The 129426-nt window shown below is 44.2% G+C and overlaps 1 protein-coding gene across 1 annotated transcript; it reads left to right on the forward strand.

The window, feature by feature from the left end:
* Window positions 1–38212: 38212 nt before the first annotated feature.
* LOC147436940 (uncharacterized) lies at window positions 38213–121191 on the forward strand. The gene is made up of 7 exons (XM_086486336.1): window positions 38213–38370; window positions 38454–38494; window positions 76120–76198; window positions 77046–77089; window positions 77175–77225; window positions 97912–98024; window positions 120879–121191. Exons 1-7 carry the CDS (start codon window positions 38274–38276, stop codon window positions 120958–120960), a joined length of 507 nt encoding a protein of 168 aa, XP_086342462.1. The 5' UTR covers window positions 38213–38273; the 3' UTR covers window positions 120961–121191.
* Window positions 121192–129426: the final 8235 nt, after the last annotated feature.

Genomic DNA, 129426 nt, shown 5'->3' on the forward strand with positions numbered 1-129426 from the left:
TGATCTTTTTGGGATAAGTGTCAAAAAGGAAGCATCAATGCATGATGTGAAGGTCAAGGAGGAGAAGAATAATACAAAAGCAATTGTAGAGCCTGCCAAAGTGAATGCAAAAAATCATGCTAGGAGTGGACTTGACAGAGAAATAAAAGAAGGAATATGAAGACATATTAATGGAGTTTCCAAAGCTATTCGCCACTGAATATACTGAGTTGGAAGGAGCTAAACGGGTCGAGCATAGAATCAATCTAAAAGAAGGTACCAAGCCAAAGGTTCAAAAGATTAGGAGGTTGGGGGTCCTCATGAGAGGGCACTTTGTGAAGAGATGACAAAGCTTTTGGAAGCGGATTTCATCTTTCGAGCGGAGGAGTCTGAATGGGTCTCTCCAGTTGTTAGTGTGCCCAAGATTCAACAAAAGATTTAGGATATGTGTTGAATTTAAACCTTTGAATGCTGCCACAAAAACGAATCATTATCCACTACTCTTTCTGGATGAAATCCCCAATCATGTTGCAGGTCATGAAGGCTACTCAATCATGGATGGATTTTTTGGCTACTTTTAGATTTTGATAGCGATTGAAGATCAGTTGAAGACAACCTTCATTACTCCTTGGGGTTGTTTTGCCTACAAAAGAATGACTTTTGGGCTGATTAATGCATATGCTACCTTCCAAGTGTGGATGAATACAGTGTTTGGTCCCTATTTGGGTAATTTCATTCAAGTTTTCATGGATGACATTGGATGTTATAGCTCCAGGGTCACACATTTGGAGAAGCTGAGGTTGGGTTTTGAAAAGCTTCAATAAGAGAGTGGGCAACTCAACCCAAAGAAGTGTAAGTTTGCTCATGCCAAAGTCCATTTGCTAGGACATGTGGTTTTCCAAAATGGAATAGAAGCCGACCCAGAGAAAGTTAAGGCTTTATCGCTTATGGATCCTCCCAGCAACACACACGTCATTTGTGCATAAGCTCAGGTACCTATCATGTTTTTTCTGGATGCTATGTCAATATGTGTATCCTCTCCAAAAATTGAGTCTAAAAGTTCAAGGGTACAAGTGGAATGAGGACATGTAGTAGGCTTTTGATGGTATCAAGGAGGAATTCTGTGTTCTACCAACATTGAGTCCTCTTGACTTGGAATCAATTTTCTATGTATCTATTAGTGTGGGGTCAGTAGCTTTTGGGTCGGTTCTCTTACAAAAGCAGGGAAGGAACTTCAAGACAGTCTATTTTGAGAGCAAATGAAGAATGTAAGTGAGTTCTCCTACACAAAAATGGAACACTGGGTCTTTGCCTTGGTTCTTGCTTGTCACAAGTTCAAAAACCTATCTGTTGCCCCAAAAATTCTATGTGCTCACCACATCAAACCTTTTGTCGGACGTAGTACAACATTTGAAGCCTAGCAAGTGCATCTTAAAGTGGACTTTGGAGCTTCAAGAGTATGAGTTTGAGTTTAAAGTGGATCATTCTATTAAAGCTCACTGGCGGACATAGTGGTACACAAGGGAGAGGAGCTTCCATCTTACCCAAGGGTTGACAAGGATGATCATGAAGAGGAAGTAGATATTATAGATGCGTATACAATGATGTTTCATGGTGCATACAGGAAATTTCTTCGAAAGGCAAGTGGTGGAGTAGTCATTAAGAACCCAAAAGGCGATGTAATCTTTTCTAGAGCTTACGATCTTGATGAAGCTGAAAGTAACAATGAGGCCAAGTATCTCATGCTTTTCCTTGGGTTGAAGCAGTGTGTTGAGTTTGGATTGAAGAGGGTCGTTACAAAAGGGGATGTGTTGCTAGTCATGAATCAATGCTTGGTTTGTGGAATGTTAAGAAAGATAATTTGAAGAAGTGATTCTATGGCATCAAGAAGCTTTTGCATGAGTTTGAGAAGATACAGTTTAAGCATGTTCCTCGTGAGAAAAATAAAGAAGCTGATGAGTTGGCTAGGGACAAGTTAGATGCCTTGGTAGCTCCTTTAAAGGTCAAGGAAGCCTTGTATGCAGGAAGGGAATCATTGCAAGATGTAGAAGTATTTCTTGGTAATGGGCAATGTCCAGAGGGCATGTCAAAGGTTCGACATAAGAGAATAGTTGCAAAAGCAAGAAACTACACATTGGTAGGTGAGGATTTCATGCTTTATGGCAAGGATAGCATTTTGAGAAAAGTGTTGCACAAAGAAGAAATAGGCTTGATTTTGGAGCATTGCCATGAAGAAATAGGTCATCAAGGCAAGGATTAGGTTGTCTTTTGTATTCTGAGAGCAGGTTATTGTTGGCCCTCTATGATGAGAGATGGTTATTTTTGGTGCAAGTCATGCCATGAATGCCAAGTGTTTACAAACCGAAAGCTTTTGGTTGAGCCTCAAAAATCTATAATGTCTTTTGATGCATTTACAAAATGGGAGTGGATGTTGTAGGTCCAATGCCAAGGACCAACAATGGCAAAAGGTATATCCTTGTGGTTGTGGATTATTTGACAAAATGGGTGGATGCAAGTGCGGTAAAAGATGTAACACTAAGAAGAGTGTCCTCTTTTTTATGAACATGTGTTTGCAGATTTAGAGCTCCTATGGTTATCACTTTTTATCATGGACTAAGGTTTAGGGGAAAACTTGTTGCTGCTCTTATGGAGAAATTGAAAATTCAGCATAGGCATTCTTCTCCTTACTACCCACAATACAATGGGCTGGTTGAAAACTGCAATGGTCAAATTGTGAAGATGCTATCAAAATATGCTAGAGAGCATCCTAAAGAGTGGGACTTGGACTTGGAAAAGTGTTTGTGGGCTTAGAGAACTGCATATAGAGTGTCGACACAGTTTATGCCATATGAGCTTGTTTATGGAAAGGAAACTCTTATGCCCATACATGTGCTGTTGGATGCCTTGAAGTTGTTGTGCAGAATGGAAGGTGCACATAATGACAAGTTGCAAAAAGAATTCTTTCTCTAGAGTTGTTGCAAATGAAGTGACTATTATCTTCACCAAGCATAGACAAGGATGGAGAAAATGAATAAGAGGCTGCCAGAGAAAGAGATTAAAGAGGGAAATCTGGTGATGAAGTATGACTCTCGCTTGGATTTCACTTTTCAAAAGAAGTTGAGGGACAAATGGTTGGGTCCATACAGAGTGAAGCATGTATTCTCTAATGGCGCATATGAGTTGAAATTTTTTTCTGGTGAACGTTTGTGTTATAGAATAAATTGTTATAGATTGAAGAAATATTTTACAAGGGATGTGGTTCTAGTTGCAAATAGTCTCTTGGTTGAGCATAAATGCTCTACCTAGAATGTTTTTGAGCTTTTTAGAATGTAAATAATGCAAGTGGGAGGTGTGGGCACCCTCGACCCGCTCGAGAAGTTTGACACATATAATAATTATCTATTTGTGGTGCCTGATCTGCGATGATGCATGCACTACCCTAAAAGTGGTCAAAAATGCAATGTGGGGATGTGACAAAGGTATTTGGGTATCAAGGATCAAGCATACAAAATTTGGTGAATTTTGGAGTCCGTTTGGGGTTTTCCCCGGGAAAGATGTCCGTCGGGGGTCAAAATTGGCCAAAACTGGGCCAAAGGTGGTCAAAAATGGTCAAAAAAGGTGCAAAAATCTTCAAATTGCCACATCAGTCACAATGCCGTGAGTGTTCAAGCTGAAGAAAAAGTTTTGAAGCCAATACTCAGTACTTTCACCTCTTTGTGTGTGGGAGAAAGCAGGGTTCCTACAGGTGGTCTAGTGCAGTCCCGTCGCATTCACGTCCTGTTTTCGAGTGTGTGGAGGAGTGAATAAGAGCTGTCTCTCTTCAATTTTGCACTTGGGAGAGTCTATGGAAGTTCTGAGGTTTCCATGGATGTGTGTGTGCGAGGAATTGAGGGAAGAAGGTGCAGCTTTGTGCAAGACTATGTGACCCTGTATCAATGCCATTAGGGTTGACGCTAGCTACTCCAAAGAGTCCAACAAAGTGAAGTTTGGTGAAGGCTTTGCAATGGTTTGAGAGAGGCCTTTTGTGGCTAGATTTTTTGAGTTTTTGATAGTTTTTCTTGTATATTTTGGTCACCATCAACTGTGATTTCAAGTGTTGATCAACTCAACTCACCTTGTAATGTCTGCGGGCAGGCAAGGGCTTGTAGGTCGAGGTGTTTGGAGTTTGAATTGAGCTTGTGGGTAGTATTTTTATTGATCTCTTCAGTGGTGTGTGTGGTTTGTTATTTAAGTAAATTTCTTGTGTGGTGTTGAGTTGTCTGGGTGTGTGAGTATGTGCACAGCGTCTTTGCCTCCATCAACGTTTTTTTCTTAACACCCCAGGGGCCTTTGAGTTCAATCAAGTTTTTGTCAATTGCACTATAATTAACACTCTCAAACAATATTATACACCCCTTTTTGGTCAATTTTGTTTGTTCTTTTTGTCTATTAAGCTTTTGTCTGACTTTTCAATAGCTCAAATCTCTGTGTGTGTGAGTGTCCACAAACAAGCATGCAATTTCCAAGCACAAATTAGGTTTCAAACATCAAACGAACATATGTATCCAAGAAAAAATCAATATATTAAACTTTTGGAGATGTCTTGGGGAAATAATGCGTTTTTTTCTTGTAACTACCTAGAAAAGCTCTTTTTTCCTCATTTCTTGATCTGATGTCTCTTTCACATTCTATTAAGTATAATGAATGGTATGTATTCCCTTTTGGCCTTACCAATTAGAGTCAACTTGCATATGACCCTATTAACACTAAGTTATGCATAAGCTATCCTTCCTCTTGCACTTAACTCTCACAAAGATGTTCAAACACACAAGCCAAACACCCTTGTTGTCAGGTCAAACTATGCAATATTTCCTCAGATCAACATGATGGAAAAAAAACACGTTTTGTTCCTCACAAAGACTGATGATCAATTTTTTGAAATTTTTGTTTGATGTTGTGCATTGACACACTCCTAGGAGTACGTGAATCTATGCTCTTGCATCTCAACTTTCTTTAAGGTGTTTCACTTTTTAGACACTCACCACACTTTAGCTTCAAAATTGCAATGATGGTCTTTCGAATCAATCCAAATCCAAGATGATTAGAGTATTCGTCACACTCTTCTACTTACTCTACTCCTATGACAAAGGAATATAACATAAAAACAACATAAAAAACAACTCAACCAACAACTCTTCTACTTACTCTACTCCTACTATGACGAAGGAAAACAACAATAAAAACAACTCAAACCAAGAACTCCCTACACAAACTTTGAAATTTTACCTTTTTTTTGCGATTTTTAGTCTAATGCGAGTTAGTTGTTCTTATGACCAACAAAACTATGCACCAAGCTTTCATACTTACAACACTCCAGTCTATCTCTTTATCATTTTTGTGGAGGAATACTCACTTCATAAAACACAAAGATAAAGGATACCTTGATCTCTACTCATAATCTACCTTATCTATCCAAGTAGCCTAACTCATGCAACTCTATCGACTTTCATACTTACAACACTCCAGTCTATCTCTTTATCATTTTTGTGGATGAATACTCACTTCATAAAACACAAAGATAAAGGATACCTCGATCTCTACTCATAATCTACCTTATCTATCCAAGTAGCCTAACTCATGCAACTCTATCGATTTTGTACATGTCCACACTAGTTTAGGTACTTGTTCTCCAGCAACGGTGCCAATGTCTTGTAGTTACATAGTCATCACCTATCACATCTCATGACGAGTTGGATCCAAGACTTTAATGTCAATCCTGGGAAGAAAGTGACTTAAGTAGTCATGGAGGCATGCCAAGAGGTTGTCAGTCTTATTTCTCAACATATTACACTCCAATAGAATTGTCTATGTGCATTCTAACTACAAAAAACTTGGTTTTTATCTCTATGTTCCATTCACACATCCACAAGCAAAACCAATAGAAAATCAAGTCCAAACAACACCAAACTTAATAAGCATCATCCATGCATGTTCAAAAACACATCTAGGTCATCAAACCTAAAATATGCTCACGAGAAAAAAACATGTTTCTTTCTAGCATCACAATTGTAAGTCATTAAACCTGATAATGGACGAACCTACTAGGTGCTCCAAAGTACTGAGAATCTAATGCATTGAATAGAGTTTCAAAAAAACACTCAAATAGTGAGATATGTCACTTGGTAGATAGTGAGAGTCGATGCTCAAATCTTGAAAAATGCTTAGCATAGAGCTCCTTGAGACTAACACAATAGTGCTCGCAAAATTTTGATACGATGATCGTGCGGTGCAGTACAAAGAGATAAATAATTAGTAGAAAGAGATGACACATGATGTATAGAGAAAGTCTTATCTGCTCATTTTCATTAATAATGATCCTCAAAACTTTACAAAAGTTGCCTTTCATACTATGGCTTTGGGTCTCATGTAGAAGGGCTTCATTTTCTTCAAAAACATCATAGAATACAACTTGAGAGCTCATCTTCCCGAATTTTTAATAATTACAGAGTGTACAAAGAGCTAATGGTTTTTGGGCAAGATAATTACAATCATTCTTTGTTACAAAGGCTAAAGAAAATCTTCTAGAGCTGACATTTGTTGCTGCTATTGGAATCTTCCAACAAGTACATATACTAGCTTATAACTTTCCCTTTTTTTTTCACCTTTTCTTTTGAAATAATTTTCCATTCAAAGTTTAAGATAGGGTGTTGGGGTAATGGATAAGAGTCAAATCAATTTTGCATATTATGCTCACAGCAAGTTCAAGAATCTGAGTACCACACACTACTAGAGTGCTCTGCTTTTGGTCACAATCGAACTTGCTTCTCTCACATTTTTAGCCATGACTTAGACCTACACACTTTCCTCTCCCAACCATAGTGTGGGCTCTCCATTATGACTCTCATTACCACAATTTTGGAGCATTGAGAATCACTCATCGTCTACACACATACTACATCATAGGTAACTTTGGTCCCATAAGTTAGATTTGACCTCTGAGGACTATAATAAAATCTCTCTCTCTCTCTCTCTCTCTCTCTCTCTCTCTCTCTCTCTCTCTCTCTCTCTCTCTCTCTCTCTCACACACACACACACACACACACACACACACACACACACATGTAGAGCTAGGTGCTAAGCATCGAGGAATAAGAAATACAAGGATATCTCTCATGAAGAAAATGTGCCCAAGGAGGGGGCAAGTCCTTCGAACAAATAGAAATGCTGCACCAATGAGGCTGAGTTACAATTAAAAGTATGCTTTTGGGATTGCAATGGATACCCATGGAATGTGAGGGTTGGCATAAAAGAAGTAACAAGCAAAGCCGATGTTGTAAGTTTTGTTGAGACTTTGAAGCAAGATACACAAAGAATTAATGGGTTGGAGGATCACAATGTACATTCATTGACGTGGTCAAAGAATCTCAAGCATCAACGAGGGCAAGGAGGGATAGCATGAATCATTAAGAAATGATTGGAAGATTTTGTATCAAATGTGAAAGGTGACAATCACAAACATTATGTATGGCTAAAAATTATGACACCAAAAAGAGAACACATTTTTGCAGTTGGTTGCTACATTCCTCATCATGATTCCCCCTTTTATGCTTGCATGGATAGATACCTGCCTTTTTTTAATTTAGAGGAGGACATTCCTTATTTTAAAGGCAAAGGAGATATTAATGTCTTTGGGGATATGAATGCTCGCACAAAAACATTGCAACATGATACTCTACAATTTGATATGCCATACATTTTCAAGGGATTTGGAGAAAGTTCACTTGCATGATCGTACTTCATTGGATGAGAAAGAGCCGAATCACTATGGAACATTACTTTTACACATGTGCAATAACACAGTTATGCTCATTGTCATCATGTATTGCATAAAGAGTTTTATGCTTGGCCACGGGACCGTGGAATCAAAGCATTGAACCTCATGTATTGACCTTACGTGTGGAGAATCAACTAAGCATGATAATATCAAGCAAAGGGAAGAGAAGTTATCTCTTTCTATATATTTCAAAGAAAGCTTTTAAGAAAGCTATTTGTTCTTGTGCCGAATAATTCTTTGCCATAATGCATATCCATGGTATCAACAAAGATAAATTGTGAAAAATGTGGTTTGATAAAGAATGTCAAGATGCTTGTGTAAACGGAATTGGACTAATAACATTGAAAATAGTGAAATTAGGATGACTATAGTGACATTTCTTTAAGAGAATTCATCATGAGCATAAGAAGAGTACTTGATTGATGATAGCAAAATAACCATATTACTTAATTAGCTTGGCATGACCAATACTTGTAAAAGAGAGAGAGAATTAGAGAAATTGACAACATTTGAGGACTGGAGGTACTTGGAGCCGGTCCCCCCTTCAAAAGGCTTTTGTATTATAGATTCTCCCATGAATAGAGACTTGGTACAGTACATGCTTTGTGTTCCTTGAGACCTTGTTGGTGCAATGAATATGGTAAGCTTCATGGACCAAGATTATGCCAGTAACTACCTTGCAAAAACATTAACTTGTCCCCAGCCTCAATCCCAAGACCTCAAACACCCTTAAAGGTTGAGATAGCTAGCAAGGAGTGAGGGAAGGGAAGAGGAAGAAGAAGTAGCATACTAGAAAGAAATAGTCTTCTCACTTTATCATTACTCTTAGAGCATAGCATAGTAATGGAGATGAAGAATATGGCAAGCATTTCTTTGAAGCATAGCTCTTGGTTGGATTTGCATTCCATAGCCAAGAGGTGTTGGTGTAGGCTCTCAAATTCTCAAGCTTGGAGAAGGATATGAAGCTCTTGCTCAACACAATGGAAGAGTGTGTGGGAGTGTGTGTGGGCAAGAATGAACAAAAGAGAGCCTCCCTCCTCCTCTTGGTCGACCCCTCTCACTCTCTACTCATGCTTGCACCTCATTGGCTCTTGCCAAGCTTAGCCAATCAAGTGCCTTGGTCATAACTAGCAATAGAGGTAGCATTTGTACAAATGTCCTTCTTTACCCTTTGAAAGAGAGGTCTTGAATAATGCTTGGAATATTAGTTAATTAAACTAAATTCTCATTGGACCTCCTTAAAGACCAACCAATAGAATTTAGGCACACTATGAGAGAAAACTTTCTAGAGGCTTGGCATGTGTCCTATGTGCCTCTTGTGGAAGGGGTGACCCTTGAGAGGGTGCATGTGTGTTCTCTCTCCTCCCCTGTTTCTTAGTCTTGCCCCCCTCCTTTGTAGGCACCTTTTTAACTTCAAGCACCTCAAGCGCCTTGGCATCAAGCATGACAAGCACCTTAGTTATCAAGCATGAATAGCACCTCAAGCACCTTAGCCAACTCAAGCACGACAAGCACCTCAAGCACATGCCTAGCTTACCCTAAGGTCTAAGGAATTCTAACACTAACCTTTGGAGGTATTTAATGAAGCTAACTCTAAGGTATTTTAAGCTCCATTATTTGCACATTGTCCTTTAGTAGACCATCTCCTTTTGAGCCCTAGTCGAGATGTAACCATCTCTTCTTTTGGCTCCGTGCTGAGCTAGGTCTAACAACACATTTATATGTTCTAGATCTTGTTCCCCTTTTACCTTCCCATAGTAAATGATCAGTTTAACATGAAAAAATCATTTGGGTAAAGCTAGATAATAGATTTTATGACATTACCTCTCCCTTGAAATCATAGTCGTCTCAACTATTGAGGTAGAGAAGATAAAAGTCTTAGTCATCAGTCTATGTTTCTTAGCGGGTAAAGGATCGTTTTTTACCCTAGGACATCATTCTAGAATGGATGACTTGTCCATTTGGGGCTTGGGAGACTCGCTTGCCGCAAGCATGTCTGCTCTTTAGTCCATGTCATAGTTTTAAAGTAGAGTGACAAATTATACTTGGTGTTTGAGAGTCGTCGTCATCACAAACATGAGTCTAAGCATGCATACTACTTAAATTTGTGCACAATAAAAATAAAAGTAGCCTTGTAAGACAAAAACAATGTTCATTCAAAAAGCATTTACATTTGCTTACTCTAGTGTAGCATTGTAAGCATTGGCAAGGTTCACATTATCCTTAAGTTGTGCTCCTTGCATCCACCTAGCATCTTCAAAAGGATAATTTTTGAATTTAATAAGATATCGTCGGATAATCTTACCATGTCGTAGTACCTTGTCTTAATGTCAAAGGATAGCTTCAGGTTGTAGCACCTCTTCTTGATCTTCGATCTCTGGGGGGGTCTTCAATTACTGGTTCTCTTGGAGGCTCTCCTTGGTAAGGCTTAAGTAGGCTCACATGAAAAGCATTGTGTATGAGCCAATGATTGGGCAACTTTAGTTGATAGACCATCTCATTGATGGGTTTTAGGATTTGAAAAGGACCATAGTATCTTTTTGCTAGTTTAGCATAATACATATGGTGGCCCGTAGGATTTTTGTGTACTTTGCCTCAATCGAGCCTTGGGAAACTTGAACAAGATCCAATCATTTTCCTTAAAACGTTAATGCTTCTGTGCTTGTTAGCAACAACTTTTTGCCTTTGTTGAGAGATGGATATAGCCTCCTTAATCTTTTAGAAATATTCTTGTAGGTCTCAGCTATACTCATCGACAACGAAGATCTTCCCATGTACTTTAAGTAGCAAGGGAATTTTAGGTCTTCCCTCAATGATCTCGAAATGTGCCTTTCCTATGGTAGTATGAACAGTGTTATTGTACGCATACTCTACAAGGGGTTGGTACGTCTCCCATTGTGAGCATTGATATACTTCTATAACATAACTCTTTGGTAGATCAAGAATTGTAAGGTTAGCTATTTCACTTTGTCCATCCATTTGTGGGTGATAGGCCAAAGAGAAATTCAACCTTGTACCTAGATTTTCAAAGAGACCTTTCCAAAAATTACTGGTCATTCTAGGATCTCTATCTGACACTATGGATATGGGAAATCCATGGTGTTTGAAAATCTGAGATATGAAGAGGGTTGCCATTTGGTGTGCCTTATTAATCTTTTTGACAGTATAAAGTGTGCTTGCTTGCTAAACCTATTGACTATTGTCCATATTCCTGTATTCCCATGGATAGACTTAAGTAATCCAAAGATAAAATCATGGATATACTCTCCCATGGAAAACTAGGGATTGGCAATGGTTGGAGTAACCCAGATTGCTTCCCTCTATCATACTTCGTCTTTTGACATACCACACATTTTGAAACATACTCTTGTATGTCCACTTTCATGATAGGCCAACATTAGGAGAAATATGAACCTTGCATGGGCCTTGTAAGGAATCCTAATTTTTAGGGATTAAGGCTAATGTTGTGTGGGGTTTAGGGGGCAAGGGCATTGAAGAAGGTAGTTTTGAGTAGGCTTTTCTAGCCTTTTTTTTAGACAAATGTAGGATGTGGACCTAAAGGGTTGCTTTCTCTCTCTAGCTTTTTTTAAAGTGAAGGAAGCATAGGGGTGTGTCCACATCAGCAATTCCGTGGGTCAAAAAGAGTCAAAATTTGACTTTTTTAAAAAAATTTCATTTTTATTTGTTTTTTACTTAAAACTCCCTCCCAACATATATACATATCCAAAAATCATTTTTTGACCCATTTTTTAACCCACAAGCTTAGAAAGTCCATTTTTTCAAAAATCTTTTCCCCCAAAAAGTAATAAACATTTTGTTCTCTCATCCTCCTCCCTCCTCCCTCCTCTCTCCCTCTCCCTCTCCTCTCCCTCTCTGCCCCTACCTTCCTCCTCCTCCCCAATCTCTCCCTCCCCTCCCTCCCTCCTTCTCTCCTCCCATCCTGCTCGGCCTCTCTACCCTTCCCCCTCTATCTTTTCATCATTTTCTTCCTCACGCAACAGCTTCCATGGTGCTCACGGACATCACAAATGGTTTGCTTCCACCACCACGTACTCCGCACACCAAAAGCATACATATTCGCTTACCCACGGCATTTGCACCGAAGACCACTAGTGACGGTGATCAAAGGTCATCACAGGAACGTCGCACCGCTTGTGAGACCAATGTTGACATTTGGGTGGATGGCCATTTGTACCCTTACGATCCTATAAGCCGCTTCCATCCACCGTTTAATAGCCTTTCCACATTTCTTCAATTTCTTGGGAGAGGAGAAGCAGGCTTGTTAGGCTATTGCAAGCGGCTGTGTATGGGTGCAGGTGCTTCTTTGCATATGTGGATGCACAAATGTCAAGCTCTTCACCTCAAGACGACGGCATTACAAGAGAGTGTTGCCTCTTCGGAGAGGGTAGTTAAAAGTCTTGAACAACAAATGCAAGAAAAGGAGTCCCACATCCAGAAGCTTACCAACACCATCACATACTTGAAAGAAACACCCCTTGGTGCAAGGGAACGCAAACGCCCGTATTCATCCATTGAAACTCTTGCACATTCCGGAGGAGCATGCAAACGACGAGTTACAGCTACAAGGTGATTTGGTCTTTACTTGCATGCTGCATTCTTACTTCACACTATTTTCTAACATTTATGTTTATTTGTTGCTAGAAACTTCATCCAGGAGGCATGCGGTGGAACAAGCCAAGATAATCGAGTCAACCTTCTCACTAGTTGTCTCAATACCGTGGACGTTATTTCTATCTTACAATCACCTGGAGGTAAGCACATTAAGGATGCAGTCACCAAGGACCTTATGCGTAAATTAAGAAATGTGGTTAATGATGATGACGTTCAACAAGCTTGTGATGAGGCTGGAATCAGCACCAAAGCCTATCATGCTATTTTTCAACTCCTAAAGGATGCCCTCAAAGAACATGGCATTGTGGAAAACCTATTTCCCGTTCCTCACAAGGTCAAGCTCGCAAAGAAGGCCACAAACGAAGATGTGTTCTCCCGCATTGGGACATACCTACACATTGAGGACACAATGCCAACTTCCCTTTATGCTTCATGCGCAACAAAGACAAGGGGAAAAGGTAAGAAACAATCCATAAGACCTTCGAATAAGGGCTTTCCTTACACAATGTGGAACAATATTTTCGTGGATCTTAGAAGGCTTCAAGAAGCCATGCTTAGATTTTACGAGTTACCTGAAGAACGTGACACACTTTACTTTTTTCTTTGGTATTATTCTTTTCATAGAAGCTGAAGTTTAAGGTCTTAGCACTATTTATTTTGTAGTGCTTGGCACAAAAGTCGCTTTTGTGCTGAAACTCGATGAGTGTCAAATAGTGAAAGGCCGAAGGTTAGAGAGGCTAAGTGTCACTCTAATGAACGAGGCCCTTCTGCAAACCAAGCGAAGGGATTCAGTCGAGCCATATCCCACCCTATCTTTTAGCGTGCAATCAGAGAAAGACATTTGGTGGTTGGGTGCTATTGAGGTGCCCAAAGAGACCAATGGAGTACTTTCATGGATTTTTGAGAGAACTCCATGGATCACAGAAGTAATACACTCCCAAATTGCAGGTCAAAAGTTGGAGATTGAGGGCTTTGGTAGTTATGATGTGGAGTGGCACTTAGGTGGGGATTTGAAGACCATAAAGTGTTTGCTTGGCTGCAAAAAAGGGGCTTCTTCTCTCATGCCTTGTCCATTTTGCACTCAAGGGTACAAACCTAATGGACAAAAATCACATAAGAGCACTGCAAAGGCCAGTTACATGCTTCCATGGCAAGGGCATGGAGAACAAGGGTTAGATTGTCATGATGTCGGAGATGAAGGTAGAGAATGGGAAGCGTCTATTCTGAGATGTCCCATGCTCAATGCCCCAGACCGTGATCAAAAGGACCACACTTGGAATCCAATCTTTCGATTTCCTCTATCGAATATACATTTTTGTACATTACACGCATTCATGCGTATTTTTGATAGGCTATTGAAGCTCCACATTGACTATGCTTTCACAATGAAACCGTTGGAAAAGTCCCAGGAAGCGATCGAAAGAGTGGAGGTACTCTTGAATTCCATTGGCTGTCACGGTGGAAATGTGTCTATAGTTGCTGCAAAGAACACAGGGGAGGCCCATGAAATTGCTCAACAAGTGTCAATGAGTGGACAAAAAGCTAGACACTTTTTGAAGAAAGTTTCCCAAGGAAAGCCAAGTCGATATGATGCTCAAAGCAGCTCCAACCAGCAGGCAGGTAACCTTTGGGAGCTTTGGAAGGAGTTATGCAAAGCTACTACTAACAATGATTCAAATGGCGAGCTTGCAAACAAGCGCAAGCAAGTTTGGGCCCATTTTGATAAAATGGTCAAGCTTATGAGCCTTAACAACACAACAGAAGAACAACGGCAATCATTTCAAGAAGCTTTGGCGGATTTTACCAAGGTCTTCACCCTTTCTTGGGGTGAAAATAACATCACACATTACATGGTAAGTCATTCATGGTGTATTCATTACAAGGGATTGTTTTTATTTACTAATGTGGATCGTTTGCTCATGTGAACATCATATCTTGTTTGCGCATGGTGCATTTTTTATGCACAAGTATGGATCGCTTGAAATTTTTAGCACTCAAGGCATGGAGAAGTCCCATTATCGAGCAAGGGGAGTGTACTTCAAAAATACTCGACATGGTGGTGGAATGGTGCAATCCAATTATTTGGAGGAGATGTTCAACTGGTTTTTTCACACAACATTTGCTCGTAAGCTCACAATGGAGCGTGCGCGACAATCCAAGATTGCTATTGAAGTGCGCAAATGGAGTCGTCAAGAGCATAGCAACAAGTGGCAAATGTCGCAAGGTCCCACCAAGCATGCTGCATGGCAGCGATGCAGAGTGCGACAAGGATCAAAGTGGATACTGCGCGAGTCACTAAACGTGAACGCAGGGTCCAACTCTTAGCGACATGTTTATTTAAAAAATAATACTTCTTTTAAAAAACTTAGTGTGAACAGGGCCCTTTTTAAATGGGCCCTTATAAATATTGCATGCTCTCATAAATCACTCATTTCTTAAGAACAGGTGAGCTCTTACCAACGAAATGGCGCGCACCAAACAAACCGCGAAAGAGCATCCGCCTGCCAACAAAAACACCCTCCAAGGATGTGAGAAGCCGTCATGGCTTAAAGGCACAAGAAAACGGCCACGAACACCTGGCCATTCCAGGAACTCTTCTGGTAGTGGGCATTGTGGTAGGGCACGAGAGTCATCAAGGACTGTTGAATCTCCACCTCCTCAAGATATAACACCTAGAAAGAGAATGAAGCAACGTGCCCAGCGCTGGAGAGAAGCAGAGGGCCAGCAAACATCATAGTCCAATAGGAAGCAGCCGTCGCGCCCCCAATCACAAGCAGGACCATCTAGGACTCGGGTGGTCAATACAGACACCGAATCAGAGAGTGAGCCACCATGGCTGCGAGAAAAAATACTGCGCACACACCGGGTGGCCGTTGGGGGGAAGACATTGCCTCAAGGCAAGGGAGCTCTCCCCACACGACAAGATCGACAACCAAGGGAAGAGGAAGAATCAGAACAGGCTGCAGAACCAGCCCCTAAGCATGTAAACAGACGCAAGTCTAAGTTTTTCAAGAAGCCTTCACGCCGCCCGCCAGCAAATGTGCAAGTGCCCCCCCAAGACAACCGCAGCGGTGTCGAAAAATAGCAAGGGCATTTGCAGAAATCCGCCACTACCAGAAGACGACGGAGCTCTTGATTCGACGCGCCCCCTTTGCTCGCACTGTGAAGGAAGTGCTTCAAAGCTATGGAAATCAGTATAGAATGCAAGCAATAGCGCTAGAGGCTATTCAAGAAGCTGCAGAGGCCCACATCATTTCAGTGTTGGAAGATACCAATCTATGTGCCATTCATGCAAAGCGAGTGACAATACAGCCAAAAGATATGCAGCTTGCACGACGATTGCGACGAGACTTCGAGCATTAGCCGAAGTTACCCCTCTTTTTGTATTGCACACCCTTATCTTTGTAATGATTTGACTTTCCAATGACAATATGATCAACAGTTGTGTCTACTTTGTCTATTATCTTTGTAATTTCAAGTTATGTGTGTAATTGTAGTCAATTTCAGTAAATTTGTGCATTTTAAGTACCCTTAGGGGTAGATAAGCCTACAAGGGGCAGAAAAAGGCCTGGCCACAAGGGCACGCAAATGACCCATCCAAAACTGATGGATGGGCCATTTGCGCGCCCTTGTGGCCAGGCCTTTTTCTGCCCCTTGTAGGCTTATCTACCCCCAAGGGTACTTAAAATAACCAAATTTACTAAAACCTATTGGTTTTGCATCAATATTTTATATGGATCCTTATGGACACCTTTTTTTGGTCATTTCAAGCTTTGAATTCCTTATAGGATATCAAAACAAATAACATATTGTGAAACCAAGTGTCCAATGTAATTTGACTTTTTGGTGCAAGGGTGTAGTAGGTAGAGCTAAAGCAAGTGATAGTTTGCTGGAAACTTCATTTCATAATTGATTTGAGCTTTTCTAGTGTCCTTGAGTGTGAACATATACTGGAATTGCCATAAAAAGGTTGCATTTAAATGAATGATGCAAAACCAATCCATTGCAATAAATTTGTGCTTTTTAAGTACCCTAGGGGGTAGATTGGCCTATAAGGGGCAAAAAAATGCCTGGCCACAAGGGCGCGCAAATGGCCCATCCAAAACTGATGGATGGGCCATTTGCGCGCCCTTGTGGCCAGGCATTTTTTGCCCCTTATAGGCTAATCTAACCCCCTAGGGTACTTAAAATAACCAAATTTACTAAAACCTATTGGTTTTGCATCAATATTTTATATGGATCCTTATGGACACCTTTTTTTGGTCATTTCAAGCTTTGAATTCCTTATAGGATATCAAAACAAATAACATATTGTGAAACCAAGTGTCCAATGTAATTTGACTTTTTGGTGCAAGGGTGTAGTAGGTAGAGCTAAAGCAAGTGATAGTTTGCTGGAAACTTCATTTCATAATTGATTTGAGCTTTTCTAGTGTCCTTGAGTGTGAACATATACTAGAATTGCCATAAAAAGGTTGCATTTAAATGAATGATGCAAAACCAATCCATTGTAATAAATTTGTGCTTTTTAAGTACCCTAGGGGGTAGATTGGCCTATAAGGGGCAAAAAAATGCATGGCCACAAGGGCGCGCAAATGGCCCATCCAAAACTGATGGATGGGCCATTTGCGCGCCCTTGTGGCCAAGCATTTTTTGCCCCTTATAGGCTAATCTAACCCCCTAGGGTACTTAAAATAACCAAATTTACTAAAACCTATTGGTTTTGCATCAATATTTTATATGGATCCTTATGGACACCTTTTTTTGGTCATTTCAAGCTTTGAATTCCTTATAGGATATCAAAACAAATAACATATTGTGAAACCAAGTGTCCAATGTAATTTGACTTTTTGGTGCAAGGGTGTAGTAGGTAGAGCTAAAGCAAGTGATAGTTTGCTGGAAACTTCATTTCATAATTGATTTGAGCTTTTCTAGTGTCCTTGAGTGTGAACATATACTGGAATTGCCATAAAAAGGTTGCATTTAAATGAATGATGCAAAACCAATCCATTGCAATAAATTTGTGCTTTTTAAGTACCCTAGGGGGTAGATTGGCTTATAAGGGGCAAAAAAATGCCTGGCCACAAGGGCGCGCAAATGGCCCATCCAAAACTGATGGATGGGCCATTTGCGCGCCCTTGTGGCCAACCATTTTTTGCCCCTTATAGGCTAACCTAACCACCTAGGGTACTTAAAAATCACAATTATACTCAAATTGACTGCAATTACATACCTTGAAATAACAAAGTCAAAAAACAATTCATATCACCAATTGAAACAATTTTCAAGATTGACAAATCAGATTGAAAAGAATTTGCAATATAGAGAGACAATTTCAAATATTTTTTATTCCTTCTAGCACGGTGATTTTACATCATGTATCTGAGGAGTTCAGAATTTTTTTGACCATTTCCTGGCGCCTATTTTGCGCGTAAGGCAACTCCCCAGTCAAGAGGGACTGCGCTATGGCATTTGGGTCAGTTGAGCCAATGGAAGCATGTATCCCTATCTGGGCAAGCACTTTACCACGAAAGCCAGTGCCAAACGCTATGCATACAAGGGATCTACGCACTAGGAACACTTGATGCGCAGTTTGAGCAATGGTACTCAAACACAAAAACTTGCTCAAAGCTTTTAACGACCAAGTCATAAAATGGGCTTGGGGAGTAAATTCATTATGGATAATGGCCACATCGCCAGGGGGGAGTTGTCCGAGGTAATGCGCAAAGGAAGCTTGAGGTCCAAAGCCCGTCTGCTTGCCACCCGTCCTTGCAGCAAAATCATCAACCTCCACAACATCCTGTCATAAACCGATGAAGGTTGAGAAAAAAGACAACGAAGGATAAAATAGTAACATGAAAATTAGGATACAGTTTACCTCCTGCTCCTTGTCATCCTCCTCCCTGTGGCCCTTTGCATCCAAGTCAATGGTCCCATGCACCACAGATACAAGCTTTGGATCATCAGATGGGAGGTTGCATAATGGCATAGGCATCCTAGCAGCCTCAACCTTGGCTTGCGTGGCTTGGAAATCTTCATCAGCCACGTGCAACTGCTCTGCTGCCAGGACCTCCGCACATACAACTGCAATAGTGTCAGCAGCAGAGTCCCCATCTGGCAAGAGCTTGCTTTCTAGGGCATCTGGCGTATTGTCTAAGGGACATTTGCTGCTGTTGCATAGCACACTCAAGCATTCATCCATGCGCAGGCCAAATGCTTTTTCCAAATCATGCAGGAACACAAACTCCTCCCCATCCACTAACACTGAGGAGAAGCGGCTAATTTCTACCTCTGGGATAGCCACATCCATCAGTGGTAGTGGCACTGGAGTGTCACTAGGGCCAGCCGCAACTATGGATTTCTCAACCACTTCCTCAAGACCCCTAGGGTACTCGAGTTGGTGTGCTTTTCCTTCCGCTGCAGGGTTCATGGGGATAACCTGCTGCTCCTTGGTGTCCTTGATAAAGGACCCAACTTGAAGGTGTGGTAAGCGGAGCTCCTCCAAATCAAGTTCCTCGCTCACCAAGAAGATAAATGTTGCGAGCCGAAAAAGGTACTCCACCCCCAACTTGCGCTTCTTGAGCGCTGACACCCCAGGGGCTTGCTCGTCCAAGTAATGGCCTGCATTGGTTGCAATTTCTTGGAATCGTTGCAACCGCTTGGTGAATGGGCGATCACCTTTGTGTATATAGCGCAAAAGATCGCAAGGCACCCAGATCCCTGCATGTGGGGGGATAGATACAGAATATTTTATGATGTGCTCCTTCATGAACGCAGAAATCTCCTCAAATGCATCCATGTGAAGGGCAACTGTGGCGTCAAGGTCATGGAGACGAGTAAAAAAGGTGTGGAGGTCTAACTTCCCTTTGTATTTGGTGTCCTCGAGGAAGAGGATGAAGCGTGACAAAGGGGTGGATGTGGGTACAGATGCAGAGGCTGTGGCAGCATCCATGTTTAGCCTGGGGTGTGGATAGAGAGTGGAGGAGCTCAGGAGTTGCAAAAGTGAAAATAGTGAATGAGTTAGGTGGCCCCCCTTTTATAATGTACCCTTTTTTTAAGACATTAAAAAAAAAAGGCACTTTCACCAAAAAATGATTTCTCATCCCAATGCAAAAAATTATATTCAAAGGCATGATTTGCCGAAGCAAATCATGTTGATTACAGCGGGGATCAATATGAAAATTGCAAGAGTTACAAAGTTATAAGATCGATAGCATAGTTCCATCTATCCCCCAGTCCTCCTCGACCTTCAATTTGTCTTCCATTCTCTTCCCAATCTGCGGACATTCATTACAATAAGCATCTAATGATCGACAAACCATGATGTATTGAAAATGTGGTGGAAGGATTCTCACCTTGTGACCTTGTAAACGAAATTGTGCTTGTTGAAGGGCCTCAAAACCCATAATAACCAAATGTTCTCGAACATTACTGAGAGTCCAATGCTTGTTCACTTGGACTGCCTCCAAAGCATCGTTGGGCATCTTCACTGCAATGTCAAAGCTTGCAATAGCGCCGTCTACACTCTGTAAGGGAGTCCACACTCCAATCTTGCACATCCAACGATCATAATGAAATCGTATGTACAAGGAGGTGCGGGATTTCAAATAGCGCATTCCAATACCTGAAGCTCCAACCTTACAACGGTACCGGTCCCCGTTGTGCATGCCCTCCACAAAACCCCAATCCTCTTCTAAAAGCCTTCCTAATTCCTCGTAATGCGCATCTTTACATACAAGCATTGTGGTAGTCTCCACAAATCCAAACTCTTTAAAAATGTGCACAAAACAATGAATAGGCAAACACCAGCTCAAGCCCACAGACCTAGAAGCTTTAGAGTATTTCAAAGAGTTTTGGACATCCATTATCATCTTTTGCTTGAAAGATGCTACCGACCACAAATCTGGGACCGGCCACTCCATACTTAATAAGGAAGTTACTTTGATGGGTTCAAGCGTTCCAAATGCTTGTGTAGAAGTAGGGACAATATAGGAGTGAGAATAGAAGAAAATCCTTCTTTGAACCAGTTTGGTTGGGCAAAGATGAGGGAACATTATTGCTCCAATATCCGCATGTATAGCATTGAATGTGCCGGAGAGACTATGTAGTGGCTGCTCCTCCACCAACGTGGATGGAAATATGACTATAAATGCATGACAAATGTTAAGTATGAATCCATAATAACATTACACTGTGATTTCACACCTAGCTTTGTATTCTCAAAACATGTACTTACAATGTGTTGGAAATCGAGGTGGTTGTTGCAAGTGCATGGTTGACATTGAGAAAACATGTTGCACAATGGCTATGGTCCCCTTGTCTTTGCGGTTCTTGAAGCCAAGGAGCTTTCCTTTCCAATGAAGATCCAAGTTTGCATGATTCCGCACACGATGAGGGCCAACAGCAGATGGTTGCATGTATACCCAAGCACCTTTGGTGAACTCTTGTGGCACCCACTCATCATCTACACCTCTAGTGTTGTGGCATGCAAGTGCTGTGACCTCATCCTTTGGTCGCCTTTGCGAAGTAGAGTTGGCCATGGTTGAGCAAAGCAAACTAGGAGGAGGAGAAGAACCTTGCTTGTTGCTACAATGTAGGTGTGATAAAGTGATATGAGAAAATGGTCAACCCTTGTGGCAATGGGAGGAGAAGGTGGACAACCCTTGCTTGGTGTGGCACTGGGAGGAGAAGGTGGATAAGCTTTGCTTGGTGTGGCAATGGAAGGTGGTAGGGGAGGAGAGAGGAGCTTCCTTGCTGCAGCAATGGAGATAGTGTAAAGAGAGAGAGTGTTGGAGTAGAGGATGAGTGTGATGGTTGCAACCAAGGAGGGGTTGGAAAAGGGGTTCTAGAGAGAGAAAATCCCTTTTTGCCTAATAACTAATTTTGGGGGAGCTCTGGATAGCAAAAAAAGATTTTTTATAGGTTTTTAAATTTTTTTGAATTTTAGGGTTTTTGGATGCACGTTTTGACTTTTTGAGATCAAAAAATGCTTTTTTGACCATAAAATAGTTTTAGGGGGGTTTTCAGAAGATGAAATTTGAGTTTTGAAAATTTTGAAAATTTTCAAATTTTTGGGATTTTTTCAAAACCGGATCAAAAAGGAGGGAAGTTGGAGGTTCCATATGGCCCCCCCACCCCCCCCCCCCCCCCCCCCACCCCACCTTCTCACTAGGTAAGAGCCCATTTAAAAAGTGTAAGACTACTTTGTCCCCCTACATTTTTGAGGGCATAGAGTGTGTCCACCACCCTCTTCTCATTGGCTGGCCTCTAATTAACCTTAATCCCAAAGGGCCCCTAGAGGGTTCATATTTTTCCTAATGATAGAAATACGTCTCTACTCCTAGAAGAGTAGGTTGAATCCATCTATGCCCCGCATAGGGAGGAGCATGAGATTCATACATTACTTTCTCATGAAGGGAGTTAGTAGCACATAGCCTATTGCCATGGAGAAGATAACTATTCTGCAAGGTGAATGGTTCTTCTTTCTTCCCTAAGGCAAGGACTAACATTATATCCTTGAAATCAAGGTCATCAGCATACTCATCTATCATAGAAGATAGATCACAGTGACTGCTATAGACACTGCATTTACTTTTGGTCGTCGTGATAGTGTATCAGCCACTTGATTGTGCTTTCCAGCAATATGAGCAATATGAAAATTAAATTGTGAAGGAAACTTTGCCCACCTCATTTGTTTGTCGAAAATCTTGGTTTGGGTCATGAATTACTTTAAACTTGGTGATCTGTTCATAGAATGAATGGAGTCCCCAAAAGACAATGCTTCCATGTGTCAAGGCCATGTAGAAAAACTAGTAGCTCCTTTTCGTATGCCCAATACTCGCTCATTGAAATTGAGTCTCCGACTCTTGTATGCTATGGCATGCACTCCTTGAAGCAAAACTGCTCCAAGGCAATCTCCACAAGCATCACATTGGACCTCAAATGGATTTGAGAAATTCGATATTGTAATTATAGGTTGAGATTTAAGCTTCTCCTTGAGATTTTCAAAAGCAGTTTGTTCTTTTGTAGTCCATGAATACTTAACATTCTTCTTTGTTAAGTCATGTAATGGTCCTCCTATTTGTGAAAACTTTTCTATGAAGTGTCTATAGTATGCACACATACCAATAAAGCTTTGTATCTCATGTAGATTCCTTGAATTAGGCCATCCTTTTATTACCTCTAACTTTGTTGAATCTAGACCAATACCATCTTGAGAGATGATGTGACCTAAGTATTGAATCTCTTGAAGGGAAAATTCACTCTTCTTTTGATTAATAAAAAGCTTATTCTCTCTCAAAGCTTGAAAGATTACCTAGAGATGTTGCTTATGTTCTTCAAGAGAATTGGAGTAGATGATGATATCATCAAAGAACACTCCAATAAACTTGCGATGGGGTCTAAACTCTTTCTCCACTAGGCGGTTGAATGTGGTCAGAGCATTGGTCAAACCAAAAGGCATGACAAGATATTCATAAAGACCAAATGTTGTGCGAAAAGCGCTCTTTCCAATATCTTCATTCACTATCCTTATTTGATGATAGCCACTTTTAAGGTCAATCCTACTGAAGTAGGTAGAGCCTTGTAGCTTATCAAACAAATCTTCTACCTGTGGACGGGAAATTTGTTCTTGATAGTAATCCTATTTAGTGCTCTATAGTCAACACACATACGGTATGTGCCGTCTTTCTTTTTCACTAAAAGGACTCGTGAAAAAAAGGGAGAGGAACTAGGTCTCACCATCCCCTTATCTACCAGTTCATGCACTTGCCTCATAATCTCCTCTTGTTGAGCTTGAGAAACTCTATAAGGAGGCTTATTAGGCGGTGATCTCCTGGGTAGAAGATCTATTGTCCCGGGAGATTCACCATGGAAAACTTACCGCACCACGTAAGTACAAGGGAGGGGGTTTTTTTAACAAGTTACATAAGCATATAAGTTAGGGGTAGGCCCCCAATAATTTATCTTCCAAGCTTAAAAATAAGGGAGGGGGTATCATATTTATTGATTTGGGGGGGGGGGGGAGAAAAGGGAAAAATGAGAGGAAGTTTTTGTGTTTCAAAATTATGGCTTCCAAAAAGAGTCTTCCCTTGAAATTGTGAGTCAATAGCTACAAAGATACATGCAATAACTAACACTTGAACTTGTGAGTCAATAGCTACAAAGATACATGCAATAACTAACACTTGAACTTGTGAGTCAATAGCTACAAAGATACATGCAATAACTAACACTTCCTTTGTGTCAATTGCTTGTTTTGTGATTATAGTTCATTTGTTGAGGAATGAAAACTATAAAGAGTTTGTATAGATGCAAATTTACACGAAAAACCTAGAACAACTTTATAACAATGTTTTTTGAGTAATTTAGATGGGGCAGAATAGAGTGCAATCTGAACGAGTACATAGTTTGAAAGTCAAACTAAGACACATTGAGGGTACATCTAGTTATCAACAGAAGTGGTTCCTTAGTATGTTGCGAGTCACTATGCTACACACTCTTTGACTAGTTTTACTCAGTTAGATCATGTGAGACCTAAATTTTATATGTAAGATAGGGGTATGATAACTTTTTGCATTGATTATTGTATAAGCGTAGAAAGGGGTTTTTATCAAAGCTGTTCGCTCCCAGGTGGCATCCCGTTTTATACATAGAGTGAATCTCCCGGGTATATTGTATGGTCATCATCCCCGCGTTTTGGAGGTAACTCCATGGGGATGTCATCGATAAAAACATCTTGGAATCTATTTAGAAAATTAGACAACTATAATTCCTCTTGATTCCTACCACCTTGATTTGGTAAAACATTAGGATCATCTATGGACTCTTTAACAAATCATGTACGTTGAAATTGAGATTTGCATTGACCTATCAAAAGCACGTGAATTTACAAGAGGTATAGTATGACCCGACTCATTGGCATCTATATATATGTTCTTTTCTCTATAGGTGAAATAAATTCTCCTTTCAAGGAACTTCATATTGGCAGCCGTCTGGTTGAACCTTGGTGCCCCTAGGATAACATCCTCATGTTGGAGAGGGAAGATGAAAAAGTCCTCTTTGTTGTTATAGCTTTGGACATGAAGCCTCAATTTCCCAATCAAGGGAGTAACAAAGGCTTGTTGTCCCTTGAAAGCTCCATCGGCTGTCACAATATGTCCCATCTTGAAATCTTGTATGCCCAGCTTAGTGGCCAACTCCATTGATATGAAGTTGTGAGTAGAGCCAAGGTCAAAAAGGATAAAGGCATCATGCTCCCTCACCTTTCTCCAATCATAGGAAAGGGATGATCCTTTGCAATGAGTATCCTCTTTTAGAGCTTCAACCATGGAAGCTCTAGGAGTCTCATTGCGTGCATTTCTTTTGGGGCAAGAACGATAGCCATGTCCTTTCTCCCCACACTTGAAACATTTATGGTCTTTGCAAAAATCTTCTAACTCTTCAGGAGAGAGTTTGTTTTTACCTTTGTAAACTTATTTCTCCTTGGTCTTGTTATTTTTGTTGTTGTTGTTTCTACTAGAACTACCTTGGGAAGAATTTTGAGCATTGTTCTTCCCTCTAGGTTCATTTTGGTCTTTGGAAACTGATTTGTGAAGCGACCATAGTATGGTGTATCACTTCAATGATGGTCCTAGGCCTTTGAGAGTTAACATACTCATCATATCTTCATATAGTCCATGACAAAATTGTTGCTTTTGTTCGGTGAAGTCTATCTTTTGGTAGACGATAGCTTTGAGATGTAAATCCCAAAACTTGTCCACATACTTGTGGATGGACTCACTGGGAGTTAAACTTTAAACTTCGCCATTTCGTAAGCGCTTTATCTTTGGTTTCGCTTGCAAGAAATTGCTTCATTATGGAAACTCACAGAGCTTTCCATCTCTTGGGAGCTTCGCCATTACCTCGTAGAGTATCCCACCATTGTCGGCCAGACTTTTGAAAATTCATAGCTACATGACGTATCTTGGAGGACTCCGTGAAGCCCTCATCTCCAAAGGTTGCATCATCAAATTGCTCGATAAAGGCCAAGATTTTGTCCGTAGCACAAAAGGTGCCATCATAGGTGAGAAAAGAGATGCCTCCTTGAAATTCTTAATCTTGTCGGACCTTTCCAAGCAGCATAGGATTTGCGATGTCCTCCCCTCTTGTATTCTCTAAGAGAAAAACCGCCGCTTTCATCGGAAGAGGAGGAAGATGTTGAAGATGGAGAAGAGGGTGGCCTCTTTCTCGCCTTTTTCTGCTTTTGATTCCTCTCTTCCCTCTCAGAATGATGAGGAGAAGGACTATGTGACAATCGTTGAGGCCACCGTCTTCGTGGATCCACATCCTCCAAAGAATTTGGAGATTCACTTCTTTCTCTTTCATATGGTTCTTCTTCTTCTTCTCTCATCGGAGAGAGTCTTCTTTTGGGAGTCTCATTACGAGGCTTCCTAAGCTCTCTCTCATCTGGGGGAGTTTGAAGAATCCCATGGGTACAAATATAAACATCGGCTTGTAAAGCAAGTTTGCCCATAGCTTGTTGCAACCTAGTGACTAGATAGTTCACAAACATGGGGGCGTCATTAGTTGCACCTTCATGTGCAAAATCAAAGTCATGAATATTCATTCTACTCTCTTTATTATTGTCATCCATGCTAGCTAAACTCATGTATATGCTACTTTGTGCTTTAGCAACTCAAAACTTTAGTTGCTACTCTTCTTTACTTTTGAAAATTAGCTCTCAAGCAGCCACACCCATGGTTTAGAGATCATTGATTGTAAAGAGTAGTGGAGAGGGTCTAACATTTCTCGGTTGATTATGGTTCCTGTTGAGCTTGCTAGTAGCTCAATAATGGTTAAGCCAAAGGCAACCCCCAAAAGATTCCATTAGTAAGTCTATAGTTCCCAAAGGTTTACCTTGAACTAAGTTCTTTTCAGTCAGGATAATAAATCCCTGTTCCACTTACCCTTTTGTAATGAACAAGTCCAACCTTTCATGGAAAACTTAAGGATCTCTCTTCTTAAGCAAGAAAAGAGAAACCAATAGCTCTATGTCCCACTTACCCTCTGGCAATGAACAAGTCCAACCTTTCATGGAAAACTTAAGGACCTCTCTTCTTAAGCAAGAAAAGAGAAACCAATAAATCCCTGTCACACTTAGCCTCTTGCAATGAACAAGTCCAACCTTTCATGGAAAACTTAAGGATCACTCTTCTTAAGCAAGAAAAGAGAAACCAATAGCTCTGATACCAATGTAATGGAATTGGACTAATAACATTGAAAATAGCGGAATTAGGATGACAATAGTGAGCATTTATTTAAGAGAATTTGTCATGAGCATAAGAAGAGTACTTGATTTGATGATAGTAAAATAACCATATTACCTAGCTAGCTTGGCATGACCAATACTTGTAAAAGAGAGAGAGAATTAGAGAAATTGACAACATTTGAGGACCGGATTTACTTGGAGCTGGCCCCCCTCCAAAAGGCTTTTGTATTATAGATTCTCCCATGAAGAGAGACTTGGTACAATACATGCTTTCTGTTCCTTGAGACCTTGTCGATGCAATGATGATAAGCTTCATGCACCAAGATTATGCCTGTAACTATGTTGCACAAACATTAACTTGTCCTGGGCCTCAATCCCAAGACCTCAAACACCTTCAAAGGTGGAGAGAGCTAGCAGAGAGTGAGGGAAGGGAAGAGGAAGAAGAAGTAGCATACGAGAACAAAATAGTCTTCTCACTTATCATTACTCTTAGAGCATAGCATAGCATAACATAGTAATGGAGATGAAGAAGATGGCAAGCATTGCTTTTGAAGCATAGCTCTTGGTTGGGTTTGCATTCCATAGCCAAGAGGTGTTGGTGTAGGCTCTCAACTTCTCAAGCTTGGAGAAGGAGATGAAGCTCTTGCTCAACACAATGGAAGAGTGGGTGAGAGTGTGTGTGGGCAAGAATGAACAAAATAGAGCCTCCCTCCTCCTCTTGGTCGACCCCTGTCACTCTCTACTCATGATTGCACCTCGTTGGCTCTTGCTAAGCTTAGCCAATCAAGTGCCTTCGTCATAACTAGCAATAGAGGTAGCATTTGGACAAGTGTCCTTCTTTCCCCTTTGACAGAGAGGGATTGAATAATGCTTGGATAATTAGTTAATTAAGATAAATTCTCATTGGACCTCCTTAAAGGCCAACCAATAGACTTTAGACACACTTTGAGGGAAACCTTTCTAGGGGCTTGACATGTGTCCTATATTACTCTTGTGGAAGGGGCGACCCTTGAGAGGGTGCATGTGTGTTCTCTCTCCTCCCCTACTTCTTGGGCTCGCCCCCTCTTTGTAGGCACCCTTTTGACTTCAAGCACCTCAAGCTCCTTGGTCATCAAGCATGAAAATCACCTTAAGCACCTTGGTCATCAAGCATGACAAGCACCTCAACCACCTCAGTCATCAAGCACGACAAGCACCTCAAGCACCTTAATCAGCTCAAGCACCTCAAGCACATGCCTAGCTTACCCTAAGGTCTAAGGATTTTTAACACTAACTTTTGGAGGTATTTAATGAAGCTAACCCTAAGGTCTTTTAAGCTCCATTATTTGCACATTGTCCTCCTGTAGACATCTCCTTTTGAGCCCCGGTGTAGATGCAACCATCTCTCCTTTTGGCACCATGCTGAGCTAGGTCTAACAACACATTTCTATGTTCTATCTCTTGTTCCCCTTTTAACTTTCCATATTAATTGGTCAGTTTAACATGAGAATATCATTTGGGTAAAGCTAGATATAGATTTTATGACACTTGAAAGTCCTTGATAAAAAGCTAGACGCTCACCTCTACATGTGCAAGAGAGAGAGAGAGAGAGAGAGAGAGAGAGAGAGAGAGAGAGAGAGAGAGAGAGAGAGAGAGAGAGAGAGAGATATTTTATTATAGTCCTTGGAGTTCAGATATAACCTATGGGACCAAAGTTACATGTGATGTAGTATGTGTGCAACTAATGAGTAATTCTCGATGCTCCAAAATTGTTGTGATGAGATTCATAAAGGAGATCCCACACTGTGGCTGGGAGAGGAAAATGTGTAGGTCTAAGTATTGGCTAAAGACGTGAGGGCAGCAAGTATGGATGTGACCAAGAGCTGAGCACTCTAGTAGTGTGTGGTACTCAGACTCTTGAACTTGCAGTGAGCATAATGTGCCGAATTGATTTGACTCTTCTCCATTGTCCCAACGCCCTGTCTCACATCGAGGAGAGTTGGAGCTAAGCCAAATGACTGCGATAGTGCATATCATTGACAAGGGGATAGACTCAAGCATATAAGGGTCAGTACAATTTCCCCTTTCAGCAAAAGAACATGGTTTTGTAGTTGGGGGCAATATGGGTGGTGTAATGTATGAAGCATGATCCACCTGATTCCTCCCAAGCCGTAATACATTGGTGTTTTAGAGAAGCTTCATTCACTTGGGTGTCTATTGAGACATCATGTAGCAAGTGTAATGCATCACATCTCCCAAACCATTTCTTTATGCCTTGCATCCGTCCCATGCTCAAGATCTTTCTTTTATGCATCTTTTGAACGTTTTTGCTTGCTTTCCATGCAATTGTAGGAATTCAATGTGAGGGGTTTTGACGCGTATTTATCATGTACCCCACAACCCTTTCCATGCCCATAACCTCAATTCGAAGAGATCTTAATTCAAGAAGTAGGAGCATATATGATGTTTGTGTCCTAACTTGGAGAAAGTTTGTAAGAAAACACTTTTGGACATTCTCAAACTCTTTCCAACTAGACTTTGAGATGGTTCCACCCCACAATTCAACTTCATAAAGTAGAACCGATGTCATCAATGTGTCAAAAAGGTACTTCTTGAGAACCCAGCGCTTGATGTTTCTTGCATTACACATGTTCTCAAATGCATAGTACGCTCTCTTTTCGGCTTCTAAATGATGCATAGCACATTCATTCCACTTGTGATTGGCCGGAACCAGGACAAGGTACTTAAAGCTCTCGACAACTTTAAGTGTCTCATTGTTGTACACAATGTATGGCTTCTCCTTATGGTTGGTTTTCACAAGTATAACCTTTGTTTTCGATTCATTCACAATCAGCCCACTATGAAAACCAAATTTTTCAAGGACAACCATAAGCATTTGTGCATCCTCTAAAGCGTGTGCTAGAAGCACTATATCATCCACATACAACAAAAGCATGATCATTGCATTGCAAATACTGACTTCTTCAATACCTTCTTCTTGCATAAAGTCAAGTACCATTTGTTCCAATTGATCGATACATAGATCAAAGAGGGTTGGTGATCCTTGTTTAACCCCAATAGTGCTTGCAAAAACTTCAAAAATTCCTCTTTTCATGCGCAATTGAGGGATCACCTTCTCATAGATGCGAGAAACTGCAAGCATAGACTCACTTGGAACTTGGAGTTCTTCCATCCTTTTTCCACAATTTTTACGTGGAATCATATCAATGGCTTTCTTAATGTCCACAAACCAAAAATACAATCGATTGTCTTTCAATTGACTTTTCTCCATGAGAATACAAAGAGTGACAAGATGATCTATGTTGCTATGGCATTGATGATAACCTCCTTGTCCATTTGCACGTTTGCCATTCTCTTGAGCTCAATCACTTATTTTTATCTCCATTATGCACCCAGACACCTTTGCCATAAGAGACCCAATCGTTAGAATTCGGTAGTTATTTACATTCTTTACATCCCCTCCTTTATGCAAAGACTTGAACCATTAGTGCTCCAATCACGAGGCATACCATGTTGAAGTGCAAGGTTGAACATCCACTCATGTATAAAATCTCTTATCAATTTGATCATTTCTAGTTTTTGAGCCCACCGCACACATCCTCAATAGTAAAAGAAAAAGAGGGCATACATGGGAGTGAACCATAAAATGGCATCTTTCGAGCATTTGCTAGCTTACATAGTTTCCTACAATGTGTGTACATGTCCACAAGACTCAAGTTACCAAAACTGTTAACCGCTTGCCCCTCAAGTTTCTCCAAAATCTTCCACATGCGTGTGCCTTTTTTTGTACTTGAAAAAGTTGATGCTTGACTTCCCATCTTCTTCTCTTCTTTAGAATCAATGCCTTGTATGTATGCAAATGATTTTGATAGTTGTCTTTGTCCATACTTACATCCAATTTTATAGGAATTTTGAGCATCTTGACAATTCTTTATCAAACAACCTTTTGCGTGATCTATCTATGTTAATACCATGGGCATGCTTCATGGCAAAGCATTTTTCGGCACAAAAACAAATAACTTTCTTGAAAGCTTCTCATTTAGCTTCCAATGGTGCATCATCTTGAAGCTTTTTCAGCTATAATGTTTGCTCAACCATTTCAATATACATTGGTGTATGTTTGAAATCCATACAAAGTGATAACTTCTCTTCCCTTTAGCTGAGATTATCATGCTTAGTTGTTTCTCCACATGCAAGGTCAATACATAAGGTCTGATGGTCTGATTTCGGGGTCCATTGGTCAAGTGTAAAACTCTTTATGCGATACATGATGGCTTCAGAGAGTAGTATATAGTCAATCACCTTATCCCTATTGTGTTTTCTACATGTAAATCCATCGGTTCCACTCCACAAAGATACACAATTATTGGCATACCTATGCTATTGCACATGTGTAAAAGTAACTTTCCATAATGATCTGGGTCTTTCTCATCCATTGAGATACGATCATACAAGTGAACTTCCTCCGACTCTCTTGAAATGTATTGCATATTGTTGAGTTCATGTTGCAAATTTTTGTGCAAGCATTCATATCTCCAAAGACAATAAGATTAAAAAAATAAGCAATGTCCTCCTGTAAATCAAAGAATGATAGATTTGTATCCATGCAAGCGTAAAAGGGGGAATCGTGATGAGGAATGTAGCAACCGGCTACAAAAATGGGTGCTCTTTTTGGTGTCATAATTTTCAACCATACATAATGTTTGTGCTTGCCATCTTTCACTATTGATACAAAATCTTCCAATCCTTTCTAAACCATACATGCTACCCCTCCTTGCCTTCTTTGTTGCTTGAGATTATTTAACCACATCAATGAATGTAGATTGTAATCCTCCAACTCATTAATCCTTTGTGTATCACTCTCTCAAGTTTCTACAGAAGTACAATATTGGCTTTGCTTGTTAGTTCATCTATGCCAACCCCCTCATTCCATGGGTATCCATTGCAATCCCAAAATCATACTTTCAATTGTAACTCGGCCTCATAGGTTGCACATTCCTATTTGCTCGAGGGACTGGCCTCCTCATTGGGCACATTTTTTTCATGAGAGATCTCCTTTTTTTTTAAAAATCCTCTCCTTATATGCCTTGCGATGCATATTTTGTTGCTTAATAGTGCAATCTTCACATACAAAACATTTTGTATCCCTCAAATAAATCCAACTATTATCAAAGATAATCTTTCATTTGGTCTCATCTGGCATGGTGCATACAATTGGCCGTTCACTCAAGCGAGGTGCTCCTTGCTTACCCAATCTATGTGGAGTCTTACCATACACCGAGCGAATGGAAAAACCGAGTGAGACCCACCATATAGACTGAACACTCAAAGCCACTGAACACCAATTTTAGACAAGATATCCTCCCCTTTGTCCATGCTGAGGTTGTGGACCCATGGTTGTAACACATTACATGCCTTATAGGTGTCTGATACGTGCATTCTTTTAATTGGATACTTTTTATTTGGCACAACGTTATCCATATGTTGTCAGCAAGAGAAAATGGTGACATGTAGTGTGGTGAGAGAGAGAGAGAGAGAGAGAGAGAGAGAGAGAGAGAGAGAGAGAGAGAGAGAGAGATTATCGTCCATGGAGGTCAGATATGACCTATAACACCGAAAAACAAAATGTTACAAAGGTTTTTGTCTACGGACAGGAGTTGTTAAATACATCTCAGTTAAGGACTGAGGCTCCAAAGAAGGGCAAAAAGGATGAAACCTAAGGAGGAGGGAGAGGTGAGGGAGTAGCCGGTTTTGGAGTTCGAAACTCCTCGACAATGGCTTTACCTCCTCGATAAACTGCCCATTTTCTTGCAGTGCGCGCTTCACACACTTTTTGCAGTTCTACCTTCTTCTGCTTGAGTTAGGAGGGTGTAAGATCTTCTGCAAACCAAAGAGTGGTGACTTTGAGAAGCCTTGATTGCTCGAGGAATTTAATTCGATCCGCTTTGGTCTTGAAAGTGAGGACCGCATGGTTGGTGCGATGTTCATGCACAAGGGTTGTGATTGTTGCTTGATTCCATTCTACTCCTACAAGGATTATTTTTTGAATTCGGGCAAGAGACTCAGTGAATTTGAGGTCCCCCTTGCCTCTCCAATCGCTTGGGGGGGGGGGGGGGGGGGGGGGGGGGGGGGGGGGAGAGAGAGAGAGAGAGAGAGAGAGAGAGAGAGAGAGAGAGAGAGAGAGAGAGAGGGAGAGAGAGAGAGAGAGAGAGAGAGAGAGAGAGGCCTTGCTAAATATTGCTGATATTTAGAACGGTAGATGTGGTATGCACCCTCAAGCCGGAAAGACATTACACAAAGCCACCGGCTCTTTGATGCTTTTACATGCAAAATCAAATTTAGTTAATTGGCGTGTCTTATAAACTGTGCAAGCCTAAATGAGATTCGTTCCTCTCTCTCTCTCTCTCTCTCTCTCTCTCTCTCATAAGAGATTTTGAGTTCAACTCTCCTCATCAGATAGATCTTTAAGGTCTCTTGGGATAGTTTCCTACGACGTTAAAACTCTCTTCTTCTTCTTCTTTCTTTGTCTCTCTCTCTCTCTAGAATTTTCCCATATATGCATCTAGGTAGGGAACAGAACAAATATCCCGTTGATAGTAACCAAAGAGTAGATAATATTAAAATTCAGTAGAATACGAGGCAAAAAAAAAGCCACCTTTTGAGCAAGGTCTTTATAAGAGGATTAGAATGTAAATTAGGTTGAGCAAGCAAAATCCACCGCAAGGGCACCTTATTATCCACATATAATATATAGTTCTGATTAATTAACCATGAAGATGAGATTTGATCAGCAGTTGGTGATGTAGTCGCCTTAAGCTGACATCCGTTCGTTGTAGAATTTGATGTCGCACTTTTGACGGCTGCAGGTATGTATCTTATTGAAGGTGTTGATCATCTCGGTGCCTGTGAGGCCGCATAGGTTTCCGGACACAAAGAGACTGCAATCAGCATAGCACACGCCTGTGGAGCTCTTGGCACCACCTGTGAAGAACCCTTAGCATGCCATTCTCCAGAGAAAGTACCTGTAAGTCTTCAGCTTGCTTGTTTATGGTCTCTTGCAATGATACCAAGTATGCCATGATCATGGTTTTTGATGTCATTGGTTGAGTGGTTGTCCACACTTAAGATATTTTGAATCATTTTTCTACAATTGTTGAAGAAGAACCCTTGCGAGGGCTGGGAGACATTGTATGTAAAAGAAGAGATGAGAGTCAACTTCCCTGTACTTGTTCACTTCAAAAATGCTGCTGCAAAAAAGCCTCCCATAACTGATTTTTTTTTTGGTTTTTACATCAGTGTGTAGAGGGTGACATGCTATTCAATTGAAGCTATAGATCACTCAAATCGAAGTTTGGATGAAGAGGTTGTGATCAAAAGAGTGAATTGTTGTCTACCCAGTAAAAAACAGTTGCATTAGGGATAGAGAGATAGAGAGAGAATGGGTAGAGAGAGAGAGAAGAGAGAGAAAGAAGGGAGAAGAGATAGAGAGAGAGAGAGAGGAGAAGAGAGAGTGAGAAGGGGGAAGAGAGAGAGAGAGAGAAGAAGAAGAAGCTGAGTATTTTAACGTAGTAGGAAACTATCCCAAGAGACCTTAAAGATCTATCCGACGAGGAGAGTTGAACTCAAAACTTGTTATTCAGGAGGGAAATGGCATAACCAATCTACCACACTTTGGTGATAGAAAGGTTATACATTTTCCTCTTTTTAGTGCGCACGCGCGCGCGCACACACACACACACACACACACACACGAGAAGAAGAGTATTTTACCGTTGTAGGAAACTATCCCAAGAGACCTTAAAGATCTATCCAACGAGGAGAGTTGAACTCAAGAAGATGAGAGAGAGACAGAGAGAGTGTTCTTTTGATGGGCACCTACCTGTTATGCTGATGTCGAAATGTGGCTATTGGTTGCAGACTCGTGTTATTTCCAGATTTGCTTCTGTTGTAGCATAGTGAATGTGGACTGCATGTACAAATAGAAAGGTCATCTCGGCACTACTCTCCATGGAAGATCCTCAGTAGCCAAACTTCCAATACCATCATCTTGGTTTTTTGTGTGTGTGTGTTCAGCAAGGTGAAAAGCATGTGCCAGTGTATAAGAGAAAACAGGTTCGTGAGCAGAGCCATAGCTTGCCTATCATGAGCAACAAACTCCATCAGACCAATAAGAGAAGAGGGAGATTCACCTAGGTAAGAGTATGTGTGTGCATGCGAGTAATTACGCAGGATTTGTCCATCGCGTTCACTCGTGGGAAAGAACCGAACCAGAAAGGGAATGTGGGTATGCAGAGAACGACCACCACTCTTATAATAAGAGAATGACCATTCCAAAAATAGAGGGGCCATTTTTTAAGCACCCATGCCTACCGTTGTTGACTTCATTATGATCACCCATATTATGTGAATTAGCTCATAGATCATTAATTCAAGTCCACCGCCTCTTCAAGGTTCCAGCTAAGCCAAAAGACACCCCATCAAATAGCAAGAGTTACATAGGGGAATATGTAAAGCATTCAGAAAACCAAGCTATATTAAGTTGAAAACCTCCACACACTGGGAAAACCAAGCATAAGGAGTATGTTAAGCATTCAGTAAACCAAGCTATATTAAGTTGAAGACCTCCACAAAGGCAATCCTGCTAAATATCCAAAGTCCTCTCAAGTAATTTACACTACAAGTAGGGAACAACAATTTAGGGCTGTAAAAAACCAACCCTTGGAACATCATTTAGCAGGCCCTTGGGACATCATTTAAAGCATGTGAAGGTAGGGTGGGTAGGTCAGGTACACGGCATCTAAGTATCCAGTTAGATCCAATTTAACGATACATCACATTTTGTAAGTCAACAAACTATAAGTATGTCTTTATGTGTGTGTCGATTTTTAGGTAGATATGATCAAGCAATTGGGGATGTAGCTAAACTCTTAAAGAAAGCACTATCATTGAGCAATTATGAGAAACTAAAACAAACATCATTGAGCTTATGATACTGTTATGAGCAGATGCTTGAGACTGATTGCCAGTGTTTGTGACCTATAGTCAATTGAGGGTAAAAATAAACTATTTTTTCTAGATAAGAATGTGTGTGTGATCCCTCCTGTCAGACAATGTGGTAAAGGAAGGGTCTACATGGTGGGGAGCCAATCCTTGTCAAGGATACTTATAATGAAAATACAGGATATGGATTTTGAACCAGAATATGGAATGAGACAGAAAGCTCTCATCTATTAAGGGTAAAAACACACTGTTATGTTTAAATGTGTGTGTGTGTGTCTGCGTGTGTGTGGTGTTTTTGTACTTGGGTTTTGGGAGAGATGCTTAAAGGTTGATGGTTACGTGTGTGAGGAAAGATTGAAGGGTTCTAACTTTCGTTCTCCCAGAATCCAAGCAGTTTCATTTTAGGTGCCAAGTATTTTAGGCCCCTCTTTACACTTTAGTCCATGAGTGGTGGCTATCACTTCTTGCATAGCCTTTTATAAGGTGTGTTCTTACTAGATATATACAATGAAACCTTATTGGAAAAATAAGTAAAACACTGTGCAAATAAAATTAACCGAGAGAGATTATTTGGCGCCTTCTTCTCTATTCTCAAAATTCGAATCTACACAGGATCAATCTCACTATTAGTAAAAATAAAAAGACAACAGTGTGATTAACCATTACATGCCAGCTATCCCAATTGTAATGCTAGCCACATACAATAGGAGGGTGCTCAAACGCGAGAGAGAGAGAGAGAGAGAGAGAGAGAGAGAGAGAGAGAGAGAGAGAGAGAGAGAGAGAGAGAGAGAGAGAGATTGCTTGAAGAAGTGTGAGAAAGAAAGAAATACACATAGGAAGAGGTGGCGGGCGGCAAAAGTGGAGTGAGATAGAGGAGATAGAGGGAGGGGGGGGGGGGGAGAGATGGACAGAAAAAAAGCTCGCTCCGTAAACTCTTTTTGGAACAAGCTTTTTTTCTAGATTTGGTCAGTTGAGCAATTTTTGAAAAAAGCTCACTCCAAATTGCTCGAAAAGCTTGCTCCATTCCAATCCCCAAGATTACCATGGACATCTTCAAATAGTATAGTTGGAAAGGAGCAGTGGAAGAGTCACTTAAGCTCAAACTGAACTAGAAATGGAAGATGAACTGGAGTTCTAAACAGTGGACCTTCAGGTTGAAATGCTTATACCTAGTTTCTAATAAGCACAGTACTTTGCTATGGCTCATTCTACATCAAGGCCTTTGGATAGGTGAAATAGCCCAAACGACTGGCATCGGTGATGGTCTATGTCAAAGATGTGGAAACTCTGCCACACCTCTTTCTGAACTGCAAAGACTCAATGGGTACTATGAATCTTGTCTCAAGGACATGCAGCCAGGTCAAAAAGGAAAAGCTTCATGCAACTGACATTTTGTTAGGCAATGCAAAAGGCCTAAACATACCCTTATGGAATATCTAGAGAGCTATTTTTTTCCGACACATTAGAGGGCCCACAGAGGCGGAGGTGCTTATCCCTTCCAAATATTAGCCATGTTACATGGTCGGGCAAGGGCCGCGTACCATCTGGAAAGAGCCACACGTGGGCATCACCATGGTCACATCAGCCTTCTGCGTTCTACCCTCTACTCGCTCTCACCCACAAATCCATCGCCTGCTCCCTTTGCCCCCATCGTGCTCCCTCACACTCCCATTCCCTTTGCCTGCACCATAGCCGCGTGAGAGAGACCTTCGTCTCCTGCACACGCACACACGCACACGCACACGCGCGCGCGCACACACACACACAGAGGGTGAGCTCCTACACGCCTGTGGCCCTCCTGACCTTGCGCCTTGTTGCCCAATGCATTGGGCCGATGCACCGACTCTCCACACACACACAAAAAAAGAGAGAGAGAGAGAGAGAGAGAGAGAGAGAGAGAGAGAGAGAGAGAGAGAGAGAGAGAGAGAGAGAGAGAGAGAGACGCCAGAGACAATAAAAAGTCAATCGACAGAGGGAATCTCTTGAAGCATCTTCGATTTTTTATTTTTTTGCCATAGTTAAGACATAAATTATAATTTTTGTTTATGATGGTATTGCTAATGGCTTCAAAAAAATCAAAGGTATTTCTAATTTAAAGATTCCTTCAAGAACAAAAAAAACGATGAGCTAGTCTATAGCACGTAACAGGCAATGGAAAAGCACGTAGATTTGTAACAGTGTTAGCTAAAAAGGACAGATACAACATTGAGAGAGAGTAACTGAGAAAGAGAGAGAGAGCAAGGACACTTTAAGGAGAAGAAAACACTAAAGGAAAAATAAAGGAGAAGAGAAACACCTCTTTATCTAAACACAAAAGGTCTTTTGACTTTCCATTTTCATATATCTTTTGACTTTTTACCTTCAACTGCTTTTCATTTCTTAAACTCACGTTTCATTTATGCATTTAATATGTTTTGAAAGAATTTTTATTTTTGTGAGATTTGGGGAGACCTAATTACTCTTCTCAAAAAAAAAAAAAAACCTTCAAATGGCAGGCCACTTGATTTTATCACCTTGTTGTGATAAAGTTCTCTTTAATTAAAAGTGTTCGTTCTTAAATTTTCAAACACACTCACTATAGGAAGATTCTGCGTGTGCGTGCAAATGGAGCTTGGAGCGATCGTGGGCCTCATTGTGGCCGTTGCTTTTCCCCTGGGCGTGAGCTTCATCAGCGCCCTTTTCAGCAACGGCGGTGAATCTGGTGCATATTCCTCCTCCTTCCTCCTACTTTTGCAGTTCTGGGAGACATAACATAGCGGAAATGGGTTCGTGCTTCTTTTGTAGACTGGTACAAACAGCTCAAGAAGCCCTCATGGACTCCTCCGGTAAGTTCTTCTCGTTGCCTCTAGAAATTTTTAATCTGGTCATTTTGCGTATGTGTGTGCTTTAAAGTTCCGGTCCTCGTCAAGAAAGTTCTATACTTATTTATTTCCTTGCGTAGTGACATGTTGTTATGCATAGCTTGGTCCAAGATTTCAATCTTGGATGTGGCACGAGCACGTAGATTGCTAGGGATACAACTTTTCTAGATGCAAATGCTCCTTGAGAGGGAAAACACATCAAGATATGTCCTGAACTCATTTAAACACACAATCACAATCGAGCAATCACACAATCACAATCGTTTTTTGTTAACCCGTGAATGAGACTTTGCGTTATCAATGGCTTAGAATGAATTGAGGACTTGATGGAGAGATAGATCTCTCAATTTAAATAGGCAGATAAATGTGGAGAGATGCAGAAGTTTCCTAGAGAGAAAGGGAGGAGATGCATATATGATAGAGAAAATGAGGGAGATGGTGGTGGAAGTGGAGAGAGAGAAAGGGAGGTGACACCAATAGAAACTGCAAATAAATGAACTGAACTTGAATATATATATATATAGAGAAGAGTGACATGAAGCGTTGGAGTTCCGCGTCTAGATGCTTTGGCCCCAAAGAGTGATGCTCCTTTGGGTATTTCCTTGAGGGTCCAACTGTGCGACTTTACATCCAGATGCTCTTGGAGAGTGGCCCCCAAGGATCCTTATAAAATAGTACAAAGGATGCCCAAAAGGAGAGCCCCAGAAGCATCAGGTTTCAAAAGCTCCCTTTCCAAGGCGCCAAAAGTTGCCCCAAACCTTGCACTACCATATCGGCAGGTTTCCACGTTTTGCAGGCTGAGCTGCCACGTTATCAAGCTCCGCGTTTTTTGGGCTGTTGTCCATCAGCAAGTTCATAGCTAGGGTTTAGGCCCCTCGGCCATACTTTATAAGTTGGTAGGGGTTAGGGTTTTAAAACTAGGCCCCTCGTCTTCAGGTACTGCCACATCACAACTTGTGATAGATTGACTTGACTCCCGTGCATTCAAAGCTGCTAGAGAGATTGGAATGAGAGGGGAGAGCCTCTTCATATAGGGGTAGGCTCTCCATGGCTGAAAATAGAAGGGTGTGTATGTTAAAGGGGGAAAAGATGGCCTCCATGCAATTTTTCTCCCATCCCCATGCAGTTTTCCTCTTTGGAAAATAGTAAGAAGATTGAGTTTAAGTAAGAATCTGAAGTTTTTCTATCTTGTGTGGTGCTTATGCTTTGTCAACTATCTATTAGTGCTTCTTTTAGTGCTAGGCTTCATTTTGGCTAAGTCTGCTCTGCACCTCTAGAGTTATGTTAAAAACTTAGTACGTAGATCTTTTCATTGATGTATTGCTCTGCACCTCTAGAGTTATGTTAAAAACTTAGTACGTAGATCTTTTCATTGATGTATGCTTGTGTGTGGTGTGGTTGTGTGGGAGCATATATTGGTACCTAGTTCTACACCCACCATTGGCCACTGACGACATTAGTGGGGAGGTTGTATTTTAGTTGCATGAACGAGCTGATGGTTATATTATCTTGTGGGTGACTACCATGAGTCTACACCTTGCACTTTCCAAGGGTGAATCTAAAATCATCTTGGATTATAGTTACCCGGAACTCCGAACGGGAATGGCGACGGGCCTCCCCGCGGAACGGGGGAACGGCAAGGGGTCCGTAACGGGAACGGCGCGGAATGGGAGGCATAAGAAACACCCAAATAATGCAATTTTTAGCGTTATATGTTTGAATACAAGTAGTATTAGAGTCCTTAACACTCACAATAAACATGATTTGAAGACCATTCCACCTTATTATGGCTTGATTGCATTGTGTGGTGATGCGCGGTCATAGTACATTCACAACAGACAGTGTGCATGCTTGAGATAGAGAGCTTGAGAGAGGCTTCACTTCTTGAGACCAAGGGAAAGAGAGCTTGAAGCCTTGAAAGTTGAGGGCAAGCCCAAGAGAGAGAGCTTGAGAGCTTGACGATAGAGCTTGAGAGCTTGAGGCCCGACCGCGAGGGTAGAGCTTGAGAGCAAGGAAGAGAGAGGGGGGGGCAATTTATAAGTAAACACACATACCCAAAATCTGTCCCTTTATGCTTTCTTAACGTTGCTGCCGTTCCAGGCCGTTCCGGCCCCGTTCCCCCCTGCCGTTCCGGTGATGCCTGGTTTGTCGGAACGCCCTACCGTTTTGGGCACCTACAATCGGCCGTTCAGGCGCTCCGGCGTTCCAGGCCCTGGTAGGGGCGTTCCCCGGTAACTCTGTCTTCGATTCACCTAGGTATATTTTTTAGTCGTATAGCCGACATGCAAATTGCACATTGTGAAGTTTTGGTCCCAGTTACGACCAGTTATTATTGTGCTAATTCTTTCTATCTTCTGTGGTGCGTACCTTGTCCACTACCTTTTAGTGCTTCTTCTTCATTTGGCCGAGTCTACTCGGCATCTGTAGAGTTATGACGAAAACTCAGTACACAGATTTTTGTATTGACGTATGCTCGTATGTGTGTGTGTGTGTGTTTTTTTTTTAGGTTATAGCTATGGTGGGTGATAGCACAACTTAGCCATGGAAAGGGAGTGTGAGCAGAGAATGAGAAACAATGAATGAGAGAGAGAGAGAGAGAGAGAGAGAGAGAGAGAGAGAGAGAGAGAGAGAGAGAGAGAGAGAGAGAGTCGATCAACCAAAACTTTTGCACGCTATGTTCTATTATATTAATTGAAGCTTCTTACATGATATCTATAAAGATGCTAAACTAACATTAGCCATTGCTTTTAATGATGCAAACTCCACACCTAAGGATGGTATGCATAAGTTAGTTGCCAGGGTATGATCCCACAAACTAGACCACGATAACAAGGGCTTGAAACGCAACAATCCTCCCCTCAACCCCAAACCACTGACAATGGGCTGAGTACAGACCATGGAAGAGTCCAACTAACCACCTGAAACAATGAGTAGAATCATCCCCCCCCCTCCCTCCCTTAACAACAACATTGGGGGGTGTGTACTTCCCTTGGATAACAATCAGAGTGTTGACAACAAGAACTCAACCAACATTGACAACTTGGGAAGTCTTATCACTTTTCATCATGGCAGTGTCTATGCCCGTACAATACTAACATGACCACCACGGACATTTGACAAATCCATATCATAACAAACCTATGACATGGAACAGGTAAAACAAGTTTTGGAAAATTGTGTTGATCTACTGAGTTCTTGAGAAAACCTTTAAACTCGTGATCTGATTCTGTACCCTAAGTGTGTGTAAATTCCAGAGTAGCCTTGCACTTGAAATTCCACACAGCTTGCTCAACCGGGTCATTTGGAGTAGCAGCTAATTCTCATACCCAAGAGAGTACAAATTGAACAACATTTCTGGAAAATCGAATCTTGTTAACAACTACATTCTCGAAACACGAGAATAAAAGTCTAGGTTTACTTTTGGATCTTTGATGTGATACATTTTTGTTGTGAGAAGTAGCCTTTTGTTGCCAATTAGCAAGAGTTAAAACAAAACTCTATTGATATAATTAGCTTGATGAACCTTGTGCGAATTTCTGCATGACAACAGCGTTGTGAAACGCTTTGTAAACGGCAAAAAACTATAGCAACTTGTAGCCCGTCCTCTAGCGCCACTTCGCCGGCTAGCTAGGCCTTGTACCCTTGCCAACAGACAACATTTTGGTACGCTATAAGCAAGAGACGAAAAAGTCGCCAATACCTTGCTTTGCTGCATTGCCAAGAGACTCGATAGCGTGCGTTTTGAGATGCTTGCTGAAATTGCCAATCTTTGTACAGGGACTGTAGCAGCGTTTTGAAACTCTATTCGTTGTGCTAGCTCTTGCTATCGCTGTCGAGGCCACCACCGCTCCAAGGGAAGCGTTCTAAAATGTGCTACGTAGAGAGAGCTCTTTGCCTTCAACCACGTTTCGATATGCTCACCCACCATGCCTACGGCGTGTGCTCCGATACCATTGTTAGGCTATAGCTATGGTGGTTGATAGTGCAACTTAGCCATGGGCAGAGAGAGAGAGAGAGAGAGAGAGAGAGAGAGAGAGAGAGAGAGAGAGAGAGAGAGAGAGAGCAAAGACTTGATCGACCAAAAATTTTGCACGCTATGTTCGATTATATTAATTGAAGCTGAGGAACTTGATGAGGTCTTGATACTCGAGTAGATTTTGGCACATAAGGAGAGAAAAGTTAAAGCAAAAGTTGAACGACGTTATTTGGTGAAGTTCAAGAACTATCCACCTATGGATGCAGAGTGGATGGAAGAGAGCCAACCGCTAGAGTCATTGAATGCATTGCAGCTTTACCTTGAAGCCTTTGGGTTACAACCTACGTATGCCCCAACTCAATGTGCTCAAAAGAGGGGTGATGATGGAGCTACCACATTATATGTACATACGGATTTAGTGCAATAGAAGTGTACATTGCTCAAAAAGTGGTATAATGCTCACTTCTATCGAAGACATAAATGACAAAAGTATGAGGTTTCATTAAGTCATATGTATCTATGTTTCATGATCTTTCTTGCGGATACATGTAATGATAAAAGGGTGCTAGTCACACTAGATCATCTATTGCATGTATACCAAGCATGCAATCGAGGACATTTGCGATTTCAAGAGGGGGGATGTCACGAGGCTGTGACAATCATTAACTTTAGTTGTTGGTTTCTTTCCCTTGATTTTTATTTAATTTTTGGGACCCTCTTGTTGAAGTCACAAATGGCCGGACATTGTATGGCCAGTGTGAAATGGCCGATCGCTGAGAGTTTCACTAGCACCAGTGAAGGCCAGGTTGCCACGAGATGGTTGGGCCGACCGGCATTGCAATCCGAGTAGTAAAAGGGTGGCTAGGCTCAAGTCATTTAGGCCCGACACGACACTTTTTAAGTTGGTGGGTACTAGGAAATTAACTCAAAAGGGCAAAGCTCATTTTGGTCATTAAGTGACTACGATGTGTGTGAGTAGTTGGTGCAGGTGATTGCAGCTTTAATGGAAAGCTTGTCTTTTCCTCTATTCTATGTAGCACGAGGATTCCGCTCTTGTGCACCTCTCCCCCCTTATGAATACAGAATCGTGATGCCCGGCTCAAGGGCTACTCATCTGTATGTACAGTTCTGTGGCTTTATGCCGAGGCAAGAGCCTCTTGTACAGGTACCAGATTAGCTAACTGCTAATCGCCCCGTAGGTACAGGTTGTTTCGGAGAGATTTCTCGCGAGAAATCTCGTCCAAATCAAAGGGCAAGCAGCCCTACAGGTGCGGGAACTTGAGGTCTTGCTACGCATGCAACCAACACACGAAACGGAGCCCGAAACAGAGAATTACAGCCTGCTGTGTGTTTTTGCAGGTTTAGGGTTTTGGCCGTTTTTGTTGCCAAACAGTTTCAAGAGCTTCAGGGAAGCTAGGGAATCGTCATAGAAGTGTTCTGGTGCATTTTAGAGGCCGAAAACAGAGAATCCAGTGTGCTGCATGTTCTTACCAGGTTTAGGAAACTGCTCTAATGCGCTGGGAAAGTCACCTATTTCATGGGAATTTTGTCTGTGAAGCCTTTTATTGTCTTTATGTTGCCGAAATTGGGTTAGAGCAGGCCATTTTCAGCCAATAAAAGTGGGACAGTGTGAGAGTGCACGTGTGCGCGAGAGAAGAGAGAGAGAGACAGAGAACACAAACGCTAGAGATGGTGAAGAGGGGGCAAGCAGTCCCCCCATGACTACCAGAGCAGAAGACCCGTACACAATAACTAGATGATGGAAGTGGGTACCCCGTTGGCCCCATAAATAGGTGCCCAAGGTGAGGTAGGGCAAGGCTTGATAAAAATCCCCACAATCCAACAAAAAAATGATATATGGAAATATATGAGGGCGCCCGGACAAAGTGGGCGGTCGGCCTGGAGGTGGGTGGTCGGACAATGTTTAAATGCATATGCAAAGGGTAGCCAGCCCGAAGGCACACTAGCCGTACATGTATGCCTTAGATTTGTGAAGCAGTAGAGTGGTGTAAATCTAACATCCCCTCTCAGCACCTAATGTTGAACAAAATGCATGAAGCCGAAGATGTGAGGCAAATGATGAAGATGTCTGCTGTGATGTCTAGTGAAGGACAATACTCGGCGAACTCCGGGAGTGTAGCAGTAGTTTGGGGTGTCCCGACCGCCAAGAAATCTCCATGGTGAGATGCCGTCACGAACAGTGTAGCAAACTGCTCTACTCCACCGATACAAGTGCAAACATTACGTGAAGGTCCTGAATTGTTGGAATTACGGTTGCAGAGAGACACACACAACTTGGAGAAGACGAAGGAAGCTCAAGGCACACAATAGAGAGTGTGTTACTTAGTATGCAATGGAAAGATTGATAGCCCTAGAGTGTTGGGCGTATATACAATGCTCGGGGGGAAAAACCTCCTAAAGAGGGAAAAAATGCCTCGGCGGTCCTAGTGTGTTCACACACATCACTACCACATGTATATGGTAACAAATCCCCCCTGGAGTGATGCAGTGAATGAGAGCTGGCACATGAGTAAAGGGAAGTGCCATGCCCTGAGGACATGATCAGTCCACAAAGGGGAGTAAGCCCAAAGCTTTGCGGAAAGCTTCAAGCTTCTCACGAGACAATGCCTTTGTGAAAAGATCTGCAAGGTTGTCATGTGTTGGCACATAAGCCAAGCTGATCTCTCCTGCTGAGAGCCTCTCCCTGACATAGTGGTAATGCACCTCAATGTGCTTTGTGCGAGCATGAAAAACTGGGTTCCTCGCAACTGCCAATGCGCTCTGATTGTCAGTGTAGATAGTGTTGGCAGTGTCCTGTCCAACACCCAAATCAGCCATAAGGCGTCTGAGCCATACACACTCAACCGTAGCTGTGAAGACTGCCCTGTACTCAGCCTCACAACTCGAAGTGGCCACAGTAGGTTGCTTCTTGCTCAACCATGATATACATGAACTGCAAAGCATGAAACAAAAACCACTTGTGGACACTTGCGTGTCAAAACAACCAGCCCACAATCTGAGTCCGAAAAAGCATGCAAGTCTGGCGGCAATGATCCCCCCTTGGGATAAAACAAGCCAAGATGTAAAGTGCCACTAAGGTAGCGGAAAATCCTCTTGACAGCCTGGCAATGCTTAGACCCTGGGCTATGCATAAATCTGCTGACCTATGAGACTGCAAACTGAATATCCGGCCTCATGTTGCATACATAAATAAGGCAGCCAACAACAGTTTGATAAAGAGTGACATGAGAAGGATCGCCAACATCATGTAAACTCAACTTCAAACCTGTTTCCATGGGAGTGGCAATAGGTTTGCAATCCTCAAGTCCAAACTTACATAGCAATGTCTCTATGTAACTTTTCTGACACAAGGCAATACCACCATCACACTGCTTAAACTGTATACCCAAGTAATGATGCAACAACCCTAAATCTTTCATCTTGAAAGTAGCATTCAAATCAGCCTTAAATTCAGCAATATGTCTCTCATTTGGTCCAGTGATCAGCAAATCATCGACATAAAGAACCACAATGAGAAGTACATCACCCTCACGCTTTACATACAATGTGCTTTCTGTTGGACTGTTACGAAAGCCTCGTTTAACCAAATGAGTGTCAGCTTTCTCATACCAAGCACGAGGAGATTGCTTCAACCCATACAAAGCCTTCTTACATCTCCACACTTTGTCCTCTTGTCCTTTTATGACAAAACCGCGAGGCTGCGTTACATAAATTTCCTCAAATATGTTACCATTCGAGAAAGCAGTAACAATGTCTGATTGATGTACATCCCAACCAAAATGAGTTGCCAATGCACATTGAAACACACTGTAGTCATACGACAGGTGGGAGCAAAAGTCTCTTCATAATCTATGCCTTTTTGCTGTGTATAACCCTTTGCAACAAGTCGAGCCTTATGGCGATCGATCTCACCATCCGGCTTGCGTTTCAACTTGTAAACCCACTTCGTACCAATGGCCTTTTTGCTAGGAGGCAAATCACATAAATTCCATGTGTCATTTTCTATAAGTGCATCATATTCCGATTGCATGGCAGCCATCCAATTTTCTGAATTTTGTGCTTCATCAAAAGATAGAGGCTCCTCAATATCATGTAAGCTAGACACTGCCAAAGCATAACAATCTGATGCATAAGATGCATGGCAAGAGCCTGAACGAGTACGACTAGACAAAGGTGCATCCAATTTACTGTCACGCAAAGTGTGCACCAGCCATTTTGGCATATCTCTAGCCTGCTCATTTTCAGCCCTTTCCTCATCAAGTACATCATGTACATCTGTATCAGTAATAGGTTGATCTATAACATTTTCAGAAACCCCCATAGGCTGTACATTTGCCTCATTGGAACTTACATTTGTATTTCCACCACTGAAAAGAGGCAACAAAGTGTCATAAATGTCCTGTGAGCTTACATTACTGTCTCTAGTACATGACAGCAAGGGCTGAACAGAATCTTCCACAAACACTACATCCCGTGAAACCAGAATACGCAATGTTTGCCGATGATATAACCTGTAACCTTTGCTTTCAGCACTATAACCAACAAAAATACATTTGACAGCCTTATCATCCAATTTTCTACGCTGTGTTTGTGGCACCAAAGCATATGCCAAACAGCCAAAAACACCCATGTGCTCAATAGAAGGCTTTCTATCATGCCATGCTTCATATGGAGTAATAGACTGCAAAGCTTTCGTAGGCCACCTGTTAAGTACATAAGTGGCACACGTGATGGCCTCAAGCCAAAAAGAATGCGGCAAAGCTTGACTTTTGACCATACATCGTGGCATTTCCGTAAGTGACCTGTTTTTCCTCTCAGCAACACCATTTTGCTGAGGTGTATAAGGCACTGTACATTGGTGTTTTATCCCACAACTAGCCAGAAATGCATTAAATTCATGAGACATATACTCCTCCCCTCGATCGGAACGGAGGGTGCCCATAGTACATTTTGAGACATTTTCAGCCATAGCCAGAAATTGTTTGAAGCACATAAAAACTTCAGACTTCGCTTTAAGCGGAAATACCCATACATGCCTGGAGTAATCATCAATGAAAGTCACGAAGTATAGGTGATTGCCCAAGGACGGAGTTTGCATGGGCCCACAAACATCACTATGCACAAGCTGCAACCTGCATGTGGCCCTAACTGAACAATCCTTTGGAAACTTAGAACGCTGCATTTTACCCAGAATACAACCTTCACAAACATGTTTGACAGGTGCTTCAAGAGGCGGCAAAGAAGCAACCGTATCAGATTTCTGCAAACGCAGCAAACTGACAAAATTCAGATGACCAAAACGTGCATGCCAAAGTTTTGCATATGAAATAGCCCTTGAATTTGCAATAGCATTTGCAAAATTTTGTCCACACTTATCATACAAAGTGAGCTTTTACAGCCCACGGCACAAAAGGCCAGATGCAACAATTTCATCACCAAAACTGAGATCATGAACTGTACATCTGTCATCCACAAATTTGACTACAAGTCCAAGTCTAGCAAGTGCGGATACAGACAAGAGATTTTTCTTGATCCGAGGTACATAAAGTGCATCAACAAGTGTGAAGGAACTGCCATTTGCAGCAGTAAGTGTAATCTTTCCAACTCCCTGAATTGGATAAGAGGCATTGTTGGCACAAGTGACTGAATTCCCATGAGGGACAGACTCGAGAGAGGTAAACAATTCACGATGTGAGGTAATGTGCTTTGTAGCACCACTGTCAAAATACCACATGTGAATTTGCAGCAACTGACAAGCATGCATTGTGGACAACAGGATTGTAAGTGCACTCTGCGCTAAAAGCCCATTCTGCATCAACATCAGCATCACAGTCTCCTTTCATAGAAGACTCAACAATGGCTGCATTTGTAGTGGAACCAGCATTTGCAGTGGAACCACCCTCTTTATTCTTAGCCTCTTTGGCCTTCAACTTAGGACACGACTTGATCAAGTGATCATTAGCTTTACAATAATGGCAACGCATCTTCTTTTTGCCCTTATCACCAGAATTGCCCGACGAAGTGCTACCAGCAGAAGTGTTAGGTGCAGCGGAATGATTGATTGCGCTTTGCTCAAGATGAGTGCTCCGAACTGTGCTCAAGGTTCCTTTTAGTTCTTATGGAAGGGAGAGCCTTCCGTTCTTGATGGAAAATGCTATGATCTCAAAGAAAGTGAATGGACACTGTGCGTGCAAGTGTATGAGACTGAGAGAAAGAGAGAGAAGAGAGATATGATGAAACCGGCCTGTTCAATCCAAAAAGGGCGGTAGACTTTACTTCAAACCTTGATTTAGCTTTCACCCATTATTAGTCGTCTATTTTACCTGTACTTTCAAGACACAACAAAGGGGAGAGGGATACAGGCTGCTAGATTGCACCTGTATGAGTAGACCGACACCAGATTGGCCCCTAACTTAGGCGCCCCTTTCGGTATTTCTTTATTGTTTAAAAGAGGGAATAAACGCTGTGGTTCTTTCCAAGCTGCCCCGCACAACCTTGGCTGAATTTTGACTGTTCTGGCCTGATTTCGGCAGCATAACTGTACTAGAACCCTTCACGGTCAGTATTCCCACGCATTAAATGACTTTCCCGACGCATACGGGCACTTTGCAAAACCTGGCGAGAATCTGCAGCACGCTGAATTCTCTGTTTTCAGCCCTGAAAATGCGCCAGATCGCTTGTACAACGGTCCCCTTGCGTCCCTGAACCTCCTGGGGGTATTAGGGTCTGTTTAGGGCCAAAACCCTAAACCTGCAAAAATACACAGCAGGCTGTAATTTACTGTTTCGGGCTCCGTTTTGCGTGCCGGTTGCATCCTTAACAAGTCCTCGAGCTCCCGCACCTGTAGGGCTACTTGCCCTTTGAATCGGACGAGATTTCTGGCGTGAAACCTCTCCGAATTCACTTGTACCTGCGAGGGATTAGCCGCTAGCTACTCTAGTACCTGTGCAAGAGGCTCTTGCCTCGGCAATCGCGCATGAACCCACACAACTGTACATTGCTCAAATGAAGAGCTCACTAGTGGGGCATAACATACTGCCAAAGGGGAGAGAGAGGGCAGTGCGTAGCGTGCAGCATCACTCCTGGCACCGCACTGTGCATAAGAGGGAAAGCAAGCACTCCATAGCTCTTAACCTATGACAAATTCTGAAAATGAGCCTCTCCCAGCTTAAAATTCAGCGCCACTTCCTTCTTGCATTGGAAACTGCACCAGAATGTGCCACTTGGCACATTTACAAGCATTTTCCCGTTTCGGGGTTGCCGCCTAAAAATCTCCCAACCCGTTGCCTAGTTGACTTCACGGCAAAGTAAGAAAATGTTCCCCTTGTCATTCCGGAGGTAATGATGCAAACACATTTTCAGGTCCCAAAATAGCAGTTCCCTAAATTTTAGGAGATGCTGCCATTGTATCTTTCTAGGTCATCCGACCCTCTTTGTACACTCTAACCATAGTCCTTGTCCAACTTTAGTGCTCTCTTGCCCTCAGGCCTGGACTCCCTTTGGACAGTTCCACACTAGCTATGCAATGCAGGGCAGTTAGATTTCCCGAGGGGTGTTTCCAAAAAGTGAAAGTAAATAGATAATAAGAAAGAAATCAACAAAAAGGATAGATAGTAGTCACACGTTGGTGACATACCCCCCTCTTGAAATCTCAAACGTCCTCGTTTGCATCTATGTCGTACATGATCACAGTCAACATTGATGTATTCAACACCTGTCGACACATGTACGACACATACATGCTCATTGTCAACCCTGGTGTATTCAACACCTCGTCGACTCATGTATTGCCTGCGTGTGAACCCTGTCCCAGTGACATAGTGGTAGCTTCGCACTCTGCCATTGCTTTGAGTCACTAACTTTCCAATGACAAAATGGTAGCTGCACATTTTGCCACTGTCTTATAGTACACGTTGGATCCCGTAACACTTTCGAGCATACCCAAACCGACAGTTTAAGAATGCAGTTACACATGTACTCCTTAATAGAAGCAATTACTGTATCCTTGACAAATTGACAAGAAATACTCACTTCTATAGCACTAACCAAACTTTTGGACATTCCATAAGAGCAATTGCCAAACTGACAATCTGTACAGCTCTAACATTCATGTAACAGGTATTTCATTTGAGCTCACTTTAAATACCATGTACATCATTTGTTTCAGAAGCCATTGTCACACTGACAATCCATGTAGCTTTGAAACTCAAGGGGTCAAGGTAGGTTGCAAATCGAAGGCTTCCAGGTAAAGTGATAACACAGTTGGTGACTCTACAAGTTCACCTTCTTCCATCCACTTAGCATCCATTGGTGGATAGTTTCTGAACTTTACTAAGTAACGCCTAGCAACCTTGCCTTTCACTTTCCTTTCTTTGTGTGCCAAAATCTGTTCAGGGACCAAGATCTCGTCAAGTTCCTCGACTTCCGACTGATCTTCAGCTGGCATATCTTCTGGCACATCACCCACATAGGGTCTGAGAAGACTCACATGAAACGCATTGTGAATCTTCCAACTGTCAGGCAATTTCAGCCTATATGCAACATCACTGATTATGTCGCACACTTGAAAAGGCCCATAGTAACGCATGCTGAGCTTTGGAAACAGTCTTTCCTTGCCCTTCATTTTCTTTAACCTTGCCTTTTCAAAGCGTAAAAGCACCCAATCACCAAGTGAATATACCACTTCATGACGGTGACGATCAGCTGCTTTCTTTTGCTTTGCCTGAGTCTTCTCTAAGGCCACTTTGACCTTCTTGTACACTTCATCCATGTCCTGAACATACTTATGTGCTTCAAATATCTTGTCCTTTGTGTGCAGTATGGGAGGAATTTTCTTGCCACCTTCAACTATCTCAAAGGGTGCCTTGCCAGTTGATGAATGCACTGTATTATTGTATGCATACTCCACCAATGGCAAATACTGCTCCCACTTTCCTTTATGCTCTGACACATAACACTTCAGCAGATCTAGGACAATAGAATTTGCCTCTTCTGACTGCCCATCTGTATGAGGATGAAATGACGAAGAGAATTTGAGCGTTGTGCCCATATTCTCAAACAAGCCTCTCCAGAACAAACTTGTCATGCGTGGATCACGATCGCTAACAATCGACTGTGGCATGCCATGATACTTGAAAATATTGCTCATAAACAAGCGTGCCATCTGATCTTGTTTTATCTTCTTCCTGACAGGAATAAAATGAGCCTGTTTGCTAAATTTGCAAATAATGTTCCAAATACCATCTTTTCCTGTCTGCGTTCTCGGAAGATCAAAGATAAAATCCATAGCAATACTTTCCCATGGTTTATCTGGAATAGGTAGTGGTTGCAATAACCCTGGTGCCTTTTACCTGTCAAACTTGACCTTCTGGCAAATTAGGCATTCTCGCACAAAGGCATCCACATCTCTTCTCAATGTAGGCCAGTAGAAGAATGTCTCAACCGCTTTAACTGTAGCATCGATACCACGATGCCCTGCATACGGTGGGACATGACTCTCTTCCATAACTTTGCGTCGCAATGGCTTTGTGACACACAATCTGCCATGCATCATCATGAACCCGTCTTTAAGAAGATAGTGTTCATGACGTTGTCCATCCATTAGCTGCTCGAAGACCCTTGCAAAATCTTCATCATTTGCATACTGTCTCTCATATCATCAAGTTCATGATGGTAAGGAATTGACACAGCTGAAATTTGTGGCTTCCTTGACAAGGCATCAGCCACAACATTCTTCTTGCCTTCCATATGCACAATCTGAAAATGAAACATGGACAAGATATTTGCCCATCGCATATGCTTCTCAGATAACTTTGTCTGTGTCAAGAAGTATCGCAAGGTCTGATGGTCCGTTTGGACAACGAAATCTGCTCCTAGTAGGTAGTGTTTCCAACTTAAGAGCGCATGAATCAAAGCCAGTAACTCTTTCTCATAGACCTGCACGGTCATCTCTGGCCCTTGCAAAATTCTGCTCTCATAGGCTACTACCCTGCCATCTTGCATTAGCACTGCACCAATGCTACTACCACAGGCATCGCACTGGACCACAAATGACTTCCTAAGATCTGGCAACACAATGACTGGATCTGAAGTCATCTTTTCCTTTAAGAGATTAAAAGCTGAAATCTCTTTCTGTGTCCATCTAAAGGTGACTGCCTTCTTTTGAAGAGCATGTAAAGGTGAAGCAATCTCAGCGAAATTTCGGATAAACCTTCTGTAATAGGAGCATAGTCCCAAAAAGCTTCGGACATCGTGCACCGTCTTCAAATCTGGCCATGACTTGATCTCTTCAACTTTTGCAGGATCCATTCTGACACCATCCTTTGAGACAATGTGTCCCAGAAAGTGGATCTCTTCCAGAAAAAACTCACTTTTCTTTGCATTGATGAGCAACCTATGACTGCGTAGCTCTTCGAACACAATGGCCAAGTGATGCCTATGCTCCTCTTCATTCTTTGAGTAGACTATCATGTCATCAAAGAATGTACCAACAAACTGCTGGTGTGGACGGAAAATTCTGTCCATCATCCTATTGAACGTAGCAGGAGCATTTGTGAGACCAAAGGGCATCACTAAAAATTCGTAAAGGCCAAACGTCGTTCTAAAAGTAGTCTTGTGCACATCCTCTGATCTAATGCGGATCTGATGGTACCCACTCTTTAGATCTATCCTGCTAAACATAGCTGCTGCTCCTAATTTGTCCATAATATCATCAATTCTAGGTATAGGGAACCTATTCTTGATGGTATTCTTGTTCAGTGCACGGTAGTCTATGCACATACGCCATGAGCCATCCTTTTTCTGCACCAACAACACTGGAGAACAGAATGGAGATGAACTGGGCTAAATCAGCCCCTTTTCTAACAGCTCCTGTACTTGGCCCATTATCTCTTTCTGCTGAGCTGCACTAACCCTGTACGGAGGCTTATTTGGTGGGCTACTGCCTGGCACCAAATCTATCGCATGGTCCTCGGGTCTCTCTGGCGGTAATTGAGACGGTAATGAATCGGAAAAACAGTCACTATACTGTTGTAAAAACATTGACCTTTCTTTATCTAGCACAGATAAATTTGATTCATCACAATCTGACACTTCACGTGCAAAAACCAAGTACGCAGAAAGATGCTTTTTCATTACAGAAGTAATAGCAGAAGCTGATACAGTGGGAATAGACTCCCCTTTAAGCTTTACATCCAGAATGTGAGTCTTTCCCCTGCTCTGTACAGTGTTCTTTTTGTTGTAGGCATCCATGATTCCCTGTACACGAAACAACCAAGGAATACCTAGCAACACATCACATCCGTCCAGTGGCATGATGTAAAATTCTTCAGCATCTACATAGGACTGGAAATGTAGACGCAACTTTCCAATGATGGGTGTCACAGCCTCTGTATGGCCAGGACATGCCAAACCTGCCTCTGCTGTATACCCCATCTCTTCAGGTCTGATTCCCAACTTCGAAGCCAATTCTGGGGAAATGAAGTTGGCTTTGGCACCTGGATCAAAGAAGATAAGCACTGTTTGATCCCTGACCTTTCCCCATGCTCTGCAAAGCTCACTTGCATCTGAATTTGGCTTGTCGCCCACCATATCTGGCACTAGACCAGCCATGGGCTTCTTTCCTTTCCTGTCCTCCTTGTCTTCAGAATCAGCTGGCCTTTTCTTTGTAGGACAATTGTAAGCAATGTGGCCAGGCTGCTCACAAATAAAGCATTTGTTCTCTATCCTCAGGACCTTCTTTTGCTCTTCAGACTTGCGAGGAAAACGTCTTTTCCATTTCTTCGCTGGTCCCTTTTCTGATTCAGCCGAAGTTTTGCCTTTCCCTGCGTTGGCCGGCTCCTGAGTCACTTTAGGAACCTCCTTGGAAACATACTTCTTCGCTGAATTTTTCTTGGCTGATCCTTCCTTGACGCCAGTATTGAATTCACAATCTTCTCCCTTGAGCAAACCATTGCCAGTGTTTGCTACCTCGATGAGCTACGTCAAAGTAGTGACTTTGGTCTTCGTACAATACTTTCTCAATCCTTTAGGTAGGCCACAACAGTATTTTTCAATCTGTTCTGTCAATGGCACAAACCTATAGGAAGTTACTGGAAGTAGAGCTTTCCAAAACTTCCGATTGTAATCATCGAGATTCTTGCAAGTAGCAGCATTAAGCTGGTGCCATTCTGTCATGACATCTGCTTCGAAATCATCAGATAACCATGCTGTTGCAAAAATCTGCTTGAAGTAAATCCATGTGGACGGAGCTTGCCCTTGAAGCAATAAAGTTGTCCACCATTGTCCCGCATTCCCTGTCAAGAAAGTGGCTGCCTTGCGGACCTTTGAAGCCTCTGTAAAGTTCCCCCTTGCATAGGCCTTGTCAAACTGCTGGAGGAATGAGAGAGCCTTCTTCCTATCATCAAACCTTGTAAAGGTCGTGAAAGACACACCTTTGCCACCTTCTTTGTACGGAGTTGGCCTCTCCAGCGGCGTTAAATTGTCATATGGAAGTGACTGAAACATGGGAACACTATTAGGGTTCATCTGTGTTCCTTGGCCGCTATTAACTTGACCTGGAAATGCCATATTTGGCTGCTGATTTGTAATTCCAGCCATACCAAAATTTGCCTGTGGCATCCCAAATTGGCCCTGAGTGCTCTGAAACCCTGGTAGCATGCCCATGACACCATACATGGGGTTAGGCATCATCGTTTGAGCACTCCCAAACACTGTTCCTGGCGTGTAAAACTGATTTCCAGGTGCATGACCAGCCATGCTGTGGAATACCGATCCACCTCCAAAATAGGCAGGGTGTACTGAAGGTGGTGGGAAGACCTGTTGCATAGCCGGTAGGTTACTTCCCTGCCCATTAGAACCAGCTATAGGCTGCTGAAAGGTGGCGGACTGAACTGGTACAGCTTGAAAGACTGGCATATCAGCCACCTGTTCTTGCACCTTAGGCATAGGTTGTGGAGACTGCATGTTCTCCGTCAAGTGTACAGGTGTTTCCATTGACTGTGCAGTATGAATCACCTGTGCTCGAGCCTTAACAGGCTTTTGAATATGATCCAATGACCCAACTTGCTGAGACGGAATAGGAGGTTGCAGAAAGGCTAAAAACCTCGGGTTCTTCATTACTTGTGTGAACATAGCCACAGCAGTAGCCAACTGGTCCTGAATATATCATCATCCGTCTGTGGTGGTCTTGAGGACTCACCCACTTCATGTGTTTGTTGACCCTGTGAAGAGGAAACCTCTTCAGTCACATCATCTGGTCTGTCAGCCATAATTGCAATTCCCTGTGTCTGGTCTATGATCCCCTGTGTCTTCAAGCTCAAACTGACCAAGGCTCACTTCCATGGGAAAAAGTGATTTAATCCCGGCAATGGAACCATGAAACCGGCTTGTTCAATCCAAAAAGGGCGGTAGACTTTACTTCAAACCTTGATTTAGCTTTCACCCATTATTAGTCGTCTATTTTACCTGTACTTTCAAGACACAACAAAGGGGAGAGGGATACAGGCTGCTAGATTGCACCTGTATGAGTAGACCGACACCAGATTGGCCCCTAACTTAGGCGCCCCTTTCGTTATTTCTTTATTGTTTAAAAGAGGGAATAAACGCTGTGGTTCTTTCCAAGCTGCCCCGCACAACCTTGGCTGAATTTTGACTGTTCTGGCCTGATTTTGGCAGCATAACTGTACTAGAACCCTTCACGGTCAGTATTCCCACGCATTAAATGACTTTCCCGACGCATACGGGCACTTTGCAAAACCTGGCGAGAATCTGCAGCACGCTGAATTCTCTGTTTTCAGCCTTGAAAATGCGCCAGATCGCCTGTACAGCGGTCCCCTTGCGTCCCCGAACCTCCTGGGGGTATTAGGGTCCGTTTAGGGCCAAAACCCTAAACCTGCAAAAATACACAGCAGGTTGTAATTTACTGTTTCGGGCTCCATTTCGCGTCCCGGTTGCATCCTTAACAAGTCCTCGAGCTCCCGCACCTGTAGGGCTACTTGCCCTTTGAATCGGACGAGATTTCTGGCATGAAACCTCTCCGAATTCACCTGTACCTGCGGGGGGATTAGCGGCTAGCTAATCCAGTACCTGTGCAAGAGGCTCTTGCCTCGGCAATCGCGCATGAACCCACACAACTGTACATTGGTCAAATGAAGAGCCCACTAGTGGGGCATAACATACTGCCAAAGGGGAGAGAGAGGGCAGTGTGTAGCGTGCAGGGCATCACTCCTGGCACCGCATTGTGCATAAGAGGGAAAGCAAGCACTCCATAGCTCTTAACCTGTGACAAATTCTGAAAATGAGCCTTTCCCAGCTTAAAATTCAGTGCCACTTCCTTCTTGCGTTGGAAACTGCATCAGAATGTGCCACTTGGCACATTTACAAGCATTTTCCCGGTTCGGGGTTGCCGCCTAAAAATCTCCCAAACGGTTGCCCAGTTGACTTCACGACCAGTTAAATGTGTCAAGATGTATGGCTACCTTGAATAAATTCTATGTTGCTTCTGGTTTGAAAATCAAAATATGCAACACAGCAGAACTACTCTACTTATGAACGCAAACTCTATGCAATAGTGTCTGCCTTAAAAACATTTAGATTTTTTCTTAATTAATTATTTATTTTTTAGGGCACATGACCAAATAAACAATTTATCACCTGTGAAGGACATCGACTGGGATGATCGTGGTCCCCTTGGAGGCCCTGAGCGCAATGGCTGGGGCTGAAGGAAAAACTCCCTTGTCCTTGTGCCAAGTGCAAAAGGGCATTCCCTCGCTTGAGACGCATTGCATTGCAGCACGTGGAGAACGAAGGGCTCTGGCAACCTTTGAAAAAGCTCTCAAAGAGATGAGAGCGCCACTCACCCAGCGCTTGGGGAGGTGCCCCATTGGTCGGTGTTCGGTGGTGGTCCACCGACGCGCGAGGCAAAACGGTAGAGGCAAGACCTACTGGACGATTTGGGTGCACCGCATGGTGATCCTCCCATTGGCTCTACTTTGGCAGCTCCTATGGCATCTCCATCGCACTTTGAGGCAGAGGATGATAACATGTTCGACATGTGTGATGAGTTACTCGCTCATGAATGCAACATTTGCGAGGAGTATTTTCAGCCCTGCACTCAGTGAGCAGCAAAAATGAAGGATAGATTGATGGCGAGTGTCCGAACACCTTTTTACGACAATGCACAGTACTCAGTGCTTCGAGAATCGTTGGAAGTCCTCAACTTGCAAGCAAAATTTGGTTGGATTAATGCAAATGTCGATGCACTCCTTGGGTATGTATGGAATGTGGCTTTTTATATACTCTTCACTGGCTTTATGGTGCCGTCTTCTAGCAATTGTACTAATACGCTTGTTTTTTGTAGTTTGATGGAAAAAATGTTGCCAAAAGATCAACACATGCCTCCAGATCGTCGACGAGCTAGATCGTATGGCACTGCATTTGAAATGGAGTATAAGTGCACCCATGTGTGCGTCAACAATTGCATGCTATACCGCAAAGAGTACGCACATGCTACCTCATGTCCTGTGTGTGGGGAGATATGGTACAAGACTGGAGTGAGCTGGGTGCACCTACCTCGCGGGGCGCACCTACCTTGCAAGGCATTGGCGGTGATGACGGTGGACTTGCAGCCCTATCAATGGATCATGTCCAGGCAGGTGAAAAACAACCCATAGTACACCGACTCCATCTTTGGAGGGCTTCAAGAGATGTCGACGGTGGTGCAAAGGCCAGGACGTTCCATTTGATAAATGGAGCGAATTATGAGAAGAAAAGAATTGCAGACCATCAATCCGGTGAGGGTGCTTCGAGGAAGCGACCCCGATTCCAGCATAAGTCCAAATCATCGTCGAGATCTTCTCAGGAGAAGAAGAAAGCCAGAAATGCTTCAGTTGCTGATGTAGTGAAGAAAGGGGCTTTCTTCGGATGTGGCCAGACGGGTCACCAAATCAAGGATTGTCCCAAGAAGAAAAAGACGCAGAAACCACAAGGCCGTCCTTCGGTTCAAATCCACGAGATCTCAGGTAACTCTGATGTTGTTCAAGTTGAAATCCATCACTTAGCGCACAGTTCATGCACTAAATGTACTTTTAGCACCAAAGTGTTTGATAAGCACGATCTTCTGCGTTTCCCCGTGAAAGAGAAAAGACGCAGAAACCACAAGGCCGTCCTTCGGTTCAAATCCACGAGATCTCAGGTAACTCTGATGTTGTTCAAGTTGAAATCCATCACTTAGCGCACAGTTCATGCACTAAATGTACTTTTAGCACCAAAGTGTTTGATAAGCACGATCTTCTGCGTTTCCCCGTGAAGATCAATGGTCACGACGTGACCGTACTCCTTGATAATGGAAGCTCACACAATTTTGTGGATGCAAAACTGGTGCAAAAACTGAACCTGCGGATGCGGAACAGTGACCATGAGTATCGCGTGAAGATGGCTCGTGGCATTGATACGGATGTATGGAATTGGATGGTTCCAAACTTGTCGCTCGAGCTGGCTGATTACAAAGAGAACCTGAATTTCCACATCATGCGCCTGGATAGAGCAGATGTTATTTTAGGAATTCCATGGTTTTATGATAAACAAGACTCATTGTATATAGACTATGTACATCACTCTCTCGTTTTTGTTAAGCAGAACATGCCTCATGTATCTGTGCCGCTTTGTAATCAGAAGTCTGTAAATAATGGTTTTGCAATACCAGTTGTTACTGCTTTGGAAATGTATAAAGAAATAAAGTCTTCTGATGTTGACTTTTATCAATGTGTACCATCTGCTTGGTTTGATTCATTAGTGCTTGGTACTTCTGTCACTGAATTTCGTAAAAATGTTTCATGTTCTTCTGTTGAACTTGGGGATTCCAACGAATCCAACCTTATCCAAGAAGTCATGACTGATTTCAAGGATGTTTTTCCTGATGATCTACCTCCTGGCTTGCCGCCTTCGAGAGGAGTAGATCATGGCATTGAGTTGGTGGCTGGTAGTCAGCCCTTCTCAAAGCAATCCTATCGGTTCAGTAAAACCTAGGAGGACGAGATTCAGTGACAGCTGAAGGATTATCTCGACAGGGGTTTTGTTCGGCCTAGCAAATCCCGGTGGGGAGTGCCAGTGCTACTCTCTCGAAAGAAGGATAACACTATGCGCTTCTGCGTGGATTACAAGGGGTTGAATAAACTCACTGTCAAGAATAAGTATCCGCTTCCGCTCATGGACGATCTGATAGATCGGCTCCATGGAGCGCTGTATTTTACAAAGATAGACCTGCGATCAGGCTATCATCAGATACGGATCAATCTGGAAGATATTTCTAAGACAGGCTTCCATACGCGTTATGGTCACTACGAGTTTTTGGTCTTGCTTTTTGGTTTGACCAATGCTCCAGCTACGTTCCAGCAGATGATGAACGATCTGCTAAGACCATTTTTAGGCAACTTCATTGTTGTATTTCTTGATGATATCTTGATCTACAGCCGAAGTTTGTCTGAGCACCTAGTGCATATACGCACTGTTCTCGAAGTACCGAGAATTGAGAAGCTTTACGCTAAGGCTTCTAAGTGTGAATTCTTTAAGAAAGAGCTTCTGTACTTGGGTCACATCATTACTCACGATGGAATTTGCGTCGACCCTAAAAAGTTGGATAAAGTGCGAAATTGGCCCATTCTGAAGAATGTGCGCCAAGTAAAGTCCTTTTTAGGCTTTATTGGATTCTTTCTCAAGTTCATCAAGGATTACTCTAAAGTTGCTGCTCCGCTTACGCAACTTTTAAAAGGAGGGGTGAAAGGGCCGAAGACTTCGGGTCCTCGTCGTAAAGGCAATCCCCCTGTTGTCTGGAATGAGCGTCTCGATGAGAGCTTTCGGACACTAAAGCACTTGGTGACTATTGCGCTAATATTGCACATTGTGGATCCTAGCAAACCATTTGTGGTTGAGACGGATGCTAGTGATTATGCTATTGGTGCGGCATTATATCAGGATGGACGTCTTGTTGCGTTTGAAAGTAAGAAGCTTTTCAACGTTGAGATGCGTTACCCAACGTGTGAAAAGGAGCTTTACGCCGTAGTCCACGCCCTGAGAAAATGGCGGCACTACTTATATGGCTCTACGTTTGTTGCATGGACAGATCATCATTCCTTGCGCTATATCTGTGATCAGGGTGATCTCAGAGGCCGGAAGGCTAGATGGGTTGAGCTTATGCAAGAGTTTGACTTTGAGATCCGTTATAGAAAAGGATCTAGCAATCGAGTTGCCCATGCGCTCACCAAGATTCCTGTTAATGCCTTATCCATGGCTGAAATCTCGTCGGATTTCTATCTCTCTCTCCGAGGGCTATGTCGTTCTGATGGCCATTTTGGCAAGATATGGAACGAGGTCGAAGCGGGGCATGACTGGCATACAGGCTTGGGTGGTCCGGAGACCCAAGTGAGTCGTGCTGGAGAGATGAGACAGCGACAATATTCCATTAGAGGTGGACTACTGTTCAAAAATGGTAAAGTCTGCGTGCCAGAAATCGATGAGATTCCACAAAGGATTTTGTGCGAATACCACGATGTTCCTAGCGCTGGGCACCCAGGCATCCAAAGAACTTTGGCTTTGGTCAAGTGATATTTCTATCGGCCAAGAATGCGCTCTTACATAGAGAGCTATGTGAAGAGATGCGCTCAGTGTCAGGTCAATAAAGCAGAGCGCCTTAGGAAAGCTGGCCTGCTACATCCATTGGAAATCCCAGATGCCAAGTGGCAGAGTATTTCCATGGACTTCATTGTTGGTTTACCTAATACTAGTCGGGGCAATGACGCTATTTGGGTTGTGGTCGATAGACTCACAAAAATGGTGAAGTTTATACCAACTAAGTCGACAGTAAAAAGCCATGAGTTGGCGGTTTTATTTGTCGATCAGCTTTATAAGCTGTATGGTCTCCCAGAAGATATCGTCAGTGATCGTAATACTAAGTTCACTGGCCGATTTTGGCGAGATGTCGTTGCTCACCTTCAGACGAAGTTGAGTATGTCGTCTTCTGACCATCCTGAGTCCGACGGACAAACCGAGAGGATGAATCAGACGTTAGAGGACATGTTGAGAGCCTTTGTCTCTCATAGGCAGTCTGACTGGGAAAGGTATCTTCCATAGTTAGAGTTTGCCTATACTAGTAGCAAGCATTGTGCTACTGGATTTAGCCCATTCATGCTGATGTATGGATTTGAGCCTAAATCCCCAATTGCTATTGGCTTAGAGAAAGTCGAGGAACGCCAAGCTCGTGATTTCCTGTATGACATGCAGGAAGTGCTCGAATTGGCTAAGGATGGTATAAGAACGGCTCGTGACCGAGTCACTACTTATGCTAATCAAAAGAGATCTCCAAGGACTCTAGATGTGGGACAATGGGTCTATCTGAAGATACCCAAGGATTCGAAGACTATGCGAACAGGGAAGCATTATAAGCTTTCAGCTAGATATTGTGGTCCGTTCTTGATCACAAAGAAAATTGGCCAAGTTGCCTACAAACTGGCTCTTCCTTCGGATGTTAGTGTACATCCAGTGTTTCATGTCAGCCGCCTTAAAGTGAAATTGGGCGAAGCCGACGTTGTTGTGCCTATCGAGGAAAATGTATGGCAAGATATGCAAACTGAGTATATTCCTCGAGCACCAGAAGCAGTTTTGGATCATCGTACCCGTCATTCTCGCCAAAAGGCTTATGACGAGTACTTAATTAAATGGAAGGGTCAATTTGAAAGGTTTGCTACTTGGGAACCTGTTAGAGCTTTGAAGGCTCAGTATCCCCACTTCATTGATGAGGACATCAATGGTTCTTAAGGGGGGAAGTATGTTATGTCCCGCTCACAGGAGAGGGAATCTAGCCCAGATACCGTCGGGATGGGCGTCCAGTGTCCGGGCGGACGTAGTGTGAACCGGGCCAGTGTGGCCGGCCATTATTATAAAATGGAGGCCAAGGGCTCATTTGCAGTTATCGACCCCATTGGCAGAGTACCAGTGGTTAGCCCGTGAGGCTAGGAGTGCGCGAGGTCACCTCGAGGAGGTGAGGCCAGGTGGTATGGGACGCTCGGTCTTACAGGTGCACATCTACGTCCTCGGACGCTGGCCCCAGCACGGGGGAGCTGTCGGATGGTGGCTATGGTCGGGTGGTTCGTCCGACGCGTATCTGTAGGCGGTCCGTGTGGCCGGGAGATCCTTTCTCCGCGTTCGTTTCACACTGTCTACTTGGAAGCACTCAAGTTGCCAAGTTGTGGTTTGTTTGAAGTGTTAAATTTTAGTCTAAGTTTATTCGTAAAGTTCTTCTGTGTTGTAAAGTATAAGTAAAGTTAAACTGCGTAAAGATCGGGTGAAAGCCAAAATCTATCGCCCTACAGTGAGTCTACGGGTCACAAACTCAAAAAGTTGTACCACTCATTGGTGCTCTTCTGGTCACCATCATAGCAGCTATGGTACGGGATGGGATGTTTTATACGAGGTGTTTAATACGCGTACTAGACGTAATTTTCGAGGATTAAAATAAAATACGTAGGTTTTTTTCAAATTTATATTTTTAACAAGTATTATATTTTATGGGTCCACACAAAGGTATATAATTTATTGAAGTCAAATGTTAAAATGAATTGACATCTATAGACCCTAAATTCATTGCTCAATCAATGATAATTTCAATTCTTTACAGTGTACACAAATGTCAAAAACCCTCTTTGCCATTTATAATAAATAATGGAGTCATACAAAAAGTGTTAGATCTTAGAGGTCACAAAATGTCATACACGATGGCTGAAGCCAGCTTTTATTAAAGTCTATAAACTGCCCACATTTTTTAACACAGCAACGTACTGAACGTTTTAAAATGTCCCATTCTGTGCTCTATTTAAAAAACACGTTTTTGAGTTGCTATGGTCACCATCCAAGGGTAACATGACAACATAATTTCACATCATGAAGTTAGGCAATTGTGACGCTCTTTTGGGCATGCCCTGGCACGACAAGAACGATGCGACCATTCAGATCTGGAACGGAACCATCACTCTGGTGAAAAAGGAAAAGCTAGTCGTCTTTAAAGTTCGATTGATAGAGACAAACCCACAATGATTTTTAGTCCAATGGCAATGGCAATTGGCAAAGAATTATGTGTTCACAATATATTTTGAATGATAGGTCAGCTTGTGTTACTTTAAATGAGATCTGATTTGGAATTGTATGAGAAATATTGATCGACGAGATCCTCGATTAGTGGAAATTGTGGAGCTTGAGGAGTTTTTGACGATCCGAGGTTGAAGGGATTTAAATGAAGCTTTTACATGCGTTACCTTAGTTGCTTTACAACGCAAAGCTGATCCTTCATCATTAAGAAACCTTCTCTTGTTGAGTTAGGCATCCTAATGTCTCCTTGCTACAAATAGTACCATACTTGAGTAAAGTCTTCATCTGTGCTATATAAATTGCGCATGGCTGTCACGCGAGTGTGATAGATCCAACTTGAGGCCTTTTCGACAAGCATTGGCCACTGTGTTGTCTTTACCCTTAATGTTTTCAACAGTGAAATGAAACATGGGCAAGAAATTTGCCAAATTAATTTCAAAAAAAAATGTTTAGTAACACACGATTTTGATGTTTAGATCTTTAGTGCTTCTGAAGTTGAGGTAACATATTGTCAAGTTTGGATCTTTGTACTTCTTAGGTTATTTTCAACCTCTTCTTCGTAGGTTTGTAGTAGTATTCATGTCCAATATTTAGTTTAGATTAGGATTTAATAATTTGTTCCGTTAGAAATTGTTGTTTGGAGTCTAGGATTAAGTCTTTGAGATGTCTTATCCTTGTTTAAAGTTAAGTAGTTGTTTCAAGTTTTAGTCAAGTAAGCTCCTCAAACTTATTTTGCTTAGGCCTTTTTTAGAAACATTTTTACGTGAATAATGGTTTGTTTTATCTAGTTTTGTTTAGTAGTAAATAAAGTGATTTGGTTTTCATTTTTTTCCCTCTTGTTTTCTTGTGCCCCTTGCTTTTGTAGTGTTGTGAGTGTTTTAACCCCTGTTATCATTCGTGAGTTCATACTATTCTAAACTTATGAAGGTATATATAAGAAATTTGCCCACCCCATTTGCATAAGTGATAGCTTTTTGTGTGTGAGGAAATACGTCAAGCTTTGGTGATCGGTTTTGACCACGATATTGCTTCTATATGGTCAATGTATGAACCCCAAGAAGCAATTTCTTTTGGTAGGTGTTTTAGTTCTTCTCTCCATCTTGCAACTTCCGACTCTTATGGCAATTGGTTTGCCTGCATCATGAGAGTGTCAGTGGCTACATCTGAAGCATCACAATGTACTACAAACCTTTGTTCAAATTGGGAAGATAAAGAACAATATTCGTGCTAGCTTCTTCCTTCAATCATTGAAAGGCTATCTCTTCTCTTTTCGTCCACATGAAGGTAGCTCACAAGTCATGCAAAGGTGTTGCAATGTGTGCAAAGTCCAAGAAAGCTTCTGATGTCATGAACATCCTTCGGAGTTGGCCGTCGAACAATGACTTTGACTTTGGTAGGATCCATCATCCTTACGCTTGCTTGAATGATTTGTCTGAGATACTGTATTTCTTGCAAAACGAATTCTCGCTTCTTTGGGTTAACATAAAGCTTGTGAGTCCGCATGAAACCGGCCCGTAGGGCGGTAGACTTTGGCTTTCACCCGAATTCTTTACTTTACTTTAGACGTTCACACAAAGAGAACTTTGCAAAGGTAACCTGCGACGGGAATTAACACTTAAAGCACACACACGGCTCGGAAGCTAGAATGCTCCGAGCATACGCCGACAACCTGTAGGCCCCAAAATTGGCGCCCCTTTCGGTATTTCTTTATTCTTTAAGAGGGTAAATTACAAAGAAGAGTCCTAGGAATTCTTTACCTGTATCCAGCTAGATACCACCTGTTTTGGCAAAATTTCGGCAGCATAACAGCCCCAAAACTTGCCCAAAACCAATTCCCTTGCCAAAACTGACTTCCATTGACATAAACCCTCTGTTCTCTGCCCAAAAACAGTAAATTCAGCATGCTGCATCTACTGGTTTTTGCCCTGTTTTCAGCCCTAAACAGTCCCTGAACTGTCCTCTAACAATGGGGCATTGTTCTAATTGGTTTTGGCATCCGTACAGCTGAAAAACAGTCCAAATTCAGCGCATAACCAACGCTGAAAACGCACCTGTACAGTGAGGTTATCACCCTCACCGGTGCCTGCTTTTGGAGCAGCAGTTACCTACTCTTGTTCCTTCTCAGAGAGGCTCTTGCCTCATCAAAAATGCATATGACCACACAACTGTACATGAGTCAAATGAAGAGCCCTCTTGTAGGGCATCACATTACTGCACGTAGGGGGGAGAGAGAGTAGTGTAAGGTGTGCAGGGCATGACTTCTTGCACTACACTGTACATGAGAGGGAAAGCTTGCAGTCAATAGCTCTTAACTTATTGCAAGCTTGCAAGTGAGGCTCTCCCAGCTAAAAATCGAGCGCTAGCTCTTCTGCATGAGGAAAGTGCACAAAAAGGTGCCACTTGGCACATTTACAAGCAGTTTCCCGCTTAAAAATCTCCCGACTGGTTGCCCAGCTGACTTTGCAATAGAGTTCTAAAATGTTCCTTGTCATTCCGCAGGTAATGACGCGAATAGATTTCATCCACACATGAGCATACATCAACACAAAGTTCAGCGTGCTGAGTTTTTGTCATGACTCCGGAGATCAAGGGCAGACTCAGCCATAATGAAGCCTAGCACTAAGAGAAGCGTTAAATTGGAAAAATTAGCACAAAAGAAAAGGTAGTTGATAGGGCATACGCACCACAAAAGATAGAAAGAATTAGCACAATATCAACTGGTCGTAACTCGGACGAAAACTTCACAATGTGAGGTCTGCATGTCCGCTATACGACTAAAAAATATACCTAGATGAATCCAGGATATACCCAGATTCACCCTTGAAGGAAAGTGCAAGGTATAGACTCATGGTAGTCACCCACGAGACAATATAACCATCAGCTCCATCATGCATAGTATTGACTAAATACCACGACATCCCCACCATAGTTACCGGGGAACGCCCCCTAGCCCCCGTTCTGGCGTTCCGGGGGCAGTTCTCTTCCCGAACGTTCCGGAACGTCCCGGAATGTCTGACATTCCAGGTGGCCAATGCAAACCGGAACGGCCGTTCCGGAACGTTCCGAAACGTCCCCGGACCGTTCCGGAATGCCCCTGGAACGGCCAACGGCTACGAACAAATTTGGCAAAAATTGAAAAAATTGAAGTAAATGTTTGGGCTTCTTTTGAAAGTGTGCAAGGCCTCAAGGACTCATAAAATGCACCCCCCTTCCCCTTTCTCTTCACAAGCTAATCCTCGAGGCTCAAGCTCTCCCTCTCACTCTCAAGATCTCTCCCTCTCAAGACTCACTCTCTCAAGGCTCAAGGCTTCAAGCCTTCAAGCTCTCTTCCTCTCCCTCCCACTCTCTCAAATCTCTCCCTCTCTCTCTCTCTCTTTCTCTCTCTCTCTCTCTCTCTCTCTCTCTCTCACATCATCTAGTCATAGCAAGGTTGAATGGTCTTCAAAACGAGTTTTTTGTGAGTATTAGAGTCAAAGCACTCTAATACTCCTTGTATTTAAACACAAGGAGCTAAAAATTGCACTATTTGGGTGTTTTTTATACCTCCCGTTCCGCGACGTTCCCGTTCCGGACCCCTAGCCGTTCCCCCGTTCCGCGGGGATCCCGTTGCCGTTCCCGTTCTGCGTTCCGGGTAACTATGATCCCCACTAACGTCGTCAGTGCCCAATAGTGGGTGTAGAACTAGGTACAAACATATGCTCCCAAACACAACACACACCACATGCACACACACATGAGCATACATCAACACAAAGTTCAGCGTGCTGAGTTTCTGTCATGACTCCGGAGATCAAGGGCAGACTCAACCATAATGAAGCCTAGCACTAAGAGAAGCGTTAAATTGGAAAAATTAGCACAAAAGAAAAGGTAGTTGATAGGGCATACGCACCACAAAAGATAGAAAGAGTAGAGACTCAAGGGTAGAGTGTAGAGCGTACGGGCCACGGCGTGTAGTCATGCTTGAGCCTTGAGCAATGAGACTATGAGTAGAGAGGAGAGCTTGAGGGAATAAGAGGCCCAAGGGGGCTTTTATAGCCTCCCAAGGGCCAACCCCCCAAAATATAAACGTTGGCTGCAATTGCCTGTTTAAAACGGTCAGTTTTTTCAAAAACTGCAAATTTTAACCCGCCTGAAATTGCCCGTTCCTGGCCGTCCCCGATCGTCCTCGGTCCGCCGGCAGCTTGCGACCCACCCGTCCGGCCAGATTTTGGACCGTCCCATGGCGTCCCCGTCCGTCCCCGGCCCGGTTACGGGCGTCCCTTGGCTCTAGGGCCCGTCCCCCCCGTCCCCCGTAACTATGCCCGTAAGGGAAATCTGAGAGACGAGCTCTCAATCCTTTTCCGTATGTACTCGGAGTCGAGACTCTGCAGACAATTTCCAAATTTCGTTCCTGGAATTCTCAAGCGTAGGCCGAAGCCTTCCCGCTTCTCCTTCACGATGAAGTACCTGCAAACACACACACAAACACGGGACAACAATTCGTATGGCGAATCCACAATAGATACCTGTCGCTCTTTCGCAGGAAAAGCGACTTCCGTGCTTCATAGTCTCGCGATCTCTTGCGTCTTCTGGCGGCAAAGTCTTCTCTTGCTGGCGCTGGCAACTCCTCCCTCTGAGTGAGGGCATGGGATGCTTTTATAGCTCCCTGGCCACGACAGGAATAGCTAAGTAGAGGCTGGCCGTGTAGAGATCGTGGCTTTTTTTTTTTTTCGTTGTTCTACCCGAAATAGGGAGAGAGAGTTTGCTGGCTAGTTTTGTTGCTTTATTTTCTAAGTGGCTGTCCACTTATTAAGTGGATGGCCGGTATATTTTAAAATTGGTCTGAACGTGCCCAAAAACTCAATAAAACCTTATAAGTTAAAAACGATGCAACCACATGCACAAATGCAATGCAGACATAGATTCCTCGCGGGAAAGCGTCCGCTCTTCCCGGAAAACTCGTTAAAATACTCCGCTTTTTAAGAAAAGCTACTCAGAACCCATCTTTATTTTTGTGCTTGCGTCTTTACGTGTATTCCTCTTTCCAGTTCGGGTTTCTTGCCAGACCAACGAGATATTCCCTTTCCGATGCTCCCGTCACCCCATCACGTGACGCATTAGGAATATTCGTTTCCCGGTCTCTCTTACCGAACTAACGGTAAAACCCCTTCGCAATGCTTAATGTCACCCATCATATGACGCATCAGAGTTTTCCGTTCCTGATGGCTTTTAATAATTCTAGTAGATCTACAGTTCCTAACCTTACGGTTCAAGTGCACATTTTTAAATATCCTAATTTCAATAAAAAGAAATTACTTGAGAAATTAAGAAAATAAGAAAATAGTCCATTTAGCAACAGTAAGAGCCTTTGCCTTATCCTCAAAGCCGTTGAAAGTGCTAAACTTTACAGCTGGACCACCTTCTTTGTAAGCTTTCGGCTTTTCCAGTGCCCCCAAATTGTCATAAGGAATTGTCTGCAACATGGGCACTGTAGTAGGAATCATCGGCACGTCTTGGCCATTAACATTTTGCGTCATAGGTGCCATATCTAGCTGCTGTCCAGAAAAACTAGCCATGCCAAAATTACCCTGTGGCACCCCAAACTGGCCCTGGTTGCTTTAAAAACCTTGCTGCATGCTGATGCTACCGTACATGGGGTTTGACATCATGCCTTGCATACCCCCAAACACTGTTCTTGGCATGTACGACTGACTTCCACGCTCATAACCAGCCATACTCTGGAACACAGATTCACCCCCGAAATACCTAGGATGTACCGTGGGTGGTGGAAAAACTTATGCATTGCTTGGTAACCAATTCCTGTCCATTTAAGACAGCATGCGGGCTCTGAAAGGTGGCGGGCTGGACTGGCATAGCCTATGGAATAGGCGTTCTAACCACCTGTTCAAGGACGAGAGGAACCTATTTTGGAGCCCCTGAATCCGCAACATGCGAGTGCTCCCTTTCCTGCTGGGACGCATGAAGTACTTGGGCTTGAGCCTCAACAGGCTCTATTCGTGGTGTAAGTTGCCTTATTTGCTGTGGCACTGGTGGCGCTTGCAAGAACTCCATAAACCTTGGGTTCTGCACCAGTTGAGAAAACACATTCACCGTGGCAACTAACCGAGTCCTGAACGCATCATCCTCAAGTTGCCCAATCATAAAGCCCTGTACTGGAGGAACATTCACATGAACAGGAGGTACAGACAAACGTGGCCGTGAACTCTCGCCAACCTCGAATACTGTAGGAATTTCTTGTCTGTCCTTCGAAGAGGAGCCCTCTTCCATTATACCCTTCCCTTTGTTGGCCATAGTGTAATCCCGCGTTCCTATACTCTGTGTCTTTACCCAAAACAACCGAGGCTCCCTTCTTGAGGAAAAAGTGATTTATGTCCCGGCAAAACGGAACCATGAAACCGGCCCATAGGGCGGTAGACTTTGGCTTTCACCCGAATTCTTTACTTTACTTTAGACGTTCACACACAGAGAGAACTTTGCAAAGGTAACTTGCGACGGGAATTAACACTTAAAGCAGACACACAACTCGCAAGCTAGAATGCTCCGAGCAGACGCCAACAACCTGTAGGCCCCAAAATTGGCGCCCCTTTTGGTTTTTGTTTATTCTTTAGGAGGGTCTTGGGAATTCTTTACCTGTATCCAGCTAGATACCACCTGTTCTGGCAAAATTTCGGTAGCATAACAGCCCCAAAACTTGCCCGAAACCAATTCCTCTGCTAGAACTTACTTCCATTGACATAAACCCTCTGTTTTCTGCCCAAAAACAGTAAATTCAGCATGCTGTATTTACTGGTTTTTGCCCTGTTTTCAGCCCTAAACAGTCCCTGAACTATCCTCTAACAGCGGGGCACTGTTCCCAATGGTTCTGGCATCCGTATGGCTGAAGAACAATCCAAATTCAGTGCATAACCAGCGCTGAAAACGCACCTGTACGGTGAGGTTGTCACCCTCACCGGTGCCTGCTTTTGGAGCAGCAGTAAGCTACTCGCGTTCCTACTCAGAGAGGCTCGTCTCATCAAAAACGCATATGACCACACAACTGTACATGAGTCAAATGAAGAGCCCTCTTGTGGGGCATCACATTACTGCACGTAGGAAGGAGAGAGCAGTGTAAGGAGTGTAAGGTGTGCAGGACATGACTTCTTGCACTACACTATACATGATAGGGAAAGCTTGCAGTCAATAGCTCTTAACCTGTGGCAAGCTTGCAAATGAGGCTCTCCCAGCTAGAAAATCGAGCGCTAGCTCTTTTGCATGAGGAAAGTGCACAAAAAGGTGCCACTTGGCACTTTTACAAGCAGTTTCCCGCTTAAAAATCTCCCGATTGGTTGCCCAGTTGACTTTGCAATAGAGTTCTAAAATGTTTCCCTTGTCGTTCCGGAGGTAATGACGCGAACAAATTTCATGGTTCAAAATAGCAGTTCCCTAAATTTTAGGGGATGCTTCCATTGGACTCCCATTGGTCGTCTGACCATCTATCCCCACTGGGACCGCATCCAAAAATGCAATGTAGCCTAGCTGTCGGGTACTTTCCGTTGGTGACCCCACCTTGGCATGGTGCCTTTATTGAGTTCACTTCTTAGTATCCACCAACTTGCTAAGTGCGACGTGGGGACCTAGATGATCTTGAACTGAGCCTAGAAATCCTTTTACTATAGGAGTTCCAGTGCCGACCAACTTCCCATGTGCGGGTGAAACTATTGGCCATACAATGTTCGACCATTTGCAACTTGAAAAACAGGGTCTCAAAAATTAAACAAAAATGATCGGAAAGAAACCAACAACTAAGGTTAGGAGTTGCCACGTCCTCGTGACAGTAATTAGCCATTGCCACGTCCTCGTGACACGCAATTCTTGAAGCACTATCGCCAAATGCTTCTTATGCCCGTTTTCATTGGATGAGAAGATGATGATGTCATTAAAGAAAGTTCCACAAAACTTTTTGAGGATGAAAAATGCAATCCATCAATCAGTTGAAGGTAGCTAGTGCATTGGCTAGATTAAATGGCATAACTTAGGATCATCAAGGCTGCATCCTTACATACGTTTGGATTCTATCCGTATAGTACGGCCATACAGTACGGAACGGTACGTATGGATAGGATCCGTACGGGTGTTCTTTAAAAAAAAAAATTTGTTGCTCTATTTCAGCCGATTAGGCCTCTTTTCGAAAAACGCCTTGCTGCGGCTGAGAGCTACTAATTTTAGAAAGTAGCAGAGATACAGGTGCTGTGCAGTCACCAATGTGTGCTCCTCTCATGCAGGTGCCAGGTAAAATGCCTAGCAAACCCAACCTAGTGGGAGACACGCACACCCATGTGATCAGAATAGTGACTACGCCGGGTCAGCAAGGGTCGGGTACTCGTCAGTGGCAGTGTAACTATTGTGGGCAAAGCTAGACAAGTCGTATTATTGATGATGAGGGCAATGTCCTCACAGAGGGAAAGATGTTATCATCATCATCTTCATCGTCCTCTGATGATGATGATGACCTTTGAGTGCAGTGCTCAGTGTGTGGTTTGTAGTACTTACTAGTTATTAGAGTCAGGACTTCAGTCTTGGATTATCATGATTCATTATGTATTTATTTTGATGCTCTTAGTTTTATGTGATCATGACAGCAGACATCTTATACTATTTGGTTGCAGAAACTGGTTAGCTAATCTCAACTGTGTGTTTTCATTGCTCGGTTAGAGTCGTGGACTCTAGTTTTTGGCATTTGTAGTCGTCTACTGTTGATTTGCTAGTCTTTATTTGAAGTCTTGGTGAATGCATATATAAATGTATAAAGTACTCCCAATTTCATGCTTTGTGAAAAAAAGTACGGATTTTTACGTACCTAAAAACTCAATCCGTTCTGTCCTACGTACCTTACGAACGGAATTTGTAACAAACATTATGTATGTCACGAGGACGTGGCAATTGCTAACCTTAGTTGTTGGTTTCTTCCAATGATTTTTGTTTTATTTTTGAGACCCTCTTTTTGAAGTTGCAAATGGTCGGACATTGTATGGCCAATGTGAACGGTAGTTTCACCCGCAGACGGGAAGTTGGTCGGCACTGGAATTCGTACAGTAAGAGGATGTCTAGGCTTAGAGCAAGATCATACTGGTCTCCCCCGTCGCACTTAGCAAGTTGGTGGATACTAGGAAGTGAACTCAATAAAGGCATAAAGTCAAGGTGGGATCACCAACAGAAAGTATCCGATAGTTGGGCCACATTGCACTTTTGGATGCGGTCCCAATGAGGATAGATGGTCAGAAGACCAGCGGGATCCCGACGGAAGCATCTCCTAAAAATTAGGGAACTGCTATTCTGGGCCGTGAAATGTGTTCGCGTCATTACCTTCGGTATGACCAAGGGAACATTTTAGTACTCTGCTGCAAAGTCAACTGATGCACAAGTTGAGAGATTTTTAAGCAGGAAGCCCAATGCGGGGAAATTGTATGTATGAGTGCCAAGTGGCACTTTGTGGTCAATTTACCAAGTCTGGGAGAACAGAACCCGTAACTGACTTTTGGGAGCAGTTTTGGAGGCTGTTAACTTTGATTTTCAGCCATTTCTCTCCATTTTTGAGCTTCCCATGACTTTGCCTAGGTCCAAGGAGCTCATTTTCAGCATTGGAAGGCATCAGATGCGTGTTTACAAGGCTGTTTTGCTGCGTTTTCAGCGATACGCAGGTTTTGGCAGCCATGGAAATCTTCCTCTTTTTGCATCTATTTGTTCACAGATGCATTACAGGTCAAGGGCAGAAGAGGGGGCGCTCGATTTATGCTGGGAGGATGCTTCATTGAGAGCCTGTCACAGGTTAAGAGCTATGGAGTGCTTTCTTTCCCTCTATGTACAGTATGGTGACGGGAGTGATGCCCCGCACGCTACATACTGCTCTCTCTTTCTCCCCTACGTGCAGTTATGTGATGCCCCACAAGAGGGCTACTCATTTGACTGATGTACAGTTGTGTGGGTTCATGCTTTTGTGCTGAGGCAAGAGCCTCCTTGAGCAGGAACAGGGGTAGCTAACTGCTGCTCCAAAGCAGGCACTGGTGAGGGTCATAACCTCACCGTACAGGTGCAAAATCAGCGCTGTGTATGCGCTGTAATTTGACTGTTTTTCAGCCATACGGACACCAGGATCATTGGGAATCGTGCCCCACTGGCAAAGGACAGTTAGGGGACTGTTTGGGGCTGAAAACAGGGCAAAAACCAGTAAATACAGCGTGCTGAATTTACTGTTTTTGGACAGGAATCAGAGGGTATACGACAGTGCAAGCGAGTTCCAGCAGGGGAATTGGTTTCGCGCAAGTTTTGGGGCTATTATGCTGCCGAAATTTGGCCAAATCAAATGGTATCTAGGTGGATACACGTGAAGGATTCCCAGGACCTTACCTTGTAATTTACCCTCCTAAAGAATAAAGAAATACCGAAAGGGGCGCCAATTTTGGGGCCTACAGGTTGTCGGCGTCTGCTCGGAGCATTCTAGCTTCCGAGCCGTGTGTGTATTCAAGTGTTAACTCCCGTCGCAGGTTCTCTTTGCAAAGTGCTCTGTGTGTGTGTTTAAAGTAAAGAATTTCGGGTGAAAGCCAACGCCTACCGCCCTACGGGCCGGTTTCAATGTACCTAACTACCTTGGGATTCATCCAAACCAAAAGTAGTGCAAAATGTTGCCTTCGCTATGTCTTTGATGCAATTTGCACTTGATAAGTTGATGGTATCTACTCTTCAAATCAATCCTACTGAAAATTGAAGCTCCACTAAGTGTATCCAAGATATCATCGATCCTTGGAATTGGGTTATGGAAAAATTTCCTTTAAAGGTCTTCAAGGATGAAAACGTCTTTTAGGGGAAGTGATGTCGTGTAGCTTGTATGGATGCTCGTGGACTGCCTTTAGTGGTGGTAGAGCTTGATCGGGCAGCCACCAAAGACTTGACGCCGAGATTGTTGGGGTTTAGGGGTGAGGGCCCCGGAGGTCGTAGTGCCGATGGGTGACGGGGCTACTGTGAACAAGTAGGCCACCACTATATAGCCAGGCTTGAGATGATATCCTTATTATGCTTATCCTGTGTGGTGCATTGAGCACTCTGTAGCCCTCTACGATGGGGTGGTGAACAGGGCTCACCAAAAACTTTTTTCGAAACCAGAGAGAAAAAGGACACTTAAAGATCTCTCGGCTTAGGTCAAAAGTTGGAAGTATTTGCTAGTTTTTACACTAAAACTTGTAAAATTTTGGGTGTTTTCTCAAGGTAGCCTCAAAATCTAGTTGGGATTTTGTAGTTTTACCCGAATAAAATTACACTGAAAGCTCATTTTTGCGAGCATTGATGGTAAACCTGAGCTCCTTATCTCCTCCAACCAGGTGCACTTATGCGAAAACTTGTTGGCATGTAACTAGATGAGTCCAAGAGCACGGCAAAGCACTTGTCATTGTTCGCAGGTACTTTGTCGCAGTTACAGGATTCTGGCTTGCCCCCTTTTGATGATAAGCTGAAAGCTATCTTCTTGCTTATGACCTTACCTGAGTCATGGGAAACTTTGGTGGTTTCGTTGTCCAATAACCCCAATTTGAGCTTTGATGGTGTTAAGGGTTCTATCTTGAATGAAGAAATCAGGAGGAAAGCAAGTGGAGAGGGAGGCAGCTCTGCCAACATGGTTAGAGGCAGGACAGAAAAGAAGAATGCTTATGCACAAAGGAGTAAGAGTAAGAGTAAAGAAAGGGGAAATGCAAGCAAAGGCACGGGTGATGTGACTTGCTATCAATGTGGCAGGAAGGGTCACAAGAAACCCGATTGCAGGTACTATAAAGCCGAGTTAGAAAGGAAAAAGAATGGTGAGACAAAAAGAAAGAGAAGAAGGAAGTCAAGGCAGATGCACAGGATAGCTCAAAGAACAAAGAGAAGGCCAATGTGGCTTCTAGTGTTTCTAGAACCCCAAGTAGCAAAGCATGCTAACCTTAGCATGAAATGTTCCAGACATCTTGCACGAGGGACCAGGGTGTATGCCAAAGTTTTAGTTGCGGGACGAAAAAGAATCACCAACAACATGAAGCCATGCAAGGAAAGAATGTCCATATCTTGCTAGCAAGAGGACAGGGGTAGTCTGTCCTCCTTGGAAGTCATGCTTAAAGTAAGATGGTGTCAGTAGGAGTCCTACATCAAAGAGCCAAGAAACACCTTTGCCTCGTAAGGAAGGTGAGAATGTCAACCCTTCAACAGCATGCCTCTCCACTAGGCAACAGATTCTGGTAGTACCACCTTTGTTAGCAAGCCAATGCTTCTATAATTGATGCTTGTAGACATAATCCGTGTTCCACATCTCAGGAGAGGTGGTTTCTCTCTCTTTCTTGCTTTTTTGGATCTTGTTTTTTGTGTGTTTCTCTATATGTGTAGATATGTGTGTGTACGTGTGTGTTCACATTGGTTCTTCCCTTATGTAATCACTGGTTCCTTGTATGTCATGGTGCAGAATTGGGCTTTTCCTGTTGTTTGGACTATCTTGTATACACTGATGGGTGTCTCTTCTTGGCTGGTTTGGCTTCATGGAGGTCAGTTTTCTCTGACTAGCAAGCAAATTATTTTTCTCAGACCACCAAGCAGTTGTGTGCTGTGCACTTTACTCGTATTTCTGTATATTTGAATTCATAGTGTGCTTAAACATATTCATTATGTGGAAGTTCAAGTTGACTTGGTTCAAATTTCCCATATAATTCATTATTACGTTATGTTGTAAGGTTGTTATCAAGAACTTCCTCATGGTTTCATTGTGTTTCCATCTTTTGTGATTATTTTAGTAACTGAAATGCACACTTTTAAATAATATTAGAAGAAATTCCCAAAAATGCGATTATACACTCATCCTAGTATGAAATTTGTTTACATGCAACAAGGAGAAATTACAAGAAAGGAAAGTCTTGAGGTATAGTTTTATATGAAATTTTACTGGTATAATATGTGTGAATCCTCCCTGGGAATCCTTACTGTTTGCATATGCAAAAACTGTGTAAGTCTGTCTGGCTCTAAACTGGCTAAGAAAGTTTAAATGAGCTAGGCAAGAGGACCTCACTTTGTTGAATTTACATTCATGTGCCTAGAGAGTATCATTTTCAATAGTTAAGCACTTTCCCATATCATTGACACTATGTATGGGATCGAATTTCATTCGAGATATTTTTTGAAGTCTTAAGCTTCCACTGTCTTGAATCTGATTCGAGGGGGATAAACATAATCATTAGGTAGAACTCTGTATTGTCATTCTTACTTACATATGCAGAAACTGTTAACGCTATGCATTTTGTGAAATGTACATTGCGCCAATGAAGCTCTCTTTCCAGAGACTACTGGTTTTTGAAGATGAACTTTTATGCCTCATGCATTTTGATTGCCCATGCACAGGATTTAAAGGACAGAGTTTACCATTAGCAGTCTACACGTTTCAGGTTACGGTCTCACTCAAATATACACATTGCAGTTATCTTTGGATGGCTTTTTCGAAGAGAAACTAACATTTCCTGTCTTTTGCAGCTATTATTGAATTTCTTGTGGACTCCAATCTTCTTTGGTCTTCATCAAGTTGTAAGTGGAGAATTTGTTCATTTCACATGTATGATGCTGTCGTTTTTGACTCCAAGGCAGACCATTAAATTCTTCGGACAATGTGTGGGCCATATCATTGAAGGATGGCTGTGTTTCTGTATGAGTATATGACAAGCCTACATCAATGTTTGATGGTTTTTTGCATGTGTATCAACAAAAAAACACTGTGCTCAATGGTTTTGTTCTGTTTATATTGTTATTTGCTGTACTGTACTGTAGAATCGCACCCCTTACGATGCAGTGTACAATTCTCTGATAACAGCTATGGCAGACTTGTGTTGCTAGTCCCAAGGAATCCAGAGGTGGAAAACTTTTCAAGTTCGTGGCTTATGGTCCGAATTTTATTTTTCCCGAGAAAAAGGTCCTTATATTAGTTAATGAAAACTGCCCATAGGGCTACAACCACCTCTGCAAGAGAGGGCTACAACAATCATGATGGGGAGACTCTCCCAATGAAAAAACATCATATGTACAATGAGGCTAAACCAAGAGATGAGAGGAGGAAAGAGCCACACAGGTGGACGGTAGTGCCATCTGAGCACACCTTGGACCATAGTGAAGAAAGGTCCAGGACGCCAAAGTTGAAGGAAAGCCTCTCTGCGCTCCCGCATGCGATCAGAGCTGCCCTGGATTTCGCTCGAACTATCCTCTGAGAGTATGGATCAGCTCTAGCCAAAGATCCCGAACTGTCTCTGCTGGTGGTACAGGGCGAGCCTCGAAGATGCGGAAGCAACGGGCCTGCCAGATGAACCAGAGTGTCAGGCCGCTGATGAGCTCCCAACACTCCTCTCTCTCACTGCACCAGTCCTATGGAGTAAGCTCTATAGCCGGCTGGAGTGTAGGTCGACCCCCTTGTATCACTATCATCCTGCTGCTGGTGGAGGATAGCTCAAACTAAAGTGCCAGGCCCGTGAGAGTAGACCAAGCAACTGCTCCCCATGTGTACTGCTGAGCGGTGGAAAGAGCTGGCATCAATCGAAGAACACGAAGCCACACCTGTTGTGCTAAAGAACAGTCCCAAAGACAGTGACGCTGACTCTCCACAAGATGGTCACAAGCTGCACATGCGGCTGGAGACCACTATGTACAAGCCAACTTCCAATTGCTGAGAAAGGGTCCCTCCACAGCCACTCTCCAGGATCCCACTGTACTCGTGCCAGTGGACAGCTCTCCCAAACCCCCAGTCTCCAGTGACCAGTCTCAAGAGTTGCTTGGTCGGGATCTATGACACAAGTCCTCCCACAGATGCCCACCACTTGGATCCTCTGAAAACAGCACTCTGCGACCTGTGGAGCCTCTACTGCAACTCTGTGTAAACGTCCCTCACCCTGTAGCTCGAAAAACAGGGAGGGTACAGTCTCTGAACAAGCCCGAACTGAGATGAGAACCTCCAGCCACGTGAAGGCTCCTATCCATCTGGGCGCTGCTAACTCGAGAGGTGTGAGCCACTCAGCTGGTACTGCCTCTAAGATGTCTTGACACATGCTCTGCACCCCTCTCATGTCCTGTAAGCTGAATGCCCTGAAGCTCCTCGGACAAGCCTGAAAGCTGTAACCAGTCACCTAACGAGCGTGCTGGACCCTTTGCCATGGGACCCTAGGAAACATGAGGCCGACTACCAACCAAGTGGCCTCTCTGAGTGCTAACCATGGGGTTCCAAACAAGGGGTTGTCTCAGGCGCTCCTCCGTGCAAGTAGGCTGACACTGCTCCAGGCCTCCCCGCAGTTGCTCCCAAGAACGGAGCAGACTCACAGCGAAGCGGTCTTCCAGTCTCCTGCTCAAGCCAACTCTGCGCATCTCTATGAAAATCCATCTAGTCAAGGGTCGCGAGGGGCCTCGAGCTTGAGGTACCCTAGCACTAAGCCGCTGAAGCAAGAACTTCTTCCAGGGCTCCTCTCCTGGAAGAAGTCCTCTGACGATAAACTTCCCAAGAAGGGCTCTGCTCTGCTGTGCTGGGTCTATGATCCCCAATTCTCTTGAGAACAAGGAAGAATGATGACCTGCCATGCCCCTTTGGCCCGGGCTATCTGAGTGTCACGCCCTGACCAAAGGAAGTTCCTGATCAGCCTCTCAACCTGGCTGATACAAGAACTCGAAAAGATCCAACAAGAAGTGATGTACCACATAGTAGCCAACAACACCTGGTTTGGCCACTACAACTCTGCCTGCCAGAGAAAGTCGTGCGGAGCTCCAATGTAGCAACTTCCTCCGGATGGACAAGAGGAGGGGAGCAATCCGCTACTCGGGAGACAAGTCCAAACCAACTTGACAGCCCAAGTATCGAATTGCAGTCCTTGGGGGAATCCACCTGAAACCCTCACCTAGCATCCAGTCAGGCGTAGGAGCACTACCAACCGAGAAAGCCACCGTCTTTCTCCAGTTGATCTGTACGCTAGATGCACAATAGAAAGTCTCAAGAGCCGAAGATGCTCGGCCAATCAAGAAACGCGTGCTCGCTGCTGCTGTGAACTCATCGTTGCGCCATCGCCATCGCCACCCCCAACCCCCCCCCCCCCCCCCCCCACCTGCGCTGCCCGCCCCACTGCCTTGCCATCCCGCTGGCTGCCTCCCGCCTGCCCTCAGCCCCCGCCTGCCCCTGTCCCAGCCCGTCCGCCCGCCCTCGCCCCAGTTGCCGCCGCCCGCCCTCAGCCCCAGCTTTTTTCGCTGCCTGCCCGCTTGCCCCAGCCCGCTTATCCTTCCCCCGCACCCCCTCGGCCCGTTCGCCCGACCGTTTGGGTCCTTCTCCTCGGTTACTCCCTGCAGTTCGGCACCTTCGGCATTGTTTCAACTCCTTGGAGCAGTGTTGGCGCGCCCAATTGCAGCGCCCTCCCGTTGTCCCCTTCTTACGCCACAGCAGTAGACACAGATGGAGGCTCCAGCTTCGCCACAGAGGGACTCGCCAGAAGCCCCCTCGCCCGACCCCGCTGAGCCCACCATTCGACTTGCTCTCTCGCCTACAGAGCAAGCGAGCCTTGCCGCAGAGGTAGAGCGATTGCAGGCGACCTCGGTCATCTGCAAGATTCTCGGCACCCGAGCCAGCAGAGGAGAGCTGCGAGACCTTCTCCAGTCCCGCCTTCTCGCAGAGGTGGGAAAGATTTTGGATGTCCAGATTCTCGGACGGGGTTGCTATCAGATCGAGTTCGAGTTCTCCGAGATGGCGTCCAAGGTCATAGCTATGAGTCCACTTGCCATCTGAGCATCACGTGCCCACTTTCGACAGTGGCGACATGGTTTTGACCCAGCTTCGGATGTTCTAGTAGAGGAGGCAGACATCCCCATCTCAGTCTGCTTTCCGGGTTTACGGAGGGAGTACCTACCACTTCTTTCCAGGATCGGTTCCACCATTGGGACTGTCTTGGAGACACCTCGCACGGCAGCATCAGTAGCTGCCAAGGCGGCTGGCATTCCCTCAGTTCGAGTTTTGGTCAGAGATACCCACACGCTCCCGAAGGTTATCCTTTTACCTCGGGTGAGTGGGGGTTGGTTTCGACAGAGTGGAGTACTCGGGCCTCTCGAACCAGTGCTTCATTTGCCGATAGATGGGCCATCTAGCGAAGGCCTGTCCACAGAGGAGGCCGCGATCTGTACCACAGCCTCAGCCCCAGCCTGCCAGGGCTGGCCTGCAGCCACAGCCAGCGGCACAGCGTACAGATGCAGAGCCACCCTTCGAGCCTGGGGCTCCAGCGGAGGAGGGGTGGCAGCAGGCCCGTGGCTGCCGACGCTAGGGGCCACAGCGTCAGCCTGCACTCAGAGTGGCCCTCAGGTGCCTACTCAGCAGCGGTGGGTTCCCACGGGGAACCGTTTTGGTCCTCTTGAGCAAGAGGAGATCCCTGCGCCAGCCCCCACCTCCGCTTCTCCCTCGACAGCCGCTCCCCCCCAGAGTTCCCCCCCTTTGCCTCATCCTCCCCGCCTTCTGCTCCCGTCGCCTCTCCACCTCGCCCCTCTACCTCTGTCGCCCCATCCCGCCCCTCTTCTCCTCCACTCTCCCCAGCTCCTTCTCCCCCCCCATCCTGCTCCAGTTCCTCAGTCGGCTCAGGAGACTGGTCCCTCTCCGACGGCTAGGAGATCTCTTGGCAGCGCCTTTGCCGCGAGTTGCCTAGCGAGAGAGGGTGAGCCCTTCTTGCGGCCCCCTCTGCAGATTCAGACATCCTCCCTTGCAGCCATCCCTCGTGGACTGACGAGCATTGACATCCGACGCCACTGGGACTTCTTCGGCTACGGGTTCACTCGTTTTCTCGGCGATTCCGCAACAGACCATGAGGCAGCCTGTTTTAGGGTCCATGTTTTGTTCCTCGCCGCTAGGGGGATAGAGGCCCTGGACGCAGTTGGTTTCTCCTTCCCCCTCTGTGGTAGGGCCGAGACAGAGTGGTCCCTTGACTCAGTGGTGGGATGGTTGCATACACCGGTCTTAGAGTTCTCTCACCACATGGGAGAATTTGGAGTTTCAGATATACTGCAGACTTTGTGGCCATTGGCCAAGTTTGCGGTGACACCCCCAGACTCAACAGGATGTAGGCACATTGTGGTGTACTTCTTTGCTGATACACAGTGTTTGCCTTGCTATGTATACATTCATGAGGACTCCTGGACAGAGGAGGTTGCGTTACGCACGTCTCGCTTTGCTTGGGCTTGGGCTAGGCACTCACTGCAGTCATGCCTATCTAGAGGGCACTCGGATGCGGATTACTCCCCATCCAAGCCTGCCTCGAAGATAGCCCGCCTTGCTGCTGCGGCAGCATCTGTTCTCTCTCGCTCCCCATGAGGATCGTCTCATGGAATGTGCAGGGACTAGGTGGGCCCCAGTTTTAACGATAGCGGGGCCGATTGCGTCAGGAGCTTCAGCGTTGCCTTGTGGGAGGAGAGATTGATCTCCTTATGCTTCAGGAGCACCATCTGTGTGAGAGCCGCATTCGGCAATGTGGTCAGATTTTGCGTGGACGTTATGATACCTTTTGGCCAACTGCTTTTGGACCTGGAGGCATCCACGGTGGGGTATGTATGACTATTGCGGACTCATTGCAGCAGGCCATTGTGGGGAGAGGGATTATTGTGCCTGGCAGGGCTAAGTGGATTACTATGCAGGTTCAGGGTGGCTTTGTGGGCTTCCTGAACATCTATGTGCCCAATGTGGCGAGTGCTCGTGCAGAGTTTTGGTCACAGATTGTTGAGTCTTTGCCCCCGCAGGCCGATCATTGGTGTATAGGAGGGGACTACAACATGTTGGAGGACCCTTCTGACAGGATTGGTGGCAGCCATGCTACTGTGCATGGAGTCAAGTTGCCAGCTTGGGAGAGGTTTTGTATGACTTTGAGGGTCTCGGATACATGGCAACACTCTGGTTTTGTGAGGCCCCCAGACAGTCTTGCCTTCTCTAGATCGGACCGCAGAGTGGGAGGAGTGAATCTATCACGGATAGATCCCTTCTACACTAGTGACCACTTCAGTGACTTGGGGGGTTCAGTGGGCATCCTGGCAGGGACTTCCTTCGCGGACCATGCTCCAGTGATCCTCACGGTGGCAGACAGGTAGAGGATTGGGAGCACGATGCTTCGCATCCTAGAGAGGGTCTTGTTGGACTCAGCACTCAGAGAGAGGGTAGAGGCTATCTGGACAGAGGGCATGGACAGCTAGGTCTCACCTGCAGATAGAGTGGCCTCAGGCCTAGCTCAGCTTAGCCACTTTTTTCTTCAGGAGTCGCTGGCTCGCCGGGTTGCAGCGAGGGAGGTGGAGCAGCGTCTCAGACGAGGCATTGCTTCACTACAGAGGATGCAAGAGCAACATCCAGACAGTCCATGGTTGGAGGAGCTTGCTAGCATAGAGGAGAGGCGTCATGAGTTTGCCTTTCACCGACAGGCATCTCAGTGGACTCACGGTGGCAGACAGGCAGAGGATTGGGAGCACGATGCTTCGCATCCCAGAGAGGGTCTTGTTGGACTCGGCACTCAAAGAGAGGGTAGAGGCTCTCTGGACAGAGGGCATGGACAGCTAGGTCTCACCTGCAGACAGAGTGGCCTTAGGCCTAGCTCAGCTTAGCCACTTTTTTCTTCAGGAATCACTGGCTCGCCGGGTTGCAGCGAGGGAGGTGGAGCAGCGTCTCAGACGAGGCATTGCTTCACTAAAGAGGATGCAAGAGCAACATCCATACAGTCCATGGTTGGAGGAGCTTGCTAGCATAGAGGAGAGGCGTCATGAGTTTGCCTTTCACAGACAGGCATCTCAGTGGACTCAAGTGGGTGACAGAGTGACTGGTGCTTTTTTTGAGACAGTGGGACCTCGGCACTCGTATGCCAAGGTCATTCAGTTGAGGAGGCCCGATGGGTCAGTTGCTTGTGAGCCCGAGGATATGCGTGCAGTTGCTACTGACTTTTACCATGAGTTACTGTCGGCTGAGCCTCAGCCAGAGCGGCAGGATGCATGCAGGGAGCAGGTTTGGGCACAGATGCCATGTCTTGTGACAGAGGAGATGCGCCAGAGGCTAGAGATGCCACTTCAGCTTGAGGAGCTGCACACAGCTCTTAGCGCCCTCCCTCGTGGTAGCTGTCCAGGTGAGGATGGGTTGACTCCCAGCTTTTTCTTGGAGTACTGGGACCTGCTTGGCCCAGATCTTTGTAGTGCTTTTCAGTACATTTTGCACACAGGAGTGATGCCTGACAGCATGAGTGAGGGCCTGATCTACCTCATTCCCAAGGAGAGTGGCTCCTTGGATGAGATTCGACAGTGGCGCCCCATCACCATCCTCAACTCAGCCTACAAAATTCTTGCCAAGGCTCTGAGTTTGAGGATTCAGCCACTTTTAGAGAGCCTTATACATGGGACTCAGACAGGTTTTGTCAAGGAATGCAGTATCCTTGACAACATCTTTACTTTCTGGGAGCCTTCTGCCTTGGCACGGCTCCGTGGTGAGGACCTTGTGATTCTTCTTCTCGATTTTGAGAAGGCATACGACCGAGTTGACTGGGACTTTCTAGAGGGCACTCTCAGCAAGATGGGCTTCTCAGATGCTTGGATCAGAGGGGTGTTAGCTTTGTACAGACAGGCTCACAGTCAGGTGCTTTTGGCAGGGAGGAGAGGTGAGCGCTTCATGCTCACACGCTCGGTCAGACAGGGTTGTCCTCTTGCCCCCTTTCTCTTTCTGTTCTATGCGGAGGCGATGAGCAGATTTTTTGGTGTCACAGCTTGAGGGACTACAAGGCAGCTCCGACCGCATGCTGGGAGCGCCGCGAGGCTTTCCTTCGACTCTGGCGCCCTGGGCCTTTCTATACCATTGTCCAGGGTGTGCTCAGATGGCACTACCGACCACCTGTGTGGCTCTTCCCTCCTCCCATCCCTTGATTTAGTCTCATTGTATATATGTTGTTCTTTCATTCGGAGAGTCTCCCCATCATGTTTGTTGTAGCCCTCTCTTGCAGAGGTGGTTGTAGCCCTATGGGCAGCTTTCATTAACTAATAGAATGATCTTTTTCTCGGAAAAAAAAAAAAGTCTCAAGAGCCTGCTCACACCTATGAAGGTTGGCCTCTTGGCCATCCAAGTACAAGGCTGAGTCGTCTACAAACTCAGCGTCCAGTAACTCATCTCCCCGAATAGGGAGCGCTAAACCACGTAAACCAACCTGCTGTGAAACCAAAAACCTGCTCATCGCCTCAGCATAGAACAGAAAGAGGAGGGGGGGCAAGAGGGCACCTCTATCTGACCGAACGCATGAGCATGAAACGATCACCTCTACCTCCTGACAGAAGTACCTGACTGTGTGCCCGTCTATACAAAGCTAACATCCCTCTCATCCAAGCATCTGAGAAGCCCATCCTGCGTAGAGTGCCCTCCAAAATGTCCCAGTCAACTCTGTCGTAGGCCTTCTCAAAATCGAGAAGAAGAATCACCAGATCCTCACCACGGTGCCACGCGAGGGCAGAAGCCTCCCAAAAAGTAAAGATGTTGTCAAGGATTCTACGCTCCTTGACAAAACCTGTCTGAGTCCCATGTATGCTCTCTAGCAGTGGCTGAATCCTCAAACTTAGAGCCTTGGCAAGAATTTTGTAGGTTGAGTTGAGGATGGGGATGGGGCGCCATTGCCGAATCTCATCCAAGGAGCCACCTCCTTGGGAATGAGGTAGATCAGGCCCTCACTCATGCTGTCAGGCATCTCTCGTGTGTGAAGGATGTACTGAAAAGCATTGCAAAGATCTGAGCCAAGCAAGTCCCAGTACTCCAAGAAAAAACTGAGAGTTAAGCCATCCTCACCTGGACAACTACCAAGGGGGAGTGCTCTCAGAGCCGTATGCAACTCCTCTAGCTGAAGAGGCAGCTCAAGCCTCTGGCGCATTTCCTCAGCCACAAGACAAGGCATGTGTGCCCACACCTGCTCTCTGCATGCATCCTGTCGCTTTGACTGAGGCTCCTTAGACAGTAAATCACGGTAGAAGTCAGTGGCAACTGCACGCATGTCCTTTGGCTCTGACGCAATTGACCCGTCGGACCTCCTCAACTGACTAACCTTGGCATGCGTATGCCGAGGTCCCACTGCCTCAAAGAAGGCGGCTGTCACTCTGTCACCCACTTGACTCCACTGAGATGTGTGTCGATGGAAAGCAAACTCATGGCGTCTCTCCTCTGTGCTGACAAGCTCCTGGCGAGCCTGTTGTAACTGCTCCTCCAACCAAGGAATGTCTGGACGTTGCTCTTGCATCCTCTGTAAGGAAGCAACGCCCCGTCGAAAACGCTGCTCCTCCTCTCTCGTTGCAGCTAGGCGAGCCGACGACTCCTGAAGAAAGAGTCGACTAAGCTGAGCAAGTCCTGAGGCCACGCTGTCAGCAGGAGACCCCTGCATGTCTACGCTCTGTCCAAAGAGCCTCCACTGGCTCTCTAAGCGCTGAGTCTAGCAAGACCCTCTCTGGGATGCGAAGCATTGTGCTCCCACTCCTCTGCCTATCGGTCACTGTAAGGATCACTGGAGCATGGTCCGAAAAGGACGTCCTTGCCAGAATGCCAACTGTCCCACCCAAGTCATAGAAGTGGTCACTAATGTAGAAGCAATTTATCCGAGATAGATTCACGCCCCCCACTCTGCGGTCCGAACGAGAGAAAGCCAGACTGTTTGGGGGCCTCACAAAACTAGAATGCTACCACACATCTAAAACCCGCAGAGTCAAACAAAACCTCTCCCAAGCTGCTTGCTCAACTCTATGCACAGTAGTATGGCTACCCCCAGTCCTGTCTTAGAGGGTTCCTCCAACATGTTGAAGTCATCCACACCATTGCTCTGCATGTGGCAGAGACTCAACAATTTGAGACCAAAACTTTGCACGTGCACTCGCCACATTGGGCGCATAGATGTTAAGGAAGCCCACGAGACAACCCTGAACCTGTATGATGCTCCACTGAGCCTTGCCTGGCACAATAATCCCTCTGCCCACAATGGCATTGTCACAAAACGGGAGCGTACACGAGCACTTAGAAAATCTGAAAATTATAATTCTTTGAAAACATGAGAGAAGGGAGAAGATTGACACAATATTGGGGACCAGAAGATGGGCTGGTCCCCCCCCCGTTAAGAGTATTCTTTTATTCAGGGAGAATTCTTATACAAGCACGAGAACCCGAGGAAACCCCTCCGTTCTGTAGCCCTAGACCCGAAGGTCGTGCTTTCCCGTAAAGGGATTGGGCACAAGGCCGTACCTTCCCGTGAGGGACTTAGGCACGAAGCCGTACTTTCCCGTAAAGGACTTAGGCGCGAAGCCGTACTTTCCCGTAAAGGACTTAGGCGTGAAGCCGTACTTCCCGTGAAGGGCCTTCCCGTGAGACGGGAGATTCCTGCAAAACAAACCACACAAAGCAGCAACTCTCAATGCGTATCAACACCTTATACCTGTCGCTCCTTGCTCGGAGAATCAACCTCCGTACTCAGTCGTCACGCGAGCACTTGCAAATTCCGTCGCCAGTCTTTGCTCCAGAATCCCAGCGCTTGCACTTCCTGCTGCTTCCGGCTTCTCCAAAACGCTGGCTACCCTTTTTATAGGGTCTGACACCCGGCAGGAATAGGGGTCCAAAAGCAGAGCTTGGCGCTCCTAGAGAGAGGAGAGAGAAAATCACGTTTTTTTTAAAAAGAGAGAGGAGAGAGAAGAGATCGCAATTCAGCCCCCCTGCGTAGGTTTTAGCTCTGGCTTTTTTTGAAGTACTTGCTTTATTTTATTAATAAAGGCCCGGTCACTTAAAAGTGACCGGCCACTTTAATAAAATAAAGTGTGAACCTGTTCAAACTTTAAAAACTCACTTAGTCAATGAAAACAATGCTACATAGACACATTCCAGGCGTCCCCGGGTGTAGGACACGACACAGACGCAATGCAGACACAGACTCCTCGCGAGAAAACATCTGTCCTCCCGCGACCGTTCCTGCTTTTCGTAAGAAGCGTCATTGAACCCATCTTTATTCTTGTGCTTGCGTTCTTACGCGTATTTTCTTACTCAGTTCGGATTTCCTCCTTAGCCTACGGGATGCCCCCTTACTGATGCACCCGTCACCCATCATGTGACGCATCAGGGGCACTCCTTACGGAAACTCCTTCACGATGTTTACCGTCACCCATCAAATGACACATCAGAGTTGTCCGTTCTTGATGGCAGTTCCTGTAGCTACAATCTTTTAACAGTTCTTAGTGCACATAATAAAATATCCTAAAAAAGAGATTTAATCATTAAAAATAAGAAAATAGTCCAATTAGCAACAGGCATGCTGCAAAGAATCCGCAATAGTCATACATACCCCGCCCTGGATGCCTCCAGGTCCAGATGCAGCTAACCAAAAAGTCTCAGATCGCCCACGCAAAAGCTGACCACAACGTCTAATGCGGCTCTCACACAAATGGTGCTCCTATAGCATAAGAATGTCAATCTCTCCTCCCACAAGGCATCGCTGAAGCTCCTAACGCAGACGTTGAAATTGGGGCCCACCTAGTCCCTGCACATTCCATGAGACGATCCTCATGGGGAGCGAGAGAATTGATGCTGCCGCAGCAGCTAACCGTGCTATCTTCGAGGCAGGCTTGGATAGGGAGTAATCCGCATCCGAACGTCCTCGAGATAGGCGTGACTGCAGAGACTGCCTAGCCGAGGCCCAAGTAGACCGAGCCGTGCGTAAAGCTACCTCCTCTGTCCAGGAGTCCTCATGTATGTGTACATAGCATGGCGGGCTTTGTGTCAGCAAAAAAGTGAACCACAATGTGTCTACATCCTGCTGTGTCGGGAGGTGTCACAATAAACTTGGCCAATGGCCAAAGAGTCTGAAGCAAGTCTGTAACCCCTAGGTCTCTCATGTGGTGAGAAAACTCTAGGGCCTGTGTCTGAAGCCACTCCAAAACTGAGTCTATAGTCCACTCTGCCTGGTCCCTGCCGCATAGAGGAAAAGAGAAGCCAACCACCGAGTCCAAGGCCTCTATCCCCCTAGCTGCAAGGAGTGAACTCTAAAGCAGGCAGCCTCAAGGTTTGGTGAGGGGTCGCCGAGAAAGCGTGTAAAGTCGTAGGAAAAGAAATCCCAACGGCGGCGAATGTCGAAGCTCGTCAAACCTCGAGGAACTGCTGCAAAGGGAGACGTCTGCACCATAAAGGGGGGTCGCAAGAAAGGCTATTACGGTAGCACTTTTGCCAAAAGAGGAAGAGGTGAGAGAAAGGGAGAGCCAAAATGTGGGAGGGAGGAGGGAAAGGGGGGAATTTTGCAAAGAGGTTAATACCAAACGCGTTTGGCAATAAGCTCATCAGTGGTGTAACCCATACAAGAGGTGTAGGAGGGTTTAAATAGGTATCCAGCGGAGAGGGGGGTGAAGGGTTTCCCAAGGAAGCAAGTACAGAGTATAAAGAGAAGGAGGCCTCTTCAATAGGGAAGAATTAACTCTTTAATGGGGTAGGACAAGGAGGAAAAGGGGAGGTTTAAAGAGTGCAAATTACAAGGGGGTACAAAGAGATGGAGACTTTGACCCAAATTAATGGAGGAAAGGGAGAGAGGGGGGGGGGGATGAAGGAATTCACATGGTTTGCACCTTTAGACTAGGGACAAGGGACAAAAGCTAAGAAAAGGGAGAAGTAGGAGGGGGAAAGGGCGAAGGGGGAGAAGGGCTCTTACTAGTGAGAAGGTTGCCAAGGTTGGGTACATTCAACCAACAAATACTGGGTTTGGAAAAAGAGGGGAGTTCGGAGTAGTTCTCCAAATGCTTCGAATGTCACGTGACACATCCAACCCTATGTGTCCGTGGACAAGCTACAACATAACATGGTTCAGTTAGTCCAGCCAGTTTAGATTAGAAGTGATCTGGCACTTTTGTGAGTCTATTCGTAGACCGTTCATGCCCACTCACTTAGTGTAGATGCATATCCTCTGGTTGCACACAACATGATCATAAGCATTCCCATCAGAATCCTTCAAGGGATTTTTCCAGTGCATTTGGCCTATTTTACCTATTTTTGACATTTTCACTTATTATTTTTAAGTGACTTTTGTTGGAAAGTAGGTAGGGCAGATTGAGTAAGTTTGTATATAAGCACTATATGGCAGAAGAGGCAACAGGAGCCAAGCTCAGCAGGCAACTTCTCAACAGGACCTTTGCAGTTTCCCCCTCCAAGCAAGAACCCCCATGCTAGCATTTTTCAAGATCTACACCATCGCCAGCAAGTTCACACACTAGCGTTTTGCATCAGCCTTCATCGCCAGAAGATCCCAGCAGATAGCGTTTTTGCATCAGCATCCTCGCCAACAGAAAACCTCAGCCTAGCGTTTTTGGGAACTTCAGCCTTTAGCGTTTTTGGTCCCAATTTCAGCCCTTTGCAGATTCAGCATGCAGCGTTTTTCATCATTAAAGACCGTCAAGATCAGCCCCTAAAGAAGTAGCAGATTCAGCCCGGAAAGACCATCAGTTTTCAGCCTTAAGAAACCTCAGTTTTCAGCCCTAAACCTGCAGATTTTCAGCGACAAAGACCCACAGAAAACAGCCTCAAAATCAGTGCTTTTGGCTCAATCGCAGATTTCAGCCATAGCGTTTTTGGACAGCAGTAGGGAGTTTGCAGATTTCAGCCATAGCGTTTTTGGACAGCAGTAGGGAGTTTGCAGATTTCAGCCATTAGGTCGACTTCGTCATCCCCGTCGTCATCGTCGACATAGCCTAGACTTGCATCAGTCTCATGCATTCCATTTGTACCAGTTTGTGCAATCATAAGTAGACCACTCTCGCCGACGAGAGTGGGGCCTTCGGAGGAGGGTTTTATGTCTCTGGTGTTGTATTTCTCTTCTCTCTCTATCTCTCAGTCTCACACACTTGCACGCACAGTGTCCATTCACTTGTTTGTGATCATAGCACTCTCTCATTAAGAACGGAAGGCTCTACCTTCCATAAGAACTAAAGGAACCTTGAGCACAGTTCGGAGCACTCATCTTGAGCAAAGCACAAACATTCATTCCGCTGCACCTAACATTGGTATCAGAGCTTTGGCAGTGTTATGTATCACTCAAGGAAAGAACCATAAGAATCACAAGAATTTTTTTTGCTTGTTGAGGTCGCACGAACCCAAGTTCACTTGGGCGTGTCGATTCCTAATCGTGTTTTTGAAGAGTGACAGGAATCCTAGGAAAGAAGGGCTTGTCCAGCCTTCCCTTGTGCCTCTTTTCACTCATTGAGAGCGGACCGTGCACTTAGCGGCCGGCCAATCGACGTGAGGTGGGAAAAAACAACCTTGGTGTGAGCGCAAGGCCGCCAAGGGGTGCGCCCGCAGAAAAGAGCAGACCTCGTGTGAAGAGACGATCCTTCTCTAACACAGATTGCAAGTGAAAGAAAACCTCAAGAACCTCAAGACCCTCAAGAATTCAAGAACCCAAGACCCATAAGAACCCAAGTTCCTCGTGAACTTAAGAACCCAAGTCCACAAGAACCCACGACTTCAGAATGGTCATCACTCAAAGCGGAATGGATACTTCGCTCGGAGGTGATGAGCATGAGAGAGGCAAAGAAGAATTTTCCCCACCAGGAGGTTTTTCCGACCCTCCCCCTTCCCCATCTACGTCAAGTATTGCGCTGACGCCTATGGAGGCCTTGGACCAGATGTTTATGAAAAGGAAGTTAGAACGTGAAGCAAGAAATGCAGAAAGAATGGCAGAAATGGACCGCGGACACTCAGAAAGAATGGCAGAAATGGAACGCAAATATGCAGAAAGAAAAGCAGAAATGGAGCGCAGACACCAAGAAAGAATGGCAGCAGCCGTCAAAGGAAAGAGCGACCAATACATAAGAGAGTTCTTGCGACTCTTTTCTCCAGTTCAGGCACAGATGCACGAGATTCGGAAAAAGGAGACTCTCTCAGTCTCTTCTTCTCCAAAGCATGACACACAGGATTTGCATAATAATAAGCATGATGATTTGAATGATAATGATGAGCATGATGATTTGGATGACAATGACAAGCATGATGATTTGCATGATCAAGATGTGATTTCTCACAAGCATGATGATTTGTATGATCAAGATGTGATTTCTCACAAGCATGATGAGTTGCATGAAGATGATGTGCTTGTTCACAAGGATGATGTGTTAGTTGATTCTTTTTCTAGCGAAGCTAACCTCGTTGCAGATTCGATCAATCACGAAGGATCGATCTTGGCTCTCGAGCCTAGGTCCAAAGAACCCCCTCAGGAAGAACCGATCTTGGCTCTGGAGCCTAGGTCCGAAGAACCCTCACAGGAAGTATTATGTGTTTGCATGATTGATACGCACGTATTGTTCGAGTGTTTCATTCGTGATCGTTTCCTGTATTTTAGTCAGCGTCTTTATGTGATAGCTTCTCCTAGGCATGACATATTGTACGTTGAGCACGTTTCACTCATGGATGAGCACGAATGTATGCGGAATTTTCATGAAAAGCTGAAAAGTATGCATTCAAGGAAGTCACATTTCCTGTCTCTTCCTTGGCATGACATAGTTGTAGAAAGAGCACATGAAAGTATGAGCACCAAGCATGGGCATTTCCGTTGTGAATTGCCACAGTTGATTGAATTAGATCAGAAGAGAAAGATCCAATCTCATTGTTTGCGTGTGTGTGATGAACGGTTTGGCACTCCGTCTATTTGTTCATCTACATTGCATGCACAGTCTTTTAGGAAGACAAGATTTTTTCTAGTCACTTTACATGGAATAGGTATGTTCATGTTTTTGCGTTGGAAGTGGTTTCATGAATTTTCAGCCATGGAGATTCTTGAAGAAGAAAGAAGCATGACTATAGACGAAGTTGAAGCATTGAAGGAGCCACAGAAGAATTTTTGTTGCTTTCGGCGTGGCCCAAAGAAGCAAGCGTTGCAGACCTTTATGAAGTTCAAGTACTGCACGACCCACACGTCAGAGTGGGCCGGCGAAGAGTCCCTTCCAGGATTCCGGAAGCTATTGGCGATCTCCATTGATGCCATACAGTGCGGTACCCGTACCTCGCTTTGAAAAGGAGGGGATGTCACGTGACACATCCAACCCTATGTGTCCGTGGACAAGCTACAGCATAACATGGTTCAGTTAGTCCAGTCAATCTAGATTAGAAGTGATCTGGCACTTTTGTGAGTCTATTCGTAGACCGTGCATGCCCAGTCACTTAGTGTAGATGCATATCCTCTGGTTGCACACAACATGATCATAAGCATTCCCATCAGAATCCATCAGAATTCTTCAGGGGAATTTTCCAATGCATTTAGCCTATTTTACCTATTTTTGACATTTTTCACTTATTATTTTTAAGTGACTTTTGTTGGAAAGTAGGTAGGGCAGATTGAGTAAGTTTGTATATAAGCACTATATGGCAGAAGAGGCAACAGGAGCCAAGCTCAGCAGGCAACTTCTCAACAGGACCTTGGCGGTTTCCCCCTCCAAGCAAGAACCCCCATGCTAGTATTTTTGCATCAGCCATTGCCCAGCGTTTTTCAAGATCTACACCATCGCCAGCAAGTTTAGACACTAGCGTTTTGCATCAGCCTTCATCGCCAGAAGATCCCAGCAGATAGCTTTTTTGCATCAGCATCCTCGCCAACAGAAAACCTCAGCCTAGCATTTTTGGGAACTTCAGCCTCTAGCGTTTTTGGTCCCAATTTCAGCCCTTTGCAGATTCAGCATGCAGCGTTTTTCATCATTAAAGACCGTCAAGATCAGCCCGGAAAGACCATCAGTTTTCAGCCTTAAGAAACCTCAGTTTTCAGCCCTAAACCTGCAGATTTTCAGCGACAAAGACCCACAGAAAACAGGCCCAAAATCAGTATTTTTGGCTCAGTCGCAGATTTCAGCCATAGTGTATTTGGACAGCAGTAGGAAGTTTGCAGATTTCAGCCATTAGGTTGACTTCGTCATCCCCGTCGTCATCGCCGACATAGCCTAGAATTGCATCAGTCTCATGCATTCCATTTGTACCAGTTTGTGCAACCATAAGTAGACCACTTTCGCCAACGAGAGTGGGGCCTTCGGAGGAGGGTTTTACAACGTCTCTGGTGTCATATTTCTCTTCTCTCTCTATCTCTTAGTCTCACACACTTGCACGCACAGTGTCCATTCACTTGTTTGCGATCATAGCACTCTCTCATTAAGAACGGAAGGCTCTACCTACCATAAGAACAAAAGGAACCTTGAGCACAGTTCTGAGCACTCATCTTGAGCAAAGCGCAAACATTCATTCCGCTGCACCTAACATCGAGAGAGGTTGGTTGATGGAGTGGGCTAAACTGAGTTGGTGGGTAAATGGTGAAAAAGGGATTTTTACAATAGAAGGCGGGGCAATCTTGTGGTTACCTTTAACAAGGATAGAGGGCCTGGAAGCATAGGTAACATAGAGGAAACAAACCTTCAAGAGCGGTGGAGGGTAGCCTTTCGCCCTAAGTCGGGAGAAGAAGAGGTTGCGAATAGAGATAAAACCCTCTAGCAAGCTTTCTCTAATGATATATCTCTTGAGCTCTGCTAAAATAAAGGCGATTTTCTGGTGGGTAGGGTGCCAAGACTGCCACGGTATGTAGTTGTACGAGGTAAGAGGCTTTTGGTGGCAGTGTGTCAAAAATCTCTCTAGAGAGAAAAGAGGGTCCTTTGAAGAAGTGTATGTCTAGAATAAAAGCTTCATGTGAGGAGATGAAGGGAGTGATCTTAATGTGCTCTTGGAGAGGATGCCCGTACTCAAGGAGGAGCTTGTTGAGGCTAGAGGGGGGGCCATCCCAAACTCCAAAAGCGTCGTCAATGAACCTCTTTGTAAAATTCCCCCTTTCCCTCCTCTCTTCCACATTTTGGCTCTCCCTTTCTCTCACCTCTTCCTCTTTGGCAAAAGTGCTTATTTTCGCTCGCTAAGTTTGTGAGTAGTCAGTCGATTAGGCTACCGTAATAACTGCTCCTCCAACCAGGGACTATCTAGATGCTGCTCTTGCATCCTCTGTAAGGAAGCAACGCCCCGTCGAAAACGCTGCTCCTCTCTCGTTGCAGCTAGGCGAGCCGACGACTCCTGAAGAAAGAGTCGACTAAGCTGAGCAAGTCCTGAGGCCACGCTGTCAGCAAGAGAACCCTGCATGTCTACGCTCTCTGTCCAAAGAGTGTCCCACCCAAGTCACAGAAGTGGTCACTAGTTTAGAAGCGATCTATCCGAGATAGATTCACGCTCCCCACTCTGCGGTCCGAACGAGAGAGAGTCAGACTGTCTAGGGGTCTCACAAAACTAGAATGCTGCCACACATCTGAAACCCGCAGAGTCAAACAAAACCTCTCCCAAGCTGCTTGCTCAACTCTATGCACAGTAGTATGGCTACCCCCAATCCTGTCTCAGAGGGTTCCTCCAACATGTTGAAGTCACCCACACCATTGCTCTGCATGCGGTAGAGACTCAACAATTTGAGACCAAAACTCTGCACGTGCACTCGCCACATTGGGCGCATAGATGTTCAGGAAGTCCACGAGACAACCCTGAACCTGCATGATGCTCTACTGAGCCCTGCATGGCACAATAATCTCTCTGCCCACAATGGCCTGTTGCAAAGAATCCGCAATAGTCATACATACCCCACCCTGGATGCCTCCAGGTCCAAATGCAACTGACCAAAAAGCCTCAGATCGTCCACGCAAAAGCTGACCACAACGTCTAATGCGGCTCTCACACAAATGGTGCCACTGTAGCATAAGAATGTCAATCTCTCCTCCCACAAGGCATCACTGAAGCTCCTGACGCAAACGCTGAAATTGGGGCCCACCTAGTCCCTGCACATTCCATGAGATGATCCTCATGGGGAGCGAGAGAATTGATGCTGTCGCAGCAGCTAACCGTGCTATCTTCGAGGCAGGCTTGGATGGGGAGTAATCCACATCCGAACGTCCTCGAGATAGGCGTGACTACAGAGACTGCCTAGCCCAGGCCCAAGTAGACCGAGCCGTGCGTAAAGCTACCTCCTCTGTCCAGGAGTCCTCATGTATGTGTACATCTCATGGCGGGCTCTGCGTGTCAGCAAAAAAGTGAACCACAATGTGTCTACATCCTGCTGCATCTGGAGGTGTCACAACAAACTTGGCCAATGGCCAAAGAGTCTGAAGCAAGTCTGTAACCCCTAGGTCTCCCATGTGGTGAGAAAACTCTAGGGCCTGTGTCTGAAGCCACTCCAAAATTGAGTCTATAGTCCACTCAGCCTGGTCCCTGCCGCATAGAGGAAAAGAGAAGCAAACCATCGAGTCCAAGGCCTCTATCCCCCTAGTTGCAAGGAAGAGTACATGAACTCTGAAGCAGGCAGCCTCAAGGTCTGGTGAGGGGTCGTCGAGAAAGCGTGTAAAGTCGTAGGAAAAGAAATCCCAACGGCGGCGAATGTCGAAGCTCGTCAGACCTCGAGGAACTGCTGCAAAGGGAGACGTCTGCACCATAAGAGGTGGTCGCAAGAAAGGCTGTCCCTCTCTCGCTGAGCGACTCGTGGGAAAGGTGCTGCCAAGAGATCTCCTAGCAGTTGAGGAAGGCCCTCCCCCCTGGGACGGCTGCGGGACTGGAGCAGGAGGAGGTGGGGGAGAAGGGGGAGAGGGAGGGCGAGGGGGAGCAGCAAAGGTGGAAGGGCGAGATGTAGAGGCACCGGGAGAAGGAGGAGGGGGCGAGGCGGCAGAGGGGGGGAACTCGGGGGGGGAGGGGGGTTTGTCGAAGGTGAGGCTGAGGTGGAGGCTAGAGCAGGGACCTCGTCCTGCTGTAGAGGGTGGAAATCGTTCCCCATGGGAACTCATTGCTGTTGGGCAGGAGCTTGAGGACCAATGTGAGTGCGAGGCTGGCACGGTGGCACCTGCCGATGTCGGCCACTAACTTGCTGCCAGCCCTCCTCCGCTTGAGCCCTAGGCTCAGAGGCTGGCTCTGCCTGTGCACTCTGTGGCTATGCCTGCTGCTGTTGGCCAACCCTTGAAGGCTGGGGCTGGGCCTGTGGAGTAGGTCGGGGTCTCCTCTGTGGACAGGCCTTTGCAAGATGGCCCATCTATTGACAAATGAAACACTTTTCGGGAGGCCCAAATACTCCACGCTCTGTTTGAACCAACCCCCACCTACCCGAGGAAGTAGTATGACCTTTGGGAGAGTGTGCGTGTCCCTAACCAGAACTCGTACTGAGGGAATGCCGGCTGCCTTGGCAACAACTGAGGTTGCCGTGTGAGGTGTCTCCAGGGCTATCCCAATCTCTTAGGCTATCCTGGACAAAAGTGGTAGGTATTTCCTCCTCAAACCAGGAAAGCAGACTGAGATGGGAAGGTCTGCCTCTTCTACCAAAACATCCGAAGTCGGGTCAAAACCGTGTCTCCACTGTCTAAAGTGGGCTCGAACTGCTCGGATGGTCAAGGGGCTCATCGCAATGACCTTGGACGCCATCTCGGAGGTCTCAAACGCTATCGGAGGGGGGGGGGGGGGGGGGGTTTCAGTGAGCGAAAAGAGGGATGGGTGGGGGACAGCGTGGGGCGAGCTGGAAGCGGCAAAGGGTGAGGGCAGCGCAAGACGGGCAGGAAACGGGGCAGGCAGTGAGGGCTGTGGGCAGGGGCACAGATGGCGAGGCTGGTGGCAGCGCAATGGGAAGGCAGGGGGCAGCGTACACACAGCAGAGGGAGTTGGCAGCGCTAGGGCGGGGGGGGGGGGGGGGGGGGGGGGGGGGACAGGTGCAGGGGGAGCGTGTGGCAGCAGCAGCGAGCGGCGCATGACCCATTAGTTCTTGGATAGAATTTCTTGGTCTGAATTAACGCCCACCTTACTCAAAACTTGCTTAGCCTTCACATACATACAGAGTCATAAGGTGTTCACATCTGGATTCTGCACATAGTTAACGAGGAGAGCCAAAACCTTCTTACTAAAGCACAAGGCGGTGTATCCTAAGTACTCAATTTTCCTATTGGTTACTCGCTAATTTTTGCACTTACAACAAAAAAACCAGTCTTTGAGGAACAAAGTGTTCTTATTTATTTCCATGTCACATGATGACTGTTGCCACGATAAAAGATTCAAACAATTATCTATTTTGCATTTGTATTCTAGCCTCAGAATCAAAAAATATTTGATTACCTGTTTTATGCAAGTTTAGTCTGCTCCTTGTGGGACCACAAGTTGGTTATGTGTTCCTAGTCCTGTATAAACGGTGAATTTGTTATTTGTCGCTTTTGTGCAATTCTGATTCCTTCTGCTTTGCTTCAGGGTCTTGCATTGGTGGAGATTCTACTTCTTTGGACAGCCATTGCAGCTACTCTTTATCTTTTTTGGCATGTCAATTTGCTCGCTGCCTATCTACTGGTACCCTATTTACTGTGGTAAGAACTTTCTCAATCAGTATGCAGTTCATTTGGCATCTTGGTTGTCCTTTATCTACTAAAATCTGTTTTGTACTCAAGTCCCCTTTTGCTCCCTCTCAGCCAGTACGCAGTCCGTTTGTCATTTTGGTTGCCCTTATCTACTAAAACCTGTTTTGTGCTCAAGTCTCCACGTAATACAGATTAAGGTAACTTGAGAAGCTTACTGCTGCTGCTGTGCATCATTCCCCCCGCGCTCCCTCTTCCTCTCACTCGCTCAATTGCTAACCTCTCATGCATCTGAGCTCCCCCTTGCCTCATACTCCCGCACCTGCTACCCCCCACCTCCACCTCTCTATTTGCATTTGTCATTTGGCTGCCCCCTTATCTAATCAAATCTGTTTCATGCTCAAGTTTCAATGTAATACAGATTAAGGTAAGCTGCTCGCTGTCGTCCTTGCCTCCTAACTCTCGCACCCACTATCCCCGCCTCCATCCCCTCACACTCATGCATGCTTGCTTATTTCGAGTTCTTGAGGTTCTTGTGGTTCTTGAGTTCTTGAGTTCTTGAGCTTGCAATCTGTGTTAGAGAAGGCTTTTCTCTTACCCAAGCTCGACTCTTCCCTGTGGGCGCACCCCTTGGCGGCCTTGCGCTCACACCAAAGTTGCTTTTCCCACCTCACGTCGATTGGCCGGCCACTAAGTGCACGGTCCTCTCAATAAGTGAAAAGAGGAAAGGGGAGGCCAGACAAGCCCTTCTTTCTTGGGTTACTTGTCACTCTTCAAAAACACGATTAGGAATCAACACGCCCAAGTGGACTTGGGCTACGTGCGACCACAACAAGCAAAAAAAATTCTTGTGGTTCTTCCTTGTGTGATACAGAACATTGCCAAAGCTCTGATACCAATGTAAGGTGCAGTGGAAGTAAATGTTGAACTTTGCTCAAGATGAGTGCTCCGAATTGTGCTCAAGGGTTTCTTTTACTTACGGAAGGGAGAGCCTTTCGTTCCTCTAGTGAGAGAGCGGGATGATCACAAACAAGTAAATGACACTGTGAATGAAGGTGCTGAGAGAGAGAGAGAGAGAGAGAGAGAGAGAGAGAGAGAGAGAGAGAGAGAAGAATACAACACCAGACGGTTCTCAAATCCTCCTCCAAGGGCCCCCCTCTGTATGGCGAGAGAGGTCTATGCTATTGATTGCACAAATCTAGTACAATGGTCTAGATGCAATGGACTTGCCGACGATGTCGACGACAATGGTGACGACAACGAGGACGGGCTAAAATCTGAAAACGCTAGGGCTGAAATCTGCAAATGCTGACTTTTTGTTGAATACTGACACTGTGTCGGGGAGGACGGCAATGGCGACGACGCTACGACGATGCGCTGAAAACGCAGATGCTGAAATCTGCGGACAGCGGGCTGAATTTGAAACGTTGGCTGATCTGACGGTACGACGAGGATTTGCTGCGGGTAGGTGAGATCTGCGAGGCTAGGGGCTGATCTGTTGTGTCTAAGTGCTGAAAACTGAAAACGCTGATGTAATGGGGCTGATCTGACACCAGAAACTGCAAAACGCTAGGCAAGGTCTGCAACTGGAAAACGCAGGGGATCTGTAGCAAAAACGCCAAGGCTGATCTGCTATCTGTTGAAAACGCTAGGCTGAATCTGTAGCAAAAAACTCTATCTGCTCTGCTGTTGGCTGGAAACGCTAGGCCTCTTGCCGGTCTTGCTGAGAAGGTGCACTGCACGTTGCTGGAACTTTTGATGCCTCTTCTGCTAGAAAGTGCTAGCGCTAGGTTTCTTACAAGACAGTTTTCAGGGCGACTTTTTGGGTTTTCAGAGAGTACCAATCATTTGAGGGTTTTCAAGACACTAAGGAAGCATAACTTGCTTATAAATGTGAAAAAGAGTACATTTCTTGGGACACATCGTCTCAACAGAAAGGGTACAGATGGATCTGGCCAAAAGTGACACTATCCGCGATTGGCCTGACTTGAAGAATGTTCATGAAGTTAGAAGCTTTTTAGGTTTGTGTTCTTACTACAGGCGGTTCATTCAAAAGTTTACAGAGGTAGCTTCCCCTTTTCACATTGTGACACAGAAAGAAGTCCCTTTCTCATGGGAATCCACAGAGGTGACGGCCTTTCAGACACTTAAAGAAAACCCGACTACTCGACCAATTTTGACTTTGCCGCACTTGCAAAAGCAATTCGAAGTATTATTGTGATGCTTATGGTCGTAGTTTGGGAGCGGTCTTAATGCAAGAAGGCCATGTGATTGCCTATGAAAGCTGATTGTTTTGACAACGCAGATCTATGAGAAAGAGCTTTTGGTAGTGATCCATGCTCTTACTTAGTAGCGACATTACCTACTCTGAGCCGATTTCACGGTCTTTACTGATCATCAGAGTTTATGCTACTTCTTGTCATGGAAGTAGTTTTCGGAAAAAGCAAATGCGGTGGGCTAACATCTTGTCACGGTTTCACTTCCAGATTGTCCTTGTTCAGGGACAAAAAAAAACTTGGTGGTAGATGCATTGTCTCGGAAGCCCTTAGTCTTGGCTATTTCCGCAATTCATCATAGAAGCTTCGAGGACATGGTTGATCAGTACACCACAGATCCGGATTTTTCCGATGTATTCACTCGAATACAGAATGGGAAGGTAGTAGCAGGATATTCCATACGGGATGGCTACTTGATGAAGGAAACGATGTTGTGCGTCACACAACCGTTGAGGGAAAAGGTTTTGATTAAGTGCCATTGTCCACATTTTACGAGTCACCGAGGCATTGATGCCACCTTGAAATGTGTGGAGCGTTACTTCTTTTGGCCAAGACTCAAGAAGGATGTGGACGACTTTGTTTGCAATTGTTTAGTATGCCAAAAGGTCAAGTTTGACAGGCATAAGGCACAGGGATTACTACAACCTTTACCCATTCCCACCCGCCCCTGGGAAAGTATTGCAATGGATTTCATTTTTGATCTCCCGAAGACACAGAGTGGGCATGATGGCTCTTGGATTGTCATCGACAACTTTAGCAAGCCAACTCACTTCATTCCAGCGAAGAAGTCAAGCCCGATTATTTAGCGAGATTGTTCATTGCACAGATTTTTAGATTACACGGCATGCCTGAGACAATAGTCTCGGACAGAGATCCCCGATTCACGAGTTTGTTTTGGAGGGCTACATGGGAGAACATTGGCACGTGGTTGCAGTTCTCTTCTCACAAGGCGGGCACCACGTGCCAATAGAAAAGAACAGACTGAACAGACTTTTAGAACTTCAATAACAATTGAATTGAGAGAGAGACGACACGCGACACGGAGTGGCAGAATTCCACCCCAAAGAGTATTGGCCCCAAACCTTGGCGCCTTTCAGTATTTCTTTATATTGCATCAACACAGTACAAGCCGGTACTCAAGACTCTGCACCTTCTCCAGGAAGCATGCCAGAGAATGAACCCTAACCTCATATTTAAAGGCCCTAGGCCTCAAAAGCATTTGGTCCAAAAGCAAAGCCGAAAAGCTGCCAGTGTAAATCACGAAAATCCATACAGCTGCCATGTCATAAGCCAGCGCAAAACGTGAAAATCTCCCTGTTGCACTTAGGGTTAGGGTTGGGGTTTTTGCAGTTTTAGGGTTTTTGGCAGCAGAATTAGGGTTTGCAGATTTTAGGGTTAGGGTTTCCAGAATTAGGGTTTCAGCAGTTAGGGTTTTTGGCAGAAATTAGGGTTAGGGTTTATGCTCTCGGGCAGCCACGTCATCACTTTGTGACAGTTTAGGCCCCTCGGCCACATCTGTAAGTTGGCTCCATTCTTTAGGCTTTGACACGTCAGCAGTTTGTTACATCTCGTCCTCGTTCCACCCGCAGACAGATGGGCAATTTGAAATAGCTAATTCAATGATTTTGAATTTGTTGAAGTCTTCTTTTTCGGATCAGAAGACTAAATGGGAAAAGTATTTGCCCTTGGTGGAGTTTGCCTACACCGACACACGGGGAAGGCGCCATTTGAAGTGTTCGAGGGTGCTAAGAAGCCTCTTCAATGTCTAAGCACCTAAGACAAGATTCTTTTGAAGAAGAGAGATGTCATCACGCCTTGGCATCACTTGGACATGACTGAGAAAGATACATGGCATGACTACTGCCAAAGGTTTTGGGATACTTGTCGAAGATTCTTTTGAAAGACCAGATTGAGGGGTTTTGCTATGTATTGCTAAAGAGATTCAAGACTATGCTTTAAACCCGTAGTCTGACTCCATTCAGAGACTTATGGGACATGACTAAGCAACGATTTGGAATGCATGCCCGCTCATTGACTTATGCGACGGGCATGATAGTATCCACCTCAAAAAGGCGAGAGTCTGCAAGTGAAGAGAATGAATCAAGGGAACCAGATGATAGCTCATCACAGAATCAGAGGGTTCCAACGAGCTAAGGGAACCAGATGCAAGTTCACCAAAGGCTTCCAGAGAAAGAGGAATCAGATGACAGTGCGTCTTAGGGTTCCGATGATTGACTCTGACGTGCCAATAGACAGGGGAAGCGAAAGACGCTACCCACCGGTCCCAGGGCACAAAGAAAGAAAAGATAAAGGGTATCGGCTGGTAGATGAGAACATTCCCCAGACCCGTGATAAGATTTTTGAAGCCAACCAGTATACGAGGGACTTGGACACTGCATTTGCCAAGGTCCGGGAGGCTTTAGAGAAATCTCAAGAACGACATAAGAAGACAGCAGATCGACATCGTCGCGATTTGAAATTAAAGGATGACGATTGGGTGCTCTTACGTTTTGAGAAGGCACGCCTAAGAGAAAACGAAAAGGAAAGGAGCGGCTTTTTTTTCCCAAAGGTTAGCACAAGGTATTATGGCCCTTTTCAGATAAAAGAAAAGATACTCAAGCTGCCCGATATTGGGAAGATTCACAATGCTTTTCATGTGAGTCTATTGAAACCTCTTAAAGGCGATGTGCCCAATGATGGGGAGCCTGATGAGCAACCCGAAGTGGAGGAAAGCGAGGAGATACTCGTTCCAGAACAGATTTTGGCACACAAAGACGGAAAGATAAAAGGTAAAGTGGTCAGGCGGTTCTTGGTTAAATTCAAGAACTATCGTGCTTTGGATGCGAAGTGGATGGAGGAGGAGGACCTTGCAGATACACCTCAGATTTTGGAACTTTACCTTGAAGCATTCGGTTTAGCATAGTCTACCTTGATAGAACCCCGAATTCAGCAAGGGTGAATCCAGTGCAATGGGTTTGCACAAGAGGGGAGTCACTCCGCTCCTTTGTCAACGGATTACCTCGATATGGAATAAAGTCACTGATGTCTCCTTTGGGTTTCAGGGATACTAATGGACTGACCAGTATTCTGCTGAATGACTTTATGACGGGAATTCTCGAAAATGAATATGATTGATTTGTACTTGACTTGTTTGAGTGCAGGAACTGAAAGACGAAATGACTGTAGCATTTCGGTCTCATAAATCTCTATAGACATGATCGCAATAAGGATTGGTTAATTGCGAATCAATGAGTTCCGGAATGGATCTAGATGCGATTACTAAATATGTTGCCGATAGGTCATGGTCTGAGATTTGAAATGAATTTGTATGTGATTTGTCATGCGATGTCAAGTGATGTCCTATGATGTGACTGTCGATTTGTACAAGTGCTAGATGTGTCGTGTCTAGTGCGTCGGTACTAACAGTTATTGTCTACTAAGAGAGTTTATGACCTCTGTCTATTTTTGCAAGCGTAATCAAGGGCCATTACTAGTCTTTCAAGAGGGAAGTATGTCACAAACTTGTGATGTGGCAGACCTCCACGACATAAACACACACATCTGCTGACATGGCAGACGCCCGGGAAAGGCGCCGACAGGCTGATGACGTGGCTGTTGTACGGACGCCCACAATTTGCGCTAACATGCTGACGTGGCCGTTGTATGGAATTCCGTAATTTGCGTTGGCTACTTTTGGCTGGCAGATTTTGAGTGAAAGCGTTTGGGACAGTTTGCTTTTAATTTTAAGAAGCTTTTGGGAGCCATTGCTTTTGAGTTTCAAACTTTTGGGGCTCAGCTTTTGGCATCCCTTGTAACCTTTATAAGTGGCCTTAGGGGCTCACTTCTCAGAGCATCTGGACGCAAAGTCTGAGAGTGAGCATCCGCGGGCTCATTGTACTTTGCTCAAAGTAACATAAAAATAAATACCTGAATGGGCGTCAGTCTTTGGGACCAATACCTCTTGGCACGGAACTACGCTCGGCCATGTCGCCTTTTGTGAACTATTTTGAAGTGAATCTCTGCTGTGTCGCAGTAGAATCTAGACTTGTGGGGTGTCCAAGTTTGTTACACCTGAACCCTGTCTGCCCGGTTGCGCGTATACCCTCCCTCTCTGTCCATCTACTCAGCTGCTGCTCAAGAATGGATGCGTACAACCGTGCCAGTGTGTGTCCAATGATAGTGCGATAATTCCCAAGCTCCATAGAGTCTCCTGACTTGAAGATAGGTACAATAGTAGATAAGCCCCAAGTAGAAAGAAGTATATCTTCTCACCTAATCACGCATAATAGCTTAGCATAGCTTAGTAATTAGTATGGTAGAGGAGATGAGCATGCACTGAAGCTTGGGTCTTGGTTGGATTTGCATCACAAAGCCAATGGTTGTTGGTGTAGGCCTCCCTTCTCCAAGCTTGGAGTAGATGATGAGCTTTCCATTAAAGCTTGAGAAGGAGAGAGAGAGTCTTCTTGCTTCACACATGAGATTGTGTGAGTGTGTGTGTGATAATGCCTTGCCAAAATCAGCCCCCTCTCTCTCTTGGTCGACCCCTCTTGCAAAATACTCATGCTGCCACCCCATTGGACCCTGCAAAGCTTAGCCAATGAAAATTGAGAAGCATAAGTGATAGCCTTGTGACATGTGTCCCCCGTTTCCCTTTTGTGAGAGCTTTAGGTAATTAAATAATGCAACTAAACTCTCATTGGACCCCTTTGTCTTCTGGCCTATAGGAATCAGGCAAGCCATTCGGTTGCTGAATGCTCATTGGACCCCTTGGGAGACTGTCCAATTGTCTTCTAGAGAGCTTAATTCTTATTGGTTCTTTTATTAAGTGTTTTTAAATCAAATAAACTAGATTTACTCTAGCCTAATTCTCATTGGTCCACCTCTATGGCCATCCAATAGGATTTGAGTGCATCTTGAGGGCAACTGGGCTATGGAGCTGACATGTGTCCCCTATTCCCTTTGTGTAAAGGGAGATTGTGAGTGTGTGTGTGTGTGTTTCTCTCTCATCCCCTACTTACAGGGCTCGCCCCCTCCTATGTAGGAGTCTTGAAGACTTTTGTGTACACTCACAAAGCATCCAATTTCACTAAGCTTGACCATTTGAATATAACCTTTGAATTTTGAAACCTTAGCATTTTGGAAGTCTTAATGGGTTGAACCTTAGGGTCTTTGAAGCCCATTGTTGCACATTGCTCTTGTGCAGATGCTCCCCCCTTTGGATCCCTATTTTCCCTCCTTTGGATCCCTACTATGGCCGGTCTGCCAGCTTAACCAATATTCTAGCTTTTTCTCCCTTGGTACTTCCCCATATTAAATGATCAGTTTAACATGAGAAAATCATAAAGGAGAATTAAATATTAGTTATTATGACATTACCTCTCTTTTGAAATCATAGTCGTCCTCCACTATGGGGTAGAGAAGATAAAGCCTATTCATTAGTCCTTTTTCTAGCGGGTAGAGGATCCCTATCTTACCCTACGACATCATTCCAGAATGGATGACTGATCCATTTGGCGCTTGAGAGCCTAAGGCTACCACAAGCATGTCTGCACATTAGTCCTATCAATCTTCCATAGTAGAGTGACAAGCTCTACTTGGTGTTTGGAAGACGTCGTCTCCACAAACTTGATTCTAAGTATGGATACTACTTAACATTTGTGCACAAATAACAGAAAGAGAGTCTTATAAGACAAAAACTTTGTTCATTTTAAACATTTGTACATTTGCTTACTCTAGAGGGAAGCATTGTAAGCATTGACAAGGTTTAGGTTATCCTTTAATTGTATGCCTTGCATCCATCTAGCATCTTCAAAAGGATAGTTCTTAAACTTAGTAAGATCAGAGTTACCGGGGAACGCCCCCTAGCCCCCGTTCCGGCTTTTGGGGGGGCAGTTCCCTTCCCGAACGTTCCGAGACGTCCCGGAACGTTTGACGTTCCGGGTGGCCAGTGCAAACCGGAACGCCCGTTCCGGAACGTTCCGGAACGCCCCCGGAACGTTCCGGAATGCCCCTGGAACGGCCAACGGCTACAAACAAATTTGGCAAAAATTGAAAAAATTGAAGTAAATGTTTGGGCTTTGTTTTGAAGTGTGCAAGGCCTCAAGGACTCATAAAATGCACCCCCCTCCCCCTTTCTCTCCACAAGCTAATCCTCAAGGCTCAAGCTCTCTCCCTCTCACACTCTCAAGATCTCTCCCTCTCAAGACTCACTCTCTCAAGGCTCAAGGCTCAAGGCTTCACGCCTTCAAGCTCTCTTCCTCTCCCTCCCACTCTCTCAAATCTCTCCCTCTCCCTCTCACTCTCTCTCTCTCTCTCTCTCTCTCTCTCTCTCTCTCTCTCTCTCTCTCACATCATCATCTAGTCATAGCAAGGTTGAATGGTCTTCAAAACGAGTTTTTTGTGAGTATTAGAGTCAAAGCACTCTAAATACTCCTTGTATTTAAACACAAGGAGCTAAAAATGCACTATTTGGGTGTTTTTTATACCTCCCGTTCCGCGCCGTTCCCGTTCTGGACCCCTAGCCGTTCCCCCGTTCCGCAGGGATCCCATCGCCGTTCCCGTTCCGCGTTCCGGGTAACTATGAGTAAGATACCGTCGGATAATCTTACCGCCTCTTAATACCTTGTCTTCACGTCGGAGAATGGACTTGGGCTGCAACACCTCTTCTTGGTCCTTGATCTCCGGTGGGTCTTCAATAGTTGGTTCTTGAGGTCGCTCTCCTTTATAAGGCTTTAGTAGGCTCACATGAAAAGCATTGTGTATGAGCCAATGACTGGGCAACTTGAGTTGATAGGCCATCTCATTGATTGGTCTAAGAATCTGGAAGGGACCATAGTACCTTTTTGCTAACTTAGCATAGTGCTTTTGGTGTCCCGTAGGATTCTTGCCCGTGGTGTGCCTTAATCGAGCCTTGGGAAATTTAAGCAAGACCCATTCATTTTCTTTAAAGGCTTGGGCTCTTTTGTGCTTATCAGTAGCAGCCTTTTGCCTTTGCTTTGAGATAGAGATAGCATCCTTAATCTTTTGGTGGAAAGATTCTTGTAGGTCTCGGCTATACTCATTTGTTGCGAAGATCTTCCTGTGTACCTTAAGTAGCAGGGGACTTTTAGATCTTCCCTCAATTATCTCGAAAGGTGCTTTTCCCGTGGAAGTATGTACAGTGTTATTGTAGGCATACTCCACTAAGGGTAAGTACTTCTCTCCTTGGGACCTTTGATCTACTTCTGTTACGCAGGCTTTTAGTAGATCAAGAATTGAATGGTTAGCTATTTCACTTTGGCCATCCGTTTGCGGGTGATAGGCTGAAGAGAAGTTTAGCCTTGTCGCTAAATTCTCAAGAGACCCTTCCAGAAATTACTGGTCATTCTAGGATCTCTGTCCGATACTATGGACATCGGCAAGCCATGGTACTTGAAGATTTGTGAAATGAAGAGGGTTGCCATTTGATGGGCTTTGATAGTCTTTTTGACAGGTATAAAATGAGCTTGTTTACTGAACCCGTCTACTATCGTCCATGTTCCCGTATTCCCATGGATAGACTTAGGCAATCCAAAGATAAAGTTTATGAATATGCTTTCCCATGGTGAAACCGCATTCACTCTTGGCGTCTTGAGATTGCATCGGCTACTTGGTTATGCTTGTCAGCAATGTGAGCAATATGAAAATGAAATTGCGAAAGAAAATTTGCCCACCTCATTTGTTTGTCGGAGAGCTTGGTCTGCGTCATGAAGTACTTAAGGCTTTGGTGATCTGTCCGTAGAATCAAAGGAGTCCCCAGTAAATAGTGCTTCCATGAGTCTAAGGCATGTAGAACTGCGAGGAGTTCCTTTTCATATATGCCTAGAGCTTGCTCAACAGGGTCGAGCCTTTGACTTTCATTGTCCTTCTTGGAGTAAAACAGCTCCAAGGCAATCACCACAAGCGTCACATTGGACCTCAAATGGCTTTGAGAGATCCGGTAGTGTAAGCATAGGTTGAGAGATAAGCTTTTGGAATGCATTGTTCTCCTTGGCAGACCATGTATACCTAACGTTTTTCTTTGTTAGGTCATGTAATGGTCCTGCTATTAGTGAGAACTTTTCTATGAAGCGTCTATAGTATGCGCACATACCTATAAAGCTTCTTAGTTCATGAAGATTCCTTGGATTAGGCCATCCTTTTATTACCTCTAGCTTTTATGGATCCATTTGGATGCCATCTTGAGAGATAATGTGACCTAAATATTGAATCTCTTGTAAGAAAAACTCGCTTTTCTTGTGATTAACATAAAGTTTATTCTCTTGTAAGACTTGAAATATTACCTGGAGATGTTGCTTGTGTTCGTCCAATGAATTAGAGTAGATGATAATATCATCAAAGAACACTCTAGTAAAGGTTTGGTGAGGCCTGAATAGCTTCTCCATCAAGCGGTTGAATGTGGCTGGTGCATTGGTCAAGCCAAAAGGAATGACAATGTATTCGTAAAGACCAAATGTAGTGCGAAATGCGGTCTTTCCAATGTCTTGATCAACTATCCTTATTTGATGGTAGCCACTTTTTAGGCCAATTCTACTAAAGTAGGGCGACCTTTGTAGCTTATTAAATAGGTCTTTTATCCGTGGAACGGGAAACCTATTTTTGATAGTGATCCTATTGAGTGCAGTCCACACACATACGATATGTACCGTCTTTCTTTTGCACTAATAGCACGGGTGAACAAAATGAAGATGAGTTAGGCCTAACCATGCCCTTCTCAACTAACTCATGCACTTGCCGCATAATCTCCTCTTGTTGAGCTTGAGCAACTCTATAAGGAGGGAGGTTTATTAGGCGGTGAACTTCCTAGAAGAAGTTCAATTGCATGGTCATCATTGGCTTGTTAAGAAGGTAGTTCACAAGGGATGTCGTCAATAAAAACATCTCGAAACCCCTTGAGAAAATTGAATAACTCTAATTCTTTGTGATTGTTTATATTTTCTTTTGCTAAAGCATTAGGTTCATTTTGAGAATCTTTAACAAAAATCATGTACACGGAAATAGAGCTCTTTATTGACTTATTGAAAGCTTGCGTATGTACAATGGGTATGGTGTTACCCAACTCCTTAGCATCTATGTACATATCTTTTTCCCTGAACCTAAAGTAGATTCTCCTTTCAAGGAATTTAACATTGGCAGCCATGCGATCAAACCATGGTGCCCCTAGGATTACATCCTCGTGCTTGAGAGGAGAGATAAAGAAGTCCTCTTTGTCAACATAGCTTTGGACATGTAGCCTCAATTTCCCAATTAAGGGAGTGACTGAAGCTTCTTGCCCCTTGAAAGCACCATCAGTGGCGGGTAGGACATCTCCCATCTCATAGGCTTGGATGCCTAGCTTGGTGGCCAACTCTGTGGATATGAAATTGTGAGTAGAACCACGGTCAAAGTAAAAGCATCATGTTCTCTTACCTTTTCCCAAGCATGGCATAGAGGAGATCCTTTGTGGTGAGCTTTCTCTTCTTGGATTTCAACCAAGGTAGCTCTAGGAGGCTCATGGCGGGTGTTCTTTTGGGGACAAGCGCGGTACGCATGTCCTTGCTCTCCGCATTTGAAACAACGGTTATCTTTGTGATAACGCTCAAGCTCTTCAGAAGAGAGTTTTTTTTTGCCTTTGTAAACTCCCTTCTCCTTAGCTTTGTTGTTATTGGAATTGCCCTTAGGAGATTCTTGGACATTGTCCTTCCCCTTAGGCTCATTAGAACCCTTGTTTTCCGTGGGCTTAGGATTTCTCTTAGCCCTTGTTTGGAAATTGATTCATGAAGCCACCATAGTATGGTGTATGACCGTAGATATGGTGCGTGGCCTTTGGAAGTTAACATACTCCGCCATTTTTTCAATTAAGCCCGCACAAAATTGTTGTTTTTGCTCTCCAAAATCCATCATTTGAAGACAGTGGCTTTGAGATGTAAGTCCCAAAACTTGTTTACATATTTGTGAATGGATTTGTAGGGAGAGAGCTTCAAGCTTCGCCATTCAGTGAGTACTTTGTCTTTGGCATCGGTGGCCAAAAACTGCTTCATAATGGAAGCTCTTAAAGCTTTCCATGGTTGTGGAGCTTCACAGTTTGCCCGTAGGCTAGACCACCATTGCCTGGCGGACTTTTGAAAATGCATAGCTACATGGCGTAGCTTAGAGGACTCCGTGAAGCCCTCATCTCCAAACGCCGCATTGAATTGTTGGATGAAATCCAAGACTTTGTCCATAGCACCAAAGGTGCCATCGTAGGTAAAAAAAGAGAAGCTCTTTCCTCCCTCTTTGAACTTCTTGAGCTTGGACGATCTCTTCCACGCGGCATAAGATTTCCTATGGCCTCTTCTTTTTGATGGTTCAAAAGTTGTACCATCGTTTTCTTCAGAAGATGAAGAATTTGAGGAAGATGGAGGAGAGGGTGACCTATTTCTCGCCGTTTTCTTGCCTTGTTCCTCCTTGTCTGCACCATTAATTTCTTCATAAGAGGAAGAGGATGAAGAAGATGGAGAAGAGGGTGACCTCTTTCTCGCCTTTTTCTTCTCTTGCTTTCTGTCATCCCTCTTTGAATTTGGTGTGGAGAAGTGTGTGATGGTCTTCTCCATTTAGGAGGTGATGGAGAGCGTTTTGCCCACTGTCTTCGTGGAGCCAGCTCTGCCGAGGTGGCAAGAGACTCACTTCTTTCTTGTTCTTTTGGTGGGGGCTCTTGAGTTCTCCTTTGGGAAGGAGATGCGTCGTCAAGTAGTAAATTTTTGAGCCCTTCGTACGGATCCTCTTCTTCTTCCCGAATCAAAGAGAGGCCTCTTTTGGAAGTCTCACAAGGAGGCTTCCTAAGTACTCTCTCTTCATGGTGGGGGGCTTGGAGAATCCCGTGGGCACGAAGCTGCTGTTGCACTTCACTTTGGAGGGATGGATTGCCCATGGCTTGTTGAAGCCTAGAAACAAGGTAGTTAACAAGCATAGGGGCATCATTAGTAGCCTGCTCATTAGCAAAATCAAAGTTGTCACATTAATTTCACTCTCTTTACTATTGTCAGCCATTCTAACAATTTTTTAGGTGTACTTTGGCACTTCAAGCCCTAGTTGCTGCTCCTCTTTACCCCTTTAGAAAAGCACTCAAGCTCCTGTACCCGTGGCTCGAATATCATTAATTGCAAGGAATAGAAGAGAGGGTCTTTCAACACCAAAACAGTACCGTCAAGCTTCTAATAGCTAAATAGTGGTTAAGCCATAGGCAAGCCCCGTAGGACTCCACTATTAAGACCATAGCTCTCGACGGCGATGCCCCGTTATCTGCACAAAGGCAAGCGCACTGCAAGGCTGAAAATTTCCTATTCTACTTACTCAATTGCAATTAATAATATCAACCATTTATAGTTAGCTTGAGGACCTCCCTTCTTGAGCAAGAAAAGAGAAACCTTGTGCTCTGATACCAATGTAACATTTAATGGCCTAGTAACTTGTGTGTAGCAGAAAAAAGCATAGACATAGTGAGCATTTCATTAGAATAGATTCCTAATGAGTATAGCAAGAGTGCTTGGATGGAGAGAGCAACAAAAAGCATAACACCTAGTTAGATAGGCATGAATAATACTTCAAAAGAGAAATTAAGCTACTGACAACAGTTGAGGACCGGATTTACATGGAGCCGGTCCCTCCTCCAAAAAGGCTTTGTATTATAGGCTTCCCCCATCAAGGGAGATAGTTTACAATACAATACTTTGTGTTCCTTCAATATTTAGCTAGTGCAATGAAGAGGAAGCTTCAAGCACTAAGCAAACACTTTAAAACACAACATCAATTCCCTCACGGTCTCAGACCCAAGACCTCACACACCTTCGAAGATGGTGAGAGCTAGCGGGGTATGAGAGTAGATTGAGAGGAGGAGTAGTCTTACGAGAAAGAAGTATATCTCCTCACCTAATCACTCATGATAGCTTAGCATAGCTTAGTAATTAGCATGGTAGAGGAGATGAGCATGCATTGAAGCTTGGCTCTTGGTTCGATTCGCATCACAAAGCCAAGAGTTGTTGGTGTAGGCCTCCCTTCTCCAAGCTTGGAGTAGATGATGAGCTTTCCATTAAAGCTTGAGAAGGAGAGAGAGAGTCTTCTTGCTTCACACATGAGATTGTGTGAGTGTGTGTGTGATAATGCCTTGCCAAAAATCAGTCCCCCTCTCTCTTTTGGTCGACCCCTCTTGCAAAATACTCATGCTGCCACCCCATTGGACCCTGCAAAGCTTAGCCAATGAAAACTGAGAAGCATAAGTGATAGCCTTGTGACATGTGTCCCCCTTTCCCCTTTTGTGAGAGCTTTAGGTAATCAAATAATGCAACTAAACTCTCATTGGACCCCTTTGTCTTCTGGCCAATAGGAATCAGGCAAGCCATTGGGTTGCTGAATGCTCATTGGACCCCTTGGGAGACTGTCCAATAGTCTTCTAGAGAGCTTAATTCTTATTGGTTCTTTTATTAAGTGTTTTTAAATCAAATAAACTAGATTTACTCTAGCCTAATTCTCATTGGTCCACCTCTATGGCCATCCAATAGGATTTGAGTGCACCTTGAGGGCAACTGGGCTAGGGAGTTGACATGTCTCCTATTCCCTTTGTGTAAAGGGAGCTTGTGAGTGTGTATGTGTGTTTCTCTCCCATCCCCTACTTACAGGGCTCGTCCCCTCCTATGTAGGAGTCTTGACGACTTTTGTGTACAGTCACAAAGCATCCAATTTCACTGAGTTTGACCATTTGGACATAACCTTTGAATTTTGGAAGTTTTAATGGGCTGAACCTTAGGGTCTTTGAAACCCATTGTTGCACATTGCTCTTGTGCAGATGGCCCCTGTCACAAACGGGAGCGCATAACAATATAAAATATACTCGGATAAATAGAATTTATCACTTAATACTGAAGCCAAAGGATATAGAGAGAAATAGATAGAGAGAGAGATAGAGAGTGAGAAGATTGACACAGTGCTGGGATCAGAAGATGGGCTGCGTCCCCCCCCCCCCCCCCTTAAAGAGAATCCTTTATTAGGGAGAATCTTTTTACAAGCACGAGAACCGGAGAAAACCCCTCCGTTCTAATTCTCTGACTCAATGGTCGTTCCTTCCCGTAAGGGAAATCCGAGAGACGAGCTCTCAATCCTTTTTCCGTCTATACTCGGAGTTGAGACTCCGCAGACAATTTCCGAATTCCGTTTCCGGAATTCCCAAGCGTAGGCCGAAGCCTTCTTGCTTCTCCTTCACGATGAAGTACCTGCAAACACATACGCAAACACGTGACAACAATTCGTATAGCGAATCCACAATAGATACCTTTTGCTCTTGCGTGGAAAAAGCGACTTCTGTGCTACGTAGTGTCGCGATCTCTTACGTTATCTGGCGGCAGAGTCTTCTCTTGCTGACGTTGGTAACTCCTTTTTAGTGAGGGCATGTGATGCTTTTATAGCTCCTTGGCCACGGCACGAATAGCTGCTCGCGTGGAGATCGCGGCCGTTTTGTTTTGTTTTTTTTTCCTGGGTTGTTCTATCCGAAATAGGAAGAGTGAATTCGCTAGCTAGTTTTGTTGCTTTATTTTCTAAGTGGTTTCCCACTTATTAAGTGGGCGGCCGGCATATTTTAAAATTGGTCTGAACCTGCCCAAAACTTCAATAAAACCTTATAAGTTTAAAACAATGCTTTTCACAACACTTTCTTGGCGTCCCTTGATGCAACCACATGTACAAATGCAATGCAGACATAGATTCCTCGCAGGAAAGCATTTGCTCTTCCTGGAAAACTCGTTAAAATTTTCCGCTTTTTAAGAAAAGCTTCTCAGAACCCATCTTTATTCTTGTGCTTGCGTCTTTACGCGTATTCCTCTTTCCTGTTCGGATTTCCTCTCGACTATGGATATCCCCTTTCCGATGCACCCGTCACCCACCTTGTGACGCATCAGGAATACCCATCACCTAGTCCTTTCCTACCAAACTTACGGTACAATCCCCTTCACGATGCTCTATGTCACCCATCCTATGACGCATTAGAGATATCCGTTCCTGGATGGTCGGATACTTCTTACCAATGCTCCCTGTCACCCATCCGTTGTGACGTATCAAAAGTACCCGTTCTTGGTGGCCTTACAGATACTCCCTTTCACAGTGCTCCTGTCATTACTTTGAATGACGCACTAGGGATACTCTGTACTCGAATGTCTCCAGTGAGAAAAACCTTCTCACTTAAAATTCCAATAATTCATTTAGAATTATTTTCTTGGTGCTCCAAGCAAAAAAACCCTCCCACTTATAAATCCAATAATTCATTCAGAATTATTTTTCTGTCAAATAAAGCCAATTTAGCAACAACCTCCCCTTTGGATCCCTACTGTGGCCGGTCTGCCAGCTTAACCAATATTCTAGCTTTTTCTCCCCTGGTACTTTCCCATATAAAATGATCAGTTTAACATGAAAAAATCATAAAGGAGAATTAGATATTAGTTATTATGACACCTCAAGAACCTCAAGGCCCTAAGAACCTCAAGAATCCAAGTTTCTCGAGAACTTAAGTACCCAAGATCTTAGTGTATGGTCATCACCCGAAGCGGAATAAGTACTTTGCGTGAAGGTGATGAGCATGGAGGTGGTGAAGAAGAATTTTCCCCACCAGAAGGTTTTTCCGACCCTCCCCCTTCCCCATCTATGCCACGGTTTGCACTAAATCCTATGGAGGCTTTGGTCAAGTCGATGATGGACATGATGCTACAACAAGAGGTGCAACGAGCCACCTTGGATCGTGAGTGCGAAGAAAGACGGTTAGCCTTGGAGCGTGAGCGTGAGCAAGCGCGCTTGGCGGCCGAAGAAAGAAGGGTAGCCTTGGAGCGTGAGCGTGAGCAAGTGCGCTTGGCGACCGAAGAAAGACGAGTGGCCTTGGAATTAGAACGTGAGGTGCAGAGAGACCAACACATGCAAGAGTTGGTCCTACAGGTACTACCTCGAAGTCCGAGCCACTGAAGGACGTGAACGAATCATCAGGTAGCACAAGTCGCGGATTTCAATAACCCCGTCACTGAGAAGTTGACGTTGAGTAAGTATGACGGTAAGATGGATGCTACTATTATTCACTCTTGGTTGCATCAATTTAATGCTTACTTTGCGACAACTAAGAAAACAGGAAATAGCAAGGTTTTGACGGCAGCCATGTATCTGCCGGTGATGCCATTAATTGGTATCACGCATGGCAAGAGGCACAGTCGACCGTGCACCTAGAGGAAGCCGAAGAAGGCGTGCACCTTTCCTTCAATTGGGCCGACTTCCAAGACAAGCTCAAGGCGCGGTTTATGGCCACCTCAGTACCTAGCACGGTTGAAAGACGATTGGCGCGGTCACAAGCAAAATGTTATGTCAGTTATGTCTTTCTCTAATCGTTTTTGCAGCTCGGCACCCAATTACGCAGATCGGATGATGAGCACAAAGAGGCATTTCTTTATGGGTTGGGACGAGTATATTAGGTTCTATGTCGAAGTTCTCGACCCCGTAGATCTCAACAAGGCGGTAGCGATTGCTCTCGCACAGGAGATGAAGCACAACAAAGGAAAGCTTAAGGAGAACAAGTCTTCTAACAGTACCTCTTAGACTCCTTAGAACCCACAAAACGGTAAGAATGGTAAGAACGATAGCTCTTCTAGCCAATCTTTCTCTAATCCTTCGGAAAAGAACTCTCAAAATGAATCTAAGGGTAAAGCTAACACACTTGCTAAACCTAAGCTCACCCCAGATAAAAAAAGCTTCACAAAGAATTATAAGAGGATACATAACATCAGAAGACCAAGTCATTTATGCTAAGGAAGGTAAGGGTCACATAAGACGAGATTGCCCTAAGAACGCACCCAAAGAACCCACAAAATTCACATCTTCTATTAATGCACTCAGAAAGCACACTAATGTGTCCCAAGTTTCTCACGATCATACCGTTGCATCTCTCATGCATTGTTATGGTGATGTGAATGGTCAACGCATTGTGGTCTTCTTTGATTCTAGTAGTATGCATGATGTGATTAGCGACTCTCGTGAAGAGCGTACGTCTAGAAGCTCAACCCATTGATCCCATTGTGGCCTCTGGTTTTGCTCCTGGCATGCACTCTTCATTTACGCATGAATGTCCTGATGTGACCGTGTCCATTCAAAATGTCCGTTTTCGTCGAAAGTTTTTGATTTCTCCTCTCTCAGAATACGATGTGTTTTTTGGCATTAAGTGGTTTAAAGGTCATAATCCACAAGTTTGTTGGAAAGAAAACACTCTCAGTCTCGCAGTTGAAGGAGCACCTCTCGTGGTTCTTCAATGTGACACTAAGATTCCTTCTATGTTACTAATCTCTCACTCGGACGAGGATAAACCACGTAGTCTCATTCTAGAGAAGCATGATTTGTTGCATGACAAAGAACAAGAAAAGGAGACTCTCTCAGTCATTCCTTTTCCATAGCACGACACACATGTTTTGCATGATAAAGCTGTGATTGTTCACAAGGATGATGGTTTAGATGATTTTTCTAGTGAAGCTAACCTCATTGCAGATACGATCAATCACGCAGAACCGATCTTGGCTCTTGAATCGAGGTCCAAGGATCCCACTCAGGAAGTATTGTGTGCTCGCATGATTAGTCAGCACGCATTGTTCGAGTGTTTCATTCGTGACGGTTTCTTGTATTTTCGTCGCCGTCTTTATGTGTTCCCTTTCCATAGGCATGCCGTATTGTACGATGCACATGATTCACTCACGGATGAGCACGGATGTATGCAGATCTCTCTCGAAAAGAAAAACAGTTTGCATCTAAGGAATTCACATTGTTTACCGATTGTCCGTTTTGTCAATCGCTTTCACATATTTCTTCCTTGGCATGACACAGTCTTAGAAAGAGCACGAGAAAGATTGCCCATCAAGCATCGGCATTTCCGTTGTGATTTGCCACAGTTGATAGGTTTATGTCAAAAAGCACGAGAAAGAATGCCCATCAAGCATCGGCATTTCCGTTGTGATTTGCCACAGTTGATAGGTTTATGTCAAAAAGTCAAGATTCGCTCTCACTTTTTGCGTATGTTTGGTGAACGCTTTGGCACTTCGCCACTATGTTCATCTGCATTACATTTAGGAAGAATCGTATTTTTCCAGTTACTATATATGGAATGGGTATGATTATGATTTTGTGTTGGAAGTGGTTTCATGAATTTTCCTCCTCGGAGATTCTTGAAGGAGATGGACCTACGTCCATAGATGCTGTTGGAGCATTGAAGCCCCCACAGATCACTTTGTGTCGCTTTCGGAGCGGCCCAAAGAAGCAAGCATTGCAGACCTTCATGAAGTTCAAGTATCGCACGACCCACGCATCAGAGTGGGCCGACGAAGAGTTCTTCGTAGAATTCTAGGCATTGTTGGCGCACTCCCTAGACGCCATACAGCTCGGTACCAGTACCTCCCTTTGAAAAGGAGACCTTTGTGAGCCTTGCGCAGGCCGTGCATGTCCAGGCACTTACAGTAGTTGCATATCCTTTGGTTGCTCACATCATGATCATCAACATTACAGTCAATACCCATCATGAGCATTTTACAGTGCACAGAACCCATTTTCCCTATTTATCCATTTTTCACTTATTATTTAATAAGTGACTTTTGTTGAAAAACTGGGTAGGGCAATTTTGCTAAGTCAGTATATAAGAAACCTAGCGCTAGCACTTTCTGGCAGCAGAGGCAGCAGAAGTTCCAGCAACTTATAGTGCACCTTCTCAGCAAGATCGGCAAGAGGCCTAGCGTTTCCAGCCAACGGTAGAGCAGATTGCGTTTCTGGCTACAAATCAGCCTAGCGTTTTTTGCTACAAATTCAGCCTAGCGTTTTCAGAAGATAGCAGATTAGCCTTGGCGTTTTTGCTACAGATCCCCTGGCATTTTCCAGTTGCAGACCTTGCCTAACGTTTTGCAGTTTTTGGCGTCAGATCAGCCCCATTACATCAGCGTTTTCAGTTTTCAGCACTTGGACACAACAAATCAGCCCCTAGCCTCGCAGATCTCACCTACCTGTAGCAAATCCTCGTCGTACCGTCAGATGAGCCAGTGTTTTCAAATTCAGCCCGCTGTCCGCAGATTTCAGCATCTGCGTTTTCAGTGCATCGTCGTAGCGTCGTCGCCATCGCCGTCCTCGCCGACACAGTGTCAGTATTGAGTAGAAAGTCAGCATTTGCAGATTTCAGCCCTAGCGTTTTCAAATTTCAGCCCATCCTCGTTGTCATCATCATTGTCGTCGACATCGTCGGCAAGTCCATTGCATTTAGACCATTGTTCCATATTTGTGCAATCAATAGCATAGACCTCTCTCGCCATAGAGAGGGGGGCCCTTGGAGGAGGGTTTGAGAACAGTCTGGTATCGTATTCTCTCTCTCTCTCTCTCTCTCTCTCTCTCTCTCTCTCTCTCTCTCTCAGCTTCACAGTGTCATTCACTTTTTTTGTGATCATTGCGCTCTCTCACTAAAGGAACGGAAGGCTCTCCCTTCCGTAAGTATAAGTAACAAAGTTCAACATTCACTTCCGCTGCACCTTACAGATAGGGAAAGCTCTTTTAGGTTCCTCTGAATCACTTCAAGGTCTGAAGGGTCTCAAGCATTCCACTCCTTGGATTCTCTAGGTTCTTCAACATCGTGCTCTTGTCGCCTTATCATAGAATCCCGTGTCTTGGCGACTTCCTCTAGAGAGACATTTTTTTCCAACTCTGCGAGTTTTCCTTCCAAGACTTGAAGCTCCTTGTGCTTGCTTCTCTCTTAGCTTGTCATGGCTTCTTCCCATATCTTCCCAGAGTCGTCCTCCTTTGCAAAGAATGAGAGAGGACCTTGCTCTAATACACTGTCACAAACGGGAGCGCATAACAATATCAAATATACTCGGATAGATAGAATTTATATATATATATATATATATATATATATATATATATATAGAGAGAGAGAGAGAGAGAGAGAGAGAGAGAGAGAGAGAGAGGGTCGACACAGTACTAGGGACCAGAAGATGGCCCCTCCCCTGGGTGAAAAGTATCTTTATTACTGGGGAGAAGTCTTTATACAAGCACTTGAATTGAACGTATCACCACGTCTGTTCTAAATTAGACTCGCTGGTACTTGGAAGCCTTTGCCTCCTAATCTTAGGGCAAATTCCTAGTCCTAGGAACTGTTGTTCCGTACTGAGAAATCCTCGAGAACCAAGGTTCTCACCTTTGGAACTCACCTTCTAGTCTCAGGGCATGGCATCCCTATAAACTCTATATTCCGACTCTATTCCCAGAGTCCTCTTCTGCAGAGATCTTAGCATCAACTATGCTATCCTGGATACGAAGTCCCTCCTCGGGAATCTCTACTCCGTGATCCCAACTCGAGAGTCCACCACTCTCAGATGTGTGGATCTACAAAGCAACTCCCCGGAAGAAATCTGTTTGCAGAGAATTCTCTCTTGCAATCCTACACCTAGAAGAGGTGTGCTCTTGGGTTTCTTCTCGTAAATAAGCCCCGTCTACGATATTTATGGGCTGAAAACAGAGAAAAACAGCAGCTTGTCGCGATGGAAACAATCTCTGAGGGCACTTCTCCGTGATGGAACTCGTCTACGTGGTCTCGACGTCAACTGGTGCACTCAGGGCAGCCATAAGGACTTCGCCTTGGCAGCTGAAATCTGCAGCAGCCTATTGCTGCCTTGGTTTCCTTCTGCCAAAAGTCCGCTAACTCGGGTGCCAGTAGGTACTTTTTATAGGCATAGGGGCTAGCAAGAATAGAGAGAGATTTGCTGCCCAGAACAGGGGTAGCAGGGGGAAGGGGTTGGCTTCCTGCCCACGCCATAAGGCGAGAGAGAGAGAAGTCGTGAACTGCCAGGAATAGTAATCAAGAGGGGGTGCCCCAAATGGATAGTTGGCTGCCCACTTTTCAAGTGGGCGGCTGGCCAACTCCTGTCACCCACCATGTGACGCATAAGGAATACCCATCACTTAGTCCTTTCTCACCGAACTTATTGAACAACTCCTTCACGATGCTCTACGTCACCCATCCCATGACGCATCAGAGATGTCCGTTCCAGATGGTCGAATATTTTTCCTTGATGCTTTCTGTCACCATGTTTATGCTGATGCTGAGGATTGGCAATTCCCTACTGTTAAAAAGGAATTAAAGAAGTGTGTTTTTTGCTTACTTGAGTTTTGCACGATAGGAAATGTGTCTACAGAGAGTTCAGTCTTGAGTCTTGATAAGAGTCGCTTTCAATAATAAAGATTGTTTTTCAAAGTCACTTCCAGATAAGCTGCCTCCGTAGCGCTAGGAAGATCATCGCATTGATCTAGTACGAGGCAGCTCTCCTCCTACAGGGTGACTCGTGAGTTGAACTTAGCAAGAAGAAATTTTGAGTGTACTTCTCCTTATTGCTCTTTAGTTCTTCTGGTTCAAAAGAAGGATGTTATATTTTGTATGTGAATAGGCTATAGGTCTCTAAACAAGATCCTGATCAAGAATGGATTTCTGTTTCCACGAATCGATGTTATTCTTGTGTGTGTGTGTGTGTGTGTGTGTGTGTGAGAGAGAGAGAGAGAGAGAACACCTTGTTTGCAGGATAACTTTGGCTTCAACCCTCAATTTCTACATATGGGTGAATTTAGAAGATCCAACAAGTGGCTTGAAGAAAGCTGCCTAGCTTAGTTGCAAAGGGTGGAAAAATAAGCTTATCAGAGGACTATAGAGGATTATGTAATTCTAAAGATCTTAACGATCGAACGTTCCTTGTTTGCATGTTTTGTGAACTCAATGCCAGTAATAACTTACATGAGTGTACATGTCTATTTTGCTGCAACAGGAAGCACACGTGTATGTATATGTAACAAGTATACAAGTATACACAATTTCAAGCGTTGACACATTTTCTATAGATATGTCATTGAAAGAAGTTTTATGTGTTACAAGTTTGTACGATACTTACTGATAAGGAGTGAGGTGGAAGCATTATGTATCCTGAGGTGGGAAATTAGATGAGGGTGCAAACCAAGTGAGTATTCGTGAAGTGGGTATAAAATATGCTTCGACAGTCTGTTTGGCTTTGGTTAAGATGGTAAATAAATGTATATTTAAGATCTCATGGATGAGGATGCATGCAAGCTATCAATTTTTTTTATCACAAAGTTATTTATACCTAAGTGTTGCCAAGTTATTGTTGAGAATTCGGTACGATGAAACTTACTCGGCTACCACCCAATCCTAATACAACTCCTATCTAAGGTTTGGAGAAATCTGGCAGTTTAAACATGGAATGCCAATTGTAGAATCAAGCGAAGAGGCATTAGCATTTTACAAGAAATGGGGTTGCTAGTTTTTTAAAATCTCATATGTAAATTTAAAGATCAGAATGTGATTTAGTCATGATAATAGGGCTCGAGTAGCCTATATTCTTTCTTAAAACCTATGATTTTTGCAACATTTTCATGGTCTAAAGTAGGAGTTTTCGAGAAATAGCATCTTTTTGGCATCTTCATGCTCATCATGTTATTTGTTGACTCAATGATCTTTGTGAATGTTTTTCGCATCTTTTGGTGATTTTTGCTTGTCATATTGGTATTGTTGATCACATTTCGACTTGCGTGCGTATTGGTTTGGCTGTTTGATGCATAGAACATTTAATAATTTTGTAAGCTACTTGAAGCACAATTATATGGTTTGCAAGTTAATCGGGCTAAAAGAGCATGCCTGAATAGGGGTGCTAACAAAATCAGGTATTTTATAAGTGGCATAGAGTAGAATACCATTCGTATCTTGCTTGTCTAGGCCTTACAAGTGACCAACTTGCGTATTACAATGTCATTCCGTGTTTGTGCAATGCTCATTTGATCATTTGAATTGTAGTCGTCTGAGACTAGAATGTGTGAATTAGGGAAAAATGCAAGGTAAGCACTGTTTTGGAAGGATGATTTAATGAAATTATTCTCATCTATAATGTGTTTCACAAACATGAAAAGCTCAGTGCAAACAAATGCTTTTGAGAATTGCTGGTATTTGCCATATGATCATTGCATATGGTAACTCTACGTGGCAACTCATTATGGTCTGTGTAAGTTAGTAGCTCATACTTCCTACAATCTCATCTTTTTGGAAAACAAGAACATATGAAAAAGAGAGAATTGTTTGAAGCCTTGTGTAGGAAGAATAGATACGGGTTGGAAATGTTTTTTTAAATAGTCTTAACAAAGCATAAAAGTTTATGTGTAGAGACAAAATGTTGAATCCTTGATGGCATGGCTGCCCTTATTACATATAAAGAAATGATTATTTTTCAAAAGTTGTATAGAATTTGGTTTGAAGAGTTGAGTATCAAGAACTTTCTAGGTTATGTCCATTAGAATACTTTAAAGGCACTCTCTACTTACACATGGTCATGAGTTAAATCACTCATTTTCTTCAACTATGTATTGACAATTTTGATATGTGGTTTTCTATTTTGATTTTGATATAGTGTGGTTGGAGACCCGTAAACAATTTGTAGCTATATGGTTACATAGATATAGATTGGGATGGTAGTCTATTAAATTGGTGATTTACAAGCATCTTTATGTTTTCACTTGGGAGTGTCAATATCACATGGAGTAGCAAGAAGCAACCCACAATTGCTTTGTTGAGTACAAAGCCTAAGTGTAGGGGGGCTGCATTGCAACATGTGATGTAGCATGATTGTAGATGCTACTTGGAGAGCTCGGCAAACATGTATATAGATACGAATGAAGCACATTGAGGTACACTACCACTTCATCAAAGATATGGCCTTGACTGGAGACATCGACCTTAAGTATATGAGGATAGATGAACCAATCGAAGACATGTTTACAAAGGCCCTGAGAGTAGAGAACATGGGGCAATATTGAGCTATGTTTGGGATATAAGAGAATCAAGTTGGCATTGAGCTTGAGGGGGAATGTTGAGCTATCAAGGACAACACATAGCTTGTATAATCTGACCTACATTGTCACTAGCACAAGGTAGCAACAACAATGTTTTATCACTGATGATACTACAAGCGGACTTCATTGACATGGTCTACCTACCAAGAGTGATGGTCCTCTATCTTGCAAGATCACTCACTAATGGTCTTACATTGATCATTATAAGTAGTCAATTTATGTTGTATTTTTCATGCATGTTTGGTAGATCATCTTATCTATCTTGGGTAGCGAAGAAGAAGAAGTAGCTTTCAACCACCATCTCCATTTCATTCTTCATGTTTTATCAAATCGCTTTGTCCTTAGCTCCCTTGTATGGAAGCATACTAGTGTCTCAATCTTGCATTTCCATCAACCGTGGTTGACCAAGTATGATTGGGTAGCCCTTCCCCTTGTTGGAATCCTATAAACATCTGCTTCTACCTCCACTCCACATACCTTTACCTTCACAATATTTACTACTCCCAAACATTTCACCTTCACATTATTGGCCATTTCAACTTTGTATGGTGTTAGTCCTACTCATTTTCAACAATGCATTAGCTCCCCATCATAGAAAATTTGAGCACCCCTAACAAATTTTTTTTCTCCAATTCTTCTTTTCTCATCATGTTTGCTTGATAGGCATGGCATCCACTTCTTCCACTTTGGCTTTTTTCCCTTAAATACAACCTTACCTTCCTTCTTACTGTCCTCTAAATTAAGCATGTTGATAGCTCTATTCTCACTTGGCAAAGGCGAATTTTTATAGGTGTAGGTAGTGATGGTAGTGCCTTCCAATAGGTGAATACGTTGTCTTGAAATGTGCATGGATGGTTGTTGGAGTACTGGAAAACGTGACTATTGTCTCATTCTAAGCAATGACACTTGGAGTTGAGGTTTTGAGCAAGCTTTGGAGTAAGATTTTTTGCAATATTCCCTAGATGCCGTCTTTACCAAAAATGCTCGCTTATGAAACGATTGGAGCAATCAGAGTGATCTTTTGGGAGAGAAAAGCGGAGAGATCTTTTCTCTCTCCTTACCTCCCTCCCCCCCCCTCTCTCTCTCTCTCTCTCTCTCTCTCTCTATATATATATATATATATATATATATATATATATATATATATCCCTCTTATCCCTCTCTCTCCGTCCCTTTCTCTCTCTCTTCTCTCTCTCTCTCTCTCTCTCTCTCTCTCTCTCCAAGCACAAGTGGGCGGTTACTTGTGCTTGGAGAGAGAGAGAGAGAGAGAGAGAGAGAGAGAGAGAGAGAGAGAGATTTTATTATTGTCCTCGGAGGTCAAATATGACCTATGGGACCAAAATTACATGTGATATAGTATGTGTGGGGCTGATGAGTGATTCTCGATGCTCCAAGTAGGTGATACAATTTGTACAAAAGAAAAGTAAGAAGAAAATCAAGAGATTCTCTTTCTCTCTCTCTCTCTCTCTCTCTCTCTCTCTCTCTCTCACACACACACACACACACACACACACACACACACACACACACACAGTGTTACTTCAAAAATTCCTAACTTATTTGTCACTCACCCCTAAAAAAACTTCAATTTGTTGAGTCTCCACTATGGGACTTGGCCCTTTAGAATTACTAAAGGCTTGCTATGGTAGCAATAGTTTTGCCTTGGTTAAATGGCCCACACACACACACACACACACACACTCTGTACCACCTACCTTGAATGTAATCCCGAGCTTACTTAGCTCCTAGGAGTCTACTAAAACCCACCTCCTATGGGCACTACCATGGGATGTAGCCCTTCTCATTACATGAATGACTACATTGTGGTATTACCTCGGGTGAAACCCGGCTGTGAAAGTGCCCGGATGCCTCTTCATTGCACCTTGCAGGCGGCCTCACCGTCTTTGTTGGAGATCTCTCTGCGCATGGAAAACTGCAGTCATGGCGACCTTCCTCCTTCCTCTATTTAAAAGGTGAGGGCGCATCTCTGCTCCTCACTTAGCTTTGGTTGTACTCTGTGTGTTTGCATAAAGATAGTGACTGCGTATCTGAATCTCCACTGCATCGAAGCATGGAGCTCTCAACTCAAGTGACACAGGTCGGTTGTTATCTTATGGTTATTTTCACTTGTTTTATGGCTATATGTTTATGCTACGAAGGCATGTCACTCTAAGAGGACTTTTTTACACAAGTGTAGTAGGAAACTATTGTTGTGTCTTCCTGCAAGGTTTTAATCCCAACATTGGGGTTCTCTATGTCGGGTGATTGCTGATGGTTCACTACATGCGGTAGATGTTGAAAACTGGGTTTTTTAGCAAACCGGTCGGTGGTTTGACCACTGGGTTGGCTATGGCTTTTTTCCTCGGGTAATCGATACAAACAGGCATTTTTCTTCTTGCTTACTCATTCGTTTGCAGGATGGCAGGCTATCTGATGCCTTGTTGCATGATTATTACTCTATGAATGGTTAAACCTTATGTTATCTTATTGATGGAGAGCTTGAAAAGGGGGGTGTTGTTCCACCCTCTGCACACCAGTAATGAATATTTTTGGGCCAGGTAGCACGTTGTTACTGTTTCTGAACATGGCTTTGTAAAAAATGGCAATACTTTACGTTCCGTCTGCTGGCTCACTAGTGATTATTGTTCCCGTTTACTTGGTTATTTTTGGTTACTGCCAACTACTGCTTAGGAAGGATTTTTTGAACAAAAAGAGGGTTTACCATTGCACAATGCTATTTACATCACTATGATATACGATGTCGCCATGACTGCATTTCATTACGGCTTCTGTGATGGTTCCCTAAATTCTGGTTGATGCACTGCCTTTCGATTGTTACATAGGAATTATGATCTTATAAATTATGGTGAAAGTAGGGCTTGAACCTGCTGCTTATGGTTGTTAGATGGTTCTTTTGTAGCACCACTTCTTTAGATTAGTAGTTGAATGGCTAAAACCATCATGATGAAAGTTCTACAAGGATCTCCTGTTTATATTCACATAAGGAATTGCATATTGTATAGCTTTTTTTTTTTTTTTAAGGGAAGACTTGTGTTCTTATTTGGATTCAACAAGGGCTTCTTGCCACCTGGGTTGGCCATAAGGATGTATAAGGTAGGTAAACTTACAAAATTGGTGAGTTCTAACATGATGGACCTAAAACTTTGCCTAACTTTAAAACAGACATTGAACTAGCCTATGGCTGGATTGGAACTACTAATGGAATTTTTTATAAAAAGGAAAAAACCTACTACATTAATTGGTGCTTTCATTAAAAACTGTGACTAAATAAGGGGGGGTTCTGACACTTGGATTAGAAGCGGTAATGGCCTTCTAATCAGAATGATGTAAAATTCTTCTATAAATTGGAAATTTATGGGTTCCTTTTTAAGGAATTAAAACATTTACTATGGACTGAGCTTGTACAAAGTTAAAAGAAAATTTGTAAGATCGACATGGATAACAACTGGTGTAGTCCATTGATACCTGTAAACACATCCAAGGCTAACATTGTTACCATATACATGTGGTAGTGATGTGTGTGAACACACTAGGACTGTCGGGGCATTTTTTCCCTCTTTAGGAGGTTTTTTCCCCCGTGCATTGTATATACGCCCATCACTCTAGGTCTATCTATCTTTCCATTGCACACTAAGTAACACACTCTCTATTGTGTGCCTTGAGCTTCCTTTGTCTTCTCCAAGCTGTGTGTGTTTCTCTGCAACCCTAATTCCAACAATTGGTATCAGAGCAGGTCACGTCCTCCTGAGCTTAGTCGCCGGCTGCTCCAGCACACGCCTGCTCACTTTCTCCGATTTCAGTGAGCTTTGGCAAGCGTTCGCTCAAAATTTTGATTTGGGCTCATTTCGGCCTCCGTTTCCACTACATGCAGTACTGCACAGGCTATTTCGTCATTTTGTGCAAAATTTTTGTCAGTGCCGTTTTCTGCATAACAGGTGCCTTATAGTCTTCTACGGTTTGTGCTATATAACACAGGTTGTTCCCGCTCCGTTTCTCCTATTTTCGGGCAGCTTTCACACCAGGTGCAACATTTACCATGGCTGACAACAACAACACAGATGTGTTCAAGATGTTTGCTGTTGAGGACAGGTTGGATGGGGACAACTACCCTATGTGGGCTTATATGATGCAACATGTTCTTGTGTCAAAGGGTGTCTAGAACATTGTGCAGGGCATTGATGTACGTCCTGGTTCTGAGGATGTAGGCAATGTTGAGGATGTTGCAGGTCTTGCTGCAAGGATTGCAGCTAATAGAGTTGTTTTGCCTACGGCAGAACAAGCTCGTTGGGATGTTAAGGATGCGCAGGCTCATGCATTGATTGCGTTGTCTGTGAAGCGCACCATTGTTCCTCACATGCGTTCAGCAAAATCTGCAAAACAGGCTTGGGATATTTTATCAAGTCTTTATGCAAGCCGCTATGAGGCTAAAATTGCTTTGCTGCGTAAAGAGTTGGAGTCGAAGATTATGCATGAGGAAGATGATATGGACACTTTCCTTGCTAGTGTCAAGGATATCAATGAGCAACTTATTTCTGCAGGTGAAGTTATTTCAGACAGTTCCCTTGTGCAGACTGTTCTTGATGACTTACCAGATTCTTAATAGACTTTTGCTAGTACTTGGAGACTTATGACCCAAGGAAATCCAGAAGTTGTCAAGTTTGATGCATCATGCACATTACTATTGCAAGAGTCACTTTCCAGAAAAAACAGGACTAGACAGCGTGCAGTTGAACAGGCTTTTATTGCTTCTCAAAGGAAGGGTGGTAACAGCAATGCAGCCACTTCTTATGGTTCTGCTGCGAGGGGCAAAAATTCTGTTCCTAATGCTTCTGCTGGCAGCAATGCGTCTGGAAATTCTGGTGATAAGGGCAAAAAGAAGATGTGTTGCCATTATTGTAAAGCCAATGATCACTTGATCAAGTCGTGTCTTAAGTTGAAGGCCAAAGAGGCTAAGAAGAAAGAGGGTGGTTCCACTACAAATGCTGGTTCCACTACAAATGCAGCCATTGTTGAGTCTTCTGTGAAAGGAGACTGTGTTGCTCATGTTGATGCAGAATGGGCTTTTAGCGCAGAGTGCACTTACAATCCTGTTGTCCATGATGCATGCTTGTCGGTTGCTGCAGATTCACATGTGTGGTATTTTGACAGTGGTGCTACATATCACATTACCTCACATCGTGAATTGTTTACCTTTCTCGAGTCTGTCCCTCATGGGAATTCAGTCACTTGTGCCAACAACGCCTCTTATCCAGTTTAGGGAGTTGGAAAGATTGTGCTCACTGCTGCTAATGGCAGTTCCTTCACACTTGTTGATGCACTTTATGTACCTGGGATCAAGAAGAATCTCTTGTCTATATCCGCACTTGCTAGACTTGGACTTGTAGTCAAATTTGTGGATGACAGATGTACAGTTCATGATCTCAGTTTTGGTGATGAAATTGTTGCATCTGGCCTTTTGTGCCATGGGCTATATAAGCTCACTTTGTATGACAAGTGTGGACAAAATTTTGCAAATGTTGTTGCAGATTCAAGGGCTATTTCAGATGCAAAACTTTGGCATGCACGTTTTGTTCATCTGAATTTTGCTAGTTTGCTGCGTTTGCAGAAATCTGATATGGTTGCTTCTTTGCCGCCTCTTGAAGCACCTGTCAAACATGGTTGTGAAGGCTGTATTCTGGGTAAAATGCAGCGTTCTAAGTTTCCAAAGGATGGTTCAGTTAGGGCCACATGTAGGTTGCAGCTTGTGCATAGTGATGTTTGTGGGCCCATGCAAACTCCGTCCTTGGGCAATTACATGTACTTCGTGACTTTCATTGATGATTACTCCAGGCATGCATGGATATTTCCGCTTAAAGCGAAGTCCGAAGTTTTTATGTGCTTCAAACAATTTCTAGCTATGGCTGAAAATGTCTCGAAATGTACTATGGGAACCCTCCGTTCCGATCAAGGGGGGGAGTATATGTCTCATGAATTTAATGCATTTCTGGCTAGTCGTGGGATAAAACACCAATGTACAGTGCCTTATACACCTCAGCAAAATGGTGTTGCTGAGAGAAAAAACAGTTCACTGACAAAAATCGCACGATGTATGGTCAAAAGTCAAGCTTTGCCGCATTCTTTTTCGCTTGAGGCCATCATGTATGCCACTTATGTACTTAACAGGTGTCCTACGAAAGCTTTGCAGTCTATTACTCCAT

Source organism: Adiantum capillus-veneris, chromosome 17, assembly GCF_014529385.1.
Source record: "Adiantum capillus-veneris isolate H3 chromosome 17, ASM1452938v2, whole genome shotgun sequence".
In the NCBI taxonomy this organism is placed as follows: domain Eukaryota; kingdom Viridiplantae; phylum Streptophyta; class Polypodiopsida; order Polypodiales; family Pteridaceae; genus Adiantum; species Adiantum capillus-veneris.

Bases quoted from the DNA above. Each gene is read 5' to 3' on its own strand.
- LOC147436940 (XM_086486336.1), top strand. From the start codon at position 38,274: ATGGAGCTTGGAGCGATCGTGGGCCTCATTGTGGCCGTTGCTTTTCCC. The intron at 38,495-76,119 runs GTAAGTTCTTCT...GTCATGGTGCAG, and splicing joins AGCCCTCATGGACTCCTCCG to AATTGGGCTTTTCCTGTTGT. The intron at 76,199-77,045 runs GTCAGTTTTCTC...GCCCATGCACAG, and splicing joins GCTGGTTTGGCTTCATGGAG to GATTTAAAGGACAGAGTTTA.